We start from the raw sequence: 139,480 nt of genomic DNA, 5'->3' as shown, positions 1-139,480 counted from the left end.
TTGTTGTTGATCATCTCGTCGTCGATGATGCCAGCCGCTTTTTCTACGAGGCAATCCCGCAGGTGGTAGAGTTTCAGGGCGGGCTCTTCTTGTCGGTAGCGGTTCATCAGAGTGGTGAACAGCGCCTTGAACGCGTACCACTTCTCGTACGACCCATCGAATTTGGGCAAGGGCACTTGCAGTGGTGGGAGGTAGGGCTGGGCTGGCTGCTGGACCGGCGCTACGGCCGCTGGTTCCGCCTTCGGCACGACATCGATCAGCGTGCTCAACTTCAGCGACACGTCGTTGAAGACACCCTCGAACTCCACGTACTTCTCGATTTGCACTGTGTCTTGGTCTTCAGAGAGCGGCAGTGCGTAGATTTTGTTCTGCACATCATTGCACTCGCCGTAAATGTTCTCCAAAGCCCGCTTCTGCAGCTGGAGGAAGTGAACGTTTCGAACGTTCGGATTCGGTTCCTCCTCGCTGTCTCTCAAGGCCGCACGCACACGAAGCAGCTTTCCACGCACTGCCTCTCTCTGTTTCACTAGCGCTTTGAGTTGCGCTTCCATCTTCCTCTTTTCTTCTTTCTTCTTCTTTTCCGACTTTTGTTCGGCCACAGACTTCACTCGCGGCGTCGACGGAGTCTTTGGTAGTGTTGGTGTCGGCGACGGCGACGGGGACAGTGGTGGTGTTCTTGGCGTTCTCTTACTCTTCCGGAACGGCGTGGACATCGTCCATCTCGCTCACACACTTCTTTCTTGCTGCCCGTCCGCCATTTGCAAAACCAACCCACGCCAACCAAAGCCGACCGAATCTTCCGGAAAATTTCACTTTTTCACCTTTTCTTCGCAAATTTGGAACGCCTTCGGGCAATTCCGTCGGGATCGCACTTCCCGGGTCACTTCCGCCGTTCCCCGGAGGAGGCTACTCTTTTTTCAGCAGCAACGCGCACTTCCGCGTCACCAACATCCGATCGCGGATGTTTCGATCGCACTTTTCTCGCGAAAAACAGAACCAGACGATTCCACCGGTTTTCCGCGTATCCGGTTCCGTAAGGACCAATGTTCCTTCGGATGAGTGGACTGTATTAATCGGTTCGCGGTCAAGTAGAAAATTTCGGGAGCAAAGGCAAAAACGCGTCCGTTTGCTAGGTTAACTACTTGAGACTGTTACTTTATTCATGTTTGTCGTGTGTATCGTTACAGAAATCGTGTGTTAGTGTGTGTGTGGTTTAGCGCGCGCTTCGCACAGGGTGTGCCAAAAACGCCGCTGCTGTGTCGTGCGCTAGGGGTGCGCAAGTAGCGCAACAGCCTACTTTTCTGTACCAAAAATAACACAACACTTTTCAAAATAAATGCTGAAATGTTCTACTTTTAGGGTAGCGTAGTCATCAATGCGACAATTTTGGTTTTTGACTTTCAATGATTTATATATTTTTCCATCGTCATTTGCTGTTTGTTGCATTTTTATTCAATAAAAGTGTTTCAATATTTACCAAAATATGAGATTGATCCGACCTCTACAGCCAAAGTTATTTAACTGGCTAAATGTAGACGCACTTGGCAGGAACAATGAGACAGATGGGGAACAATGGGACACTAGGGTGCCCAGAATATGGGACTTTTTTTCAAAAGATGATTATTGTTCCTTGAGCTATTTTAGGACTCTGGGCCAAATATAAACAAAATCAGTCAACGTTTACTAATTGATACTCGGAGGTGAAGTTTGTATGGAAAAAATCGAAAAAATGTATGGAAAATCCAAGCTTCTTACGGTTTGGTCTGCACAGTGCGTTACTTCCATCCAAATAATCCCAAAAGAGAGATTCTTATTGAAAATTTAATGCTCTACAACTTTGTTGAATATTTTAATGCTGTAAAACTCGATCCTGAAAAGTTTTTAGCGATTTAAAAAAGTCATTTTTGTATGAAAAACATATTTTACACCAACTTTAGGCTCGAGTATCATGTTTTTGTGTTGAGCAATTCTCTACGAAATCGGTCTTTTTTCTTCAATTTTATTTTTTGTATTTTTTAATCCGACTGAAACTTTTTTGGTGCCTTCGGTATGCCCAAAGAAGCCATTTTGCATCATTAGTTTGTCCATATAATTTTCCATACAAATTTGCCAGCTGTCCATACAAAAATGATGTATGAAAATTCAAAAATCTGTATCTTTTGAAGGAATTTTTTGATCGATTTGGTGTCTTGGGCAAAGTTTTAGGTATGGGTACGGACTACACTGTAAAAAAATAATACACGGTAAAAAAAAATGGTGATTTTTTTTATTCAACTTTTAATCACTAAAACTTGATTTACAAAAAAAAACACTATTTTTAATTTTTTTTATTTTTTGATATGTTTTAGAGGACATTAAATGCCAACTTTTCAGAAATTTCCAGGTTGTGCAAAAAATCATTAACCGAGTTATGATATTTTTATTCAATACTGATATTTTCAAAAAATCAAAATTTTGGTCGCAAAATTTTTTCAACTTCATTTTTCGATGTAAAATTGAATTTGCAATCAAAAAGTACTAAGTCAAAAAGGACGGGTTCTATTCCTTAAGAAAAAATAAGTATCTATGCCAAAATGAGCAAATTATGAAGGCGATGAAAATATAAAACATCACGATCATCAAAACTAGAGCCGTTGCAAATAGGAAACAGTCGTTGGCCACCAACGGCGCCCGCCATGTCAGTTTGTAGATCTCGAGAGGATGGGACGGGAATGTTAGTTCCCGAGTAACAAGGGAAATGCGTAATAATACCTTTCTCTGGTATCAATACCAAATTTTGGTATTCCTGGACCCTTTAAAATTTGTCTTAAGGATTATGCAAGAGCAAAATGTGGTATCATACCAATTTAAGGTATTGTTTTGATTGTTTTGTATTCTTTTGGTATTACAGTATTTTATCAAATTCCTCTGAAACTATGGGAAAATGTTGACCAATTTTGACAAAATAATTAATTTTGCGCTAAAATGATGGTTTAAAGCATATGCTTACATTGAAAACCGGAAATTTCAAACTTGATTTTAAACATTTTTGATATACCCCTCTAAAAAAATGACTTGAAATTGTGGAAAAATTTCTAAGTTAGGATGGCTCATTTTGGTATTACATATTTTGGTATTGAAAGGTTTCATCAAATTCCTCTGAAACTATAACGTTGAAATTTCTCGAAGTTGGGATAAGCAAATACTTTGTTTCATTTTAGTAACACCTATTTTTCAATCTTGTTATTTTTCAGAATCTTCTAGAACTTCAAGCACAGGCGTTCATCAATGATAAATGCATTCGATGTGGTGAAGAATATCACTAAGAACAACATGGAATCATCAGGTGAGTAGATTTGGCTGTTGCATATGGATCATTTCCGTTTTATCAGTAACTGCAACTGCTGTACTAAAAAATGGTATTGAAATACCAAATTTTGGTATTACTTTTGCAAAAACCAGCGACTAAAATGTGTTCTTGGTTGCACAGTAATAGATAGTACAATACCATGAAATCATACCAAAATTATGTATGTGGAAGACCACAAGACTTTGGTATGATTTTATGGTAGTCAAGTCGTCGGTCACCCTGCTAAAGCCACCTTACTTCACCCTACTAACAACTCTGTTATCTATACCGATGAGTGCAAATTAAATCGCGCGCGCGTAAAGTATCAAAACATCGCCATCATTAACCCACCTGGAGCCTCCTCTTCACGACCGTTCAAGTAGGGCGAAAGGTAGAAGAAACCGAATGCTCCCACTCGGTACTGCATCGAGGCCACGATTACGTTTCCAACGGCCGCCAGTATTTCTGCGTTGTAAACGTCCAACGTTGATGTTCCGCTCATAAACCCACCCCCGTAGATCCAGACCAGCATCGCGAGGCCGCCCTTGGACTGGTGCTGCCGCTGGAAGTCATCATCGTCCTGGAAGTACTGCAATAAAGAGGTGGCCACGGCCATGCCAGAGGGGAAAAAACAAAAAGAAAAGAAAAAAAAACCTTGTGAATTATCTCCTTTGTGGATGCATGCCTACGCAACTACTAAAAAATACACTCTGGACCTGTCTCTCTCAGAGCCGCGAACAACTAAATCATCACAAGCACAGCTCGACAGAAACATGTCAAAAGCTCAGTTAGTTCTCATATTCATGCGTCATGCGTCTCCACCATTTCAATATTTTTTTTTTCCGAATGATCGAAAAACCAACAAGTGATTGTCGAAAAACTCCTAACAGAGCCATCATAGACATTTTTCTGTCGTACTGTGTACTAACAAGAAGAAAAAGTACTTACGTCGTTGTTTCCAAAGTTTAGTCCTCGTCCGTGGCGCAAACGGGTTTTCGTTGGTACCCAAATGTTCAAATACAGACAGTCCTCCGATACGTTTGTGTTGGGATTCCACATTTCCTCGCCGGCAAAACCCGGGAAATATTCATATCTGAAGAAAGAAAAAACCACAAACATAAAAATTGATATAGAGCCTATAAAATCCGACATTCACCGGGCAATAGTCGTTGGGTAATAACATCTTGATGGAACTTGCAACCACAGCCATCGATCACGTTATGTTACCAAATTAATCAACTTTTTCTACATTGCCACAGGCAACTGCATTCACCAAAGGTCACGCATCAATCTGGAGGACACTTTCTTGCGTGAAATCCTGATTGCTTACCCTTTGAGTTTGATTTCTCACGAGAATCTCTCAGCTGCAGCTCATAGTTAATCTACGGATCCTCAAGTTCAAGAATTACAGGAATTGTTTGCTTTTAACCCACGTTTAAAATTTGTTTTAGATCAACCAAAACATAAAAAATTTAGCTTGTATATACGAGAATCATTGCGAGAGTTCTACGTTTAAAATGTATAATTTCCAAGGTTCTATCGTTATCATTATTTCGATAACGTCATCACCGATAATGGACGATAACTCATTCATAAAATCATTCTAAAGTCGACTGGTTGAAACCATATCATGTTCAATTTTCAAAGCTTTCACTAAGAATATACTTTTTGAAAATCAAAGTACTCAATAGTTTTCACAAATACCGAAATCAAAATTTGTATGTTTTTTCCATTATCGTTATCGTTAGACGATAATATTATTGACGATAATATTATAGTACATCTTTTATATCAGAAAAAATGTTCAATTTTACCTCTAAAGATGTGTAAAAAACCTATGTGATTTTCGATTATGCCTTTTTTGTGGTATTTGGATGATGTACACAAATTCGACCTCTGTGTTGTATAAATTACAGTGTTGTATAAATTACACAGTTAAAAAAATCATGGTACTTTTACATCCGGGAAGGGGTAGATCTTTTTTGTAAAAAAATGTAACTTTACCGCCGAAAATGTGTAAATTTTACCACTTATCTGGTGAAATCTCAATTTTTCAGTCTAAATTAAGAAAAGTTACATCATAAAAGAAGTAATATTCAACCTTTCAAATTTACACATTTTTATTGTGTACCAGCAAGGATTACCCTAGAACTTTTTTAAAGAGATGTGGGTTAAAGTTAACAGTAAAAAAAATGAGAAAATACCTCAGTTAAGGCTGAAAAAGTTACAAAACATTGAAAAAAAACTGTTAATTTACACATTTTTAGAGGAAAAAATTACACATTTTTTCTGACACAAAACATATTTCTATTCCCAGATGTAATATTACCATGTTTTTTTTACTGTGTTGAATGATCCAACTTGTTGGATGTGCGCAATTTGATCTTAAAAAGAAATACACAATGGGAAAACGGTTCCAAACATGATCGAATGACCGGACATACTCATCAGATGTCTTCATAATTAACTTTTTTATTTAATGACTCGACTTGCGAATACATCCTGAAACATTGGGAAAAGTCGTACCATCCATGAGACCGGTTCCATTGATTTCCGGTGGCAGCATCCGACACCGAATTTGGCAAACACCATAAACAAGTCGTGATACCCGAGTAGGGTAAATAACAAGGGAAATGCGTAATAATACCTTTCTCTGGTATCAATACCAAATTTGGGTATTCCTGGACCCTTTAAAGTTTGTCTTGAGGATTATGCAAGAGCAAAATCTGGTATCATACCAATTTAAGGTATTGTTTTGATATTGCAAAATTGCAGAATTTGTCAATGGTCGAACACCACATTTTGGTATTCTTTTGGTATTACTGTATTTTATCAAATTCCTCTGAAACTATGGGAAAATTTTGACCAATTTTGACAAAATAATTAATTTTGCGCTAAAATGATGTCTCAAAGCGAATGCTTTAATTGAAAACCGGAAATTTCAAACTTGATTTTAAACATTTTTGATATACCCCCTACAGAAATGACTTGAAATTGTGGAAAATTTTCTAAGTCAGGATGGCATGTTTTGGTATTATTTTGGTATTAAAGTGTTTTATCAAATTCCTCTGAAACTATGGGAAAATTTTGACCAATTTTGACAAATTAATTAATTTTGCACTAAAATGATGTCTCAAAGCGAATGCTTTCATTGAAAACCGGAAATTTCAAACTTGATTTTAAACATTTTTGATATACCCCCTACAGAAATGACTTGAAATTGTGGAAAATTCAGGATGGCACATTTTGGTATTATTTTGGTATTGAAAGGTTTCATCAATTTTCTCTGAAACTATGGGATTTTTGTTACCAATTTGGACAAGATAATAAATTTTGCGCTAAAATGACTTGAAAAAAAAATGTTAAAGCTGGTTTTAACATTTTTTGATATACCCATTAAGATTTTTTTTTAAATTGTTGAAATTTCTCTAAGTAGGGATAACCAAATACTTTGAAAAACGAGTCAATCGAAAGATTATTGAATTTTGGTGAATTTCAATCCAGTTTCATTTTATAACACTTATTTTTCAATCTTGTTATTTTTCAGAAGCTTCAAGAACTTCAAGCACAGGCCGTTCATCAATGACAAATGCATTCGGTGTGGTGAAGAATATCACTAAGAACAACATGGAATCATCAGGTGAGTAGATTTGGCTGTTGCATATGGATCATTACCGTTTTTTCACTAACTGCAACTGCTGCACTAAAAATGGTATGAAAATACCAAATTTTGGTATTACTTGTGCAAATATCAGCACATTTTGGGCTCTTGGTTGCCCAGTAATAGATGGTAAAATACCATGAAATCATACCAAAATCATGTATGTGGAAGACCACAGGAAAACCAAAAAATGATTTTCCAAGGGCGCGGGAATACCTAAAATTAAACCATGGCAATACCAAGTTTTGGTATTCAAGCAATGTTCAAAAATCCAGAAGACCTCAACTTGGTATTGAAATGGTTTTATTTTGAGATATTATTTTACCCTTGGAATAACATGGTTTGGTATTGTTGTGCCCTTCCACATACAAGACTTTGGTATGATTTCATGGTATTTTACCATCTATTACTGGGCAACCAAGGGCACATTTTGGTCCCTGTTATTTGCCCAAGTAATACCAAAATTTGGTATTCCCGTGTTATTTACCCCTGCTCGGGTACATATAAAACTTCGTGGTTTTGAATAAATAGAGTGCTTGACATGTTCACTTGTCCCTCGGATTGGTCTCACATTATATATTATGAATCTGGTAATCAACAGGCCTTCCTAACAAGTATCAAAGTTGAAAGGTTTTTGTTGGATTGCTTGATTCATGGCAAGATAGTACTTTCAGATAATACTAAATCAAGAGTAAATTTTCATTTCAATCTATCTGCTATGGGTTTGTTGTGCAGATAGGTTGAAATGTTTTTTTAGAAACCATTACATGGACACTTATACAAAAATAATTTGATAATTCGCTTAAATTAGGCCTCTCTGAAATAACTCTTTTGTATATGGATTTATCCTCTTTATCCAAGATTGAGAACGCAACCGACAATCAAATATCCATTTAGATTATTATCATTTTGTTGCATAACAAGCAAGAACATACTTTCAATCACAATCGAAACAAGTTGTAACGACATATCTTACCGCTCCTGAATACATGACGGAGGTAACCTTGTGGCGTCCAGCACTCCATGCCATGGTTCAGCCGGGACAGGCTTCTGGAAGCGTAGTCCATCGACGGGTGGTTTCGCAAACGGCACCCCGTTGAACACGTGCACCTCCCGACCTTGCACCATCGTTGACCGTCCCCGGATTGGTCCGCTGCTCGTTTGGACCACCAACCGGTCGAAAATTCCATACACTGGACTTATCACAGCACTACACAGCAGCAAGACTGCTCCCACGACCATGCTAATCGACGACATTATCTCTTCTCTGTTGTGCTTTGCGTAACACTCTTTGTATCACCACTTTATCTCAGGAAGGCTAAGCCCACTTTTCTTCGCCACAGAAACCTTTTATGCTTGCCTCCTTTTTGCAATTGATCTATTCATTTGCGTTGTTTACATATTACTCCACTTTTTAAAAACATGCAATTATGATGGAAATAAGGTTTTTACTCCAAATCAGTTGACTTACTCACTTCCCACACAACTTAAACTATTATGTATTCAATCTTCATATGCCTGTATCACATAATTTACTCGAAACAATTGAACTAAATTAACATTGGATTCTTTGCCACACTTTTTAAGCACCACCAATGTGCACAGCCAAAGCGCCTTTACGGTTGCAGACAGTCTTACAGTTTGCCACTTGAATTCCTCTCGACTTCCACGTTCCGATCAACTGTTGGAAATAAAGTAAGATTTTTATGTAAATCAAGCCCAGTTATTAGAACCAAGTTCACATGCACTCAATATCAGGCTCAAACAGCACTCTCATCTTCTGACTTGCATAACTGTCCTCTGTTGCATTCGCACTCTTATCATATGATCGACTGATTCTTGCAATATAAAATCCTCGTTTGATGCTAAAACACAGATCGCGCGACCCATGTGCGATCTCTCTGCATCATTCCCGATAGCATCTACAGCACAGCAATCACAACAATGAGTAGTTCGCTGATGCGCTATAGGGATGTCGCCTTTGATTAAACTGATTAGGCCATGTTGCTACAGTGAAACCCCTTGTCCATTTGCCATTAATGTTTGTCTAAGCACCCAGGTTACACCGTAAATGTGAAAAGCATTTCTTGCTGTACGAGCACCCCTAGGGGACCAACAAGTGGAGATAAAGAGAGATGCAGTAAAATTAAATTAACGCAAATTGAATTCAATTCAAACATCCACAACAATCCGTCAGATACAAACATACACACACTCACACTCACTCGAGCTTGCTGCCTGGGACTTGATGCTAAACGCAATATTATGGCTAAATTACTTCGGCTTCAGGTCTGTGTGGATTTGGAAACAGCATGTGAACATAGTTGAAATAAAAGGCCACCTAATTGTGCGACATGTTTTGTGAATTCCTGACAACGCACTAATATACTTTGAAAAGTCTTAGATTGAAACATTTCAAAAGGAAATGACATGACCTTTCACAAACGCCCATATGACCCATTTTGTTTCATTTGCCTATAGGCATTTGGCATGCTAGATAAGATTAATGAATAAAACCGTACATGAGGCAAATACAATATGCAGCCTGATCATTATTTAAACGTTCCAGATTAATAACAAACGCTCATTAGCTTAAAAACCACAACACTAAATTCGAAAAATTACATGCTCATTAAATATTATTCTAAAAAATAAGTTTCTTCCTGGTTTCATATGCCATGAACTTTTTGCACGTTTACGCAACTCATTGCTTTGCCTTTAGCTCTCAGAGGGTGCCTTATCACTTTCCTCCAATGAATATTATTGACAAAGTATTCTTGATGGTTTTCTGCACATTATAGAATATTCAAGAAAATTAACATCATTTATGAAATTTCCAAAATTTAGGCTGTTGCTGGAGCCGTACCTTGGGCGCACGGCGCCCTTGGCGAAGCATTTTCCATGCATTTAGCATTTAAATGTTGGATTATTTTTCTTGTCATTTATTTTTATATATATTTTTTTTTAATTTCTTTTTATATGAATAAACAATTCTTGACTTTTTTTTGATAAGGTCCTATAAACAAATGTAAACATTGAGTATATCCCTTTCACACCTTATGTCAAAGTCCATCGGAGTAAGCGGGATACACTCAATGTTTACATTTGTTTATCGGACCTTATCAAAAAAAAGTCAAGAATTCAGCCATAACTTATAACTTCAGAACGAGCTCCGAAACCTTACAACATCAACGAAAAAACGCCTCACGATGTCAATGACCACAGCACTCCCTAATTAGACACGAAACGATCGTTGCAGTGCAGCTTGTAGAGCGAGAGAGCACAAGAGAAGACAAGACTCAAGACGTGGTTTGATTTGCATGCTGGAAGACATGATGTGCCAAAAATGATGTTAAACGGTTATCGACCTAGCTGTTATTTTGTGGAGTTTTTTCTTATCTCGTGTGTTTTACACCGAAATATATAATTGAAGCGCGTGATATGATGTTCGAAAAGAGAACATGTGAATTTATTTGTTGCTCATGCAAGGGTAGTGAACTGGATACAAATTTCCGGCCAGTAACTCACGGGTTAGGCCACGCCCAGGAGGGGCGTTCAGCTGTCCCAAGCAACCGTACGACTTCCGCTTGATGATTGGAGCCGTGTTCACGCCCAATGGTGACGGAGGGGCGTATCGAGTCGCTGCGGTGAACTTGCGGTGCACGTAGAGTCGATGGAGGAACGGAATTACGGGTGGTTCCTGCTGGCGGGGTTCTGGAACCCTAGATTTGAACCCACGGTAAACGGTGGGTAGCTGTTTACCGGGACAAAGGATTTTAGCACGTGGTCACAATCTTACAATAGCCGCCATCTTACCTAACTCTACAAGAACTACTTGTTCAACGCCTTATTCGACCGGCAGTATAATTGGAATCGCCCGGTGGGCCAAATCTGTACAATAAAATTGATTTAGCTCCTGATTCGCCGCACTGGTTATTTTATTTTACCTTGTTGTACAATGGCTCGCTTTCCGTAGGCGTTTTGTTCTGGGCACCACTTATTCACTCGCGACTTACTTTTTTGACGGTCCGGACAGAAATGGCTCGAGGGAATGGGAATGATCGTGGGGAACCCGAAGCAACTATTTCGCATCACGTACACCAGTGAACATTCTACGCATGTAGTATCTCCATTGCGAAGACAGCCAATCAGAGCGTGCCAAGTGGTCCTCAGAATTGGCTCATTCGTAGTATTGAAAAATACTACAGATCAACTTCAATACATCCAAGTCATTTTAGCCCAACATTTGAGAGTGCCACTGTAAGCTGTTCGTGGAGCTATCGGATCTCGTGAGAGGGAGGGGTTGTGAGAGCACTCATTACAGTAGTCTGGCCTACCACCACCAACGGCGCTGTCGCTGTTAAAGGGGAGGAACGCTCACGCAAATTAGGCTGTTTCAATGATTGTTACATTGTTTTATCGTGCTAAAAATGCTTGAAGCTTTCTACTCTGTTATCAGTTTTAAATATTTAGTTCCAGGAATGAAAAACTGAAGCAAAAAGCCTCTGCTAATATTTAGTTGGAATATCTGTTATGAAGAGTATTCAAATTACTTCATCCAAAATGAATCTCGACTAACATGTGCACAAATTTGCTCGAATGAAATTTAATTTTGTTAGCACATTATATCCGTTTTATAACTAAATGGCAGCCAATTTTGGTGGATTATACTATTTCATGAATATATATTCCTCGGAAATTTTACTCCATAAGAGTAACTCAAAAGGGAAGCGTAACTTCGATTCCATTTGGGATCGTCCTTTAAAGTTGGTGCAGGCACTGTCAAACTATTTTTCCCCTGCAAATGTCATTATTTTACTCCCAAAAGAACGCCTTTTTGGTGCAGAAACCCGCAGTTCCGAACAACTGTCCTGCCGTTATAAGTCATCACATGCACTGCAGACAGAAACGTGGTAGTGCGTTCGTACCAGCGAAATCTATATTTTTGTCAAAAGTCACGTTCGTACTTTTTCCCCATTTCTACATTAGTCAGAGGAATAAAATAAAAAAAAAAACAAGGTGAAGAAGGTAAAAAAAACCCGCCACCATACCTGTCACGGAATAAGCTATGTGGATGAAAACAAATTCGCCTTCCTTGCATTGGCGCTGGCTACACCTACAAGGTGTAGGGAAAATAAACATCTTAAGCAGGTCTCAAGGGACACCAGCCAGCCAGCCTGCCAGTAACCATCGAAAATGGAAATGTCCGTGCGAAAAAAAACTGGTTGGGATCAAAATTTATATTTTGGAGACTGCTAGGAACCAGAGGTATAATTTTTTGAGTGATTTGTTGTTGTTTTGGCGAATTCTTACTGTATATTGAATTAAATGGCTTTGTTTTTTCAGAAATAAATTAATATTATAGATGTTCAACTTTAATTCAAGTATTGTTCAATTACAATTATGAATTTCCAAAGTCATAAATTAAAAACAAATGTTCAACATCTTTGAACAAACAGTTCTACAAAATCTGGAACAACATGTTATTTGGAGCCAAACCCCCATGAATTGCTTGTCATTTCATGGTAGTTCATTTCTAGAAAGTGTTTTCTCTCGTAAATGCCTAAATGGGTAATTCTCTACCAACTCACACGAAATCGGGAAAAGTTGGCCCGACCCCTCTTCGATTTGCGTGAAACTTTGTTCAAAGAGGTAACTTTTGTCTCTGATCCCGAATCCGAGGTCCGTTTTTTGATATCTCGTGACAGAGAGGCGGTATGACCCCTTTCATTTTTGAACATGCGAAAAAAGAGTTGTTTTTCAATAATTTGCAGTCTGAAACGGTGATGAGATAGAAATTTGGTGTCAAAGGGACTTTTATGTAAAATGAGACTCCCGATTTGATGGCGTACTCAGAATTCCGAGAAAAACGTATTTTTCATCGAAAAAAACCCTTAAAAATTTTCAAAAACTCTCCCACTTTCCGTTACTTAACTGTAATTTTTTTTTGGAACATGTAATTTTAAGGGAAATTTAATGTTCTTTTCGAATCTACATTGACCCAGAAGGGTATTTTTTTCATTTAGAACTTTTTTTCATTTTAAAATTTCGTGTTTTTTTCTAACTTTGGAGGGTTATTTTTAGAGTGTAACAATGTTCTACAATGTTGTAGAGCACCAAATTTCTATCTCATCACCGTTTAAGGCTGCAAATTATTGAACCTCTTATTTCGCATGTTCAAAAATGAGAGAGGTCGTACCGCCCCTCCGTCACGAGATATAAAAAACGGACCTCGGATTCGTGATCAGGGACAAATGTTACCCCTTTGGACAAAGCTTCACGCAAATCAAAGAGGGGTCGGGGCAACTGCTGTGTGAGTTGGCCAAATCTAATTCATGTAGCACAACAAATCATGCATTCATTTTCGTATTTATGTAACATGACATTCACAGACCCTTTCTTATAACTAACTACACTTGATAACACCATCCACACTCACCTCACGTCGGCTAATGTGCGCTAGATGCAACCCAATTTTTCCTTAACTGATCCCTTTTCTGAGACCGGGCCCGAGCCCACGGTAGGATTTTGCCGCTCACATGCTTCATTAAATTACAATTTATGAAAACTCGTCATCCGAAGGTTATTGGCTTAAATCCGTCTCCGTCTACACGCGACGGCGACGGCGACGACGACGACAGAATGATGGAATGACTAAATAAGCGATGCTAGATGATGATTAAGTGTGTCGTTGTTACCTTTGGACGGATCAAGAATGTGCCACCGCGGCCAGAGAAGAATTGTGCTTTTTTTCCTTGCTTCTCCCAATTTCAACCTTACCTGGCCTGGTCGTAATGTGGTCTCTCCACCCGCGTGGAGGAGCTTAACGTGGCGAGGGCCACTATAAAGTTTGTGCTGTTCGTTGCGCGTGTGTGTGTGAGCACGTGTTTGGGTGTGTTTGAAATAGTACTCTCTGTGTACATCTCGCCTTATGTTTTGGTTGGCTGATCCCGAGTTAGCAAGGATGTCAGAACGATATCACTTGTGTATACTAGCTTTGAGGTTATGTCCCTTTTGCAATGGGACATATTAGTGATAATTTTTCTACGATTAAGTAGCCTGGTAACAGCATTATTTGTCAATATGCAAGCCAGCATAAAACATTTTCAACAAAAGTTTCAAATAACCTTCTAATATACATAAGATATTGCCATACAACTAGTAACCCTGTACTGAACTCCCAAGTGGTTTTTTTCTTATGATTTAAATTATGTAGTAAATTATGATGAAAATTACTTTCGGAACCACCACCTTATATCTTCGGATATGTATTTCAAAACCCTCTCCGAAAGCCATCAAGTTTGATAATTTGGCAGCACTATCATAATATATCGTTACTCAAGAGGAATCTCAAAAAATGTAGCTTTCAAAAAGTTCAATACTTTCACCTACTCGTGGTGCATTTGGCTCCGGCAGTCACATCCTCGGCATCCACTTGATTTCCAGGACTTACGAGGAGAGGATATGCCTTTTTGTAGTGGTGGTGTCGTTGGTACCGGTGTCGTGCCATTGTGTGGGTGTACGAGAGTCGTGTTGCCCGAAACCAGAAGAGAATCCCGCCGGAGAGCACCGGAGATGCCCTGAAATATGTAGGTAATGTGCTGGCAGAGCGCGCGGGCTTCCACCAGAGTCAGGGTCGTCCTTTTATTTCTATTTATCCTTTCGTCCTTTACGTTCTTACGTGATCCGGTCACAAATACACGCTCAAACCAAGGTACACAAACAAACGCACATACACGTATAGTATACAATGTGCACAGTGTGGATCTTTTCGAGTGGGACAAAATCCAAGAAGCTGTCGTACACATTTCAACGCGACGAAAGTACTTTTCACGATTCCGGAAACACGATATTGAGTGTTTAATTCCTAGGAAAGCGTACGGTTTTGCTCTGACTTCTGCAGCTTCGAAGAATTGAAAGCACATACACCATTGCAATTGTGTTCGCTAAGTGGCTTTTGAACTTAAGAACCTGACAATGCACAACCGAAAAATGTGAAACACACGCTGAAAGATCGTGGGTGAAATCATATTCCTATCAATTTTCATCGAAACTACTACCATTTAACCCTTTCGAGCCTGATGGGTCATATATGACCCAAATATCAAAATTTCCAAAACTAGCCTATAATTTTCGTATGGTCATAAGAATCATTTTCCCATCATCGACTAAATTTTTTTTTTTTTTGAAAATTCAGGCCTGAAAGTTTAAAAAATCATTATATAGAGAAATCTGAATTCCTGTATGGAATAAAAATGCAACGCAAAAAGTGTAGATTCGAGAAATCACTGATTGACATAATCAGTCAAACCAAGCCATCGCAATGAAAATATAAAATCATCATATTTCCCTGAAAATCTTTATTCATTTATCAACCGACATTAAGTTATCAATACATAATTTAAACGATATGGAAATTATTGGAATTGTTGGAAATTAGTAATCAACAGGATAAATAAAAAATACCAAATTGATGGCAACTGTTCATCCCAATGAAAACTGACCAGTACTGGGTATGTTTAAACTATTTTGAAAATAAATGATACCGTAATCTGGGGTGAATCGGGACTACAGTCTGAATAGGGACAGCAGTTTTAAGAGCACTTAAAGCTTTTAAATTTGGAAATGGATGTACACATTTTGTTGGCCTGAGTCTGTTCTAACCGAAACCAACCAGAAAAATCAAAATATTGTGCTCCAACATGGTTAAAACTGCTGTCCCAATTCGCCCCATGTGTCCCGATTGACCCCAGTTTACGGTAGTTCAATTTTGGATGTAATGTAATTTATTACAGTTTGCGTTACATTAGTAATTAGTTCAAATGTAATTAATCTAAGTCTTAAGTCGAATGTCTTTCATCTGCACTGGAGTGCAACAATAATGATCATTTTGTGGACATGTTTCGGTGGGCGAACTGAGCCCAAATTTCAATTATTAGCTTGATGGACGTAACAGGAGTTGGCGTTCCGCATTTGTTTTTTTAGCTGATAAGTTTGAGGCACTTTGGCCACTAATGCGATTATTTCCAACATCAGATGCGTGTAGGCCAGATCCTTCATTGCCGTCAACTGGTGCCAATCGGGACTGCAGTCTGAATAATAAATCTTTCTATTCTATTCTATCCGAATCAAATTAAAAATATTCAAATATAATACAGTAACAAGGCTAAAACAGCTGTCACCCCAGATGACGATACATAACATTGAAATCTTCAAAGTTTGGATTTTTTTTAAATCACCCCAGCCCATAACTAATGAAGAGTGTCGGGGATTCAGTTACTAATTTTTCACTTAATTGTAACATTTAATGGTTATGTTATCATTCCACAGAGTTTTAATGAAAAATGTTCACACCAGTCAGGCAAGTACGTGTATCAAAACGTCTTCTGATTGAATTTCCTTTGGCCATACTTGTCATACTTGTAGCAATTTTCAGGGTGTGTCAACCCTCCGAGAAATGTAACGCCCCGATCAGTGTGATCAGTATCTCAGGATTGAAACCGAATTTTGAGTAACTTGGAAAATTAACAGGTGAGGCATTAAGAGTTGAGAAAAATGCGTTCTTAACTCATGTGTGCCCAAAATGTAGTTCGAAACCATAAAGAGATTTTGGCGTTGAAGAGACTTTTATGTAAAATTGGATCACAACACAAATTATGATTAGACACTAGGGTGCCCAGAAAAAATCAGTGTAAATTTTGAGCGTAATTGGTTAAGCTTAGCCCATTAATACTCGAGCCTAAAATTCTACCATGTTGTAGAAAATTTAAATTTCCAATAAGACTCAAATTTGGCCCAGAGTCCTAAAATAGATCAAGGAACAATAATAAGCTTGTTGAAAAAAGCCCCATTTTCTGGTCACCCTATTGGACACTCAATAATATATTGTCAGAATTAATGTATGAGGAAAATATAATCTGCATGGAAAACAAAGTTAAAAAATGTTTATTAGCTCAAAAATGGACCAATCTATAGTAGTGACTTTTCGGAAATTATACTTGACTTGGGCTGCACGAGTTTGCGTCCAATCGAGCTCTTAAATGGGATTCAGCACAGGCTGAGTACACCCTTACAATTCAGCGTCGTGAAGGGCTGCAAAAAGTCGAATTTTAACCTCCTTGTCCATACATAAAGGCAGGGTTTAATTTTGATATATTTCCTAAAGTTGAACTTTTCTAAAGTTGAACTTTTCAGCACTTGTTTCGAAAAGTAACACTTTTCAACATTTTTTCCGATTTAAACGATTTATTGACAAAATACATGAAAATTCGACTTAAAGTTTCACTTAATGGGTGTTTTTCGGAATTGCAAAAAATGTTGTACCGTAATCTGGGGTGAATCGGGACTACAGTCTGAATAGGGACAGCGGTTTTTAGAGCACTTAAAGCTTTTAAATTTGGAAATGGATGTACACATCTTTTTGGCCAGAGTCTGTTCTACCCAAAACCAACAAGAAAAATCAAAATATTGTGCTCTAACATGGTTAAAACTGCTGTCCCAATTCGCCCCATGTGTCCCGATTGACCCCAGTTTACGGTATGGAACTCGTAGCAAAACTTGATTTTTTTCAGCACTCTTCGTATTTATCCAACTCGGTGAACCTCGTTGGTTAAATGTACGACTCGTGCTGAGAAAATCCTCTTTTTGCAACTTGTTGCATAATAGTAGTTTATGCAACAAGTTGCAAAAAGAAGATTTTTTCAGCACGAGTTGTACAATTATCCAACGAGGTTTACCGAGTTGGATAAATACTACGAGTGCTGAAAAAATCAAGTTTTGCAACGAGTTGCTTACAACATTTTTTGCAATTCCGAAAAACGCTTCTTGAATGGAATTTGATGTTAAACATTCATGTGTTTACTAAAATCATCGTTCAAAACAAAAAAATATTGAAAAATGTTACTTTTCGATACTAGTGTTGAAAAGCTCAACTTTTCAGCACCCATTTCAGTGCTGAAAAGTAGAAATTTTCAGCACTGTTATTGAAAGGTATTAATTTTCCATTCTATTATTTTTGGTAGGGAAAAGTAGGCCGTTTCGTTTCTCCAGAAGGACAGGAAAAGTTGACAGTTTCACAGTGGAATTGCAAAAACTACTATTTTTATAAATTTTGTTTTTTTAATGCGCACCACACTCTTCCACACCAAAAAAGCTCATAAAAACTTCCTGGTAGTGAACGCAAACTATCATTAGCTCGTACAAACATAAACAAGAAAATTTAAAATAAAAATTGAGCCAAGGACTAATTAGATGTGCGGTGAGTTAAACTACAAGGATGGTATACCAGTGGAAGAGTCTTCCTTTTAAGGGATCCACGAAATTTAAATTTATTTTTAAAAGCTACCATTGACGAGTGATTACTTAATACTAAATTGTTTAATTCAATAGTTCGTTGAGTTTTTGTTTAAAATATTGTTTGACCTTGCACTACCATTGAATTTTGCTTTGTTGGAATGAGTCAATGGAGGCACTTGGTTTCTTAGTATGATACCACTACATTTATGGTCAAATTGGCAAAAGTTGACTACAAAAACTACTAAACTTCCAAAATGTACATCGAATTCCAAAACAAATATGATGAAAGCGATTTGTATTATAATGTTATAATTGTTCCCTACGTTTTCCCTGGCCTGAAATCATTCCCCTGACCATACCACCGTGTGTGTTGGCGCCGGCGTTGAATCTGAACCGGAGATACTCTACATATATATCTTCCGGGAGGTGAAAAAACGTGCCAACACCACCAAGCACATAACTACCATCCAGTACCATAGAATTTAATCCCATAAAATGATTACCGCCTGGTCTGATTCGTATAGCAGCAGCCAGCCAGCCAGCCCAACCTAGTTCCGCTTCCGCTTACTCTGACCACCCCCCCCACTCTCGTCCATACCACTTACAAACATAGTAAGACGCAATCCGTCCCGTCAAAGTCATCCGGAGCAGCTCCAAGGTCCCTCTCGAGGGAGGAAGGAAAAAAAGGTCACTCACACACTCTCAGCACACAGCTTCGATCGTGGCTTTTCCATATGCATTTTTTGCTGGTCGATTTTCCAACATCCGTTTTTCCTACAACTAGTGTGGCGGTTCTCTACACACATTCCAAAGTATCATTTATCAATATTTAAATCACAATCAGCGCCTCAGGTCAATCATCCACCCCCTCTCTCTATCTCTTTCTCTCTCTCTCTTTATTTCTATCCCTTAGGTCCACTACCCCACCCCCCCCCCCTCCTCCATCCCATTCTCATTTTCCCCTCTCGATGGTATGAAAAATTCAGCCACAAGGCCATGCGAGTAACGGTCAAATTACCAGACCTCCAATCATCCCATCACCACGCGAGCCTCACAACACACAACACTCTTTTCACACTTCCAGGATTTACAGCACTTACTTTTCCAACTTTTAACCCTCAACTCCTTTCCCTTACGATTCACCCTCACTCTCTCGACCACGACGACGACGACGACGCAATTCCAGTTCCGGATTATGTGATTTTGATAGCAAAATTTGTTCACGTTGTTTTTTTTTCTTGTTATAAATTCTTCTCAGAAGGACCACGTTCCAACAACCAAAAAAATGCTGCTCGAAAAAACACACCTTAAGACTTCAGATTCCTCTTTTTTCCACCACTCTTATATTCCTTAGCTTATAACTGCACAATTTTATTGGTTACACGCACACGCAAAAATGATATTGTGGAGTTTTGATATGTTAATCATGCAACGGTTCAAACGAAACTGAGGTGAAAAAGTTCTCCTGGCAGAGTACTATCCAACAACCATCGACCAGCCAAAAGCCCTCGCAACATCATGCACACCTCTGAAGGGGGCCTGCGAGCTCCTTCAAACCGGTGATGCTCTCTGGCAAGTCTTTCTCTCTCACACACACACAGATAAGAGTAGTGGATCGACCTCGTAGCGTGATATCAAAACAGATCCGCGAGCTTTTTTATGCTCTGCGAGCGAGCTTCTTTATCAGTGTTGAAATTTCGGTGGAGCTTACAGGGAAATGCATGCATGCAACACCGTTGGTTGTGTGCGGGAATGGTAAATAGCGATGCACTTCAGGGAGTTCGATCGAAACACTGGAGTATTCCCTTTTTTGGAGAACAGTAAGGATTAGCATGAAGGGCATGTGCCGAATTAGTGTAAAGCTTCGTGGGGCACCAAGCGTTTCCATAACGTCATGATTCGAAATCCGGACACTTAGTAGCATATCATTTTTGTTATAGCTGGCAAAAAATCATGCAATAAGTTGGAAATGTAGAAATATCATAAGGATGTAGTATAAACAGTCAGTTTCAAGAAAATGCATGCAAAATTTGTCTTTTCTAACAATTTTTGATCAGAATTTTAAAATTAAAATGACATGTGCTTCGAATCCCGGACACTGATAAAAGTTGATTCGAAATCCGGACACTTTTGCTTCGAATTCCGGACACTCGATTTTACTTATGAATCGCACAAATTTGGACTGAAATGTTAGTGCATGGCATTCTTTAGGTCTCAAATAAGCTGTTAACATCAAAAAAATCTATAGTTTATATAAAAATTTGCTAGAATTTAAGGAAATCGAAACCATAAATTTCTGCTTTGCCTTCCCGATGCTTCGAACGCCTATGAAATATTTCAAGTGAAATGTTTCGCATTTTTTGTAAACTTCTAATTTTATTGTATTTAATTGTTTTGGCATTAATTACAGCGTTCATACAAACTTTACATGAAAGTTGACGTTGGAATTCATCAAATAACACAGTTTTGACATTCATAAGGCGAACTTATGTACAAATAATTGATAAAATAAGATAAAGTGTCCGGGTTTCGAAGCGTCCGGGAATTCGAATCATGACGTTATATTCTGAATGCTGGAAACAAGTGGAAACGCATGGTGCCTTAAATTCGATATCAAACTGAAGCATTGGTAGAATTCTGCTTCACAACAAACAAAAAGTAGTTGTTTAGCTGCTTGTAATAGGCCTTGTTGTAACATAAATGTTGCATTATTTTATGAAATTTCATGTAAAAAAATATAAAGCACATCACCAAAAGAAACCTAAATATTGAGCTCATACTGGCGTTGATCCTACGCACTCTTCAACGATCAACGTTGGTGATTTTTCACCTTCATACAAAACAAATGTATGAATAATTTCCATGAGGGGGAGGCGGGGGGGGGGGGGTTGAGTGATTTCCAAAAAAGTGTCCACGTGGTTTATGGATGGTCCCGTTGTAATGTGAAAATAGGACCAATTTCAACATTCCGATTCAACGATATGTTAAAAAAAAAAGTAAATTGCGACTTGAAGAATTCAAATCGGTAATTTTAAAGCGAATTTAGGTTTACGATTTGCACTGGCAAATCTCGAGCCAGCAAGTTCACTTTTTCGCGTGCTCTTCAAAATTCTCGCAGTGATCAAATTGATTACTCGCGAATGGGTCCCCCCGCGGGGAAAAACATCGTTCGGGTTTCGCGTAATCCATTTCTTCGGCCAGGTCAATCGCGAGGTGCTTCTCCGGGCCGAATCACGAAAACTGCGGGTACTCCCAAGCGGACCTGGTCACCATCAGTTTTTCTTAATTGCAAGCCGACCCCTCCGGATCCAGCAAAACTCCACGTGGATTACGTACCTAGTCGCAGCCCGATACAAACACGTGCGAAGACGTCCCAAGCTACCCAGCAGAAGGCAGGTTCGTCCGGAGAATCCTCCGGTAGTAATCCAGCATCATCACATTCTGCGATCCTAACCTCAAACATGTACAGTGAATCAAATATTTGTCCGTAACCCCCCCCCCCCCCCCCCCTACGGAAAATGTTTGTAATATAAAAGTTCATAAAATACGACCAAAGTACCATGTTTTATACATCAATCGGTGCGGCAGAATATCCTCTTTAAGACACTGTCATTGGATTTGCAAAAAACTTTTTCTAAAAAATTACAAGAATAGTTTACTGAAAATAGTCAAAAAAAGAGGTCAAATAATTGTCCGTACCCCTAATAAAAGTACAAAATCTGATCGATTTAAGTGAATTCATTTATGAAATGTTGTTTCTGTGTCAAATACTAGTACCTCTAGCCAGTTTGTGACAACTTTGAACTTCTGATAACTTTGTTAAGTTAGTTTATATTAAAAATTGGTTTAAATTTAGTTTTTTTATGTAAAACTTATCAAAACATTAGTTTATAAACAGCTATTTTTATAAAATTGCTATTTTATGTTGTAAGAGTCTCTATTGAACAAGTTTTAACAATATTTGTTCGAAATATACATTGTTTTCATCTTTTTTATTGACATTTTTCGACCAAAAATACTGTTTCGGAACAATACCGTTAAACAATCCGGATTGTCCCGGAACCGGTTTAACCCCTCGGAGGGAAATTTTGTGGTGGTAAGATAGAGGACAAAAAACCCACCTCTTGCAATTTGAAGCATCCAATTTCGTCCACTACAGCCCGATTACGAGTCCCTAGTCTGAAATTTGAAATTTTCAAATTCCCCAAGCAAAACATTCTGACCCAGGCCGGTACAGAAATTCTCAGCACGGAAAGTGAAAATTTCAATTTCAATTTCAATCGGATTCGTGGCCCCCAGTGTGTCAAATGCGGGGAGGCTCATCTCACGGAGCAGTGTTCGTTGCCCCGGAAATCGAGCCTAGGAGAAGGTAGCAACGCTGAGAGGACCAAGGCTCTAATCAAGTGTGCAAACTGTGGACAGAATCACACAGCAAGTTTCCGTGGATGCTCCGTGCGAAAAACCTACTTGGAGGTGCTGGAGAAGCAGCGGAAGAAACCAGCCAACCGTCAACTTCCTAAACCGAAGACTTCGACGGCTCAAGGTACGACGCACGGGGTGAACTTACGCTAGCGTAACTGCTTCGACAAGCAACGAAACGTCTGCTACTGCTGCCGCTCCTGAAGGGGCAGATCTCTTCACGTTAACGGAGTTCCTTTCTCTGGCTCGGGAAATGTTTACCCGTTTCCGTGCTTGCCAGAACAAGGAACAGCAATTCATGGCCCTCGGCGAGCTGATGATGAAGTACGTGGGAGCGGGGTAGACTGCTACGCGTGCTAAAGATCTACGGAATTGCTCTGGCTTGCTTTGCATTTTAGAATTAAGTTTTCCTTTCCCTGTCGCCTTCCCTTAGCAATTTCAGTAGGTTTTTTGATAGTTTTTGCTGCACCTGTCACCCCCTTTTCAAAGTTTAAAACATCGATCGATTATCATGTATCTAGTAATATTTGAAAGGAATCCCATATCTCTATTTAATGTATTTAAATACCACAACTTGTAGACCGATTAGTACCACTAATAAAATAAAAATTCTAATTGAAAATTTACGTTTACGTTTAAGTTTGCGTTGTAACGAAAATTCTGAAGAGATTTTTTGTAATGTAGTGAAGTTTATTTTTTCAATATTCTTAATAAGTAACGATAGCTCGATTTTTTTTTGCGCTGCCGTCATGCGGGGAGAATTAGGACACATGGGGCAAATTGGGATAGCTATTTAGTAATACTGTTGACGGTAGATTGCTCGTAAAATATTTTTAAAGTTTTCGAGTGACAGCCAATTAATTAATAAATAATGGTCAAATCAACGTTAAGTCATGGCGGAACGTGTCTCAAGCATATGAACTTTTAGTTGATATGTTTGTAACCAGTGGGTGTGTAGTGAGTGCCCAAGTAACATTTTTTCCAGGAGTTCTACAAGAGCTCTTCAAGATAGCTACAGCATAGCAGTTTGGACCGCGGTAGGATAAAACTGTCTTCAAGTACTCTTTCAAACTCCTGAAGAAGTTTTGAAGAGAATTTTATCCTACCGCGGTCCAAACTGCTATGCTGTAGCTATCTTGAAGAGCTCTTGTAGAACTCCTGGGAAAAAATGTTACTTGGGTGAATTCCAGTGACACAGGGGCAGGTTAGCGAGTGTGTTCGTTGAGAGTGAGACGATTCGGTTTGTGTCACCCACGGAGAGCGAGCGCGACCACCCCGTATGAGATCGCCAATGAGAAGGAGTATCGCCGCTAGCCACCACCGTAAGGATTGGTAGCCGTGGCGAAAAGGATGATGATGATGATGGGGCGAAATATGGGACTTCGCCGGATCAGAGGTTCGCGGTTCCATGTCCTGCCGTAGATCGGCCATTTGCCCGGTGTATCGGAAAGAGTACGTATCGTACAAATCGCGAGTGAAGCCGTCCGAGCTACGATTAAAGCTCCACGGCGTAATAAAGTGAAGTGCCGCAACTCACCAAGGAGAAGGACTTCACGGAGGACACGGAAGGACCGTGCAAGACACCCCAGGACATCCAGGTAAACCCGCGAACCCATCAACAACCCTGATCCGTGCTCTGAAACCAACGCCCAGTGTAAACCGCCATCTTGTTCCCCCATCTCATCATAGGACCCCGTAGTTTTACTACAAAAGCCGGAATCCGCGACTCGGATATCCCGGAACTACCCGTGGCTCGCCAGTGGTTTCCCCAACCCGTCCACCGTAACCACTACCGGTGTAGACGATCAGCGACCAGCCGCTTATGCTGAGTCGTGTGAGTCCTCCATCCAGGAACCACGAGCCACACCCGAAGACCTGCCCTACATCAACAAACCCTGCGCCGGAAACCGGGCAAGACCAGCGGTACCTTCGGGGACAGCTGAAGCTCGAGTCCGTCAACAAACTCGAGGACGCGCAGAGGGCAGGCAAACGAGGGTCCAGCGAAGGCTGCAGCAGCACCAACCCGTGCGTCGGAACGCCGACGGTCACGACAGGCCACCATAGGCCAGCGAGCAGCGCGAGCAGGCCAAGGTCGGAGATAGCGATCGCGTCAGCAGATCCAGCAGCAGCGGCAGCAGTAGCCCACGGACAAGAAAGGGAGAGTTAAGGTAGGAGATACCGATAAGGAAGTGGGTTAGGACAGGAGAGGGAGAAGGTCAGGTTTAGGAGGAAGCCGTGACGAATAAACGTGACAATTTTGACGAGTAAACCGAGGAGTTTAGCTCAAGACGAACACCAGTGTTTTCCTGCCTCGTGAGCATAATTTATGCCGACCCTGAGGTTCAAAAAGGGAGTTATTTGGTCCACCCACTCACCCCATTGAGTTTTATGTCTCGATCCCCTTGCCTTGTAGCATTTATTAACTAAGTGGGTCACCCTAGTAGACCTAACAGTTATATGTTTCTAATATACTATAGTCAGACGATGGATCAACGTAAGTAACCGAGAGCAAAATTTTCAAAAATGCCGTTTTAAAAAACAACTCAAATTTTAAACAATGCTTAAACGGCTACCGGTTTGTCAACCACGTGTGACGATACAGCATTTTATTTCTCCTAACCTAAAAACTACCAGGCTGATAGTGAAAGCTCGTCCATATTTTATGTAAACCAGACGTACCAACACTACCGGAAAGCTTACTTCCAACACATATGTTCGGATAGATAAGCTGTTGGAAAAAGAGCACAATAAATCACACACCAAAGCAAGGAAGTGAGCATTTCTCTCCAGCTGAGCCGAACACACTTCCCTTCGACAGAACTCGAGAGAGAGAGATTGAGAGTCTGTTTGGTTTGTTGTTTTCCACCCACCAACCCAGCAGGCCAGCCAGCCAGCAACAGCAAAGGAACTTTTACTACACCAGGCCAGGCCTGCAAGACAGAGCACTCTTGGATGGGGGGCTTTTCGTAGCGTACACACAACACACCTGCCTGGGCGTAAGAATACACAAACAGCTGGCAAAGCGCCTTACCCTAAATGGAGGCGGATGGTTGTCCATGTCCGGGTGGTCCACCTACGAACCAGACCAGTCAATAGTATCGTGTTACGTGATTGTTACGTAAGGTCGAGCCTCGTAGACCGACCGGGTGGATTTGTACCAAGCTGAGCAGAGGTGTTGTGATTGCAATTAGCTGTTTTTTTTGTTTGTTTTTGTTACATACCTGCTGGTTTTAAGGTCATGTGAGAATGTCAATTTTTCCGATTGGGCAGGTTTTTCGCAACAAGGCGGGATTGGGGAAGAGTGTTTGATTATGTAGCCACTAGTTGGTACAAACGATGTGGTGCGCACACTTTTTTCGCCCGATTGTGGTGGAAAATGAGGATAAAAGTATGCTCTGCTGCACAGTCTCATGAGGGTACAGAACCAAAAAATAAACCTTTGCATTTCAACCACCATACCGTGCGTCTCCATAAAAAAAAACTGGCTTAGGCCAAACATGTGTGTGGCTAAATACATCATGTTTTGTCACATTGAAGATGAAAAAAGTTAACAGTTATTTATAGTTTATCATTATCACATATCACAGTCCTACCTCACATTATTTTTTTTCGTTTCTAATTTCTGTAACATTAAGTTTTGGACATCTGAGCCTAAAAACGCTTTGGGTACAGTAGTTTCACATAAAATTAAGTCACTTTTTCCTGGAGTGTACTATGCTTTGTGCACATTATAGCTCGGAATTCCTCTTAGTCGATAGCGGTAGCAGGGTCACGTCACAGAATAACCCACATGGAACAGTCCGAAGAAAAGTCATTTCATTGTTTGGCTCCATAATGTTTGCAGGTAGCAGGCGTGCGATGTACAGCGAAATGGAACCAAAATCAAATGCCAGTGTTCACTCTGGTTTATTCTGTGGTGACGCGGTTGTTCTGCAGCATTGATCGTGCTTTTTTACATCTTTTTCTTGTTAGCAGTGATAAAATTGATTCTTTCTTTTTATCTTCGTTGATCGGACGGCGCATCGCCGGTAGAACTCCGGCCGACTGATTCGTTTTAAGGTTTATGGTATTGCACTTTTTTTTTAATAAATAAAGTCCTTCCTACCTCATAGCTGGTCGGAAGCTATGTGGTGTTAGTTCTGTCGCTGTTTTCACCTCTGCTCAAACTGTCACAATTGCACCAGCATTCCATGACATTTATGGTTTGCCAGATTTTGTGTAGAGTAGCGCAGTCACCAATGTCTCAATGATAAAATGACTCTGACATTCATGGTTTCATTCATACATCAATTTTCCAGCACAGCATTTGTTCAGTTCCTTTTGGGGTCCTAAACATCATCAAAAAATTTGGGAACGATTGGTTTTGTTCTAAATTCGCGCAAAGTTATTCAATTTTCGATAAAACCGAACTCGTATTCGGTTGCTCAAGAAGGTACTCTAAAACTTCCCGAAGAGACTATGGTTCTAACTTGCTCCTGAAATAAGATACAGCGTCCTCAACAACTTTCAGAGTAATCGAATATATATCCGGATTTAGCGTTGAACGTGGATTTTTTAAATAAACAAAAGGGTTTTCCCATACAAATCCCCATACAAAATTGAATCGCTCTGCGCAAAATGGGGAGTTAACCAATCAATCCCAAACTTTGGAGAGTTGTTCAGGAAAATGGCTGTGCTAACTAAATTTTGACAACTTTATATTTTCGACATAACCCTTCGGGGAAAATGTGCGTCCTCTTATTTCGTGAAAATTTCATCCAGGTGTTTCTCATCATATCATACGGCATTGTGTTGGATTACAATGTCCTTTCATTGCATTTGACCACATTTAAGGATTTCATTAAAAATTCCAAGCAGTCTCATTGTTTCCCTCTCGTTTGAGCCCATAGATAAAAGCGATGCATGTAGAAAACAACGAGATGCGCGCGGCCAGCAAAAAAATAATAAAGATTGTCAAAACAGTTTTGTGGTTAATTTGTGTGGAATAAGTCGTGTTGTTTTTAATTGCAAAGTATCTATGTTTTTATTATAAAAGAATGTCCCCGATCACGACAGAGCACTTTGATTTTTGTTCAAAAGGCTGTTGCAAATAATTTTCAAAATTTTTGTTTGCGACAACTTGCCAAAGTGATTTTTTATCAGAGACCATTTTGTTACTCTTGCATTCACGTCTATTACATTTTTGGTTATAACTCGGGACTCCGGCAACCAAAAAAATCAAATTATTCGCTCTACAGCATTGCCTTGGCGTTCTGGATTGCGAGATTCCTACTCGAAACTAGGTGTCCGAAGGCTTGATTGTTGAGGCAATTGCAAACCTCCTTTTACACCTAAGCTTCCCATCCACCTCGGGAATCGAACTGACGACCTTTGGATTATGAGTCTAACTGCCTACCAGCGACTCCACCGAGACAGCACCCAGGGAGACGACTCCTACACCTGGACTGAGCTAACGACCTAACCTTTTATGTTATTCCGGGGTCAAAATTTACTTGCCGTCCGACGGTAGGCGTGATTAGACAAATCTCGTCTCGAAAAATGCCACCTCTATGCTGCTGAACCCAGGCCAACTGGGTGAGAGGCAACCACGCTTACCCCTACACCATGAGTCCTGGCAACCATATTCAACCGAATTTCGAGACAATGCACAGAACGTTTAGCCACAAAACGTTCTAGTATTTGTCCAACCTTAAAATTCGTTTTTCTTGTTGTTTAGCAAATTGAAAAAGCTGTTTTTTACGTTTATATCTTACGTTCAACGTGTTTAGTGAACCAGCGTTGCTTTTTTTACAAGTTATGTCACAGTAAAGGTAGTGGCAGTGCGTGGCCGAATGGTTACGCTGTCCGCTTTGTAAGCGGATGATTCTGGGTTCGATTCCCATCTGCTGCAACCTTCCATCGGATGAGGAAGTAAAATGTCGGTCCCGGCCTTGGTTGTTAGGCCGTTAAATCATTCCAGGTGTAGGAGTCGTCTCCATGCCATAAGTACAAACAACACACCAAACCAAGCCTACTCCGGTGGAATCGCTGGCGGCGGTTGGACTCGCAATCCAAAGGTCGTCAGTTCAAACACTGGGGTGGAAGGTTCCTTGGAGTAGAAAGAGGTTTGGGTGCTCTCCCCATTCAAGCCTTTGGACTCCTAGGTTCGAGCAGAAACTTGCAATAGAGACCACAAAAAAGACCCGGGGGTCGCTAATGTGGACGGTTTGATTTTTTTTTTTTTTCGTTTGATTTTGTCACAGTAAAGGGCGAAGGGCATCGTGGCGCGGTGGTTAGCGGCTTCGGCTGCCGATCCCTAAGTTGCTATGGGCGTGGGTTCGATTCCCGCCTTATCCTCCTGGACTTCTATCGGATGGGATAGTAAAACGTCGGTCCATTTGCGTAAAAGAGGTTTTGGGAGACTCACCACACATAACCTTCGGACGCCTAGAAATGAGCAGAAACTTGCAACAGAGACCACAAAAGACCTGGGGGTCGTTAAAGTGGATTACTTTGCTTTGCTTTATCACAGTAATTATTCATATCCCACAATAATGGCTCATAAATTCTGCAAAGATCTCAATTTGGACTGATTTATTGCCTTAACTCTAAAGTATATTCCAGGCAAATGATGACTCAGCCTGCCGTCCATCCCTTCGAACAACGCACTCATGCATTTTTATTATATCTTTAGTTTCTCTATGCTGCTGCTGCTGCTGTTGCTAAACAGTAGACATCGTGGCGCGTACGCATGCAGCATAATAAAAATCAATATGTGGTCGCCGTTGGCCCAGCCAGCCAGCCAGCGTGCAGCATCATCATCCAGCCCAAAAATTTGAACAAACAGCCAAGCCTTCAGTGTACATTTGACTATCGAGGAAGACACATTTCACCCAAATTTCTGGAAAGGAAGCTTATAAAGCAAACAGAAGAGAGCGTTCCAAGTAAGTTAATTTATTGGACGAACAAAACGGCTGCGAAAATTGACAATTTCTAGAAAATTTCCACCTCCGGATGGGAGTAGCTTTCGAAGCCCTCACAATCCGGAACACCCATGTTCATATGGTCTACATTGGTGATCTCGAGCTGCATCCCGTTCGAGCACTGCACCTTGAAGCCGTTCAAGACGTTGAGCAGATTGGCGTTACGGTACGCATACGACTCGAACACGCTGCCGTTGACCGCAAACTTAAACTCACTCTCGGTCAAAGCTATTGCCAGCTTAAATTGCTGGTCCAACACAAATGGAAATCCACCAGAGCGTTCCTCATCGCGGCGGAACCTGAAAAAAGTGCAAATCATGTGATTGAAGTGAATTTTCCGAAATTCTTGTGAATCTAACTACTTACTCCAGAGTGTCGGTGTGCGAATTCCGGACTACGACGTAGTGCGGGTCGAAACGGGGATTCAAGTGAAGGGCTTGCTTCTTGGTGCCATTTTCGTTGAAACGAATTATAAAACCGCCACGTGGATTTCCAAACGGGATGGCAGTCATGATGATAACGTGCCCTGGAGAGGAAACAAGAATTGAAGAGATATTTAAAAGGGGTTGCTGATTTAAAGTGTTTACTCATCAATGTAATGGAAAACGGCTTTCACAAAAACCTTTGGGTATCAAGTGACCTGATTGGTAAAACTCTAGTTTCAGAAGATGCATTTTTAAGTTCTTGTGTATTGTTATTTTGTAACTTTTTTCCTTCAATTGTTTTACTCGATCCATAAGACGCCTGCAAATTTTGCACAAGCTCTTAAAACTCGTACATACTTTTTTTTTTGTAAAATAAGGCTGTTGCAAAGATTTATCAAAGTTTTGGTTACGTTCCCCCTCCCTTCAAAAACGGTCCTCAAAAACAGGGAGCAAACATTTTTTGTCAAAAAGCTTCAAATTTTCAAATTCTCAAGCTGTATTCCCTCTGGTTTTGTAGAACAAAGTACTTAATTTGGTTTTATTGGTGAATATCAAGATACAATAAGACAATCTTTTGTAGTTCATAACAGAGTTTTGGAGTTTCTTTCAGCTGTGTGTTGCAGTATAATCCATTTTGGAATAATAATTTCTTTAACCAAGGCATTTACAAGAGTAAGACAAATTAAAAAAATACTTTCCAAAACTTAGATATTTTGAACTTTTCTGAAAGCACATGATTTTGAACCAACCTGCACAATTAACTCAAAAGCGATGAAAATGCATATGGGACATTTATGCGAACAGGGGCAGTTTAGGACCCAATTTAACCATTGAAATGATTTGATTGCAGTTTAGTGATTGTTTTTGGAGTAGGATTTGACAAAAAAAAATATTCGTGTGCCGAGTAATGAAACCCATGTCCATATCTAAATTTAACTTTCAATTTTAATAATTCAAAATACAACTGACTTTTTTTTATATTGATGTTAGTAAATGCTTCAGTTTCGTTCTAGTATGTTAGATTTGAGCAATCAATAGAATTAAATTTTAGTGAACTTCCTGTCATTAAATGAAATTGTAAATTTCGAGTATAACTGTTATCGAAACATCTAAAGCAACCTTGCGCATCCCCAATTATTACCAAACAATTAAATTGAAATTTTGTTTGTACCGTCATCTGAGGCAGTCATTCGGACAGCTGTTTTAACCTTGTTACTACACAATATTTGGATTTATATTATTGGTTTCTGATAGAACGGAAACAGATTAACAAAAATAGTGCAACGATTTTCAAATTACAAGCTTTTAAGTGCTCTAAAACCTGGTGTCCGTATTCAGACTGTAGTCCCGATTCGCACCAGATGACGAAAAACTATTTGAATACACCGTACAATGTTTCAATATGGGCCATTGATTAGCCGAGATTGGAAAAAGTTGCCCCTCTTCGATTTGTGTAAAACTTGCCCTGAGGGGTAATTTTGGTCACAATTCAAAAATCGACCTCAGGGAAACACCCAGGATCGATTCTTAAACATAAGTAACTGTGAATTTTTTTTAGCTAAATCGGTTAAGGTTTAAGGGTCGCTATACTGCCTCTGATCGTATTAATGTCCCATATGCATTTTTTGAGTTATTGATGCAGTTTGGTTCAAAATCATGTGCTCTTTCAGAAAAGCCTACAACATCCAGTTCTTTGTACTAGAAATCGGGAGGAAATCCAGTTTTTCGCGAAACCTTATCACGTAGCCTTATGTGTGAGACAAACTTCAAAAGCGTTTTTTCTTAGCTTGCTGTTTTTGCATATGAGACCTTTATGCGAACATGGTCATCGACAGTGCTTCGTTAAAGTTGGTGAAAAAAATCTTTTCTTACAAAAACGTTTTCTCTAAATCGCTAATAACTCTTCAGGGTTAACACGGATCGTTTTGCGGTCTTGGACAAAGTTGTTTATCATACAAGTTTACTTACGAATCTCACACATGACAATGATCCGACACATTTTACGCCACTTTTTGGTGGAATTTTGAAATGTTTGCTATACCCCCCCTTTACCCCTAACTTCAACGACCAATAGCAACCCTTAAACCTTAATCGATTTCGCAAAAAAAAAATCGGCACCGTTTTACATTTTTACCTAAAGAATCAAGCTAGGGAGTATCTCTCAAGATTTTCCAAAATTTTATTTTTTTTCTTGTCACCCGAACTTTACCAATAATCCTCCAAAAAAAACTTCAAACGCGTTTTTCTCAGTTTTGTGAAGATCATGATTTGGATGATTGTACTTATCAGGGCAATTTAATAATTTGGTGTAATATGGTCATATAATAGCAACTTAAAACTACTAACCTGGCAAGAACTGCTTCGGCACATCGTTGCTGAACGTGTTGAACGTTTCCTCGAGCTGAATTGCCGGAAACGGCACCGGATAGGCCTGTCGATGGTCCACCTGCACGATCTGCTGAATGTCCTTATCGATCCGGATGGTCCGGATGTCGGCCAACGGTCCCCGGAAACCGTACGTACAGTACGGATGCCCATTGATGGCCACGTGAAACCGATCGTCACCAACCAGAATGTACAGCCTGAAGATTTCCCCTTGCGAGTTTGGAGAGTAATGTTTTATAATAAATTTCAACATATTATGTGACTTTACTCACCTGGGCTTACAGGGTTCGGTGCAGTCAGTTCATTTAGGTTATCTTCTCTCTCCTCCGGTCCCCACGAACCTCCAACTTTGGAATTACGAATAATGATATCATCGTGGAATCGAATCGAAAAGTGGAAGATATTTTCAGCATCGTCCGATTTACCCGATAAGAAATTAATGTTCACGCTGTGGATTTACCGAGAGATAATGTAATTTTATATGTTGTCGTAATCAAAAGTTCATCTTACCGTTCAGCGTCGTCAATGGGTCTGGCACCAATGACGAACACTTGCCCAACCTCAACCGGGCACGAAAGGTTTCCGAGAAACTGAGTTAACATCTCACAAGTGTTTACGCAATGCGTTCTAAAATTTACTCAACTGTTACCTCTTACGGCTTCGAAGCCTCGAATCAAACTGTGACCATTTCTCACATCAAACCGTACTGTTATCGTGAAAAGTTTTATACTATCTACATTTTTATCAATACCTTGGAGGTGATCTAATCAATGGCTCAGTGATAAATCCAATGCAAAAATAACAATTATATTTGTCAAAGACAGGTTAAATTCGACACAAATGCCGCTGGCTGAGGTGCACTTTTTCCTAACGGTGTGTAAGTTGTGATATCAAGCTGGGGCTGAATCATGCGAAACGTTATCAGTTAGCGCACCACCACCATGAACGTGTGATAAGATGTGCAGGTTTATAGAGGGTGGCCCAAAAAAGTTATCAAAAATTTTACAACCTAGTTTCATTAGGATTTTTTACATTTTGATATCATTTTTCTTATCTATTTTCCAGATCATACCTCAGACGAAGGATCCGAAGGACCCGGCGGATATCAGCTGTGGAAAATAATAAATACCAGGATATCAAGCAAACCATATTAAGCTTTACTATATTTAAACATATATGAATCTATATAATCCTAAATGAACCATTTACATAATCTTCATTGCTACAAAACCAAACACGACTTTAAGCCACCATATAAAAAAAAACCGAATGAAGCCATCCCAAAGAGATATGACCATCTATTAACACAAGAGATATATTTCGCTATAGCTTTTTTTAAAAACATTTTTGCCTTGTATAGAGCCCCTCCACTAACCCCGTTTCATTCTAGGAGCCCCTGGCCACCAGTTTTTCGTTTTTCCCTCGCTCAACTCGCTGCCCTCGACGATGCACGGCATTCGTATCTACAACGCGACCCTGTGGATTCGGCTGGAGCTAAAGGCGACAGCGAATGTGAGTTTGGAGCAGCATTCTTTCCCTAAAATTTTAATTAATATTTATGATATTTTTCTAAATAATCATTTCTTTGTTTAAAAAATTAACACAGTTTATGCCAGCTACCAACAAGAGCCTAATACTGTGGGTGTTTCGACTTATCAGCGGATCCAAGAACGTATTCAACGATGAAGAGGTACTATTAAAATTGTTTAATTTGCCAATCATAATTATTGTGACCACTAGGATTAGTGAATTTCTCGTTGAATTTTCATGATTTCGCGGACAGGTGAACAGTGTAAAGGGAGGTTTCGATTCTTTAGGCAGAAATAAGTAAGGTTTAGGGGTAAAACTTCGTTGTAAATAATTTTGTAAACAATTATTTAGGGGACGAATCAAAAATTATATCAAGAAGTTTTGAAGATACTGTAAACCGGGGTGACATTGATAGGATTTCAATTTATTTTTGGAATATTTTCCAACTGGTATGGTTTTTCTCAAGATTATTATTTTTAAAACATGTTGTACATGTAATACATGTTTCAAAACTTATTTTACCTTCTCCTAGTGGAAAATTGCCCAAAGAATCCGTTCAGTTTTTCGATTCAAAATTTGTTAATGTTAATTTGTTTTGTTCAAAACTTCATTGTGAAAATCATGTTACTTTGAAAAGATTAAAATAATGCTATTCATCAACATTTTCTTAATTAAAGTAAACTAACTTTTCAAAATTTTATGAAAAGTTCTTATTGAGGTACTTTGAACACTTCTCAACCACGGTCAGTCAAAAACTTGCGAAATTAAAACATAACATAACAAATTTGACTACATCTTTATTTTGGAGGTAGAATTACAAAAGAAGTAAACAAAAAAATATTGTTTTCAATTTTATAAATCAAATATGTTGAAAAAACAATGCAAAAACCATACCCTTCATTTATTCATAGATATTTATTTGGGTTACTTTTGTAGTGTCATTGCACAAGATCGAACTTGTTTGAGAGTAACTTTTAAAAGAAAGTTTTACATATTTCACTCGTACTATTTAGTTTAGTTGAATTTTTTTATTTAAAAAATATTGTTGTTTTTAAAACGTTTGTCTGTTCAGTTTGGTCGTATTTCTGCGTTTCTTGGGACCCCAAAATGCATGCTTTCCCTCGAGTTGAGGCCGCGCGGTAGCGTGTCCCAAAAATGGCGATGTGGCGGAAACCTTCGGACTCACCCGGATTTCGATAGGTTTTTGCCTCAGGATCAATGTTTTCATACAACGAAAAATTCGCAAAAATCGTTTAAAACTCGCGATTTGCGATTTACCGCAAAGTGGTCTGTTTTCATAAAAAAATATATGATATTTTGTTCTAAAAGCTTGAAAAAATGTTGTCCACGAAGGGGGGGAAACAGTACTGTAAGTGATAGAATTGAGTTTTCATAGATAATTTTGAAAATTCGCCGTTTTTATTTCACTATGGCTGTATCTTGGAACAGTGTTGTGGTTGCTTGGCAACACTGCCTGGGGATGAGTAAGGAGATCAGACGATAGAAGTGGTCACTCAATAAAGTTACGTCAAAAGCTACAGACGTGCGCGTTTTACTCACGACATTTTGGCGACGCGAACGGGACTTTTCTAGATTAAATTCGTCAAGTTCTTAAAAAAAAGGCGTTCGTAGATTAAATTCGAGTTAAAGTAGCGCGGCGTGAAATCAAATTGCGAAAAATAAACCGAAGAACGAACGTTACGAACACACGCGAAACCTAACCTTGAAGGTGCTACGCCCCAACCCTGTGCAGCAGTTAAAAAAAAACAAAATGGAGGCCAAACCGGTCCTGCCGCCGTTCGACGTGACTGACCCAACCTCAATCGCGAGTCGGTGGGCAAGGTGGAAGCGATCGCTGGAGTTGTTCTTGGAAGTGAACTGCATCGCCTTAGGGGCCCGCAAGAAGTCGTATTTGCTGCATTACGCCGGGCCGGACGTCCAAGATATATTTTACAACATAGAAGGCCATGATGCTGCAGCTCCGGTCGGCAGCGACGTCTACAAGGAGGCGATACGGCTACTCGACGCTCACTTTGCCCCATTGTCGAGCGTGCCCTACGAGAGAGTGATGTTCCGGAGGATGAAACAGCAGGAAAACGAAACTCTGGAGAAATTCATTCACCGTCTCCGCGACCAAGGGCGGCTTTGCGAGTACGGCGAGGCATTGGAGATGCGGATAACGGAGCAGGTCTTCGACAACGGCAACTCGGATGCGTTGAGGGAAGCAATTCTCAAGAAGAAGCTGATGACAGTTCCGGAGATCTCCGAGGAAGGGCGCGTCTTGGAAACAGTGAAAAGAAACCGCGATGAAATGAAGAAACCGGAAGGGGAAAATTCAGTGAATTTTGTGCGTAAACCGAAACCCGGGGACGTTTGTTATCGTTGCGGCAACAGTGGCCACTACGCAAGCGACAAGAAGTGCCCAGCTAAAGCTCAAAAGTGCGACAAGTGCAAGCTAGTGGGACACTTCAAGTCGATGTGCAAAACGAAGAAAGGAAGAAAAGCTGACCAAAAGAGTGAAGTACGACAGGTGAAAGTACCTGAATCAGAGCGAGAATCAGACAGCTCGTCGGAGGATGATGTACAACACGTGTACGCTGCCGGGTCAGTGCCTGAAAAAGTGACCTGCTTTGTGGGCGGAATCAAGCTGGATTGGGTCGTCGACTCGGGCGCTCACGTGAATGTTGTGAGCAACGACACCTGGAAGCAGCTGAAGAAACAAGGTTGTGCGGTCAGCCAAGAAGAACCATCGAACAAGACGCTGAGAGCGTACGGTGATGGAAAACTAAAAGTGCAAACAGTGATCAAAGCCGGCATTGCTACCAGGAAGAAAACAGTGCATCGCGAGATCTATGTAGTTGACAACCCGAAAGGAGCGAATTTGCTGAGCAGAACAACTTCCATCGACCTGGGATTGCTGGAAATACACGGCGAGGTGTTCAGCGAAAAACGAGGTTGTCGGTGCTGCAAGCTGACAATGCTAAAAACTTCTCCAGCCAAGAACTCAAGGACTACTGCGTCGATTACGGCATAAAGCTCATGCACACAACTCCCTACTGGCAGAGCGCAAATGGTGAGGTGGAACGACAGAACCGATCGTTTCTCAAGGTCATGAAGATCAGCCAGCTCGAAGGATCCGACCTGGAAGAAGCCATGCAGCAATACCTGTACATGTACTCGCTCACACCACACAGTGTTACAGGTGTTGCCCCAGCGACACTAATGCATGGCCGTAGATTCCGTGACTTGGTTCCACATCTGCAGGAGGAAGCGATCTTTGACGAAGAAATGCGGGATCGAGACTTGACGATCAAACACAACACCAAGGAGAACCGAGACAAGCGAGTCGGCGCAAAGGAATCGTCCATCGGCGTGGGCGACACGGTGCTGATGAAAAACATGCAGCCACAGAACAAGCTGTCACCAGGATTTCTGCCTACTCCGGGGAAAGTGGTCCACCGTTACGGGAGTACTGCTACCGTTGAAACAGCGACCGGACAGCAGTACAAAAGGAACGTGGCGCATCTGAAGGAGTTGCAGCAACCCCCAGCAGCGGAAGTGGATCAGCGGGGACCGGAGTCCATCGGCTCTCCACCGGTCATCTCTGGACAACAGGATCAGCAAGCAGTTGCGGGCTACTCTCGGCAACGTCGGGAAATAGTTCTGCCAAAACGTTTCGAAGATTATCTACTTCAGTGACTTTCACAACTTTATTTGAAATAAGAGAGATATGTTGTGGTTGCTTGGCAACACTGCCTGGGGATGAGTAAGGAGATCAGACGATAGAAGTGGTCACTCAATAAAGTTACGTCAAAAGCTACAGACGTGCGCGTTTTACTCACGACAAACAGAATTGAGAAGAACAAAAAAAGCAAAATTGGTCAAAAAATTGTTACCTACAGGATGATGGTATTGGTTTTGGTGCCAACATTTTTTAGATGGACTTTTGAGAGAAATTCGTAAAAAATCGGGCAAAAAAACCGTTTTCCAACTTTAACATGCTGCCAATGAAAAATGACGACTTCTTGGATCAATATGAACACAGAACATTATTGGTAGGACTCCTAACTATGATTGAAAATGAAATACGAAGCAATTTGAACGCATTTTCAAGGTATTAGAACATAATATATTTTTTATGAAAACAGGCAATTTTTCAGTAAATTGAAAATCGCGAGTTCTAAACGATTTTTGTGAATTTTTCGTTGTATGAAACCATTGTTCCTGATGCAAAAACCTATCGAAATCCGGGTGAACCCGTTTCCGCCACATTTACATTGTAATACTTGGATCGCCGATCTGATTAAATATAATGATGGCTTGCAATAATGAGTGGTGATTCGCGTTAAATCAGGGTGTTCAATTTGCCCCAAATTAACCGTAGGAAAGAAAGAAGTCCATTAAACCAGAAATTTTGAACCATTCCAGGAATTCTCCAAGCACACCGCCATGGTGGCCAAGCACTCAATCTCTGTCGAAAAGCTGGGCTGGCAGGAGATTGACGTTACGAACGCCGTCCGTGCTTGGCACTCGGAGAAAACCAACGACAGTTTGCGCCTGTTTGTGGACTGCTCGGGCTGCGGGAACAAAATTACGATCCACCTGTTTAACGAGAACCAGAACAAGGCGAAGGAATCGCTGCTGAAGGCACAAAAGCTGAACCCGAAAAAGATGCGCAACCCGGACGAGGCCGTGGTGGACTACAATCGGCCGTATCTGTTTGTGAGTTTGGCCACGAATCACGTGAAGCGGCTGCGGAGACGGGCATTGGATTGTACCGGAGCGCCGAACGAGCAGTGCTGCAAACAAAAGTTTTACGTCGATTTCAAGGCACTCAAGTGGGACGATTGGATTATACGACCGCACGGATATTACGCGAACTACTGCAAAGGAAGCTGCCTGCTGCCGGACAAGTTTTCCGCTGAATATCAGTACGTGGTGGACGAGTACCGGAGGCAGGGCCAGGTCACAGGGATCCATCAGTGTTGTGCACCGACAAAGTACTCGCCAATGTCGTTGATATTTTACGGGCCGGGATCGCGGGTGATTAAGCAAGATTTGGCCAAAATGATTGTGGAAGAGTGTGGCTGTCCGTAACTTTGTTCAATTAGCTAGTGATTTTTAATTAAATTCTTCTTAATCTTACATTACCAATAATGTACAATAAATCTTCCTTGAAAATAAATTTCAACTTTTTCGACTCTCCTAAGGGCATGCACTTTTTGTTTATTTCCTTTTAACCGATTATGGCTCCATTCGCAATCAGCTTTTCCCGACTTTCGACGCCCAGATGAAGAAGACAGGTTAGGGCGGCGGATTGTTCGGCGTACTTTTTACTCTTCTCCCAGAAAGAACTGCTGTAACGACGTTCACCGACCAGCACGATCGCCCGGAACAATTTGTCCTTGTGGATGGACTCGTACTTGGGCAGCTTGAGACCGTTTTTCACCGTGTAAATATACAATTTGCTCTTGGGGAGTTCCTTATCTGCAAGAAAAATAGTTGAAGCAGGGCGAGAGAAAAATGATTTTAGAAATACTTGCCATCGCTATAATTTACTCGGATAAAGCTAACATTATGTGATACGACATCTTGCTCGCTGTCTCCATTGCCAAGCCTTTGCCGCTTCGTCGGACAATTCTCGTCCTGCTCATCAGGTTGCGGAGCGGCCTGTCTTCGGCCCTGAAGTCCAGCGTTGTGATATTCCAGCTGCTTCTGTCGACAATATGGTGCCAGATCCCAAACGTCGCTGAAACAGAATTAAGATAAGTAAAACTAGACTGCTTGACAAAGTTCATTTGACCTACCAAATCTGCTCCAAAGTTTGGCTGTCCAAAAACTTCCGCCCCATTGTTGTCTCCTGCAGATCTCTCAGAATCATTTGCACGCAGTATTTAGTGTTGCACGGAGAATTATCATAATCGATCGCCAAACGCAAGTATTGCAAGATAATTTCCTCAATCGGCAGCGGTCCCTCCTCCCGAAAGATTGAACAGTTCCACTGAGCCGCCCTGGCCACCATAACGCTACTCGCACCGCAGGCTTCCCGGAATTTCAATATATCGGACCGTTTGTGCATTTCCTGCGAGCCACCATTAGCAATTACGGGAATCTTAAGCACCTGCACCACTTCCCGTATCACATCCGTGTGCACCGGATGCCGTGGCCGTTCCACCTTCGTCCTTCCATGCACACCAATCGCCGAAATCCCAGTGCTTTCCAATTCCTTCACCGTCCGCAAAGTGTCATCCAGTTCCGGCATTATCCGAACCTTACACGTCACCGGAATATCCAGATTGTCTACCAGCGTCGTCAGAATCTTCTTCGCCCGCTCCAAATCATAAAGCAGCGCTACTCCCATTCCTCCCTTAATCGAAAAGTCCTTCGGGCAACCCATGTTGATGTCCACGGCGGCCACATCCCCCTGAACCTTCTTCCCGACCGCCAGAGCTCGTTCCGCACTAGCCGTCCCCAACTGAAGAACCACCTTTCCCTTCTCCTTGTCACACGTCCTAAAAATTATCGTTCCGTCCGATTTGTCCACGTAATCGATCGTGTTCAGGACATCTGCGAAACCGTTAAACCCAAATTACAATCGTAGCTCAGTTCAACGAATCAAAAAAAAAACTACCCACCGTTAACGCGCCGCTCCGATTTGAGCAGCTTCCAGTCGATAATCTCCTCCGTGTAGACAATGTCCGCGCCGAACGAGAGGGCCAGCAATCGCATCGGCAGTGTGCCAACCCGCACCATCGGTGCGAGGATAATTTTGTTTCGGTAGTCCAAGGTGGCCTTCATTCCGGATGCGTCGTCGTTGTGGAACTGTGTGGAACTTTAACAATGTAACTATTAAATTCGAATTCTGTTACCCATTTAAATCTTACAAATTGTTGTGTTAAAAAATGTGTTCACACCAGAGAAATTCGCGAAATCTGCGACAAACTCGTAAACATCGGCTCGGCACGCTCGGCACGTTGGCTTGTTTTGATTCGGCGGAGCAGGTGATCTGTCAGTTTTGTCGGAGTGCACTGAGAGAATAGTTTGAACTATCACTCAAAATAATATTCACGTTGAAGTTACGTGAAAAGCTATGTGGTATTTTTCCACTAGGGTTTTCACGTAACTTCTACCAGGTGAACCTAGTAGAAACGAAATTTGTTTGGCCAGATCCCTTCACGTTGATTCTACGTGTTTCACACGTAAAAGCTAAATGAATCAATCGATGATTTCTATATTTTTGTTGTAGTAAACGTTATATGAACTTTATAGTAGTAGTTTCTGACTTTAGTTTCTATTTTTCGGATGGAAATAAGAAGAATTAAGTTTAATTAGCAGAAACTTGTTTATTTACACTTTTTAAACTTTTTTGAAACGATTTCACTGTCCCCACTTTGTAATGCCGTGCCTCTTGCTGGAAATAAACTGATGACTGCGCTGTTTTGGCGATATGCATGAAAATGGTCTCTTCGTCGGAGATCTGTGGTCATAGTTTGCCGATTCTGCTGTCCGGGGAGAAACCCTTTTTCGGCGTACTCGGCGTAGATGATCGGACCAGACACCAACTCCATGACCTGGAACGAGTTGTGTAATCCGTACTCGTACTTCTCCGGAGCACAATCGGCATAGGTCCACGACCTTGTCCATGACCCGTTGGCCAAGTCCGAAACATTTCCGGTGGCACCACAGTAACATCGGCCACAATTGCCGTTCCGACGGACGAAAGCGACGTAAGGATGATGACCGAGATTGCGCCTGGGATCGCCTTCGAGGGGTCCTTTAGGCCACCGCTTGTGATATCACCGGTCAGAATGTGCTTCTTCTAGACATCTGAAACAAGAAGCAAAAATCATTAATTATTAAAAAAACTGTTTAAACTAAAACTTACCATCTGTTACATTTTCAATAAAATTTTGCGACCACAAGTCCGGCAGCAATTCTTCACCGAACGCCAGCAATTTTCATACTAAAACAATCACGTAGAAATTTCGCCGAATGGCGCACTCGAGTTACGTTGAAGTTACATTTCAAAACACATAAGAACTACATGAAAAACCCTAGTGGAAAAATATCGTAAGGCTTTTCACGTAACATCAACGTGAACAGATTTTTTTGCCAGTACACTTTCACATTATTTTTACGTGTGTCACGTAAAACGAGCCTAGCGAGGGGAAAATCGGGGTTACGTGATTTTTCAGGTAGCATCAACGTGTGGATTATTTAGAGTGAACTCTAATCACAGACAACAGACGTTTGGGCTCGATTCTTACCTTGCACGCTAACCAGGCGATCTCAATTTTGAGATGGATGTCGCAAACCGGCTAAAAGTGAAACCACTCAACGTTGAGATGAGCAACTTGATCTCAATTTTGAGATCCAGAAGGCGATCTCAAAATTGAGATGGTTTGGGTAGGGTGAAAATCACCGGGAATGCGGAAATCGGTTCCGGGGGGGCTATTTCTAATCGAATAAAGTGAAATAAATGAAAATTGATTAGATTGAAAAGTTTACTTTTTATTTTAAGCGTTTTTGTTCCATTTTACATGAAAAAATAAGCAAGTTTACTGCCGAGAGGATGGCCTTCCGGAACACGGTCGAGTTGCGGAAACGCGGGATGCTGCTGGGACGCGCACAAACCATTGCCGGGATGACGACTCTTCGGAACGCGGGCCGCTGCTGGACTTGGAGAAGAGGTTTGTCCTGGAGCCGGTGTGTAGGTCGGCGTTCCGGTGGTTTGAGTTGAGAGAGCGCTTGCTGGCGATGTCGAGGCACTCGTCGGGAACGACGTGGTCGGAGGTCCGTGGGGTTGGCTTAGCGTGGAATATCCCGAACCTGGATTTTGTTGCTTCGGCGGTGGCCAGGCGTGCAGCATCGGAGGGCCGCTGGCAGACTGCGAAGGATATTGGCTAGGTGGACTGTAAAGGAGCTGTGATGTGGGAGCGTCCGTTGGCCCTTGCTGACAGCTGCCCTGCTGGGGACCACCTTGTGGGCCTTGTGGAGGACCGTCGTTGGGGTATAGAGAGGGACGGGTTTGGTGGACCATACGGCGGATATCCTTGTTGACCTGAAAGAGCACAATGCTAAGAGAAGAACTGTATAAAGTTGTTAAATTATAACTTTCTTATCTTGATACGACTGATCCGGCGGCGGATAACTTGGATAGTGTCCATGCTTATGGTACGACCCGCGTTGCGACGGATAGCCCAGGTTCTGGAGTTCGACGCATGCTGAGGCGGAACGTTAGGACGACTTAGCTGCCCTGGATTGTGAGCCGTTTGACCAGCTGACGAAACCGCAGTGGTGGACCTGCCAGCGGTACAGTTCCACAAGCGGCTAAGCCGGGGTTTGTCTCGGAGCACCTTGCTGCTACTGCAGCGATGGTGTCTTGTTGGTCTCAATCTCCTGCGAATTTCGGTCGTAATTGACCCCCTCCTCGTGCTCACAAATAGCTCCTCCTGGTCCGTTATCTACTCCTTCAACTTCTCCACGTTCTGCGACTGATCCTGAAGACGCCGTTAAAATACTATCTCTTTAACCTCCCGCTGGATGTGGGCCAGATCTTCCGTTTGGTTGTTTACGTTGTCTGCAAAATATAAAATTTCGTTTATTTGATTTTTTTAGCAACTTCAACGTTCTCATCCCTGGTTACGGGATTGCATCATACCAAGTGGACACAAGGGCTAGTTCGAGCAGATGCTTGCTGAATCCTTCCTCTCCCAGGGCACCGTTCTGTTTCGCTCCTCCTCGCTTTCCCGCTCCGGTATCGTTCATCCAAGCGGGACCCACAAGCCACCACTTGCCGCGCTCTTCCACGTTCAGCAGATCGTCCAGCCAATGTTGAGTTGTATTTGCCGCTGGTGATCACGCCCTTGAGGATCTTGCGGAAGTGTAGCGGAACAGTTGTGCGATCACGTCGTAGATCAGCTTGTTCGTGAAGATCGCGAACGTGTAAAGTTGGCACACGATCACCACGCAATTGTCCAGCGTTCACGTTGAACGGTGGGATTTGACTGATCAACGCGTGGAACCGCTCGACGACCGTTTCCAGGAGGTGAGATTCCACTTCGGAATCGACGTTGGCACGTTGGCATGCAGAACCATGCGCTCCAGATCGAGCATGTTAGACACGACCGCGTCCAGTATCGGTATCGGCAGCAAGTTGTTCATGTCGAAGCGAGCTTTCTGTCCGTCGGTTGGTCCCTCCAATGTTGTTGACCAGCGTTGGAGGCCCAAAAGTTCTGCAGAACTCGTTCAAATCGATCGACGTGGACTTGTCCAGCACTCGGGACTTTTGCGTTTCCTGGTAGGCGTGCACTTACAAGTGGTACCGGTTCTGAACGGCTTTCAGCTCGCACTCGATGGAGGCGTTTTCTTTCTGCAGGTCGTAGATCCGATCCGACAGGAAGCGGTTGTCCTCAAGAGCTTGCTGTTCCCGCGTTACGGGCAGTTCCAGTTCGCCACCGAGCGAGTGTATCTTTTTTTTTAGTTCCTTTTGCAGTTCCGTCATTAGAATGCACGTATTGCGTTCCTGGGCCAGACGGGTCAGCGTATCGGCCACAACTCTCCGGAACACGGGCTGCTGTTGAGACGTGCACTAACCACTGCCGGGAGGTTGACCTTCCGGAACGCGGACGAGTTGCCGAAACATAGGCTCCCTAGGATACGCACAAACGGCACAAACCACTGACTGTCGGGAGAACGAGCTGGAAACGGTAGAGGAAAAAGTGGACATAAAATCTAAACCTAACCTGACTTTAAAAAATAATATTTAAATCAATCTTTGCTGCCCAAGAAACTATTTTTTGAACTTATTTCTTAGAAGGAAAACTGATATAAACTTGCCCATCGCTTACCTGTACAATATTCAAACTACAAATTCACGCAATTTCACAAATTTTATAATATTAACAAGGACGAAACGCTTGTGAAGGTGCACCGGGGGCGTTTGGACCTGCGGCATATCTTTCCTTCCTTTCATGTAGGTGCCTCACGACCCGCTTCAGCTCGTTCCACTCGTCCTGCGTTGGCCTGCTGGTCTTGCGGCTTAATATGGACACCGCCGCCGAGATGTCCGGCCTCGTGTTGATTGCAATGTACAGCAGCTTCCCAACCAACGTCTGATACTGCTTGTTGTCCGAAGAGGCTCCTCCTCCGACTCGCGCTTGATGTACCCCGGATCCAGAAGAACAGTGGACCCCTTCGCGTCCGCAGGTCTGCTCGACTCTACGAGCGTTCTGGGAGACATCCAGAACTATCTCGGCATGAAGATCGAGAAGAACGCTCAAGGTGACTACTTCCTGAGCCAACGGAAATACGTCGGAGAGGTCGTCGAGTCCAGCGGACTTGCGGACGCGCAGTCTACCGTTCCCCTGGATCCGGGAAACAGTTCGTTCGGAAACTGCTGTACATTGCCGTCAACACGAGGCCGGACATCTCGGCGTCGATGTCTATCTTGAGTCGCAAGTCCAGCAGGCCGACTGGAACGAGCTGAAGCGACCCGCGGTATCTGAAAGGAACCGAAGATTATCGATTGCGACTGAGTTAGGACGGAACCGACAGCGGGATCGTTGGATTCTGCTACGCCGACTGGGCGGAGAACCATGAGGACAGAAAATCCAACAGCGGGTTCGTGTTCAGGGTCAACGGCGGAACGGTGAGCTGGGCGTGCAGGAAGCAGAGCTGTGTGTCGCTATCAACCGCTGAGGCCGAGTTTGTATCGCTTTCCGAAGCGGTGCAGGAGGCGCTACGGCTGAAGGTGCTTCTGTGAGAGCAAGTCGTTATCCAGGAACAACCGGCAGATTTGTTGGCAGGCTATTCGGACTGGACCGCTCCCATTGTGGTGGTCCACAAGCCCGATCGTTCCAATCGCATCTGTGCAGACTACTCAACCGGTTTGAACAACGCGCTCGAGTCCAAAAACTACTCGCCTCCTCTTTCGGAGGACATCTGGGACTCTACCGCTACGACCGACTTTTCCCGGTGTCAAAAGCGCCCCCGGTGCGTGCTGGCAGATCATGGGCACCATGCTGGGTGAGGTTCCGTTCACAGCTCTGTATCTCGAAAATATCCTGGTCGGCGGTCTCACTGCCGAGGAGCACAAGGAAAATCTGTAACGTGTCTTAGAGCGGCTTCATGGGCCAGGTCAACTACCAGGGCCAGCTACTGGATACGGACAAAGTGAAGGACATCGTCAACATGCCCCCGCCTCACGACGTCCCGACTCTGCTGCGTACACTTCGCCAGCCGCTGGACGAGCTGCTCAAGGAAAGAGCCAGCTTGATTATTTTCGTAGGTCCGACTTCCCTGCTGTCACCATGCGTACGGCCACCGGAGGCTCTATTCTACGATGCCGGGACATAAGGGGACTTTTGGAACGTGGCCATCTACGGTACACGATTGTCGCACCAAGGACCAGGATAACTTTTCCTTGATCAGCTGATGACTAAAGAATCTTCCGTCTTGATGATTCCGGATCCGTCCTAGAACCTGAAAATAGTAAAATCGGTTAAGTATTACCGTATTACATAAATTAGGGTTATGTCAACAAATCCGTTTTTTCCGGCAGTCACTTCGCTTGATGTTGTCAAGCTGGACAGGAATCAAAAACAATTCCCCCTTGGTTTCACCAACGGACCAGCTAAGAAGAAGTGTTTTTGAACGCCGGAACCGATTTTTCTTTTGTCCGCTTCCAAGTCGTAACGCGGGGAAAACAACAGAAAATTGGGCTTGGGGGCGGTTCCACCGACCGAATTAGCGGAAAAGATTGTTCCTCTACTCTTCAGAACCACGAACCTGTTCCGTTAATTTGGCTTACGGAACCGCTTCCAGGTTACTATTTCTGTTTACCTTCACACCTTTTTTTGGAATTCTTCCCTGAGGACGTTTAATTTGCCCTGCGATCAACTCCGCAGCTGAGCAATTCTCTACAAAACCGGCCGATTTCGACCATTTTTATTTTTTGTATTTTTTTATTTGGCTCAAACTTTGTGGGGGCCTTCCCTATGACCAAAGAAGCCATTTTGCATCATTAGTTTGTCCATATAAATTTCCATACAAATTTGGCAGCTGTTCATACAAAAATGGTACGTAAATATTCGAAAATCTGTAACTTTTGAAGGAATTTTTTGATCAATTTGGTGTCTTCGGCAAAGTTGTAGGTATTGTTAAGGACTATTTAGAAAAAAATAGGTACACGGAAAAAAAAAATTTCCCGATTTTTTTATTAACTTTTTTTTCACAAAAACTCAAATTCCCAAAATACGTATTTTTTGATTTTCGTGATTTTTTTATATGTTTTAGGGGACAAAAATCCGCAACTTTTGAGCTATAGAGAAACATGGTCAAAAAATCTGCCGCCGAGTTATGATTTTTTGAAAAACTGGTGATTTTTGGAAAAAATCGAAATTTCATACATAAAATTTTTTTGACCTCATTTTTTTATGCAAAATTGAATTTGCAATCGAAAAGTACTTTACAGATTTTTTGATAAAGGGCCCCGTTTTCAAGATATAGCCACCGAAAGTTTGATTTCAGCGAAATATTTGCAGTTTTTCGATTTTTAAAAATAGTGACCATGAGTGACCATCTCTAAAAATATTTTTTTTGAAAAGTTCAGAAAATTTGCTATAAAATTGTCTAAGAGACATCGAAGATTGGACCTCTGGTTGTTGAGATACAGCGGCTTAAAGAAAAAGAAACACGAAAATTGAAGTTTTCCAAGTCTCACCCAAACAGCCCACGATTTTCTAATGACGATATCTCAGCAACTAATGGTTCAATTTTCAATGTTAATACATGAAACATTCGTGAAATTTTCCGATCTTTTCGAAAAAAATATTTTGAAAATTTTTAAATCAAGACTAACATTTCAAATGGGCATAATATTCAATGTTTGGCCCTTTAGGGGACACCCTAAAACATATAAAAAAATCACGAAAATCAAAAAATACGTATTTTGGGAATTTGAGTTTTTGTGAAAAAAAAGTTAATAAAAAAATCGGGAAATTTTTTTTTTCCGTGTACCTATTTTTTTCTAAATAGTCCTTAACAATACCTACAACTTTGCCGAAGACACCAAATTGATCAAAAAATTCCTTCAAAAAATACAGATTTTCGAATATTTACGTACCATTTTTGTATGAACAGCTGCCAAATTTGTATGGAAATTTATATGGACAAACTAATGATGCAAAATGGCTTCTTTGGTCATAGGGAAGGCCCCCACAAAGTTTGAGCCAAATCAAAAAATACAAATAAAATCCATTTCCGGTTTTGGTAGAGAATTGCTCAGCTGTCAACAAAAAAAATGAAATGAAAAATGCGGCTAAGTCCCAAGTTGAACAAAAACAAAATTCGGCTAAATCCCTTCTCAAAATTGAGTTCGAATACGCCAACTCAAAATTGAGAATGTAAACAAAACAAATTTCATCTCAACAGTGAGATCGATTAAACGAACTCGATTTTGCGACATTTTTCTCAAAAATTGAGACCGCCTGGTTTGCGTGTGTGTAAATCATTGCAACGGTTTTTTAGTTGTGGCAATCCGTTTGTGGCGCTGCAGTCGCTTTGCCCTGACACATTGCCCGCTGTCAAAATATCGCTTTCCGCCTACTCTCATTTTCGTTTCGCCATAAGATTTGTCGGTTTTCAACGTTTGTTTGTTGTTCGTTTGTTCTGGATGAAAAGTTGATTTCGGCCGATTTCAGCAAAATCTCTCGCGCTTGCAGCTGCTTGACAAATGTGAGGCAACCAAAGTGGCCAATCTGGTTCCTGAACCGATTTTAGCACCGACGGATAGCCGATTGGTGTACGGCGTCGTTATGGAGAAGGTGTGCAAACGACCGACGTTCCAATCAAGATTCCCTCGGAAAATACGGTCGCCCGGTAACATTTGAAGAACCACAAGTCGCACAAGGCCATCGGTTTAATCTCTACTGATCCTTACTTGACCAAATACGACACCGCTTTGGCACTGGCGGAAAAGGATGGGAAGGGGAAGGGGAACGCTTGAACTGGATATCCGGTGGGGGAAACTGACGTGCCGGGGGGAACATTCGAGATGGCGACGAGGGTTCGCCGGAAGTGTCGGCACTAGAAGATGGTGTGGTTTTCGAGGGCGTCGAAGAGGTTGGTGTCTTGGAGGTGAGGGGTGAGGTGTTCGTGGAAGCTAGTTTGTCGGTTCCGGAGATAATCTTCGGAATGCGGTCGTTCGGGGTCAAAACGTTTACGAGGTTGGCCGCGATAGTAGCTCTTGCTGACGGCGCCGATGACTTTCACACTTTGTCGTGTCATAACGTGCTGTTTCTCCATCTTCGACAGTTCCGGATTGTTTCATTTCTGGTCTGGAACCATCTTTTTTCCTCTAAGAAACGTTTGCCCATCCTCCCGATTTCCACCAGGTCTCCTTCTCCTTTTCGCTCTCCTCTTTTGGTTTTGTTGATAAACATAACCAGCAAGAATTTGACAGCCTCAAGCGCGGCCTTGGTTGCTGTGTTTAAAAAAGCATCAGGGTAGACTCTTATTTTAATATCGATAATAAAATGGAAAAAAATACATCCATATGCTCGTAAATCGCGTTGATTAATTATTTAAGTAGATTTACTACAGCATAAAAACGTAATCTTTACCTATTTACATGTTTTTTCGAAAAATTGAAATAATATATTTCTAGGTGATGCATTTTCAAACACACCTTCTCAGAAAACCATCATGGCTGCTTTAGAGAGTGGCAATAGGCTAACAGATGGCGCTAGTAGATTAGCAGGATGCAGCAGCCATGTTTTTACACAAGATTTTCAAATTATTTTGTTCTAGCCGCTACGTCTGTTGTCTGTGCTCTAATGATTTAACTTTTAAGCTTCCAAGCATTTATGTACTCACAAACCAGCCCGGGAGCATGTTGACAGCTCCCATACAAACTGAGCGTACCTCTTTTTGTGGGCCTAAGATGGTGGCCTTTGATATTATCTAGCCAATTTTTTGAAAATGGCGAATAGTTTAAATAAATATAGTTTTTGCCTTGTTTCGGTTTAAAACGACAAAATAAGCAGTTTGGTATCATTTTTGTAAAAAACTTGTTTACAGATACGCCACGTCCAAATATAAGTCTAGAACAGTTGAAAAGAGCGTGTCGCGAAAGCCGTCACGAAAAAAAAGTTTCCCATGCAAATTTTGAGTTGCGTAATTAATGGGCGGATCCGACGAGGCCCACTGGCCATCTGTCGGTGAATACGCGCAACTCACGAAAACTGTCAGCTTAGGGTCCGGCTGTCACAAACTCAAAACAAATCTATTTGGATACTAAAGCCCTATGTAAATTTATATGTACAACGGTAAAAAAACACGATTAAAACCATTTCTGATTACTATTTGTTGAGTTGAAGACTGCACGCAATCAAGAAGGCACTGTGTGCCGGCAGCTTGGTTACACGCTTACCAGGCGATCGCAATTTTTGAGATGAACGTCGCAAAAAGTAGTTCGCTTCAGTGAACTCAATTTTTGCGATCAGTTTGTTTTGTTTACATTCGCAATTTTGAGTTGGAGAATGTGAACTCAATTTTGCGATGACACTTAGCTGTTTTTTTGGCATTCTTGTAGTGACGAAATGTTTGGACTTAGCAAAATTTTCATTTCGGTTTTGACAGCTGAGTAGTGCAAACCTGTACAAACAACAAGGAAGTTCCCGGGGAAGGTCAAATCGGGAAGAGAACCGTGGATGTAAGGAAAAGGGTGGTTCGAGTGGACAATGAACTTAACCTTCTTGTTTTTTTTTTTCAGTGACGGAGTGCAGCTCCCGGTAACGCTGATCGAACATCGACCAGCTGGAGGAATACGGCATCTGCCGAGCGGTGGCGACGACTTCCATCGGCGAGTCCACCCGTCTTCTAGGGCCAGCTCATCCGGCAGCGGGGCGTGGTTTTCTAGGCACTGTTGTTCATTTGGTGACTGGTCAAAGTACCACAACAATGTAAGTACTCGTCGGGCGGAATTGGCCGCTACTCGCAGATGCGGGAAAAATCTCGAGCGCAATCGGAAAAATCAAGTTCTAATCATGTTATATTTTCGCAGGTTCCGGTGAAAACGACGGATCCGGCCGTATTAAAGGAGAAGGCTGCTGAAGAACTCAAGTCTGCAGCATCGCTCAAAGGCGGAGGTGGCGAGGAGACCACCAACACTCCGGAAGCTGTCCCAATTGAGAAGGACGACCTGCTGGAGAAGATCGCCACCTCGTCACCCTCAAAAACGACAGCCAGCGCCACCACCACCAAGAAAACCGGCGACGGCAGTTTGGCGGCCACAAACGACGTTGACATGGAAAACGACGATCTGCTCCAGCGGCTGGAGGCCATCGAAAAGGGGGAAGCGGAAGAATCAGCGACAACGACTTCTTCTTCCAAGAAAGATGAGGACAAGAAGGAGGATGATCTTTCTCCGGCGGAGGCAAACCACCAGAACGGGTTGGACAAACCTGACGAGGACGAACTGCTGGAGGAAAAGATGGAAGTTGACGGTGCAGTAGTAGCGGAGGACAAGAAGGAAAAATCTCCAGCCAGTCGAAGGCACTACTATCCAAGGTTAAGCACTCCGTCCGAGGGGCCAAGGCGCTGGCATCGTTGATGATCGAGGAATTCACCAAGATCAAGCGGGCGCTCAGCAAGGATGATGAGCTATCGAACACGGAACTGGACCAAAACAGTTCTAACGCGAAGACGCCCAAAACAACCACCAAAAAGAGTGGTCGAGGACAGAAGCGACCTGTATCTGAATGAGGAGCAGGCCAAGTACATCAACTGGGCATGCAAGGCCGCCGAAGGGGGCGCGGACGATCCGATGCAGTCGCCGTCGGCCAACGGCAAGCGAAGCAGCGCGACAAACACGCCGATCCTGCAGACGCCGGAAGAAGCGTCCGTCGCGGGTGGTGGCGAAAAGAGTTCGCGTTCGACGCGGAGCAAACGCAGCAACAAAATCCAGGTTCGAGATATCCCATGCTAAGCCAACCGCACGGACCTCCGACCACGTCGATCTCGACCAGTGCCTCTACATCGTCCAATTAAAACCACCGGAGCGCCGACCTACACACCGGCTCCAGGACAAACCTCCAGCAGCGAATGCTCCGATCTCCAACGCGGACCACATTCTTCCGACCACGTCGACCGGATATGCCGTAGGTCCAAGCACCCCGGTACTTCTCCACCACACACGATTTTATTTTTTATCTTTTTTTTTTCTCTACCGTTTCCAGCTCGTTCTCCCGGCAGTGGTTTGTGTGCTTTCCAGCCAGCCCGTGTTTCGGCAACTCGTCCGCGTTCCGGAAAGTCACCCTCCCGGCACTGGTGTGCGCGTCCCAGTAGTGGCCCGCGTTCCGAAGAGTCGTCCTCCCGGTAGTGGTTTGTGCGCGTCCCAGCAGCAGCCCGCGTTTCCGCAACTCGACCGTGTTCCGGAGGGCCGTCCTCACGGCAGTAGACTTACTTATTTTTCAATGTAAAATGGTAAAAAACGCTTAAAATAAAGAGTAAACTTTTCAATCAAATCAATTTTCATTTATTTTATTATATTCCTTCAAAAATAGTCCTCCCGGAACCGATTTCCGCATTCCCGGCGATTTTCACCCTACCCAACCCATCTCAATTTTGAGATCGCCTTCTGGATCTCAAAATTGAGATCAAGTTGCTCATCTCAACGTTGAGTGGTTTCACTTTTAGCCGGTTTGCGACATCCATCTCAAAATTGAGATCCCCTGGTTAGCGTGTGGTTGTTTGCGTGCGCGTGATGTGTTTACATTCACCAATGTGCAAGTGTGTGGGTGTGTGCGATTAATCATAAAATTCCACGAAGTGTCATTAAAAAATTAATTTTGTGTTGTTGTTTAGAGGATTCTGATATTAGTCAAGAATTATTCGCCGTTTTTTACCCATTTAGGTGCGAAATTAGTGTAATTCGCTGTAGTAGATCATGGACCTTACAAGCGCTTCGTTATCCGGTAGTTTAGAGTGCCGAGAGCTGCTGCTAGCGCTGATAACAACAATCAACGAGCTGCGGAGTCACATCCGGTTCAAAGACCAGGATCCGGATCCGGGCCAGAGCCTGGCAACCCTGGGATTGCCATCGGAACGGCTGGTACAGCTGCACCGTTGCATCGGGAAGCTCTTTACGCACCGGATTAAGATATTCAACGAAAAGGTTGGATGGGAAATTTTGCTTTGTGGGCGTTTCTGGGAGGAATTATTTGATGATTGACTTTATTTTTCCAGAATAATCCGGATGTGTGGAAGGTGGTCGAGGGGCTTCGGTTTTCCAACCCGTCCATTTCGCTACGGATTACTGGCGGTTCCAGTGTGGCAGCCACGGCGGACAAAGGGCTCCAGTGGATGTTTCAGTGTTTACAGCAACGTTGTCTGTCGGAGAATTTAAACTGGCTCATCACTGATAAGGAACACATGGGTCAGTGTTACGAGTCGACGGCGTTCCTGCGCGAAGAAAGGTACGCTGACGCAATGATGGTTTGCTTTAACGCGCTCGAACGAGGACAACCGACGCTACTATCGCAGATCGATCAGAGTTTGTATGCCGTGGATCAAGGCCTAACCGCCCTGATTGGCACGATCAAACGGTCCGAATCTCACCCGAATTTGCTGCTGATAAAGGATGTTCCTACGTCAGGGCAGGGTTGTGTCCTTAAACGACGCCAGACGATTCATCTGGCCAAATCTCGAAGCAGTCGCGCCGACAGGAAAAGCAGCAAAAAGATGTCTCGAAGTTTGCCGAATATTGTGCTAAACGATTATTATCAGGCAACGAAGAAAAAACCTCCGGATGGGATTGATGGGAAATTACCAGACCCGGCTGCAACCAGTAGCAGGGCAGCTGGACCAAATGTGCCAAGTTTTAACTATAGTGATAACAGGTGGGTGAATTGTCACTTCATTTTGATTATTTTAAACATATTTCCTGTTTTTAGTGTGCCAAAACCAATGATCAACATCCTCAACTGCGAGGACATCAAAATCTACACCGAAACGTCCAGCAGCGCAGGCAGCGCGCAGTCTCAACAGGTCGGCTGCTTCAAACGGGACAAATCTCAACCCCCGAAACGGCGCGAAGGTTCCCGCTCGGACCTGTTCAGTTTGGCGGCTCTCACGGGAAGTCCGCGTACGCTGCTCAACGAGTTCATTCCACAGTGCGGCGAAAAGATCACCAAAAATATGGACCCTTTGCGCAACAAATCCGTCGACAGCATGCTCAACGTACTGCCCTCACGCCCTGTTCCGGGCCAAAGTCTGACGTCGTTTTTGAAAACGGTCTACTTTTCGCGCACAAACACCGAACTGGACCGGGAGAATGCTCACTTTAGTTTGTCCGAAGCGCTGATTGCGACCTTCGAGCAGCTCAAGTGGAACGAGGGTGAATCGATTAGCGATCCGCGGGGAACGTTCCGAAAGCGACCATCGGCGTCCAGCTTTTGGTCTTCCTACCCAAACTCCAAGGAGAGCACGACCTCAACCTCGACCGCCGTGTCTTCACTCTCGGACAGCAGCTCCGGAGGTTCCGGCACGGGTGACCACTTCCCCCGGAACCTAAACCTGCCGCATATCCCATCCGCCGAAGACGAAGCCGTCGAGGCGAGCGAAAGCGGCCTGGACCAGGGCCAACAGGTCAAGTCCTACTCAGCGGAAGGTGTCGCCCTGAGTTTGCTCTCCAAGTTTAACGAAAAACAGCTTCCCACGGCCTGCGACCTGCTGTGGCTGGTATCGGAACAGGACGCGCCGCAGCAGATTCTGCCGATTCCGCCGAACGGTCAAATTGCTAATCCGGACGATCTGAACGGAAGCGCGCTGAATACGATAATCCGGGGCACGCGGGAGTGGGCGCCGCCGCGGCCGCAGATTATCTTCACCTACAAGAGTCCGCCGCCAAAGTGAGTATGACGGTGTGCATGATGATGTGTTTGAGTTTCCGTTTTAATATTTTCTTGTTGTCTCCAAGATTGTGTTTTCTTATGCTCAGAATTCAAAAGATTGTTGGGTAAGCGGATTTGATGTTGAATATTTTATGCTTGATTTTTGAGGCCATCATCGACAAACAGGGACTTTTTGACCGGAACCAACCAGATTTACAAAATATCAGGCAAAATTGAAAATTTCCAGAATTTTAAAATTCTAAAATTCTAAGGTTCTAAAATTCTTAAATTCTAAAATTCTAAGATTATAAAATTCTAAAATTTGAAAATGAATTTTTTTTAAGATTCTAAGATTCTACGATTTTAAAATTCTTTAATTAAAAATAATGATTCGATTATCCGTATCAATAACACCTAAACTCCCAAGCTCAAGAAAAGGGGGAATTTCCATACAAATTCCCCCTTTTTTTCGAGCTTGGGAGTTTAGGTGATAAAGAGCAATCAGTTTTTATTTCACACGAAACAGTTATCACTTCTTCCCATTATAAGAGATGTTCTAATTGTTTTTTGTTTTTACATCAAATAAACTAACTTACTACTCGTCTTTCCCGCAGCCGACGGGAAAACCTGACGAAGCAAAACTTCCGCTGCGCCGGCTGTGGCATGAAGGTGGCGCCCGCCCACTCGCACAAGTTCCGGTACTGTCACTACCTTGGCAAGTACAACTGCTCCGGGTGCCACAAGGACCAGATGTCAGTGATTCCGGCCAAAATTATCGAACGATGGGACTTTACCTTCCATCCGGTGAGCAGCTTCGCGTACCATTTGCTCAACGATATCGCGACCTGTCCACTGTACAGTCTGGACCATCTCAACCCGGAACTGTACGTGAAGGTGCGGGTGCTGCAAGCGGCCCGGAACATCCGGGTCAATTTGAAGTACATCCGGGATTTCATCGTTAATTGTCGGTTCGCCGAAGGGTGAGATATGATTTTTTTAGTATTTTTTAACAATACTTATGAGATGATACTTATTTCAGGGTGAAACTACAGTTCCGCAACATCCCGGATCATCTCACGAACGACCTGGACAGTTGGTCTATGGTTGACTTTATTGCGGTTCGTAATGGGTCGTTCCAGAAGGAGAAAACCGAGTTCATAAAGCAATGCGAGAAGCACATTTTTGAGTGCGAGGTAACACAAATCTTTATTTTAACGAAATGTCTCAATTCAACTTGTTCTTTTCCCTCTTCAAAACAATTTTAGCTCTGCATCGCGCACGGCTTCTTTTGTGAAAACTGTGATCGCAAGGAGATAATCTTCCCCTGGCAAAAGCGGATAGTCAAGTGTGGCAAATGTGGCGCGTGCTTTCACGAGTCGTGCTGGGTGTCTGCGGCCGACTGCGTCAAGTGTAACCGATTACGTCGGCGCAGTCGAACGATGCCCGTTGCGGTCAAATAGTTTCAGGAGGAGCAACGTCGATCGACGGCCGTGTATGCATGCTGTAATATTGCGCTTGTTTTCTATTATTATCTCGAGCATATACTTTGTACATGACACAAAAATAGAAAGACTTTATAGTTTGAAAACAGTTTTTTTTTTATTTCTCTGGTGATATCCCAACCCTCAAGCGTTCCTCTTTATTTCGATGAATTTTTCACTCCCTTCAATGTGCATACTTCAATGCTCCGGTTTCCTCAAGATCCTGCGTGCACAGCTGTGTAGGTAGATTCTGTGAAATATGAATCGTCCACAGAATCCTCTCTGCGGTAAACACAACGCAGTAGAGCTGGCCGCTTTATTTTTTGTACAGTACAAATTAGTTTCTTGTCTTATTTTGCACATTTTGTTGTGTAATAACACATAAAACACATCATTTGAAAAGTTTCCTGAACTATTATTAAAAATATTGCGATAAATGATAAAGGAATTTAAAACAAATAAAAAATAGATATCTCAGAAATTTCTCCATGAAATATTTCGCTCTTAGAAGCATTAGAAGCAAGCTGAGAAAATTTCGTTGCGATGACTATTTTTTACTGAAAAGGTTGACATGCCTTGGCTGGCAAAAGGTAACGAATGGAGGTTGGAGAGTTAAAAAGAAAAGCTAAACAAAATAAATGCACTAAAAAATGAATGCAAGAACAAAAACGTAAAAAAAAACTGACGATCAAACAATAAATAATAATTAATATCATAAAAACTCAGTGGAATGAAAAACATTAACCGTTCGGATAATTTCTTTCCCAGCAAATAAAATGCACATTTGGATAAATGTAAACGCTAGTTTTATTATGCTGTCTTTATGTCATGATTTCCTCGCCGGTATTGCTGATTCATACTGACGGTAGTGTGGGTTACATGCTGTTTTTTTTTCAGTAACACATGAGAGAATATTCTTACATAAAACATACATCCATTATGTTACACGCTGTTGTTAGTTTGGAATATCTTGTTCATTTTTCGTATATTTTCCACCTCTGCTAATAGGTAATATGATTTTGTTGCAACATAAAACTTAAGTAAATTATGTTCGCTGCCGATAAGTTTACCAATTAATATTAATTTGGATGGTTAGCTCTTCACGCATTTCGTTCCTTACTTTCTTTACTATGCCATTTATTGGCGTTTTATGTTTGTTTTATGAGTATTTATAAAAATCATGATATCGAAAACAACTTATGCTATAACAAACAGTAGAACTTTTACACATTGTGTGATTATATATACAAAATCAGTGAGCTGCTGTTTTCCTTAAATTCTGTTGTGTCTTCTCTGGTGTGTGGGAAGTGTGTTTAGTAACTATTGCTATTGCCGCTATCACGTTTACCCCAGGACGATGACAGTTTGTTCCACTTTTCGGACCGTTTGCCCCACAGTCCCTTCAGGTTGTTCCAGCCCGGTTCGCGTTTGCCCCATGCTCCTAATAGAAGGAAAGAGTGAATAAATCGCACTAAGCTTAATTGTTCAATTTGTCATACCTCTAAACTTATTCCATTGAGCAGGTCCTGAGTTGACCCGTTTACCCCAACCGCCCTGCATTTTATTCCAGGCTCGCTTTTCCGCTCCGGGATATTCCTCGTCCGGTCCGTCGTACTGAGTGTCCATTTGAGCCATCCGTTGCTGGTTCATCAGTCCCTTAATCAAATATGTTTGCAGTTTTTCCAAGTCGTTGCCGGGAATGTCATCTCCGATGGGATTCTCTTCCCCTCCGTGACCACCAACCGGGTAAGACCCGTAATAGTCCGGATCCGATTCCGACGACGGATCGTTCGGTGCCGGATTCCGTTTTCCCCAGCCACCCTGCAGGTTTTTCCACGTGCGCTTCTGGAGACTGTGCTGTGGCGTCGATTCGTGCTGCTGCTGGTGCTGTTCCGCTGCCAACGAGGGTTCTTCTGCTGCCGCCCAGATGTGGTTGATTACGCTGCTAAAAACCAGCAGCACAATCAGGTTGACCAGGTTCGTCCATTGATGCCTGTGCTGGCTGAACATGTTTGCTGTGGAGAGGAAACCCAATAAAATAGGAAAAATAGCTTTATCGTTTTGGCCATTCCATTTTGCAAAATGATTAGATTTAAAGATGATATCAACTTTCTCTAATGAAACTAAAATTTGGTGTTGATAAGACTTTTCTCGTTTCTGTATCGTGCAGTTCTTTTTTTAAATATCACTGATCTTTTTCAGTTTACTTAAAAAAAATAATGATTTAAAGGCTTAAACATTTAAATTGTAACAGGAGTTAATTGTAATTGTTTTATATACGTTCAGAAAAAAATTATAAATCTTTACACAAAAAATAGTTTTCTCGTTCAAAATTAAAACGCTTTGCAATGATCCAGATCAGATCTGACCTAAACTATCATTCAACCACGATTTACGTTTGTTATTTTATACAGAAGGACGTTTATTACAGAAGAAACAAAAAACCTGTTTTGCATAAGGGCTAATATATTCAATAGAAACAAACAAAACAAGAAGGCGAGGCAAACACAAAAATCCTTCACAGTAACAACCGTATGTTTCATTTTGATACTTTTGCACAAACTGGATTCAGTACCAATCTTCAGCAGATTTTTGTAATAAATGGCTTATTTGTTTTCCATGGAGTTAATTTTTTATTTTTTAACACAATTTGTATCCAGGGTACTACTGTTTGAAATTTCAAAAATGGCAAAAATGAAGCATTTAGAAAATACCATTAGGCTTCTCAATCAATATTAATTACTGGACTCGAGTGATGCATTCTTTTGACGCACAAAGTAGAAACCTGTCTCGTGTATTTTTTTTTTGCTAATCCCATATCACCACGTGGCAAGATAGATTGCCGCCCGATATGAGACACACTGGGTGACATTGATTTGTTACCAAAGCCTCCTGCGATAGGTATTCGATAGGCGTCAACTTGAGCGATCTTCTCGCATCAGTAATAACAATGCCACGTGTAAAGTGCAAGTTACGATGACGCCCACCCCTCACATGCCATGTTAAAAGCAACAAATCATTTGCCTATGCGAATCCGTCCCCTTCAAAGACGGAGAGCAACAGTTTCAACATTCTTTGTCAAAGAGGCACAACGAGCAAAAAAGTTTTAACATCATATCGTCATAAAAGAAACAAGTCGTCACTTTTCACTCAGCTGTTTTGTCCATTAATAATTTTTCTCAAGCTTTTCTAGCTATTATTGAATATCGGTGTAAGATCAAAAGTTTATCAAACGGCTCCTATTTCTTCATGTTTTGGTTCGTAACGAAGCAAGTACAAAGACGCAAAAGTTTTGCTATACTTTTATGCAGGGAATCAGCAATGCCACTTAAATTTGAGTTTCTGGCAAAATGCTTCCTACAAGAGAAAGCCATCGTCCTTCGCAGTCTAGTTTACTATAATTGTAAAATTCCAGGAATAATCACACCAATAAATAACCGTTAAGCTTCAATGCCGTGGGATAGACCTTATTTTGGTCGATGTTAGCCGAAATCAAAATTAATGTCGGTGGAGAAATAATTCGCGCCAAATCCGGTCAATTAAAAAAAAGATGAGTAAGAGCAAACGGGAAGAAACACCAGTTGGAATCATCCCTACCTCCACGTCGCCCCCCAACGGGTCAACAATCAGAAGAAATAATCTCATTTTGAAAACCCTAATTTGCATAACGCCTCCCCGGAGTACCTCCTCCTCCGACGTGGATTATGTATGAGCTAAACGCTTCACATTCCTCTTGGCAGTCCGGAATAAACAACTCGAGGGAAGAGCTGGTCCTGGTCCCAAGGGTAGCCACCTGACCTGTGGTGCTCCAGATAAATCGACTATGAGATTTGCTCCTCCGCACTCAGGATGGCACTTGTTCGGAGTTTAGCACGTGGTGCACTTCTCCAGTCAGTATGGCATGCCGTGGAACAGTGTCCCCTTCTAAGCTGAGCTCTATCAAAAGTAGCCGACTTATACACCTACTTGGGTAAGTCCGGCGAAAGAAAACACTTTCACGTGTGTACGCAAACATGGATTTCAATATGCTCGCGTATGTTGAAGTGAATGCAAAACAAAGCTCTTGAAATGCGATTTTCAACAACAACAGCAATCAATCGAAACTATTCTAGGGGAAACACTTCGGAGGAATTCAACAGTAACATGACTGTTGATAAAAAATTAAAATTTTGAAATTCTAATATCTATTTTTTTAGCATAAGAGCCAACATTAAAAAACGCATTATACGAACATGCCAAATTGTTCAATTAGTTTGCAGCTGCTCCAATCACGTTCTTCAACTTTCGATATTGCAATTTACAAGCTCAATCTTGCTGTCGTCATGTTTCCCTTCCCACATCGTCCACAAATTGGCGGCTAGGAGTATCCGGAATGAAGAAGTCTGCTGAGAAAATGCAAATTTGCAAAATTTCATCCGGCGTCGTCGTTGACATTGAACGAAATAAAAAATCAAAAAGCCAAACAAATTAAATCCCTACTTCTCTAGTGGTGGTGGTGGTGGTTTGCGCTACTTGTGGTGCGTAATTATGGGTGGGTGGAATCTGCAAACAGTCCTTGGCGGAAAAAGTATTTATTTTGCTACTTGAGGGCCCGCCGGAAGCAAATGATTTTAGTGAGCTTGGTTTTTTGTGTGATTTTGTAAGAAACAAAACAGGTTGAATTTTCGTCATCCACCCGAACCCAGCCAGAGTTAGTCTAATTGGTGCTTGCGTTTAATGAAAAACCGGGAGTGAAAATTTAAAATTTATTACCATCCAGCGTGAGCTTAATCACTTTGACCGGATTAAGGGAGAGATTAGTGCGGGGAAAATTGGGAAAATTCGTCGCAGCTTTTTACTCCCGAGTTGAATTAGCTGTGATTGTTTCGTCCTTAGTTTGTTACATGAAGAGAGTGCACTACACATTTTCTATTCTATATTTCTCATTGAGATTTGAAAGGTTTGTGAGATTCAAGCCAAAAATTACGTATTTTTTAGAGATGGAGAAGATAAGGATTAAATCAAGATCAAGAAGTTTTCATTCAACAATACACCAACAGGAACAAAATTATGTTCCTTAAAAAAATAATTTTGAATAGCAAAAAACTATGTGCCTAACATATAACAATACAGTGTATCGATCATCTAAAGTTCGACTTCGGATAATTGAGTCTGGACTGTACTTGTTGTACATCATCGCAACAGTACAAGAACATGAATTACACCAACCCATTACACAAATGCAGGGAAATCAAATCTCAACTCTTCAAACCAGTTTTATTAGCATTTCCACACGCCACAGGTTAACATAGAGCCACCAGGTTCCCTTCGCCGTAGGTCCTTTAACCGAAACCGAGTATCACATATAGCTTTTACTTCCCAGTTGTAACAACTCCTTTTGGTCCTCCGAGTTCTCATGTGGCCACCTGCTGTGGAAGCGGGAATGGAATTGTGGCATTCGAATGGCCACTCCAAACAAGAACATGCTTTTTGCCATTCGAATTCAATGCCGTTATGACTTTTTGATTTCTCTGCAGAAGATGCCGAGTAATGAGACTTCCCACCGTGTGGCGGCTATTTTGATCGAATCAAATGCACACATCTAAGATGTTGTTAATGACCTGCCCTACCGAGTTGAACTCTGCTGAACTTTCACGAGTCCAAATAATCAAATATAAAAACGGATTTTCGATTTTAACTAGGGGAAATATACCCATTTTAATCACTCTAAGCCGTTCGACCAATTCTCATCACTTTTGCCGTTTTCCGCTATTAAATCAACATTTTCAGATGTTTCAACAATGGAGAGTTGCTTGCTCACTTTTATTTGAGCTAATTATTGCTTTGGAATAGTCAAAAACACTTTATGAAAGCTGTAATTCATGATCAAAGTGCTCATAGGCCGATAATAGAAATAGGCTGAAAAAGGGTATAGTTCCCCTATCTGCCCAACATATTGATTTCACAAAAAGCATTACAATGAGAAGCCCTTTGTTCTTATAGTAGTGCATCGAGTTCATTGAGAGTGGATTTGGCGAACGCTTACGCCGATATTATGTTAGCACAAAGTATTAGCACACAGAAGATGCCATAATGAACTGCAGTTTTTATTCAAGGAAGCATCATATTGAAATGAAGCAGCAGAGTTGAGTCAAATAGACACGCAATGTGATAAAAAATTTGTTTAAAAATAAGCCTGTTGCAAATTTGTAGTTGGCAGTTTTTTTTCAGAAATATTATTATATTTGAAAATGATATTGTCAACATAACTCTAATGATTTTCGTTACTTCATTTTTTCACAAATCAGTGAATATCGAGTCCCTTTGCCAACATACCTTTAAATAAGGTATTGAAGCCATATGTCACTTTTTATGTACAACGGTAAAAAACACGATTAAAATCCATTTCTGATATTTTTTTTTTAATTTTAATGTAAAAAAATAAATTGACAAGTCAATTTTTTTTCGATGGATCAACTATGGTCCCCTTGCAACGAGCTGTCATGTCAAGAAGGGCCGCGAAGTTAATTTTTCAAAATTCATTTAAAAATCTATTTCAAATCCTTCGCAGTCGTACAACGGGTCATTGTACTCAGAAAAATAAGCTTTATCGTTGTGAACAATAATATAACAAATTTAAACTTCATTTTAGGACTCAAATTGGGATGCAATACCCTTTCCTAAATCAAATTCCGCCATTCTTTAAAGGATTTCACAGTCGTTGAAATGCGACACTCTGAAACGTATTTTGATTGTCACCTGTTTGCAGGTCTTTTGCATATTCTACCGGTTACGTTGTGGCCAGGAATAATGGTGTGGCAAATGATGCCTGAGATTTGGATATGTATGCAATGCATGCATGGCTTCGGCCCCTTCCAGGTGGTGGTGGTCCACATGCCGGCAAAGAACACGTGGTGTGTGGAAGGGTCAAAGAGCACACGCTTTAAAGTGTTTTGGATCTCGACGTATACGTTCTCGTACACCACACAGACAACCCACCAAACGGGAAGAAGGAATGGTTCTGTAAGCAACAAGATGATGGTTGCAATTATCTATACACGACGTGTAGGACATCTCTTCCACCTCTGCCCACTTTGAATGTTTGTTTGTGAAGTGCAGTTCATGACGACGTCGGATGCTGTACGTGTGCGGTGGCACATCTTCCTTATCCTTTCCCCTTTGCATATCCTCAACAGCACGACGCGACAATATCAATATGTGAAAATGGCTCAGCCTTGCAATCAATACGTTAAATTATATCTTGTTTTAAAATTGTCAATTTCCTTAAAGTTGTTATATTCTAAAAGTTAAGCCCTGGCAAAATATTGTCCTTGTCCTTTGCAATTGCCAAAGCCTTGTATTACTTTAGTTGTTGAAATTTTCCCGGCACATTTTACACTTCTTCACGTCATCACATACACAAGGGTCATCCAGCATCCAGTTCATTTGTCATCCCACAGGGTGGTGGTGTTTGATAAATATACTCACTCACAGCACAGATCGCAGCGTTTGTGTATGGTTTCACAGCTTTGCTTTTTTTATTGTATTTTTGCATTCAATTTCAACCACCAACTTTTGTGGCGCGCAAAAGGGTGGGACACGATAGTGACACTTTTTTCTCTCTGCCCTTTCTCACTTGTTATTGTAACACATTTGCCAGGCTGCTGTACTTGTGCTAGTGCTTTTTTTATTCTTTTCGAGTGAATTCACACAAAACTGCCCTGCAGTGACACAAAGAGAGAGAGAAGGATTTTGAAATCTATCACGCGGCTACACATCAAACTGATGTTGAGTCCTTTAGCATGGACGGAATTGTGGTATATGGGGAAGCTCCCATTCCACCTCTTTTTAAGGGCATCCACTCTTAGCAAATCAAATAGACAGAACGGTGTCAAGACCAGCAAATTACTTTGATCAGCCGAAATTTTTGAAATTGTTAAATTTAATTTATGATGTAAATAGTGAGGATATTCAGTTTCACGATTCGTTTTTGACAAAGAACTTTGTCCTAAGGGCTCTATTCTGGTGAGGTGTCAATCCAGAAAAACGAAAAATGTCGCGCGTTACGAAAATGTTGCATGCTTGGTACTGGGGAAGGGGTCCGCAACGCAACAAGGCACTGTTGCGTGGAATTTTCCACACAGTTGCAACAAGAAGCGAATTATGAGGTTTGGGATAACCGGCACAAAGAGGCGGAGCATCCGTCACCATTTTGAGCCAATATAAACCCCGCTCGATCAGCCCAGGGAAATCATTCTATCGCTGAACGCCGAGGAGTGAATAACAACCTGGACCTGGAAGCAGATGGCCTGGAGGCCCAGAAGCAGTTGGCCGAAAAGCAGCTGGCCTGGAGCAAGGAGCAGCCCAAGCGGAGGCAGGCCAGCAGTAATATTCTGGCCACAAGACCCGGAGTGGCCAGAACCCTCTGGGATGTTCCGATGGAAGGCCATACGAGACTGGACAATATGGGTATCAAACTTCTTGGATTTTGATACTGGTGATGAAAATGGCCATTATGACAGTATTGGCCAAAACCTGGAGTGGCCGGTGCCCTCAGGGAGGTTCTCCCGGGAGGACATTTACCGAACCATGCGATTTTGGGCAAAATGGGTATCAAACTTCTTGGTTTTTAGTACTGATAATTAAAATGGCCATTTTGACAGTATTGGCCACAACCTGGAGTGGCCGGTGCCCTCAGGGAGGTTCTCCCGGGAGGACATTTACCGAACCATATGATTTTGAGCAATTGTTCAAGGCTCAACTGCGATCGTTGACGATGACGATGGAATGAAAATCGTTGGCAAAAATGCTGCCTTCACGACTCCACGGCAAAACAAAACAGCCAATTAGAGAGCGGAAAGATTTTTTGCGTGGGTCAAAGCACGCGTTTGCTTGTTCAAGGCTAACTGCGATCGTTTGACGTTTGACACTTGCAAGCGAAAATTGTTAATATTCGTAATTTTTTTTTTAAATGAAAATTTTGGGGGAAGTATTAAAATTAAATTAAACGCCAAGCGTCAAAAGCTTTAAAAATGCACCAAAAGCAGTGCATGAATCATTTGAAACAATAACTCTTTCGTGAATTTTTCGTTGGCGCTGAAAAGCGCCATTTTGTTAAATTGCAGCAGAAGTTGATTCTTGTGGCCATCTCCCCTCGAGCGTCCATCCAAGTAGGCCTTGCTTTCTCCGTCGACGTCGTTTTGGCAGCAATTTCACGCACACGCTGGCGTGTTTCTTCTTCTCGGAGCTTGCTCTTGATTTCCTCCAGTCGTTGTTTTTTTTCCGCTGCTGCTGCTGCTGCTACGATGTTGTCGGTTCGAACGATGACGATGGAATGAAAATCGTTGGCTAAAATGCTGCCTTCACGACTCCACGGCAAAACAAAACAGGCAATCAGAGAGCGGAAAGATTTTTTGCGTGGGTCAAAGCACGCGCTTGCTTGTTCAAGGCCAACTGCGATCGTTTGACGTTTGACACTTGCAAGCGAAAATTGTGAATATTCGTTAATTTTTGTTTTAGATGAAAATTTTGGGGGAAGTATTAAAATTAAATTAAACGCCAAGCGTCAAAAGCTTTAAAAATGCACCAAAAGCAGTGCATGAATCATTTGAAACAATAACTCTTTCGTGAATTTTTCGTTGGCGCTGAAAAGCGCCATTTTGTTAAATTGCAGCAGAATTTAATTAGAAAGAATTTGGCCATCTCCTCGAGCGTCCATCCAAGTAGGCCTTGCTTTACTCCGTCGACGTCGTTTTGGCAGCAATTTCACGCACACGATGGCGTGTTTCTTCTTCTCGGAGCTTGCTCTTGATTTCCTCCAGTCGTTGTTTTTTTTCCGCTGCTGCTGCTGCTGCTGCTGCTGCTACGATGTTGTCGGTTCGAACGATGACGATGGAATGAAAATCGTTGGCAAAAATGCTGCCTTCACGACTCCACGGCAAAACAAAACAGCCAATCAGAGAGCGGAAAGATTTTTTGCGTGGGTCAAAGCACGCGCTTGCTTGTTCAAGGCCAACTGCGATCGTTTGACGTTTGACACTTGCAAGCGAAAATTGTTAATATTCGTATTTTTTTTTTTTAATGAAAATTTTGGGCAAGTAATTAAATTAAATTAAACGCCAAGCGTCAAAAGCTTTAAAAATGCACCAAAAGCAGTGCATGAATCATTTGAAACAATAACTCTTTCGTGAATTTTTCGTTGGCGCTGGAAAGCGCCATTTTGTTGAATTGCAGCAGAAGTTGATTCTTGTGGCCATCTCCTCGAGCGTCCATCCAAGTAGGCCTTGCTTTTTTCCGTCGACGTCGTTTTGGCAGCAATTTCACGCACACGCTGGCGTGTTTCTTCTTCTCGAAGCTTGCTCTTGATTTCCTCCAGTCGTTGTTTTTTTTCCACTGCTGCTGCTGCTGCTGCTACTGCTACGATGTTGTCGGTTCGAACGATGACGATGGAATGAAAATCGTTGGCAAAAATGCTGCCTTTACGACTTCCCATCCCCACCAGTGCATCAAAAAGCGAATGACGTAGGAATGGGATAACCGGCGCAAAGGGCCGGGACATCCGTCTCCATTCTAAGCCAATCCAGGTTTTTAAGCGAAGATGGCGTTCTAATGGTGAACGTTCGATATGTCAAAATCACGCAGTGGAACCAATATTCCGAAAAAAGTGTGCCATGGTATGACAGCCACATTTGTTTTCTAATGTTGGTGCTACTGCGCGATTTTGACATTCCGGATGTTCACCATTCGAACGCCATCTTCGCTTAAAAACCTGGATATAACCCCGCTCCGTCAACCCTGGGAAATCATTCTATCGTTGGACGCCGAGGAGTAAACAACAACCTGGACCTGGAAGCAGATGGCCTGGAGGCCCAGAAGCAGTTGGCCGAAAAGCAGCTGGCCCGGAGCTAGGAGCAGACCAAGCGGAGGTAGGCCAGCCAGAATAATTGAGAGCCACCGGAATATTCTGGCCACAAGATCCGGAGTGGCCAGATCCCTCAGGGGTGTTCCGATGGAAGGCCATACGATACTGGACAACATGGGTATCAAACTTCTTGGATTTTGATACTGGTGAAGAAAATGGCCATTTTGACAGTATTGGCTACAACCTGGAGTGGCCGGTGTCCTCAGGGAGGTTCTCCCGGGAGGACATTTACCGAACCATACGATTTTGGGCAATATTGGTATCAAATTTCATGGTTTTTGATATTGGTAATGAAAATGGCAATTTAGAAAAAGGTGGCCAAAAGCTGCAGTGGCCGGTGCCCTTAAGGAAAGTTTTCCCGGGAAGACATCTATTGAACCAACGAGTTTTGGCAATATGGGTATCTCAACTCATGGTTTACAATACTGGCCATTTCGAAAAAGGTGGCAACAATCTGGGGAGGCCGCTACCTCACGATTGTTCCGATTGGGGGACAAACATCGAAATAAAGAGATATCATGGTTTTTTATACGGAGCTTAAAGAGAAATTGAGCGAAAATATAAATCCAATAATGTATTGATTTTATCTGACGCATAATTCAACAAAATGGCTTAATTTTAAAAGCTTTTCTGCTAAGTTCTTTGTCATACTGGTCATGTGTAATATAACCACCTGCACCTTTTTTTTATTGATTCTATCTCAGTTAACGGGATAGGTACATTTAAGTAAATCTAAAAAAGTGAAGCTTTGATTTGGGCAATAGAGTCTAACAAAAATGACTTTATGGAGGGCATTCAGGGGCTTGTTCCGGACACCTTGAACTTGATTGGTCGTAATTGCGTGTGAGTTTTAGATGAAATTCAACCCGAAAAAAAATGTTTTTTCAAACCGTCAACGTTTGAGGCACTTTGGCCACTAATGCGTTTTTTTAAGTTTTGGCAAATTTTGGGCAAGTTTTGGTATGAATAACAATGAAGTTATGAGACTCCTGGAGCTCGGCTTCAAACTTGGTATTGTTTTGAAAAATTGGCTGACTCCGACTCTGTCAAAACACTCCCATACAAAGTTTCTGAAAATGAGCCGATCACCGCCAACTCTGACTCCGGCCTCGCAGAATTTGCTGACTCCAACTTCATAAAGTCTTCATAAAGTAGATGAGAGTTGGGAGACTTGAAACCCTTTTTAGTATCACGCATACTGCACATGTTCGCATAAATGTCCCATATGCAAAAACAACAAGCTCAGATAAACGCATTTCAAGCAAAACATTGTAATAGGGCCGAAGCCGAAGTGTAAACAAAGAGTCTATCCTGCTCGTCCCTAATGTAAACATCAACTGACGTGAGCAAGATAGACTCTTTGTTTACACTTCGGCTTCGGCCCTATTACAATGTTTTGCGTGATTTGAAGTTTGTCCCACATATACTGCCCCTGATCGCATAAATGTCCCATATGCATTTTCATCGATTTCGAGTTATTGATGCAGTTTGGTTCAAAATTGTGTGTTCTTTCAAAAAAGCCTATAACATCTAGTACTTTGTACTAGAAATCAGGAGGAAATCCGGCTTTTTCGTGAAAACTTAACACGTAGCCTTATGTATGGGACAAACTACAAACGCGTTTTTCTCAGCTTGCTGTTTTTGCATATGGGACATTTATGCGAACATGGGCAGTATACGGGTGTTAAGTTTTCGCGAATAAATTGGATTTTCCTCTGATTCCTAGAACAAAGTACTGGATATTCTGAAAGAAGCACACGATTTTGAACCAAACTGCTGACTGCTAACTCAAAAGCGATGAAAATGCATATGAGACATTTATGCAATCAGGGGCAGTAATAGCTCTCTAAATTTATTACAAAACTTTCAACATTTTGCATGAGTTACTTTCACGGCGTTTTTTCTAGAACAACCTTATCAGGAAAAAATAGTCATCGCTACTTTCAAATGTGTCTTATAGCAAATTTTCTCAGCTTTCCAATGCTTCTAAGAGCGAATTGTTTCATCGGGAAATTTCTGAGATATCTCTATTTTAAGTTTTTTGGTTTTAAATTCCTTTATTATTTATTAGAAACTTTATACTAACAATTCAGAAAACATATCAAATCTCGATTAAATTTTCAAAAGGCCCTATCTGCATAGGAAACCCATGAGGGATAGGTTGTTTTGAAAATTTAATCTAGAAATGATGTGTTTTATGTGTCATTTACTCATCAAGATGTTTGCACAGACAAAAAACAACTTTGTAGAAGGTTGCAAATCGCTAAAAAAAATTAAAATTATGTTTTGTCTAAGTTTTTGAATATATGGGATTTATTCAGAAACTAAAATCATAAAACAGTGTAAAAATATATTTTTTACAAGAATTATTTGATAAATACATATTTTTTGTGTACAAATATCACGTGTCTACTCTGATTTAGCTTGTTCAACCGAAACATTGGAAGGTTTGTGATTGTTAATGGTATTATTGAATTTCAATGAATAAATTTTATATTTTCTTGAGCAAACATTAATCAGCAACATAAATACAAATATGATTAGAAATGTACTTCATATTACTGTAGCAAGCTTCAAAAGTCATATTTTCATGAGTATAAAGTAAAGATAAAATTTTATAAAATGTTTTCTGTTGAAAATGCACTTAAAAGTAGCAATAAAACTCAAGTCTTCCAATTCAGAATGCTGAAAACATCGTCACAAACATTTTTTTGGTTTGAACAAAAATTAAATAATATTTAAACAAAAAAAATCAAACAGAAACTTTCTTTCCAAACTATTTGAACAAAAATCAAGAAATATATATATTTTTTTAAGATGATATTGAAGATGAGAGTCTTATAAACTTTTAAAATAATGCTAATTCCTTGATCGTTTCATACAAAAAAAAACTAAAACAATCATTTCATACTAATGAAAAGTATTTCTCCTAAAGCTAGCAACAGTAATTTGCAGTTTAATTTCGAGTATTAAACATGTTTTGTATTAGATTAAGGAAATATGATATCTATTCATAAAAATCTAGTAATACCCTATCAATCTCAAATCTGTAGAAATTTCGGTTGTATCAGCTAATTCCAAGCTGAATCAGAGCAGACCGGTGTTATTTGTACACAACAATTATGTAATAATCTATTTGTTCTTGTAAAAATGGTTTTATGATTTTAATATTTGAATAAATCCCACATATTAAAAAAAACGGTTAAAACTTCATTTTCAAAATGTTTAGCGGTTTGCAACCTTCTACAAAGTTGTTTCTTGCCTTATTTTGCACATTTTGATGAGTAAAAGACACATGAAACCAACATGACACACATCATTTGACAAGTTTCCTGGACTGTTATTTAAAAGTTTTCAACAAATGATTAAGGATTTTAAAAGAAAAAACTTAAAATAGAGATATCTCAGAAATTTCCCGATGAAACATTTCGCTCTTAGAAGCATTGGAAAGCTGAGAAAATTTCCTATAAGACACTTTTGAAAGTAGTTGTCCAGAAAACACGCCGTGTCTTTGTTATGCTGCTATAGATTTGTGAATTAAATAGTTCTTGAAATGATTCCAAATGTTTCGAAATCGCTCTTAAAATTAATCGAACGAAATCCAAACCTTACCTCAAAATCCATTGATGCTGTCAAACAACCTAAGATAATCAAAATAAAAGCTAATATGTTTTGTTCAAATAACATTTAAAAAATCATTCAAACTGCAACATTAATGAAATCCATTAACAAAAAACTAAACCTATCAATAAAAATTAAGTCTGGTTTGATTGACTGTACAAATGCGGAAAACGGAATCGATGTAACACCTTATAAAATGTAACCCTCTTAAATCTTGCGGTTTCGTCAACGGATCCACAGGAGTGTATCGTTCTTTTTGCGACAAAACTCCGCCTTCCGGGTCTCCTAAGTGTAAAGGTATGGCACGGGGAGAGGGCATCGAATACCTATATTTACACATAGATTTTATTTGCGTCCTCTTCGGGATTCGAACCGGCGACCTCTGGATTGTGAGTCCAGTGCGCGGTCCGATTGATCCACACAGGCAGACTGTACAAATGCATGACTCTCTAAAGAAGGTTTCAACAATTGAACGTTGAAATAGAAGGAAGTTCAATTTAATATTAAATGCGTAAGGGTTTGGAGATGATAAATTAAAAAGTATATATATCATCCATGAAAAAATATATTTAAAAAAAAAAACAAACAAAAATAGCTCTTAGGTGTTATCAGAGCACTTTTAACAGTTTATTCTCTTAGATCCTTTTACCTAGTAACAGTAGGTAATTTTTTAAACAGTACTGGGGTAGACCACACTAAGTTCCACACACATGTTCCTGTCCATAGTTTTTGAAACAAAAATTTCAATACAGTTTAAAAAAAATTACGTTAAAAATTCTTAGCTTGAATTCCGGAATGACTTTGATAGTCATAAATTTTTATGTCAAAACTTTATTTTTACGTCAAATGTACCATCACTATGGTTGTATCGAAGTAGCCATGCGCGAGATCGGACGTGAAATTTGTTCAGTGCCGAAAATTTGACGTTTTTCTTCGGTTTAGAGTTATTTTTCATTGGCAAATTCCAAGAAAGTTTCTGATGTTTTTTTCATGGATTTGTTTTGTGCTGTAAGTGGACCTACATGGTGAAGACAAAAGTGAAGCTCTGCGTGATTTTTTTTGGTGTGGCGTAACGGAAAGGATTTCCGTTTAGTTCCAGCCGTTCCGGCAAGGCCAGAAGTCGTCACAACCCGTGGATGCCTGGATTCGATGGTGTTCTAGTGATCTACGATGCAGCATCTCTAGTGGAGCAATAGCATCATATTCGATGTATATTCGGTTTGTCGAATGCTTTGCAGACCCTTGGTGAGATCTTTCCATACGTTTTTTTTTGCTAGATAATTCATATTATATTCTATTTATCACGCCTACACTGAGGAAAAAGAATGTAAGATTTTCATAAGTCTACATCTTATGTGCTGCCTGATTTGAGTATCCACTAGCCTCTCGCGATTTTCATAGACAATCTTATGACCGTCACGATACATTCATATGGTTATAACTAAACTTTACTTATGCATTTGGTCCACTGTTGATCGACTATGGACTTCATAAGAAATTCTTATGGAATTCATCTGTAATTTTTAATGGTTTTCGCTCAAGATGATAGTGTGAAATTTTTTGACATTTCAAGATGGCGAAAGGACGGATCGAGCAGACAATTTTGAACGCTCGCGACTCCAAATCGCCCGTAATTAGTTCCGGTAACTTCTTTACAAAGCTGCCGCCGCCGCTATGAGCTTCTGATCGAACAAATAAATTTTCGTGTTTAACGCGACCTCCAAGACTCAGGTAAGTTCTATGGCGGGTGTTTCGTGGGTTTTGGTTCGAAGTTGAATATTTTGTTTAGGTATTTTTAGGCAACATCAACGGCCGTTGGTTCCGCCGGCGGCCCCTCCTCAGCATCCTCCAAAAAGATCCGGAGAATAACATCGGTGAGGACAGTTCCGGCTGGTCCAATGTTTTAGTTTGATTGACGCGGTCATGACAAAGGTGTATTACAATACGACGAACCCGAACCAGCTGGTCGGGACGAAGCTGCCCAGCATCAAGAACGTACCGCTATTGGCCTTCGGATCGATAGGACTCACGAACCTGGCGCACCTAACCCTGCTGGCGAGCACCCTTGGCCAGCACAAGCGACCGATATATGCGATCAAGTGGAACAAACGGACAACTACGCGGGTGTGGACAAACGACCATCATCTGAAACACGTCCACCGGCCAATGCACGCAGATGTTTATCTTCCACTCGGTGAACCAGTCGTTTGCAGCACGGATCGAACCAAATTCAACCTCCGGTCCATCCATTCGGTTGGAAGATACGGATAAAACATCTCCTCGAAGCAAAAAGGGAAATGAAGTTTTGGTAATATTACGATAATTTAAAAAAATATATTCGTTTACAATTTAAATTAATTTTTGTTTTTATTCAAATGAAAATAAGAAAAAATGGGTATAAAAAACAATGTTTGTTAATATGATCTCCATAAGCATTGCCATATATTCTGTACATAATTCCATCTATGAATGTCATAAGATAACTCAATGGAAATCTTAATTGACGGCTTTGTCAAATTTCCCCTCCCAGCCAAAAGAAAATCTTATGACATCCGAATAAAATCCTGATGTCAAAAGGTCATAAGACGTTCTTATGGATTTTGCTAGTACTTTTTTCTGAGTGTAGAAATGAGCAGAAACTTGCAACAGAGCCCACAAAAGACCCGGGGGTCGTTAAAGTGGATTGCTTTGCTTTTTTTCTATTTATCAAATGAAATATCCTTCCTACCCCACCCCATCCTCCAAGTTCTTAATCCAAATTCCACCTCCCCTCCCCCCTCCTTCCTCTTCCCCCTCCTAAAATAATAATAATTACTTGCCAAACTTACACTTACACACCCAACCACAACTCATTCGGAGCGTTTGGTACGGTATGTCCACGCATCCTTCCTCCCCTGTTGATTCTGTGAAATGTGATCCGTTCTCAGAATCTGTCTCTGCGGTTAATGCAACGCAGTAGGCCTGGCCGCTTTAGTTTTGCAATACATGTTCGGGTTACTCGGATGTAATGCAATCATTAATATTGACAAGAAAGGACTTGGGGCGTAATCTAACCAAAAGTTCTTCCAGGATGCTTTCTTCGGACTGGCTGCGCTTGTGTTCGATTAGATTAGATTAGAAATGTACCATCACTATGGTTGCTGATATTGTTTCTAAGAAAAAAAAAAAAACAATGTTTATATTTAGTTAACTTAGTGTATAAGCTTTTTAAATAAATTAAAAAAATTAGATAAAATTGTCAAAAAACAGAATTTTGCCTTAAATTCGTATAAACTAGTTTTGTTCATAAAATTAACGATTTCTATTGCATTATTAACTGAATTCGAAGGATGAATCAAAAGTTTTCACATTTTATATAAAATTTGTTCTACTGAAAATGCCTTTAAATTTTGAATTTTTTAATTATGTCCAAAAAATACATTATATTTATTATTTGCAAACTTATTTTACGTTCTCTTTGTGGAAAATTGTCCGAAGATAGAAATATGCTGAAAAAGGGTATAGTTCCACTACAATCAATCGATTTGGCGCAGCTCACAATCGATACAAATACTAATCATAAACATTTGACGAAGTTTTTCGGCCTATGCTCCAAGAAAAAAATCCTTTTGATAGCTTACAGCTCTGTCTCCGAATCTCAGTTCAAGTCGCTACAGAGTGAAGAAGAAAGAATGTCCAATTTTACGGCAAATGAAAAATAACTCCGGCTGGGATTGCCAAAAGTAAGCTGGGTTCTGCCGGTGGGTGTGTGGAATGTGAATACACAAGACTTTACGCAGGATTTCAATCACATTTCCAACTCAATGTGCATTTCGGTTACGATAAAAATAGGGTTAGTGTCATGGGAGGACATTTTTTTGCAAGGGCATTTTAACAGTTCGTAAATTGAGGTGACAACTCTATTAACAGAAAAAAAACGGATTCACCTCTCGATGCAAGTGTCCGAGATGTTGGTAATGTGGGTTTTCATTTATGACCGAGCATAAATTCACCTAATTATACTCGATTTTTTATGTTCCATCATCCAGCGTTCAAGCGCAGCACGTAGGGTAACAGAACCATTTTTGCCATTGAACCTTCTTGGGTCCAGCAATTTATTATCATGACAAAACATTGGATGCCAAAATTCGGGCCAATTACCCTACACATAATAGAGTGATAGGTGCTCTTTGCTTGCACACCGCAAACATTGTCTTCGATTAAGTGGACTGCATTCAACGACGGGCCCAGCCTGGATGATCATCATCATCATGCATATTTGCAATATAACCTTCCCCCGTGGTGACAGTGATTGAGAGAGAGGGAGATGGCTCCTCATTGGGACCGATAGTTTCATAGGTGGAGGGTAAATTAGTGTGGTTTTGAATAATTAGCCATTGATAAACAGTGCTTAAGCGATGACTAGCATTAGCTGAGTTTAGCTGAGATTAGAGAGTAATCTTGTGGGATAGTCCAACACTTGGAATTTGATTTTAGAAAATTTTATTTTGTTTGGCTGGTGTTTTCGTGTTATAGCAGAAATATCAAAAGAAGTCATCCAGTTTCTAAAAATTGACCATAACTGGAAAAGTGGCTTTCCTAATATATAGCCACTGAGGTTTTCGTCATCCCGATTTCATTCAACTATCATGTTTCGGAGGGTAGGAACATGGCGTTACATGCTGCTGCCATCTGGAATTTTTCTAGCAGAAAAGGATAATGGGAGCGTTCTTTTATTACGTAACGCAAAGAAATGAATTTTGGACCCCCTCCCCCCTCGTAAAAAAATTTCCATACAAATGAAAAAAAAATCATGTTTTTACTTTTCAACTTAATTTGGGCTTTTAGAAAAAAAAAGGCTAGTAACAAAGTATACCATTATTGTTTCAGTTGAAGTAGAAAATACAAAATTTATTCGACAAAATCTTGAGTTTTTTTTAAAAGGTCCTATGAACTATTGTCTTTCATATGTTTATAGGACCTATTCAAAAAAAACTCTAGAAATGTTTTCTTATTTTTCGGAAAATTACTCAAATGATAATTTTAGATTTCAACGCTTTTTTCCTTAAGTTTTTTTTTACGATGAAAGTTTCATCCAAATCGGAAGAGAACAAACTGAGCAAATTTAAAAAAAAAACTGTTATCGCTTCTCAGCCTAAAGGCTAAGATCAAAGTGTAGTATCTGTTCTTATGAGCTTATCATCTGATAGCTCTCCCATATGGAGACAACAAATAATAAATTAAATGAAATGAAAAAAAACTGCATCTTTACTGTTAGCTAGAGAACCTGAGAAATTACATGGCACTCAAACAAATATCACTCAAAATGTCGTCCTGTCTCTGTCCCGCTTATTTGATTTTAATCCCACAGTAATTTGGAACCCTGCGTTGAACTTGAAGTTCTGTACGACCGGGGTTCCAAATGAATTTAGTCTTAAAGGGAGGGACTCAATTTTGACAAGTAATTTAAGCCGATCGCTGAGTGATGTCAATTCTCTTTAAAGTTGGTCTCTGCAAACCGCCCCACTTGATAAAAGAAATATTAGTTTAAAAAATTCATCTCTTAAGGGTCAATTTAAAAAAAAAAATCTCATGTGATTAAAATTATAGGGTAAAACTTAAAGCTTAGGTGCATAAATAAACAATTAAAAAATGCAACTATCCAAGTTTTGAAAAAACACAGATGAGCAGTTCTCTAGGATTTCGGTCATTCGATTTTTTTTGTATTTTTTAATCCGACTGAAACTTTTTTGGTGCCTTCGATATGCCCAAAGAAGCCATTTTGCATCATTAGTTTGTCCATACAAAAATGATGTAAGAAAATTCAAAAATCTGTATCTTTTGAAGGATTTTTTTGATCGATTTGGTGTCTTCGGCAAAGTTGTAGGTATGGATACGGACTACACTGGAAAAAATCATACACGGTAAAAAAAATTTGGTGATTTTTTTATTTAACTTTTTATCACTAAAACTTGATTTGCAAAAAAACACTATTTTTATTTTTTTTTATTTTTTGATATGTTTTAGAGGACATTAAATGCCAATTTTTCAGAAATTTCCAGGTTTTGCAAAAAATCATTGACCGAGTTATGAATTTTTTAATCAATACTGATTTTTTCATAAAATCGAAATTTTGGTCGCAAAAATTTTTTAACTTTATTTTTCGATGTAAAATTGAATTTGCAATCAAAAAGTACTTTAGTGAAATTTTGATAAAGTGCACCGTTTTCAAGTTATAGCCATGTTTATGTAACTTTTTTCAAAATAGTCGTAGTTTTTCATTTTTTTTAAAATTAGTGCAAATGTTTGCCCACTTATGAAAAAAATATTTTTGAAAAGCTGAGAAAATTCTCTATATTTTGCTTCTTCGGACTTTGTTGATACGACCTTTAGTTGCTGAGATATTGCATTGCAAAGGTTTAAAAACAGGAAAATTGATGTTTTCTAAGTCTCACCCAAACAGCCCAACATTTTTCAATGTCGATATCTCAGCAACTAATGGTCCGATTTTCAATATCAAATTATGAAACATTTGTGAAATATTCCGATCTTTTCGAAAACAATATTTTCAAAATTTTCAAATCAAGACTAACATTTCAAAAGGGCCAAACATTCAATAATGGCTATATCTTGAAAACGGTGCACTTTATCAAAATTTCACTAAAGTACTTTTTGTTTGCAAATTCAATTTTACATCAAAAAATAAAGTTGAAAAAATTTGTGCGACCAAAATTTCGATTTTTTAAAAAAATCAGTATTGATTAAAAAATTCATAACTCGGTCAATGATTTTTTGCACAACCTGAAAATTTCTGAAAAGTTGGCATTTTATGTCCTCTAAAACATATCAAAAAATAAAAAAAAATTAAAAATAGTGTTTTTTTGCAAATCAAGTTTTAGTGATAAAAAGTTAATTTAAAAAATCACAAAATTTCCATACCTACAACTTTGCCGAAGACACCAAATCGATCAAAAAATTCCTTCAAAAGATACAGATTTTTGAATTTTCATACATCATTTTTGTATGGACAGCTGCCAAATTTGTATGGAAAATTATATGGACAAACTAATGATGCAAAATGGCTTCTATGGGCATACCGAAGGCATCAAAAAAAGTTTCAGTCGGATTAAAAAATACAAAAATTAAAATTGAAGAAAAAAGACCGATTTCGTAGAGAATTGCTCAGATGTGACTGAGTTCACACTTCTAATGCTCTGCAGAATAGCTCAGTTCTTAATAAGGTTCTTCAAATCGACAAAAATATGACGTCAGCTCCCCAAACAAGATTTCTGGAGAAAAAACTTTATTTGACTATGACGTAGAGCACAAATTTTCACGGGGACCTCGGTCGAAAGCAACATTCACCCTGAGGCCATGTCGTATATCAATCAGGTGTATCCTTAAATTGCTTCGCCGGCTACCACAGCCAACGAGAGAGAGTGAGAGAGAAGGGGGGGTGAGCAAAATATATCATTATGTAATTTAAAAACATCCGTCCGTTTGTTGTGTACAGCGTGGCGTGTTGGTTTGGAAAACCGCGTGGTCTGGTCGGAAAATCTCCCGGGAAAAAGGTGATTCAAACTCGAGCCACCCCCAACAGAGTTTTTCGCGCGCTCCAAACCGCCGGGTGAGTCGTCTTCGCATCGCGGATAATAAATTGCGCCTAATTTAATCACGACCAGATACATATTTAAGTCGTGTACGTGGATATTCCTCATCTTAGGTGTGATTGATGTACTTCATCGCCCACCTCTCGCATGCCACAAACTGGATTTGGAGGTTTTCAACAAAATTCTGAATTATGTACACAGCAAAAAATCCGATGGTAAAATCGCATGCAAAAGCATGCACATCACCTTCGTCAAAATAAACACTTAATATTACACGCTGCATGTACAATTTTTGCAAACACAAAAAAAAAGTTGCAACCGACGGGATTCAAACCCAGCACCATCAGTGAGGACTGGCGCCTTAGCCCGCTCGGCCATCAGACCGATGTATAATGGAGAGGATAAACGTATATATGAGCTTGACATTTCGGTCAAGTAGGTTTCCCATACTGATGGGCTACATATTTCAGGGTGTAATATTACACAGAATTTCATAAAATAATGCAAAAAATATTTTACACCCAGGCATTTTACACGCAACTGGATTACTACTTTTTTAGCTGTGATGTGCCACGTCGTAATCCAATTAATGAATGATGTTTTATTTTTTTTTTTTGAATAAAAAGATGTCAGTGATAGTGCATGATATGCGTGCAACAGATTCGTGCCGAAGGATAATGAGCTATAATCAAACGAACCAAAATTAGAGCAACTATCGCTGCCGGGTGCCGTCGCACTATCGTATTTTGATCCAACAATTGTTTGTGTTACTGCACACTGTTTTCTTACACTTTGCTGTAACAAAAAGCAGTTATTTGCAATGCCTGATTATGAATTTGACAAGCTCATTATGGGTGTTACCTTGAAAACACTATCACTGATCATAATTGTAATTGGGTGGTGAAAACGATGGTTTAAATCTCATGGCACACCATATTTGGGACAAGTGAGCTGCCGCTTGAAACAAGTCCGTCCCATATGCGATTTCTACAATTTTGAGTTGATGATGCAGTCATGTTAACTATCAGAAAAAAATAAATAAAAAAAGTACTTTATTCCAGAAAATTGTAGCAGATCTAACTTTTTCGTAAAATCCCAACATGTAGCCTTATGGGCGGGACAAATTTGTCTTGTTTTTTTATCGGCTTGCTTTTTTTACATATGGGTCGGGCTAGCTTCAAGCGGCAGTGGAATGCTGCTGTGAAAAGAAAGAAAAATAAAATACAAATCATTTTTGTTTTTGGCCAAAACTGGAATTTAACTAAATGTGATGTCATTTAAACTCCAACGCACTTTGGTAAATTGGGTAGAAGAGTTGTATTTTTATTGTGTTTGTTAATCGAGTACTTTTTTTTGCTAACTTATGCTTAACATAAACCTAAAATCACTTGAAAGATTAGATCATTATCAAACATTGCTTAAATTTTCAGCCTGCGGGTTTGTGCGTTTTCAGAGATATGCCATTTTGAACATATACGTTTTATCGAAATTTGCTGCAATCTACCGTCATGAGGGGTGACATTGGGTCATACAAAAATGCAGAAATTTGAAAGACTCAAACTCACCCCATAGACCCAGTGTCAACCCTAATGACGGTACATAGAGTAGAATGGGGCAAAAGTACGCACAGGTTTTCGATTTGCTCTAAGGTTAATTTTAAAATAATTTAAAAAAAATAAAGTTTGTGTAAGTAACGGACAAAAGTCAGTTTTTGGCCAATTTGATGTAGCACTTTGAAGTTTACAAAATAAGGTTTATAAATCATCAGGTTTGCTAAATCATTGAAACCCTTTATATCTTCTTCTTCTTATTTTTTACCATCTGTTTTCACAAAAAATAATTTGAGGGGCAAAGGTACGCACTAAAATGTATACACATTTTTGCACGAAAAAAAAATCCGGGTATCGATTCCTTTTGGGACCATCCATAAACCACGTGGACACTTTTTTGGGAATCTCAACCCCCCCCCCCCCCCCTTCGTGGACAATTCTCCATACAAAAAAAATCTTTTTTGTATGGAGCGTGGACAATCGCTTAGCCCCCCCCCCCCCTAAAGTGTCCACGTGGTTTATGGATGGTCCCTTTGTGGATTTATCAAAACCAGGAGCCGTTGCTGATTTGCTGCATGTCCGAGGAGAGGTCGCTTAGCTGAGTAAGAGCCCCAATCGCGCAGATGCCGACGAAATCTTGGCTGATTTAATGCGGCCGTTGAAAAGGATAAGGATTTAGAAGCTTGCGACTCTCCTGTTCCTCAATCCCAAATTGTCCAATTCCACTTCCACCCCTTAAAATATAATATTTGCCAAATTTACACTAACACATCACACCTAACTCCACGCATCCTTCCTCCCCTGTAGATTCTGTGAAATGTGATCCGTTCACAGAATCCTCTCTGCGGTAAACACAACGTAGTAGGGCTGGCCACTTTGATTTTTGTATTACATTTTCGCGTATTCTCGGATGTACTGCAATTATTGATATTGACAAGAAAAGTACTTGAGGCGTAATCTAATCACAAGACTTTCCAGCATACCTTCATCGGACTGGCTGCGTTTGTGTTAGATTAGATCAGATTAGACAAAGATACGCACCATGCGGGGCAAAGGAATTTTTCGCTTATTTTTGTGTAATGGTGAATTTTTCATCGAAAAACTCTTTACCTGTTTCCCGCTGATAAAGACAGCACTTATTTTTCACAAATTCATCGCCATCATATATTTGGTTTAATTTATAGCATAGTATCCAATGATACAGAGTCCAGCATTTAATCAGCTTAGGGAAAGAAAATAAGTTTTAATTCAGTGGGTAATCGCCAACAATATATCTGATAATTATGGTGAAAATGTTGATTTACACTTCTGTTTGATGGTATACATCCTTAAATTTGGTATATCTATCCTTAAATTTCTGGTGAATAAGCATTTCCTTTGATTATGACATTCCTTAAGATGCATAAACAAATCAATATATTTGCAAAACGAATTATTCTATCCATTTTTTTTTAATTTCAGACTTCGGCAATAATTTTAATAAGGCCACCTTCAATATTAAAAATTTTATTCAGTTTGATGTGATCCTTTTATGTAGGCATCTAAAAAAAAATCACAGTTTAATTCTATTATTTTTTCTCTGAATATACAAATGAGTAAATGTGTGTTTCCTAAACTTAAGGAATGTTTATCATATTGTGAATATTTAACTTTTAATAACAAGTTTCCAGTGTTTATTTTTGTTGCCATCCCTATTAGTTCCGCATTTTACATAAAAATAAATGGTTCGTGAACAAAAAAATATAACTTATAACGAAAGTATGCAATAAGTTGTATCATATGCAAAACGCAGAGTTTCGAGATCTTTTGGATCATTAAAAACTCTTTACCTTCTCTATGTGGTATCGATGTGTGTAAATAATTGTCCACATAATTTCCTTTAAGTTGTGCAAAACTTGAAATAACTGTTTTTCTTCGAAACTACAGAATTTGGAATATTTTAGTGTTCGACAAACTTGTTCCTTTCTGCAAATTGCGCAATTTTGTTGAACATTGCATAGCTTTAACAGTGTAAGGCTTCTTTAAAAAATCTCTGAAAATATTACATGATAAATCGACTGCAAGCTTTAAAATTTGAACATTTTTTTAAACAAAAAACAAAAAGATGGTCAGCAAAAAAAAATCTCAAATTCTCAATTTTTTCTCCACAGATCCGCGAACACTACATGAGGGTTCGAGTAAGATTTTAATATTTGATTTTTAAATAAAGCCGATGCTGATTTTTTTAAGTTTGCGTGAAAAAAACTTTTTGCGGTGTCTTGCAATAAAATTCATTAAAAAATCTAAATTAGTTTAAATTTTAACTGGTTATATGATACATAAAATAGCAAAGCAGGAAAATGCAATAGGTATAAATAGATTTCAGTGGATTGTAAATTCGAAGTTTGTGAAACAACTTTGCCCATTTATTTTCGAGGCAAAAAAAATTAGCCGAATTTTATGAATAATGGTAAAAATCAGAATAAAAATTGAAACTTATCTTTTTATTTCAAACCCAATCATTACACCACCCTTTCTTTTTCACGGTCTTTCAATCAAAAAAACCAAAGCAAATTATCGAAAGCATAACGAAGAAAATCCAGAGTCCACGATGAAAGAAAAGATAATCCTTATCACAAAACCCAATTTCACAAATCTGCACTGCAATCACTGAACAGAACAGACAATCAGTAACAACTATCAGAGGAATGTCGTTAAAAACAATTGAGGTCCAACTGGAAGCCTCATTAGGAGCAAATTTTCTTTTCTTCCAGTACAATAAGCTTGAACAATAACGTCTTTGCTGAGGGTTAAAACGTGTCAATTTGCTTGTTTTTTTAATATCCTCCCCCTAACACGAGGCATTCAGGTTCGTGTCCTGACGTTGGAGCCATGCAATCAAATCACGATACGCGTAAATACCGACAATTAGATACATCCGTCGTGCGTGATGAAATTCGAGTAGCTGGGGTAGGTTACAAATAAACGTTTGTGAGAAGCGGTCAGCAACAGGTCAAACATTTCCGGTAGAACCAAGAACTTGCTTTCTACATGTGGATATTGAATTATGAAGGCTTTATCGACGTTATTTCCGGTCTAGCCTTTGTAATCTAATAAATTGATAGTGCACATGTTGAACACATATAACACAACACTATTCAATCACTCACCGCAGATTGGTTTCGATAGTTTGGAGCGAGAAGTTGGAAGAATCACACACACAGACAAAAACACACAGGCTCGTGGGTTTTACTGGCCGATGGTCACTTGTCACTTGGTCTTGGCCTCACAACGAAAATCGACGCCGTTTGGCACTCTCTGTCTGTCTCCCTTCTAGTTCTTCGGGAGGGACAACTTCTTCTGCAACCGGAAACTTCACTACTGCTAGCCGGAGACACCGTTTTGACGACTTTATATAGAAAAGCAAAGCACCGACGATGGCTCGGCCAGGAAAACCGCGCAAGTCTGCCGGATGCTGGTGACAGTGGTGGGTGGTGGGAAATCATGGACAGGGCGAAAAATGCGAGCAGCGCCGAAACTCCAACGACGACGACGAACACTTTCAGTTGATGACGCGAATGATGGTTGGATCAGTTCCATTCAAAAAAATAAATGTTGATGGTATCGATATCGACAAACAGGTAACAGCTAATTTCACACGTCTGCGATGCAACAATTTTTCACTGTTGCTTTTGTATTCCGTGTTTTATTAATTGTGAGCGATATTTAAAAGACGCCTCATCCATTTTTACGAACAGCCGCCGTGGTCCACAATGTTTTTTAATGTATTGCAACATTATTCACACTTATCACGGTTTTAAGGAAATTTTTTTTTTGGAAAAGTTGGTCGTTGATCATGGTAGTTCAAGGCCACCAGCCACAAACGCGAACCACAAAATAGAGAGAAACAACAAAAAGTAACTTTTTCAAAACCATTTTTTTTTAAATCGCGATAACTCGTGATGGTTACAAACAAATCTATTGTGTATTTGTATCAATTTTTTAGTGATTGTTTGCTCTAAAACTTTGTAAAACATTGTTACACTCTGAAAAATTAATCTGCAAAGTAGAAAAATCACGAAATTTTAAAATAAAAAATTATGTTCTACATTGAAAAAATGAGCCTTCTGGGTTATTGCTGATTCAAAAAGCACATCAAGAGCGAGTCCACGAGCAAAGCATACCCATATCGCATCGACCTCACCAATCTGCCTGAAATTTTCAGGGGTTATTTATACATGTAAAACTAGCATCTGGCCAAAATATGAGCACTCTAAGTCAACGGTAAATGGGGTCAATCGAGACACAAAGTTTTATGGTTCAAAAACAGGGCCGTAGCCAGGATTTTTGTTGGGGGGGGGGGGGGGGGGGGGGCTTGGGTGCAAAAATTCAAAGAGTATAGAAACCAGCAAATTATGTTTACCATCACTTGGTTTATGGTATAATTATTAAGATGAATTGTAAAATTGTAAAATAATGTATGCAAAAATGTTTAAAAAGATTTTCTTCTTAACGGTGCACATCAACCAGAGCTTTTGCACCCAGATTTTTGTTACAGACATTTTAGTATCTTCAAAACTTCAGGTACTATCGAAATATTTTTTTATTCATCCCCTAAAGTACTGTCCACAAAGTAATTTACAACAAAGTTTGATTAATTTTACAATCCCGATATTGCAGGATTGGGTCCGTAAGTTTGACAATTTTGGAATAAGAAGACAACAACATCCTTCGTTGCTGTGCACCCTTAAGTTTTCAATGTCTTTATCGAAGAAACTCCTTCGTCAAAAGTTTCTCTTTATTCATACAGCTAGTTTGTATTAAAGGAGTAGAGAAGAAAGTGTTTTTTTTTTACATTTTCTTGAATTGTTTAATTGTAATTGAATTTCGTGATGAACTGTCGCTAAATTTAAAATATACATAACTTGAATAAAAATATTGAAACAAAAAAAATCCTGAAAAAATATCGATTTATCTAACCATAAGTATTATATTTTTGTACTTTATACTGCGAGAAAAACCCACGAACAAACTGGTAAATTTGAACTATCAAATTTCAAACCGTCTGGATTTACATTTTCAGCTGTGTGATCACTGTGATGGTTTATCTGACAAAGGAGAATGGGCAAATTTGTATGGGAGCTGGTCCAAGGATGTACACGAACGGGACCAACTTTTTTCGAAAGATCTCGCCGAGACATGAAAAAAGTCTTCTGGACCAACTCTCTAAACCCCGGGGTTCAAAAGTTACATGCTGTTGAAGTTTGAGCATTTTGGGTTAAAATGTACAAACAATCGTATTTTTGCTATTTCTAAAATCATTTATAAAATCTCTGTTTCATTATGGATTTCGATTTTCTTGACTTCATTCGACGCGTATCAGCAAAAACTATGAGTTCTGATATGTCTTAGCATGATTGAAACATGATTTCTCTTGTTTTTATCCGTTTGAACCGTTTGTGTAAGAGGCATCCCATAGAAACAAGTCGAAACTTCAAGGTTTTGAATCCGGATCCGACCCAGACTGCTTCAGTGAGTATGGAAGGCTTCAGTGCAATGTTGTAACAACTTATTGGGATGGTCTGAGTCATCCGAGAACTCCTTGGAGTTAAGACCGGTGAGTCTACCGCCGTAACAAGCAAGATGTCGGCGGTTTTCGACCACGGATCATACCCGCATGGCTTCAGTGAGTATGGTAGACTACTATGCTGATGTGTTGGAGTGTCCTGGGTTCTCCTAGGACTCCCTGGAGTTAAGATCTGTGGGTCTACTACCGTAACAATCCAAATGTCGACCGGTTTTGACAACGGAACATACCCGCATAGCTTCAGTGGGTGTGGTAGACTACTTTGCTAATGTGTTAGGATGTCTTGGGTCATCCAAGGACTCCCTGGAGTTATGATCTGTGGAGCTACAGCCGTAACAAGCAAGAGGTCGACGATTTTTGACCCCGGAACATACACGCATAGCTTCAGACAGTATGGTAAACTGCTTTGTGAATGTGTTGGGATGTCTTTGGTCATCCTAGGATTCCCTGGAGTTTAGATATTTGGGTCACTGTAACAAGAAAAAGGTCGATGATTTTTAACCGCGCATCATAACCGCAAAGATTCAGTGAGTATGGCAGACTGTATTGCTGTTATGTTGGGATGTTCTGGACCATTCTAGGGAGTCCTTGTAACAGCCGTAGACCTACAGATCATAACTCCAGGGAGTCCTTTGATGACCCAGGACATCCTAACACATTAGCAAAGTAGTCTACCACACCCACTGAAGCTATGCGGGTATGTTCCGTTGTCAAAACCGGTCGACATTTGGATTGTTACGGTAGTAGACCCACAGATCTTAACTCCAGGGAGTCCTAGGAGAACCCAGGACACTCCAACACATCAGCATAGTAGTCTACCATACTCACTGAAGCCATGCGGGTATGATCCGTGGTCGAAAACCGCCGACATCTTGCTTGTTACGGCGGTAGACTCACCGGTCTTAACTCCAAGGAGTTCTCGGATGTCTCAGACCATCCCAATAAGTTGTTACAACATTGCACTGAAGCCTTCCATACTCATTGAAGCAGTCTGGGTTGGACCCGGTTTCAAAACCTTGAAGTTTCGACTTGTTTCTATGGGATGCCTCTTGCACAAACGATTCAAACGGATAAAAACAAGAGAAATCATGTTTCAATCATGCTAAGACATATCAGAACTCATAGTTTTTGCTGATACGCGTCGAATGAAGTCAAGAAAATCGAAATCCATAATGAAACAGAGATTTTATAAATGATTTTAGAAATAGCAAAAATACGATTGTTTGTACATTTTAACCCAAAATGCTCAAACTTCAACAGCATGTAACTTTTGAACCCCGGGGTTTAGAGAGTTGGTCCAGAAGACTTTTTTTCATTTCTCGGCGAGATCTTTCGAAAAAAGTTGGTCTCGTTCGTGTACATCCTTGGACCAAATTTGCCCATTCTCCTTTGTTTCAGAATTTGAGGATTTAAAAAAATGACAAAAAAAATATATCAGATCTTAATTAAAGGTAATTTTTAAATAAAATTTCAATGTATCGTTTCAGTGTTGCTTATCTTTGAAATTAAAAAAAAAAATTAAAAATAAATTTTCCGATCGAATAAACGGTTAAATTTCAACCAACGAAGTTGACTTTATAGCTGTCGGCCACCATTGCTAGTACCAACCACTAGTGTCTTTCTTTTTATCTACAAGGACTTCGCCGCCCTGGGCTCCTAAGTGTATGAAAGTATGGCACGGAGCGACGGCGCCGAATACCCATATTTACACAAAGAATTTTAGAGCGCCCGCCGCGGGATTCGAACCAGCGACCTCTGGATTGTGAGTCCAGTGCGCGGTCCAATTGATCCACACGGGCGGGAATTTCAACCAACGAGTATCAAAAAATGCTTATTGACATTTGTATTCTTATCCAGTGATATCCAGAGTCAACATATTTTAAAGTCCATGAATTCATAGAAATAATTGATTTTTTTATCGGCAAAAAATTTAAATGCACAGTGCTTCGAAGTGCTTATTTCATTAAATCATTATTTCAACTTCAAGCAAAGTTTGTATTGTTCTTATCGTATAAGGACTAAGAACCATTGGAAATTGGTCCATTAGTTCCTGAGACACATCTTCTTTAAATAAAAAATAAACTTGTGCGATAAAAAATATAAATGCGAACACGATTAACAAATTAAAATCTTCAATTTACTTATTTTTTTATTTTGAAATGACTGTCAAAACTGAATTAATTTTTAAAATAAGTGTTGATATTAAAAGATAAAGGAGGAAAATAACGTAAAAGTGAATTGGTTGTGCTGGTTATAGAAAGCCTTTCTGTATCTTTCTAAACAAAAACACAAATGAATAATAATTGAATAATATAGAATTGTAACCATTTATTAGAATCGATGTTTATTCAAGAAATATCTTGACTCTGGGAACAAAATCCTGCACATTTTATGGTTTAGAAATTTTATATTTGAGAAACCTTGCTAAATTAAAAGTAAAGAAAACTTTATGTAAGAATTCATAAATCAATTAGATTTTTCCTGTAAATCTAATCTTAGTCTGCACTAGAATTCAAACATAAAAATATTTGAAGCATCAAAAAATTAAGATTAAAAAAACATAATTTATTGAAATGTTTGAATATTTTTTATTGAATATCTTTATTTTGAAATGATCAAAATTTATTTTTATTAAAATTCAGGATTTTTAGCATTAATTATTTTATTATTTTTAACGAAACGACGAAGTTGACTTTATAGCTGTCGGCCACCATTGCTAGTACCAACCACTAGTGTCTTCCTTTTAATCTACAAGGACTTCGCCGCCCTGGGCTCCTAAGTGTATGAAAGTATGGCACGGAGCGACGGCGCCGAATACCCATATTTACACAAAGAATTTTAGAGCGCCTGCCGCGGGATTCGAACCAGCAACCTCCGGATTGTGAGTCCAGTGCACGGTCCGATTGATCCACACGGGCGGGACATTTATTATTTTTAAAGTTTTTGTTATTTTGCAATTTCTGATTTTTTAAAATTATCATGTGTTTATTGTAATCTTAAATTTATGATGTTTTAAAAGTAAAGAAAACTTTATGTAAGAATTCCTCAACCAAGTAGATTATTCCTGTAAATCTAATCTTAGTATGAATTTTGCTACAAGAATCATATTTTACATTCAAATGAAAATTAAAAAAAATGTCCTGTATACGGAGACTCTTAAAACTCCATTCAAAAAATGCTCAAGAAACAGTCAAGAAAAGATTTACGGAAAGATTTTGCTTTAGCGGTACGCAGCTGAAAAGGAACAGAACAAAAACGGCTTTGGATATTTATTCGGGTGCAATATGTGTTGATGAGATTTTGATTTGTTTATTTGAATGCGACTGAGAATAACGTGTGAAAAAATGTATTCGCTAAAATAATATTGAAGAATTGCCACAAGAAGCCGGATGTCAAAATGCTGAATCTTAAAATGCCGAATATGTTAAGAATGGATTTTGTTTTTTGCTCAGAATTAAGTTTGAAATAAGAGAAAAGTCATTACAATAATCAATGGGAAAATAATGGTATTTTTAAAATTTTGATATTTTTTAATATTAATTATTTTATTTATGTTTTGGTTTTTTGTTCTATTGATTTTTTTAAAATTATTATGTTTAATTGTTATTATAAATTTTGTGATTTTTTTATTATTGTTATTTTTGATTTCTGGCTTTTCTTTGTCTTATACCAAAATATTTGAAATCTAAAATTTAGAAATTTAAAAGCAGTAAAATTTTTAAATTCTCAATTAGACCGTTGCAAATATTATTTATGTTACTAAACTCTGACCAAAGTCGACAGGGTAGAGCAAACAATGAAAAATATAAAAATTTAAATTACAAGCCATTGGTTTATCATTTTAAAAGTGTTTCAAAACCTCACTTTAAATCAGTACAGTTGTTTTGCATCATTAGTTTTCAAAATATCTAGTTACTGGCGAAAAGCTTTTTTCGTGAAAAAAAACTTGCCGCGGTTCAACGAAATGTTACAAAAATTTTAAATATTTTTAAACGAGCCGAAACATGTCGTACATGATTATCAACGCAGAAAAAAACAATTCAAATTTGTTGTCACTGCTCCTAAAAGGACTTAATCGAAATAAGTTATGAATACAGAAATAACTGTTTTCAGTTGATTAGACTTCCATTTCCATTGAAGCTGTGAAGCTATTAAAAAAAATATTGCATTTGCCCTCTGCCACTTTTGAAAGGGTGGCAACATAAACTTTGGAAAATATTTACAATGAAATACAATTTAAAAAAAATAATAAAGAAATTTTAAAATCTTCAAAATGGAAATTCTAATCCATAAAATCAAAAATTTGAAATGAAAAAGTTTAAAAATGAATTATTTATCAGAAATTTAACAATTTGAAAATGATGTTTAATTAATTTAATTGCAGAGTTTTTGAATCCAAGCTTTAATTTTCTTTTTTTTACACTTTGAATATTTTTATCATTTTATTTCTTGCTTCAAAAATCGCAAGCTCATGCACAAAGCGAAAATAAGTTGATAATAAGGATTCACTTAGTTGATCTTTCGATTTATGATATATTAAATAAAAATTGGAGAGTGGCCACGGTGGAAACAAATAAATGTGACCAAAAGTAAGCATTTTGGACGAGTGGTTTCGGGAAAAAGGATTACGAAAAAGTAATAAAAATTACACACAGATATTTCTTAAGCATTTTTCTTTAAGGTCTCAGATATGTAACTAACCATATTCTAAAACCCAAAAAGATAATATTAGAAGTGTATTTCTGATAATAGTCGAAATTAATTTTGAAAACAAAATCTGAATTTTGTAGAAATTATGGCATATTTTGAAAAATGTAGAAAAAATCATTTGTTAATAGTATGAAGGTCCTCAAAAAGATAAGGGGTTTTAATGCAAATAAAGAAGGGTTATTAATTTTGCAGTCCAAATTCGACAAACCGATTATCCAAAAGTTCGAAAGACTTCGGATAATCGAATCATGAACAAATTGAAATCGTTTTTTTATATGCTTGTTTTTAACATCAAATTCGGCATCTGCAACCACATTTGAGTTAGATTTGAACAATATTTCTTGGCCACCATTTTGGCCGCCACTTTGAATCTAAAAATTCTAAATTATTTTATGTTTCTTCAGGGGTCATACTTAAGTTCGAGCCTTCTATCGGATGGGGAAGTTAAACGTCGGTCCATTTGCGTAAAAGAGATTTTGGGTGGCTCACCACACATAACCTTCGGACGCCTAGAAATGAGCAGAAACTTGCAACAGAGACCACAAAAGACCCGGGGATCGTTAAAGTGGATTACTTTTTTTTTACTTATGTTCGACTACCATAATTAAGACAACGAAATTTAAGGATTTTTGCTAAAAAATTATTAGCTTCCGAAAATGGCCATTTTTGCGCAACATAACAGGTGCATTGCCAGGCAAGCTAGCACAGACATGAGTTTAAAAATTAATTATTTCTATGTAGCCCCGGATATTGCTATTTTCGAAGGCTAATAACTTTTTAGCAAAAAAACCCAAAAAATAAGGTATCTTTGAGAAAGTTTTTCCAAATTTAAAGAAGATATTAGTTAAGAAAATTGGTAAGAACTGGGTAGTTATTGCGCCTTCCACAGGTCAAAAACTGAAACAGTTGCTTTTCTCCATACATTTTGACGATTTTTCCCAAACTTGGTGGTCAGTGGTCATAAAAAGCTCAAATTTGGAACATAGGCTAGTGATCAATCTTTGATTTCAGGGGGTAGCCTCAGAAAGCCCAGATTTGGCCCACCCTAACCAATGTAATGCTAAAACTATTAGATAAATGAAATGTTACTGAATGGAACGATGTTCAAATCTGCAGCTCAACTTTTAAATATTGGATCCATAATCTAAGAAAACTGAGCTCGGCAATGGACAGGCAAATTACTTCGTTTTATCAATCTATTCTTGATTCTCTATCTTACAAATTATTTCTGTGGAGAGAACACACAATCATTGTTTTGAGATTACTTTTAAGGTAGTACATACAATCATTATTTTGAGATTTTTTAAAGGTAGTACAATTTAAAAAAATGGGAAAAATTTCGGGGGGGCTGCAGCCCGGTAGCCCCCCCCCCCTGGCTACGGGCCTGTTCAAAAATGTCAAAAATCTTTAAAATTATGTAACTAAGACTAAATTCAATAAAATTTTAAAACTTAAAATGCATCTAAAAGGGCTTAAAAAAATGCAACAAAATGCGGGGTGAAGCATTCAAATTGATTAAATTCAAAGGGAGTTTATTGGCATTTCAGTGAAAAATAGCACAATTTTCAAACTCAAATAAAAAAAGTGTTCCATCCAGATATCAACTCTAAGATAGTAAATTGAAATGAAAAAATAATCACTATATGTAAGATGCTTCTACAAACAACGAAAAGAAAACTTTTTTTTATTGAAACATTCTGAATCAAGATTTGAACGTTTTTCTAAAACAAACATGGCCGCCAAATGGTCGATCGAGAATGATACCTTTCAGAGCCTGTTAAACTGACTTACCCAAAGATGTCCCCTACAAGCTGCAGGTCGAATCGAATTGATATCTGGATGGTACACTTTTTTATTTGAGTATGAAAATTGTGTTATTTTTTCACTAAATTGCCAATAACTCCCTGAAGATCTAAACAGCCCTTTCAAATGCATTTTGAATTTTGAAATTTGATTTAAATTGGCCTAAGTTATAGGCTTTTAAGATTTTTGACGGTTTTAAACCATACAACTTTGTGTTCTGATTTGCCCCACTTCTCGTTGGCCTAGAGTGCTCATATTTTTTTTCGTTGGCCTAGAGTGCTAATATTTTGGTCAGATGCAAGTTTTATATGTATAAACAACCCCTGAAAATTTCAGGCAGATTTGTGAGGTCCAAACGACGTTCCATACAAAGGGGTATGCCCTGTTCCTGGACTGGTTCCTAAATTTCCGTTGAAATGACACGCCCCAAAAAAATTAATGTCGAGGTTAGCGACGAATTATCAATAACTATCAATGGTACTTGCCAAATAATATTGGATAATCTTATTCCGATATTATCACTGCACATCAAAGATACAGTATGTAAAAAAAGTATTTACACCCCTTGGGCACTATGCACATTTTGTGATGAAACATGTAAAAAATTTAAAGTTTGACAGGAACCTAGTACTACGTTTTGTTCAAAAACTCATGCCAAACATTTTGCTACAAAAATCTCATGAAAAGATGATTTCTATAAAAAGTTATATAACAAATACTATTACGAAAATAAAAAAGGTGCAAACCTACGTTTTCGCAATTCCGTCGTGAAACTACTTACTTTTCCTGTCATTCTTGAACGACGAAATAGCCTACTTTTCTGTACCAAAAATAACAGAATCGAATAGCAACACTTTTCAAAATATATGCTGAAAAGTTCTACTTTTCAGCACTGAAATGGATGCTGAAAAGTTGAACTTTTCAGCACTTGTTATATCCTATAGGAAAAGTTATACTTTTCAAAAAAAAAATTTGATTCAAACGATTCTTTGAATCAATGCATGGACATTTGTCTTATAATTCTGTTCAAAGGGTGTTTTTCGGAATTGCAAAAAACGTTGTATGGAACTCGTTGCAAAACTTGATTTTTTCATCACTTGTCGTATTTATCCAACTCGGTGAACCTCGTTGGATAAATGTACGACTCGTGCTGAAAAAATCCTCTTTTTGCACCTTGTTGCATAAACTACTATTTTAAATACCTAAGCAAAAACGTTGTTATGGTTTCGTTTGAGCAACCTGCCAAAAATGTATGGAATTTCGTAATTTTTGCTCTCGTGGATCAAACTTACTTTTTGCCCAGGTATTTAAAAACGTAGGTTTTAAAGAAAACCTAGATGTTTGGGTATCAAAAGATCTCGGAACTTCCATTTGGTTGCTCTTCTGCTTCACGAAATTTGAACTTTTGACACAATTTTTCATCACGTGGAAAACAAAAAAGGCCTATTTTGGCCGCCCATCGTTTAGTATACGATGAAAAAAGTGGGATGCACTTAATTTTTCATCGAAAACATCAACATCAACAGATCCAAAATGTTTGAAAACAATTCACTTCAGCAGCAAAAAATATGTCACGCTTGAGCTTGAACATAGCCTTCTACTTTGTTTATGTTTACAGCTGCAGTGCTGTTGTATTAGTGGGGAGCAGTGGGGAGCTTTCGAAAATCACGTTACGCATTCTGTCTTTTCAGCACCCAGGGTTGTACCACCCTGCCGTCACGAGATATCAAAAATGGACCTTGTATTCATGATCAGGGATCAAAATCACCCCTTGGGACAAAATTTCACGCAAATCGAAGAGGGAAATTGATTTTTAAATATGAGTGTTATTGATTTAAACCCACTTCTAAATATTTTTGTCTGTGTTCATTTTTATTTTTAGAATTATTTTTAAACACGTTGGAATTTTACTTTAAATTATTCTCAAATAAATTAAATCAAGCCACATTTTTGCAAAGAAAAAACACGAAGATTCGATTTATGATTTTTGATGGCAAACAAAATTTAAAAAAAAGGGTTGAACCCACATTTTTTTTTTTTTTTGATTTGGCTTGACTGGTTTTTATGACCCGTTTTAAGGTCCTATTTATCTTTTTCGAAAATGATTGTGTATAATGAAGAACCTACCACAATATTTACCCCAAAACAAATATTTGAAAACTGCCTACGAGAACACATAAAACGTCAGTGGGGGTGACTATGGGTCAAAAAACGTTACACCTCTCGTAATTTGTTAATAACAAAAACAATTTAAATAACATCGAAAATCTTTCAACGTAGATTTGTGGATCCAAAATATGGTGGATTTTAATGAACACTACCTTAAATGCCAATAGTTTGAAAATTGACCCAATCTCACCCCTTAGAGGGGGTGACATTGGGTCAAATAAAACAAAAATGATGTTCAAATTCAACGATATCATAAAAACAAGTCATCCAACAGTGTTTCTTGTTCGAGGGAATCGTATTGACATGCTACAATGTTTGAAGTGGAGTTTTTCAAACATTTTTAGAAAACTAGCAATTCCAACAAAAATATTAGAAAAATGATTTTTCGAGTGGTCATTTTTGGTCAAAAATGTACCTCAACTTTAGACAGCTGCCAAAATAATAGGATTTGTTCGAGGAACGAGATTTTTTCAGCGAAGTCATCATAAGATGTCCCCTACACAACCCTTTTAACAGAATTCAGTTTCATTCAGAAGAATCTGAGAAATGGTAAAATCCGTTAAAAAATGACTTTGACCCAATCTCACCCCCCAGACCCAATGTCACCCCCACTGACGGAACTTAATTTTTGGTCAAATATTGATAGATCATCTCAATCCTTAGACAAAGTGCGAGAATAGTAGTTTATGCAACAAGTTGCAAAAAGAGGATTTTTTCAGCACGAGCCGTACATTTATCCAACGAGGTTCACCGAGTTGGATAAATACGACGAGTGCTGAAAAAATCATGTTTTGCAACGAGTTCCATACAACATTTTTTGCAATTCCGAAAAACACCCTTGAAATTTTAAGTCAAATTATCTTGTATTTTGTCAATAAATCGTTTAAATCAAAAAAAATGTTGAAAAGTGTTACTTTTCGAAACAAGTGCTGAAAAGTTCAACTTTTCAGCACCCATTTCAGTGCTGAAAAGTAGAACTTTTCAGCATTTATTTTGAAAAGTGTTGCTATTCGATTCTTTTATTTTTGGTACAGAAAAGTAGGCTATTTTGTCGTTCAAGAATGACAGGAAAAGTAAGTAGTTTCACGACGGAATTCTAATCTAATAACACATTGTTCCTGCCATCATACACCATTATTTAACAAGTGATACCGAAGATTTTTGACATTACCTCAAAATGGGATAAGATTATACACATAACTCCATTTATATGTAAAAATTTAGTAATCTAAAAAACAATTAACATCAAAATAACATTTGCTAGCATACTTTATTTTTACCAGGATGATGAATTTTCACGTTTCACTCGGGCGATTCGAAATGCAAAAAAAACACCGTTGAAGTAATCAGCTGATATTATGGCTAGTAGCATTTTTTCAACCGCAAAAAAGGACGTGAAGCATACATGTTTGTGGCCCAGAAAGAAAATCCCCCAAAGTTTACCATAATAAATGGGCGTTACTAACAAGTGGCCCGTCAAGATAACAATTTTCCCGGGAATGAACTCGGAAGAGAGTACTAACTAGGATAGTGCTATATAGGGATATGATGTACGTGGCCGTGTAAGTTAGAGTTCTTAACCGATAAACAACTGTTAACTCATGGTTGAAGTTTTGATGGAATAAAATAAGCAAGCTTGATATTTTATTACATATAAGTGAAATAAAAAAAAATCAGGTGTATGTGCTATGAAAAGAAATTTGACGGCTTGAAATACTACTTCATGTTGCACCCATGAATAAGTTCAAGATGCATATTATCAATTTTTCTTCATTTGCATATCAAGTTTGCATATCCTTATAATGGAATGAGAACAGCTTCTTTCAAACCCGCCCTGTGAAACGCTACTGAATTAGATAACGAGATGCATTCAGATAACTCAGCCGTTGACCGAACCGGTATGGTTGTACTGCAAATTTCATTCCTCATTATCGCTGTGTGTTGACAACCGCCAACTCCACTGTCGACACTCTCAGTGCTGGAGTAATCTTTATCGCGATAATACATCGAAAATTCGTACCGAAATCAATGGAAGGCTGCAATGACGGATTGAGTCATTAATTACAGGTTGTAAACCCAACACCGAACAGAACATCTGGTCTTGGCTCGTCAATTGGGTGCAAATGCTACTGATTACACACGGTTCGGATTTGTTTAGGTGGAGTGTTGAACTACACTCATAAATGACTTACATTTTATGAGACTTAAGGAATATTGAAAACGATGTTAAGAAAGAAGATTTGAAGTAGTTGAGAAGAATTTCAAAAAATCAGATAATTCATAAAACATCGCTTCTTCATTCAATTTTTTTAAACAGCGACGGGTACCATTTTATGAAAATACATTTGAAAAACTTGTTTTCTGTTGAATCACACATTGCATGATTGCAATATTTTTTTTCTAAGAATGTTCGTTTTATCAATTTCACTTCATTTATTCCAATCTCTTTCACTCAAAATATCACCTTGTAGCTAAACGGTTAATGATGAATGGTTATCAATTGTTGGTCAAGCAAAATGCATTAAAAAGTGTACCTGGCGATAAGAAATTTGATCAACCTCGGAAACAGCTGGTTTCAAGAATAGCTGTTCATGTTCACACAATCAGAGCACTGATTACATATTTGCGTTAACTCAATGTCACATTGAATTTAGGTAATCAACTGTACAATCTACATTAAGATGTTTATTTTATTCAATTATTTTCAATATGTCCGATTCAATACCATTTTTTGCTAGATATAAAAAATCAACAATTATGTCTTCAATAATAAAAACTAAAACATAATTCAATTCGAGAAATCTATCGCTTTTTGCGTGATTCTACTTAAATCATCTATCACACCGAGTATCAAGCTGATAAAATTGGTATAAATGGACGTTTGCCGCGATTGCGAATTGTCCATATGTGAACCTCACGCGAAACCACTACCAAAATAATATCAGCAGAACAATTTTTTGCTGCACTCCAGTTCGCGAATTTTATTTTAAAATTTGTTCAGTCGGGCGGCGGCTGTTGACGCGATCAGGTCGTTGGCATCGCGATTTTTTTGCTCTCTCTTCTCCAATTCAGCATTGTCTCTTTAGCAAACCAAATTTGGCAAGTTTAGAGTCAGAAAATGGCGAGTAAAACGCTTACCGAAATCTTGCTCGTTGACTTCCGATGGATCGTGGTTGTTCTGTTCCTGCTACCGGCGTCCTTCCTGTACAACTTGTTCTACAGTGTGCGCAGTAAGATCATTTTTAAGCTGCATTCGGCACCCAGAAGCCACGACGCCAAAGTTGCCGGCATCCAGAAACAGGTAATCTTCTGAGTTAAGTGTGGGAAGAAAGTCGGTGATAATTTATTTGATTGATCCTGGAAAGTGGCCTGTTGGAAGATGTTGATTACGAGTTCAAACCTAGTTATGCAATTGAAGTGGTTTTTATGGAACTGACTTTAGGGAAATGTGGAGTGATTTGTGTAATTAATAAATTATGAATGACTTTTTTGTGTTTTTAATTGGTTTCACCTAATTTGCCAAACTTGAATAACTTATCTCGATCAAAATTTCGGCGATGAAAACGAAATGCATGCACATAAGGGTGTTGTATGGAAGCAGCATGTTTACTGATCTAAGAATTAAAAATTGCACTTGTTTTGAATTTTTTAAGCAAAACGGGTAATGTTTGAGAAAAAACAGATATTGTTCTTATCCAGATTTTATTTTGTAAGGCTATAAATTTTAAAATTTGAGGTATTAGAAAGCAAAAATTTTAATCGATCGTTCAAAACTCTTTCCCTCTTTCTTCGTTTATTTTTTACTCAGGTCCGAAAATGGAAAGAATCCGGTGGCAAGACCAAGATGTGCACGGCCCGTCCCGGATGGCAAACGATGAGCTTCCGCAAGCCGATGTACAAGAAAACCTCCTATCAAATCAACTGTAATCTCGTCGACGTGCTCGATGTGGACACCAAGCGGAAGGTGGTCCGGGTGGAACCTCTCGTCAGCATGGGTTGGTGTTTTTATGGGCTTTTCGAATGATGTTAAAAATTGACGAAAGGTTTGATTTTGCAGGACAACTATCGGAAACTCTGGCTGCACTGGGATGGACTATCCCGATTGTTCCGGAACTTGACGATCTGACCGTTGGAGGCCTGGTAATGGGTACCGGCGTGGAGTCTAGCTCTCACATCTACGGACTGTTTCAGCACATTTGCCTGTCTTACGAATTGGTTCTGGCCGACGGAAGTGTTGTGAAATGCTCCGAAAACGAAAACAGTGATCTCTTCTACGCTGTTCCGTGGTCGTACGGTACCCTTGGACTGTTGACGGCCGTTGAAATCATGATCATTCCGGCAACAAAGTAAATTTCGAACTCTCAGTTGTAGTTTCGAGGCTTTTAATTGAACATTTGTTATCCACAGGTACATCCGCCTGCATTACGAACCGGTGGTTGGACTGCAGAACGTCGTGGACAAGTTCGAGAGTGCCTGCCGAGACACCAAGAAGAACAAGTACGTTGAAGGACTGCTGTACACGCTGGACGAGGCCGTCATAATGACCGGCGAAATGGTTGAGGACAGTGAGGTTGAACCGGACAAGGTCAATGATATTAGCAAGTGGTACAAGCCGTGGTTCTTCGTGCACGTGCGTGATATTCTGAAGAAGCGCGAAAAGACTTACGAGTACGTGCCACTGCGAGAATACTACCACAGGCACTCGCGGGCGCTGTTTTGGGAAATTCAGGTTGGTATTTGCAAAGTAACGTCATTAGGGGCGGCATTGAGTTCTGGGGGTGAGATTGGGTAGTATAAAAATGCTGAATGTCCTGCTGATTTCTTTATTCTTACATTTAAATTTTACCAATTTACAGGACATAGTCCCCTTCGGCAACAACATAATCTTCCGCTACCTGTTCGGCTGGCTGCTGCCGGTCAAGGTGTCCCTGCTGAAGCTCACCCAAACGGAAACCGTGAAGAAGCTGTACGAAAACAACCACATCATCCAGGACTTGCTCGTTCCGACTAGCACCATGAAGAAGTGCTGCGAAGAATTCGACCGCCTCGTGAACGTGTACCCAGTTTGGCTGTGTCCGTTCCTGCTGCCCAACAACCCTGGCATGCTGCAACCGGCCAAGGGAATGACCAGCGATCTGTACGTGGACATTGGTGTGTACGGAGTGCCGAAGGGTCGTCGCTTCCAACCGGTGGAGACAACCCGCGCTGTTGAGGATCTGGTCGAGCAGAGCAAGGGATTCCAGATGCTGTACGCCGACACTTATCGTACGCGTGAGGAGTTCCGACGCATGTTTGACCATGGACTGTACGATAAGATGCGCAAAAAGTACAACTGCGAGGGAGCCTTCCCGGAGGTTTATGACAAGGTTAACAAGAATGTTCGAGATTAAAAAGTGTTTGGAAGATATTGTTTATGGGAAATATATTTTTCATCTTGACCTTTTTACATACTAAGGGCTTGCTTGCGTATTTAGCATTTATAAAAATTCTACTGTGAATTCCACTGTCATGTGTTGTAGGTTGTAGAGTTGTAATTTTCCTTTCAATATTGTCCTCAAGACAGTGATTTATTCGTCTTACAAAACTAAAAGCTATTACCTTGTTAGAACCCATGTTTTGAACATTCCAGCGAAATTTTGAATATCCAGCTTTGTTTTGAAGGGAATGGAAATTTAAATACACGACTGCATCTTCAAACATGATGGTTAAGTAGACTTCACATTCTCTTCTAGCGCGCCAATAAAACTACTTCATTTTAACCTCAAGTCTTTTGTTTTCTTCCTCTCACAGTGCATCACGTTATCACTTTACTCTCAAATCAAATGTTTCGTAAAAAAAAAGTTGGAAATTGTTGTTTATTTAATTTATCTCTGAGTTGTTTCAAATTGCATCGTGCAGCAAATTTATTTGCTTTTCGAATGAAAGGGATATTTTTGCAGAAAGCCAGCTGAACTTGAAAAAAATGATTAGCTAAAAAAAAAGTTAACATAGAAATCAAGCTATCACGTTCGAAAATATCAGCATCTTATACTGCATTTTGGGTTTTGAAAGTTCAGCTGAATTTATAAAACGAAAATAATCCATTTCATTCAAGTTGCGAAACTTCACAGCACGATGCTGTTGGCAGTTTTTTCTTCGGATGGTCCTGTTAAGTTAATTGTTAAGTTTTTTTATTGTGTATTTTATCGTTAAACTGTGGTCATTACATTTCTGAGTCTCTGTGTAAGTATGTTTTTCCTAAATTGTACTTCCGATTGTACTTTAAACGTGGATTAAAATGCGTGCAAGAGTTTTCAGAAACGACAAAAAATCACTACAACTCAATGATTCAAAAAATTCAAACTAGAATATTAAGAAGACATGAACTATAAAATACACGGTCTGTGTAATAAGGATCTATAAAATCGTTTGAGATAATCATAATAATAACCTACATAAAATAACTCTAAAACTTGAGAGACAAATAATGAAATTACACGTTCAAGCATAAAGGTTTGCGACATTTGTGCTGTTTTGTGCACTACCCTTTACACTACAGCAAAGTGTAACGAGTTAATTTGAAAAATGTTAGGACATTGAAAGAGTGGTCCATCGGTCATCTACTTGTCAGTAAAGCGCAGCAGTCGCGTCAACATGGTTGTCACGCACGGGATCTGCTTTTGCTGGTGCATCATCGGAATGTCCGGCGTGTTGGACTCAAAGTCGTACGCCACCCGCTGGGCCACGAACGTCAGCAGCGTCAGAATGTCGTACTTCTTTCCGTGCTGGTTCAACTCCTGGCACAGGGACTGCATAAACCAAGAGCCCTTTTGGGTGTTGCGCCACGAGTAGAAGCCCGGGATGGTCGAGTACGCGATCAAGAAGTCAGCGTGGGCCGGAATTTTGTAGCTCATCGAGCCGGCGCTGTCCGTTTCGGTGCGATCGGACAGGGTGACGCCCGCGTCCAACTGGTCACCCTGGCAGGCCTGGATGAAAAACAGCTTCGGCTTGCCAGCCAGGGTCGGGCAGTGGTTGGCAGTGAAGTACGACCAAATGATGTCCAGCTTGTACTGGCAGTCCTTCGCGTACAGGTAGCCGAGTTCGCCATGCGACAGGATCGTGATCAGGATGCAGTCGTTGTCCGAGTGGTCCATCTTGGCGACTGTGGAAATGTGGTTTGTTAAAAAATGTTCAGTTAAAAAAAATGTCTGCAAGTCTTTGTTACTATTCGGAATCAGCTGGTGACACAAAATGATTGTTTTAATAGATCAGATTATTGTAAAATTAACCCTAAGTTCCTATTTTCTATTCTTTTAACATCGATTGACAAACATAAAGTTTCATTCCTTTTAAAATTTGATTGCCATAAAGGCACTAGGTCACCGCTGTTTGATAAAAACAAATTGTTTGACTATGTAAATCATAGAACCCTGTGAAAACAATACCTCTTTACTCTGCTAAACAAAGCATCTAAAAAAATCCCATGCGTCACTCTAATTCCCATGCTTTCATGTTTTCGTTAGCCATAATTAGCTTCAAAACTTTTACCTTTCTCCACCTCCTTCTGCATATCCCTCAGCTTCATGTCCTTGTACACGCGCACGTCAAAGTCCAGATGCTTCAACGTGGATGCCAAATTTTCGCAGTCAACATTAGTGCCGGCCCTGGACTTTAGCTGTGGAATCTCAAAATGCTCGTGGTTGAAGATTAGGGCCAGACCCCGCTTCGGGTGGTTCATGTTGTAGTCGGAAGCATAGCGATCGACGGGCATCCGCGCTTTCAGTCGGTTCCCGTAGTGGTCCCTGAGAAGGTCATTTGATCGTTAAATGAGTTCATTGATTTATTTTTCGTTAGACTAGTAATATAATCAAACAAACAGCAATCGATAGACACACAGCTGATGCGAATAAAGGGAAGAAGGGAGAAACATGCCATGAACATCGCAGCTAGCCAAGCGATTCCTCGACTCTACTGCGTTATGCTTCCCAAAGTGCAAAAGCATTCGAATCAATGTGTACTGCGATGCACTTTGGTTTTGCAGCCCTCTTTGTTACTGATTTTCGCTATGCCCAGAGTAGTGTCTTCCAAGGACTAACCGTGCAATAAAATCGAGATCCAAGTGTGCGTGTGTGGCAAAGGGCCACAGCAAGCCAGGTAATTTTTCCCTTCTGTTCTGTTCATGGTCGAAAAAAAAATCCTTCAACCTAACAAGGACAGCCTACTGAATAATACTCACAAGCCATTTCCGTGTCCCAAGGCGTCGGCAACGTCCGTGAATTTGGTGGTGCTGGTTTTGTTGGAATCCTGCATATCGGCCTGGATCGACTGCTGGTCCTCGATCAAGCCAGTGTCACTCATTTTGCCCTAAATCACGCTGCGTAACGAATTTCACGGATGGCAATTTTTAGGAATGACGCGATTTATTGGGTTTTTTGTGTTAAACGGAGCACTGCAGTGTACGTGTTATGGCCAATACAAAACATACGAGAATGATGCGCTAGCTGCTGAATTTCTTTTGTGGCAAACGCGTTAGAACGGTTGAGGGGACGAACATAATCTACGTATATGTATTCACTATGGGGGTGTGGGGTGAAGCTACACTTTTTATATATTTAACATCATTGAATTAATATTGTTTAAATTTTAACACTAAAACATATTTATAATTCGTTTCAATCCAACCTGTTTGATCATCACCTTGCGTAAAACATATGAAATAATGCTAAAATCGTTATTTAAACGAAACCATGAATCTTTTTCCCTACCAACTTGCGGGTAGCATAATATACGTAGCTTATGCACGTACCATTTGCGCGCTAATACCACTATGACAGTAAAGCACAAGATTCTCATAAAAGGTGACAGAAAAAACGAGCTTTCTGTGTGTTGGTGAAATGTGGCCTGTCCTTTTCTAGAGTTTGAAACATTTTTAAGCGATGTCTTTACTATGTCCGAATTCAAATTGGAGCAAATATATGTTCACATACAGTTTAGACTGAGTTATCTAAAGCCTTTATTTTTCAAAATTTTGAATATCCAAATGCATTCAACTTTAGAAAAGTCATAAAATCCAACGATGGAAAAATACACCATATTATCACTTACTTTACCAAATAAGTATTCTTAATATTCAATTATTGCCATATTGGCCTACCTTGGAATACACAATCGTAGATCACTGTAGAGCATATTTGGTGTTATATTTTTGCTGGATTCGACAAATACAACAAAATAATGTAATCAAAAGAACTCAACACGACAGAAAAGCCCGGCTTTGAAAAGATATGGAGACGCACCGTAGTTCAAAACGATGACACCAGCATAAATTGTGTCAACACAAAATGGCTGCGCCACCCACCAGTGGTTCGCGAGAAAGAGAGAATATGAAGTTCCTGGCGTAAGCGCACACTGCCAGCGAAGCAACATGGCGTCGAATTATGCTGCCTCTCTCAATGTTTGCTAGTGTGTGTGTGTGTGAGAGCTCTCTCTGCTTCTTGTGCGTACGCTTTTGTAGATTTGTATGCTCAGGAACGCCATTTTGGTGTGATCGAATTATCTTTCCGATCTTTTCAAATTATCTTTGATAAAAACGCGTTTTAATGTTTGACCTTACTTAAACAGGAACAAAATCGTTTTGTTTTGTTCACTTTTTGTCCCGAAAATTGTTTGAATTTGCTTGACAGAATCTCAAGTTTTCAAAGAAAAATGTTAACTGTAGACGTACATACCAAGAGTGACAAAACGACCTCAGAATAAAATTTCGATTGGAAACTTGTCGCAGTTGCAAGTGTATGTAAATATAGCACGATTTGATCAGAACTACGATTCATATGAAAAGTGTCAAAGTGTGTTTTTCTGGTTTTGCTGGATTGAATGTAATAGTAACTTCATTTTTATCAAGCAAACTTTCTTAAACAGCGGCTGACTTCTGACTGAACATGGCGGGGGGGGGGGGGGCTTTGGGGGGTCTCATAAGGAGGCAGCTTATCTCGCTCAGGCAAAAGGTTAAAATTTTGAGAGGGGGGCGGCGGCGCTCCTGCTCTTGAATTTAAATTTGTAATAAAACAAACTTTCACATTCGAAGAATTTATTTCAATTAATTGGTTTCATAAAAAAAAAATCAAAATTCCTGGTCAGATAGAGCAGATAACCAAATGCGTTTTATATATTCCAACATGGTTCGGGTAACCAATACCAAGTTGTGCTTCAATGTTTGCTCACCTCTTAGTCACTTAAAACACATTAAAAAGCACCGTATTATTTTTATTGGGGTTTAAGGGGTTAGCTAAACAGCATATCTCCAAAGAAAAAGCAATGTTTTAATTTTCAAGCATTGCGAAAATTGATACATGTTTATATGAGAAAGGAAAGAAATCTAATGCTTTAATGAATTTTGTTTTTTAATAATAAAAATGGGTCAAAAGCGTGATATCCACATTATTTAGCACATAAAGGCAATGGAATATTTCTGCAAGATTATGCATATTTCTGTAGAAAGATTTGAGATTAATTAAGTCTCTTAATATTTTGTTAAAAATCATTTAATTGAAGTAAGATAAAAAAAAGTGCTTCTAAATGCGAATGCGATTTCCAATCAACTATCCCCTTAATTTATATCAGTTTGTCTCGTATTTTGTTTTGGTCTGTTCGTCGTTTCCTTCTCAACAATACTATGACAGCTCGAACTTAATCAATTGATTTTTAATTTGTGATGTGATGTTTTGCTATGGTTTCACAGCATTTATTAACAATATTTCGTCAATATAATCAAATCTAATTCATGGTTAACAAATATACTAGAATTGAACTACAAGATGCAACGCAATCAGAAAAATTTGAGTAAGCGCCGTTCTAAAAATTAAGGTTTTTTTTACAGGATGACTCATTCTGTATTGTTGTTTTAATTTTGTAATCGCAACATTCCGAGAAAAAAAAGTTTTATTTATATAGAATTAAATTAACAGATATTTCATTTAAAAAAATTGGTTTAATAAATTCAATCAAATAGCAGGAAAGGGCACAGAGGCATGGAATTCCTGTAGATTTTTTTAGTGCTATTTAATGTAGCCTGTGAAAACCCAATCTTATTGCGGGATTTTGTTGTCAGAAAGAATCCAATAAACAGGGTCAAAATGTTTATGTTCTAGATTACTACGGTGCCACCCAGATCAAAGAGTTTGGAGTCTTTTTGGACAGTTATGATGTGCAGCTGCAGCGTCTCGCATCGAACATAAGTCTTGAAGAACCTAAGACACCCACGGTATCGATTCGGTTGGATACCTCAAAGGAGGATCTCAGCTGCATCCAGCTAGTGGACACCGACAATAAAATCCTGAACAAAATTCTGTACACATTTAGTGCGCTGTGCCACGAGGTTGACTCGCTGCGGGATGAGTTCGAAGAGATGGTCCGGGAGTTCCAGTGTTTCGACGAATCGCTGGACGATAACACGGAACAGCTACGTGAGGAGAGCCTGGTCACCTTGGACCGATCGTCACTGTTGGCCATCAGTGGTAGAATTGAGTTGCTTACCCGGATCAAGTGCTACTTTGAGCGCATCGTGGAGGTGTCCGTGACGATTGTGCTGCAGCTGGGAGCCCTGTTTGATCCGTCCAACAAGTTTGGCCACTTTAATCATTCCAGCTGGGAGTTGGACGTAGGTTTTTTTTTTTAAATTGAAAAGTATTTGAACATTATCATAATTGAATTCATTATTTCAGTTAATGTTCAACTATATAGCAGATTTAATGTTCATGCCTTTGCTGTTCGATGTAGTTTTGACCAACTCGAAGTTTAAAACGTACTGGAAATTTTACGTCAAGCAGATTCGCGCCCTCAAGTTGAATCCTAAGAAGCTCTCAAAGCCGGTCAAAACCGATCAGATCTACGATCTGAACAAGGCAATAGATGAAATTGCTATTTGGTTGGACGAGAATGCCTACAAGGTAGAAAATTAAGCAAAATTAATTTGAGTCTTTTAATCATTTTTTGATTATTTTGCAGCACGTACTAGAGGCCATGTTTAACGCCAAGCAGAAACTAGTGATGGAATCGGCCACAGTGTTTGCCGATAGGTTTCTTAAGTATCTCAAACAGCGCACGACTGAAGCAGCTGGGCTCAGTGCCAGTTTGTCTAGCAACGATGAGACTACGACAGTCGTGAAGCTCAACGCAATGATCAACTTGTACCATTATATGTTTGTCAGCATCGATAAGTCGGTGCTCAAAGGTTTGATGGATGTCAATGAAAAGGTTTGTATGACGATTAAATGTATAATAATGGTCTTACCCCTAATCTTTAACTCTCAGTTTTGTGGCGTCCCTCTGATGGGAAAAGTACTCTGGATTCCGGATGATTTCTTCCGCAAATATGGTCACAAGACGATTCGAGACTGTGATCGTAACGATTACCGCAAGGCACGAGATGCCCATCTGACGTATCGCCGGAAGAGTTTGGCCAAGGATATTCTCGTGTACTGCATTCAGATCAGCAGTTGGTTGGTGCGAATTGGAGCTGCTTTCAAAAGTACCAAACACGACACCACGCTGGACGTGTTGCGCCAAAAGTGTGGACTGATTTTCGAGGGAATTCATTACGCGCAGGAAATTAGCTTTCTCGTACAGTCGGTCACTTCGCTGCACTGGTACATGCAGGAATCCATCAATAGGCACATGTTTCAGGCAGTTGGAAAGCTGCTCGAATATCTGCAGTGCGTGAACAATTTTTTCGATAGCAACCAGCAAGCGATAGCAGAAACGAACCAGTTTATTATCCAGCATTTGCAGCACAAGATTTTTATAATTGTGGTAAATTCTAAGGTAAGTGATAATTTGATTTTTGCCTTTCGTACAAAAAAAAAGATTTCGGAGGTCTTGATTTGCGATGCTTGAGATATGAATATTCGTGTACTTTTTGCGTAACGTAAATTTTCCTAGTTTTCAATTCAGAGTGGCATAAACAGAAGTCATTTGACTGTGGGCATTGATAGTTTACGCTTGTTACCGTTTTTTATTCAAATCAGGTTCAATATAAAGAAATACTAACAATTTTAAGTGATTGTTAGAAAATTGAAAAGTGATAATACAATGATGCTCAATTATTTAGGTAATAAAATAAAATAAATGCAATTCATTAAATTCTAGAAAAAGCTCATAACGGAAGCCAAACAAGCAAAGGCTAAGAAAAGCGAAGTTTTCATCGATAAACTCTCGGCCTTCCACGTAATTGAACGATGCATGAGCGGACCAGCGAATCGAACTCGTTTGACCATCGCCCGTCTGGCAGTCTCAATCAGCGATCCCAAGCAGAGTTTGACACCGGAAAGTTACGAGAAAATTCGTCTCCTATTGGATCAAATCGATACCCTGTCCAATTTACAGAGCAAACTTCGGCGATTGTGTGACATACAGTTTCTGTTTTGGCATCAATCTTTTTTCGCACTCCACGTGGCCGAGTATTATGACCAGGCGTACGCGCAAAACAATTTGAAATATTTGGTTCAGACTGCATCAAATTGTACCGATTCTTTGGGAAAAGTTTCTGCAACAGATGATAATATGCAGAAAACAGTCGCCAAATTGGCGAAATATCATCGCAAGACTTTCAGCGAATCATTAATGAATCAAATTAGCAACCATATTGAGACGTACATTAGGTTGGACTATTATGGAAAGACTGCTCAAATCGAACCGTTTAATCCGTTTAACGATACTTCAATGGCACTGAACAACATCCATTCGTTGGTTCGAATGGAACCACTTTTGGTGGGTGGTCAATACCTGTGTATCAAAGAGCACGTGAAACGATACCTCAGTAATACGTACTACACGCTGGCGTCAATTTCACAGCACGACTGGAAGATCTACAAAGAGATGCGCTGTCAGGCTGCCAGTTATCAGATCGAAAGCATCGAGGATCAGCTGCCCAAGCAAACGCTAGAACAGGGACTGGATGTGCTGGAGATTATGCATAACATTGAACAGTTTGTCAGCCACTACGTGTACAATCTGAACTTCCAGATCTTCATCGAACAGTCTAGCAACAATAACTTCCTGAACACAGTCAGCATCGGCCACATTGCCAATTCGCTGCGCCGGCACGGAAATGGAATTATCAATACGACAGTGAATTACACGTTCCAGTTTTTGAGACAGAAATTTTTCACATTTTCACACTTTCTGTTCGATGAGCAAATCAAGGCTCGGCTGACGAGTGACGCCAAGTATTTCTTGGAGAATGCCGAGGCGCTGAACCAGACGTACGATTACGAACGGGCACACGCGTTCAATCGAAGAATCAAGAATTTGGGTCTTTCCGATGCTGGCGAAACGTACATGGATCTGTTCCGCAAACTGATTTGTCACATCGGTAAGATTGAAAACACCGAACAAGCTTGTTCATTCTAACATCAATTTGCTTTCAGGAAACGCCATGGGCTACGTGCGGATGATTCGATCCGGAGCGCTTCACGAGTGTACCGAGGCAACGGTCTATCTACCGATGATCGATCAACCACTGAACTTTACCGCTTACACCAAAGAGGAAGTTCTGCACGATACGACCGTCAGTGCTGCTGAAATCCTAGAGCACGACATCAACAGTTTGTGCAACAACTATCGCATCGATACCAACTACTTCCGGTTGTTGGTGAACGCGTTTCTTACGCTGCGCCATGCGGAAAATATTCACCTGCAGAACTTCTACATGATCATTCCGCCGTTGACTATCAATTTTGTGGAGTATATTGTAAAGGCGAAGGAGAAAATCACCAAGAAGGATAAGATTGGTGCATTATTTACGGATGATGGATTTGCAATTGGTAAGTGATCCTAAACTTTCCTTCTTTAATCTCTTCATGAACATTAGAGTGGTTCCACATTCCAAACCTTTCTAAATGACCTTAAACACCTTAACATATGGTTATTCGCAGGTCTTGCCTACATCCTTAAGCTTCTGGACCAAACGACCAAGTTCAACTCGCTGCACTGGTTCCGCTCGGTCAAGAACAAGTACAACCGCGAGCTCGAAAAGCTGGACGCCCAACAGGCTCAGTGCGTCAAGACGAGCAACCACGGCGATAGCGAAAAGTTGCTCCAAACGGTAGCGCTGAGTCGGCGTCGACTCAAGATGGTCCAGCAGGAGTTTGATCTGCTGTTTTGCAACCTGAGCAGTGCGAAGATATTCTTCAACGATGCCGTCGACTAGTGGAGAGACAAAGAATGATTTCAATATCACACATTTATTGAAAAGTATACTGTTTTTTATTCAAATTAAGTGTTTTTTGTTTCAGTATATCGAGAAACGCCTCATAAGTCTAAGTCATGGATCTGCAGTCCAATGTGGCCAAGTTTTGACCTCTTCAAATAGCTTCCGCCCTGGACTTTCGGTTGGACTGCATTGACAGTGTGCCACGAGTTTGTAGTCTTCCTGGATGTAACCGTCCTTAACGCCTCTGTAATACGAAGTAAATTTTTAATACTTACGATTACGATTTTCTCACTAAATACAAACCTCTCAATGAGTAATTTGCACGCCTCGATCGCCACCTTGGCCGGAAGTTCATTCATGAAGCAGCCCACAAAACTAATCCCGATTCCTCGGCTGTTGTACCCATGGGTGTGAGCTCCAATTCGCTGCCAGCCGCGACCCTCGTAGACATTCCCATCATTGCCCACCAGAAAGTTGTAAGCAATGTCGTGCCAGCGCCGGGACTCAATGTGGAAGCACTGAATGTTCCGGACCATGTAAACCATCCCTGCCTGTGTGTCCGCAGTTTCCGTTGCCGTGTGAGCTGGAATAGAATAATTTTGAGGTGTAATTATCGATCTCATACAAAACATCAAACTTACAGATGACTACGTAGGGTACCGGAGACTCCATTGGTTGAAACTCTAGTGCAGGTTGGGCAAGCCATGTCCTTCTGTCAATTATCCGTAACACTTTAGTATCAATATGTTTTGCTGAAAAAGAGCTTATAAAAATTAAAATCTATATAAATCAATCCACTTCAACTTGCTGTCTTACAAACGTTCGACACAAACAAATCATCCCGATTTCGTTCGACCTGTTCCGCGGTAGTCCGTCTGCTTTCGCCTTCACTTGCTCCATGAGGAGACCGGACGAACTCCTTAGAGGCTTGTTCCGACGATTGATCGGAATGGGGATGTGCCGCCGCAGGTGTAGTTGTTGTGATCAGTTGCTGGACCGATCCGAGGTTATTCCCGTTCGTGTGGATGATGTGAATCGGGCCAGTCACGTACGTTACGTTGCCGATGTGGATTTTGTTCGAGTTCTCGATCTGAAGGAAATTATGTTCGTTAACTGAAGTACACTTTGCATAATTATATGGTTAATTTTGACTTTATATATTGATAAATTACAGTGAAAATTCCGATTTCAAATCATTTAGCAAACAGCTAAATTTATGTTTTTAAATCTTTATTTTTTCACTGATTCACAAACTTTGAAATTTTCTGGTTAGGGAATGCATGGAAAAGTATAATATATTTTTGATATTTTTTAAAATATTTAACAAATGAGCCATTTAATGTTACTGCAAGTTAGCATTTCAAAAATCCCTTTGCAAAGGTATCTAATCGAACTTGAACACTGCACTCGCGTTCGTCCACATGTGATTAGGCGCACATCATGTCCCGCATTCAATCACACTCGTCCATTCATATCTGTACCAACATACCTGTATGTTTCCGAACGTTTGTGTGCTATTGCCTTTGAAGACCGTCTGGAGAATCTCCGTGTGGTTGATATCAGTGACGTTGGCGGTGTTTGATACTATTTTCAGCTCATTTCCTGCCGATATGTTTAGGATTCGAGCCGGTTACGATTAGTGTCTATTTATATTGCAACGGTTAACTAACCCTTGTCTATCTTGGTGATGTTGATATTGGCGACATCATCCGCTATCGAGCTAATATCACTATCGGCAACGGTCGAAATAAACTCCGTGCTGTGACCACTGAGAGAGGAAACGTCATCGTTGCTTATCGTTGAAAACTCGCTGCTCTCGACCCATTGTTGGCATTTTTCTTTAAATAATATTTGAAATCATTTATTAGAGCAACTAGGTACTAACTTCTACACAATACCTACCCTGAGCTGCACCTCCTACTGCATAGTCCTGCGACAACTTTCTATTTCCAGAGTCCATTTTTGAAAGTGGCACCTTTCCGTTTTATTAGCTATTAGGCCAATGTCATCGAGCTCTCAATACTTACTGACCAGCTAGATCGACACCGCAGTTTTGAGCGGTATAGGCGGCGTCAGGAGGGACACTTATCTTATCAGCTAATCGTGATATCGAATTCTGAGCATGACATGTGTGTACGTTTGTAGTACGTGTGAACTTTACTCTAGTTTGATTGTTTACAACGCGGAACGAAGGCAAACACCTTCAGCCGGTCCAGAGTAATGATGTCAACTGAAGTTTCCACAAGTTCATTCAAGCTTGCAAGCTTTCCTTTTTGGTTTCTGGTGTGCAGATATACGAATATACAATGTATTCTTGAATGAATCACGTTTGGCGATACGAAACTGAGCTTGTATGATTTTATATGTAGCTGGTCTGATTGTGTATGTTTTACAACAAGGAAGGATTTTTTTGAATTGAAGAGCTTTTCCGTGATCAACATTCAGGCGTTTTACAGTACCTTTATCCAACCTTTCCAATCCAATGCAGGAAGTTTCTGTAGCAATGCGATTAAATGCAAAAGTGTTAGAACTTACTTCAGTCTTTTTTTTACAATTATATTTATTCATGTATTGGATTTTATTATAATGCTATTAAGCAACTGTTATGTTCAGGGCTGTGGAGTCGGAGTCGGAGTCGGAGCCGGAGTCGGTGGAGTCGGGTCTTTTTGGGGACCTGGAGTCGGAGTCGGAGTCGGAGTCGTCAAAACTCGACTAGCTGGAGTCGGAGTCGGAGTCGGAGCTGGCTAAATTTTATGAGCTGGAGTCGGAGTCGGAGCCGGAGTCGTAAATTTCTGATAGACCTGGAGTCGGAGCTGGAGTCGGAGTTATCAATATATTTTATATAATTTATGAACTTATTTATTGTTCATTATTTGTTATAATTTTTTGGTTAATTACCAATTTTTTAAATTTATTTATTGAATCACGTGCACTGCGTTGACATTTTTTTTAATCAATTTATTTTTTGGACCAAGATAATTATTAGATGTCATGTTGTTTTCGAAGCATTTTTATTGTGATTGGAAAGCTCTTATTGTGTAATTTCACTAAGATCACAGCATGATAATCTGTTAATCCTCTCTTGTCAATGTTTGTATACACTAAACTATAGTTTCATAACTCATACAATAGTAAACAATTGTGGCTGTGTAGTCAAAAAATTAAAACATATTTAAATAATTATTAACATATTTAATTGATTCTTTGCTGCCTCTTTTTGCTTGCATGTACAATATTTAAAAAAAGTATTTACACACCTTGGGCCCTATGCGCATTTTGTGATGAAACATGTTAAGAATTCAAAGTTTGACAAAAACCTAGTGTCGTGGCTGGAGCGGGATTTTTCTCAGATTTTCCGAATATTTGGGATTATTTTCGGAGACACAGAAACACGCGTTGTTCAGGCCCAAAACATAACACAAGACTGTTTATTCTTTTCTCTCTCTCGCGTCAGCCAAGCACACGCACACACTCAACATCAATGTATATTCGAAGCAAGGTGTGGCATTTCCAATTACTAGCTTGTATGAGTATCTTATTTATTCTTCGCCTACCAATCTCATCCACTACATCCTCCTCCTCTTCTACTCTTTGATTAATGAAATTACAACAAATACATCAATGATAACCTAATCTATACAATATTTAAATTTCGTTCAATGGCCTTTATTTTTTTTTCTTTTTTTTTCTTTTTTTTTTGCCAGGAAAAGCCTTATAACATCCGGCGTAAAAACCTGAATCTTTTCAAAACTATTTACAATATATATCTAATCTCGTATACAATAGTTTCTTTGAAGATAAATAACAGCGAACGATGTCGTCTAATCGATGCCCGAGCTAGATAACAGTGAATGATGTCCTCTATCCGAAACCCTTCAACGTTCGTGGCAGTTTGCTGCTACCGGTTGTTCCGTCTCTAAGGCCCAATGTGGTCCACAAATTTATCCTGTAAATAAACCTAAAAAAAAAAAAAACAAAAAAAACAAAAACCTAACCGAAAGAGGCTAGATGCAACGATAATTGGAACTTAATGATTAAATAAGCATGATATTGCGTATTTCAGCCAATCTTCCAAAAACATGGTCTTAGCCTAATTCGTGTTGATCAAAAGTCTATAGCTCTTCTTAAGTCCATCCTGGAAAACATAAATCTTAAGTCCCGTTATTTTAAATCAACAATTTACTTATCTCTTACAATTTCATTAATCATATCCAGTTTCAGAAGTTCAATCATTACCTCAATTTTAAGTCATCGAAGTAATAAGCTTATCGATCCTTAAATCCATCACTTTTAATTTCTTGCATTTCACCCATTTTCAGACGATCAATCAGAAGCTCAAATTTAAGTCGTCAAGGTTATGAGCCTTTCGATTTTTAAACCATCACTTCAAAAAGACTGAAATTCGTTTAAAATATCTATTTTTGTTACAATCACTTTTACATTCTTACATTTTATCCATTTTCAGAAGTTCAATCAGAAGCTCAAATTTAAGTCTTCAAGGTTACAAGCCTATCGATCCTCAAACCATCACTTCAAAAAGACTGAAATTCTTTTAAAAATATCTATTTTATTTTACCAATCACTTTTAATTTCTTACATTTTATTCATTTTCAGAAGTTCAATCAGGAGCTCAAATTTAAGTCTTCAAGGTTACAAGTTTATCGATCCTCAAACCCTCACTTCAAAAAGACTGAAATTCTTTTAAAATTTATCTATTTTATTTTACCAATCTCTTTAACATTCTTACATTTATCCATTTTCATAAGTTCAATCAGGAGCTCAAATTTAAGTCGTGAAAGTTACAAGCCTATCGATCCTCAAACCATCACTTCAAAAAGATTGAAATTCTTTTAAAAATATCTATTTTATTTTACCAATCACTTTTAATTTCTTACACTTTATCCATTTTCAGAAGTTCAATCAGGAGCTCAAATTTAAGTCGTCAAGGTTACAATCCTATCGATCCTCAAACCATCACTTCAAAAAGACTGAAATTCTTTTAAAAATATCTATTTTATTTTACCAATCACTTTTAATTTCTTACACTTTATCCATTTTCAGAAGTTTAATCAGGAGCTCAAATTTAAGTCGTCAAGGTTACAAGCCTTTCGATCCTTAAACCATCACTTCAAAAAGACTGAAATTCTTTTAAAAAATATCTATTTTATTTTACCAATCTCTTTAACATTCTTACATTTTATCCATTTTCATAAGTTCAATCAGGAGCTCAAATTTAAGTCGTCAAGGTTACAAGCCTTTCGATCCTTAAACCATCGCTTCAAAAAGAATGAAATTCTTTTAAAAATTATCTATTTTATTTTACCAATCACTTTTAATTTCTTACATTTCATCCATTTTCAGAAGTTCAATCAGGAGCTCAAATTTAAGTCGTCAAGGTTACAAGCCTTTCGATCCTTAAACCATCACTACAAAAAGACTGAAATTCTTTTAAAAATATCTAATTTATTTTACCAATCTCTTTAACATTCTAACATTTTATCCATTTTCAGAAGTTTAATAAGGAGCTCAAATTTAAGTCTTCAAGGTTACAAGCCTATCGATCCTTAAACCATCACTTCAAAAAGACTGAAATTCTTTTTAAAAAATATCTATTTTATTTTACCAATCTCTTTAACATTCTTACATTTTATCCATTTTCATAAGTTCAATCAGGAGCTCAAATTTAAGTCGTCAAGGTTACAAGCCTTTCGATCCTTAAACCATCGCTTCAAAAAGAATGAAATTCTTTTAAAAATTATCTATTTTATTTTACCAATCACTTTTAATTTCTTACATTTCATCCATTTTCAGAAGTTCAATCAGGAGCTCAAATTTAAGTCGTCAAGGTTACAAGCCTTTCGATCCTTAAACCATCACTACAAAAAGACTGAAATTCTTTTAAAAATATCTAATTTATTTTACCAATCTCTTTAACATTCTAACATTTTATCCATTTTCAGAAGTTTAATAAGGAGCTCAAATTTAAGTCTTCAAGGTTACAAGCCTATCGATCCTTAAACCATCACTTCAAAAAGACTGAAATTCTTTTAAAAAATATCTATTTTATTTTACCAATCTCTTTAACATTCTTACATTTTATCCATTTTCATAAGTTCAATCAGGAGCTCAAATTTAAGTCGTCAAGGTTACAAACCTTTCGATCCTTAAACCATCACTTCAAAAAGACTGAAATTCTTTTAAAAAATATCTATTTTATTTTACCAATCTCTTTAACATTCTTACATTTTATCCATTTTCATAAGTTCAATCAGGAGCTCAAATTTAAGTCGTCAAGGTTACAAGCCTTTCGATCCTTAAACCATCGCTTCAAAAAGACTTAAATTCTTTTAAAAATATCTATTTTATTTTACCAATCACTTTTAATTTCTTACACTTCATCCATTTTCAGAAGTTCAATCAGGAGCTCAAATTTAAGTCGTCAAGGTTACAAGCCTTTCGATCCTTAAACCATCACTTCAAAAAGACTGAAATTCTTTTAAAAAATATCTATTTTGTTTTACCAATCTCTTTAACTTTCTTACACTTTATCCATTTTCAGAAGTTCAATCAGGAGCTCAAATTTAAGTCGTCAAGGTTACAAGCCTTTCGATCCTTAAACCATCGCTTCAAAAAGACTGAAATTCTTTTAAAAATACCTATTTTATTTTACCAATCACTTTTAATCTTCTTACATCACTTCAAAAAGACTGAAATTCTTTCAAAAATTATCTATTTTGTTTTACCAATCACTTTTAAATTATTACATTTTACCCATTTTCAGAAGCTCAATCGGAGCTCATATTTAAGTCGTCAAGGTTATCAGTTTTTTTGATACTTTAAACATAACATCGAAAGGACTGAAATTCTTTGTTTTTAATATCAATCTTTCTAGAATTTCAATCATTAGTGTAAATTAATATCGTCAAGGTTGTGAGCCTAATGATCTTTAATCAAGTCTTGTAGTTGCTCAATAATCAATAAGATTTTTAAGTTCATATAAAATTAATTATAAGTTCGCTTTATTTAAAGATGTTTTCAAGCGTATAGTTGTTACAGTCTTCTCTTCTTCTCGACTAGTACAAAAAGTATTGAAGATTCTTTGAGTGTTAGTCTAGAGCATTTTTCTCCAACATTTGCGTTCTACCCTCACGGGGGACTCAAACTCCAATTCATTCCCGTTCATGCTCTACCCTCCCAGGAGACTCAAGCTCAAATTTTCAACTATCACGCTCTACCCTCTCAGGGGACTCAAGCTAAAAAAATCCAACATTTGCGTTCTACCCTCACGGGGGACTCAAACTCTAATTCATTCACGTTCATGCTCTACCCTCCCAGGGGACTCAAGCTCAAATTTTCAACAATCACGCTCTACCCTCTCAGGGGACTCAAGCTCAAAAAATCCAACATTTGCGTTCTACCCTCACGGGGGACTCAAACTCCAATTTATCCATGTCCATGCTCTACCCTCCCAGGGGACTCAAGCTCAAATTTTCAACAATCACGCTCTACCCTCTCAGGGGACTCAAGCTCAAAACTCCAACATTTGCGTTCTACCCTCACGGGGGACTCAAACTTCAATTTATCCATGTCCATGATCTACCCTCCCAGGGGACTCAAGCTCAAATTTTCAACAATCACGCTCTACCCTCTCAGGGGACTCAAGCTCAAAAACTCCAACATTTGCGTTCTACCCTCACGGGGGACTCAAACTCTAATTCATTCACGTCCATGCTCTACCCTCCCAGGGGACTCAAGCTCAAATTTTCAACAATCACGCTCTACCCTCTCAGGGGACTCAAGCTCAAAAAATCCAACATTTGCGTTCTACCCTCACGGGGGACTCAAACTCCAATTTATCCATGTCCATGCTCTTCCCTCCCAGGGGACTCAAACTCAAATTTTCAACAATCACGCTCTACCCTCTCAGGGGACTCAAGCTCAAAAAATCCAACATTTGCGTTCTACCCTCACGGGGGACTCAAACTTCAATTTATCCATGTCCATGCTCTACCCTCCCAGGGGACTCAAGCTCAAATTTTCAACAATCACGCTCTACCCTCTCAGGGGACTCAAGCTCAAAAACTCCAACATTTGCGTTCTACCCTCACGGGGGACTCAAACTCTAATTCATTCACGTTCATGCTCTACCCTCCCAGGGGACTCAAGCTCAAATTTTCAACAATCACGCTCTACCCTCTCAGGGGACTCAAGCTCAAAAACTCCTACATTTGCGTTCTACCCTCACGGGGGACTCAAACTCTAATTCATTCACGTTCATGCTCTACCCTCCCAGGGGACTCAAGCTCAAATTTTCAACAATCACGCTCTACCCTCTCAGGGGACTCAAGCTCAAAAAATCCAACATTTGCGTTCTACCCTCACGGGGGACTCAAACTCAAATTCATTCACGTTCATGCTCTACCCTCCCAGGGGACTCAAGCTCAAATTTTTAACAATCACGCTCTACCCTCTCAGGGGACTCAAGCTCAAAAAATCCAACATTTGCGTTCTACCCTCACGGGGGACTCAAACTCTAATTCATTCACGTTCATGCTCTACCCTCCCAGGGGACTCAAGCTCAAATTTTCAACAATCACGCTCTACCCTCTCAGGGGACTCAAGCTCAAAAACTCCTACATTTGCGTTCTACCCTCACGGGGGACTCAAACTCAAATTCATTCACGTTCATGCTCTACCCTCCTAGGGGACTCAAGCTCAAATTTTTAACAATCACGCTCTACCCTCTCAGGGAACTCAAGCTCAAAAAATCCAACATTTGCATTCTACCCTCACGGGGGACTCAAACTTCAATTTATCCATGTCCATGCTCTACCCTCCCAGGGGACTCAAGCTCAAATTTTCAACAATCACGCTCTACCCTCTCAGGGGACTCAAGCTCAAAAACTCCAACATTTGAGTTCTACCCTCACGGGGGACTCAAACTCTAATTCATTCACGTTCATGCTCTACCCTCCCAGGGGACTCAAGCTCAAATTTTCAACAATCACGCTCTACTTCCGCTCTACCCTCTCAGGAGACTCAAGCAATGCTACCATGCTCTACCCTCCCAGGGGACTCAAGCTCAATTTTTAGCAATCACGCTCTACCCTCTCAGGGGACATAAGCATATATTTCACAAACGTTCTTCAATCGAGAAATTAGAAGTGCAACATGGAGTTAAACTTTCTGTCAAGCTGCTGTGAGGTTTTCTATGAGAGCTGCGAAAGTTTCACTCCATGTTACCGGCTCATATCTCTCTTTTTCTCGATACCAAACGTTCTTCAATACCATCAAGAATTCATTATGATTGCTATATTATAAAACATCTGCATTTATTTTCGTTCCATGGTAATTTAGTGTTCAGCGCCAAGAAAATCATATTTTTTTTAACTGTTCACTGTATCGTTGTATCAATATGCAGTGTTTCTTCTATATTAGTGAAATATTCAATTAACTCGTTTAGACAACCAATGGTTTAACACAGTTTTTCAACGTTGTCCCACAAAAACTAGAATTTTGATCAAACATCAACCATTCATCAGACCGACAGTAGATCATCTACCATATGCTAATTTTTAAAGATTCGGTCCTAAATCGTGGTAATGTTTAGACGCTTTCTCTTACAGGGTAAACACTTGTCAAGTATTTCGTCTCTGTTCATGCATTTTTTTTTTGCCGCAAAAGCTTACCGAACCTGGTTTTTTTTTTAATCGCAATCTTCATGTAATTTCGTTTCCATCGCTTAGACCTCCTCCTGCAATAACTTGGTCACGATTTACTTGGCAAAATTAACGGCGCAGTTCACAAAATAATTAAGAAAGTAAAAACCGTGCTATATTAAGGACATTCACCGAATTTTGTTTATGTTGCAATTGCAGTTTACTAAAACCACTATTTGAATATAACAACACTGTTACTCACGTTTTTATTAGTGATAAACAACTGTTCCGTCGTTCGGAACAAAACATTTCAGCTCAATCATGCAGTCGTTAAACGCCCGACGTTTGTCGAGCCATGTCAGTCACTTGGCCTAATATCCAACCTTGTATGTTTTTTACCGGGCAGCTTCATCATGGCTTCCCAAGCGTCACAGAACAGCACCCGAACCAGGCGGAAAAATGCACTAAACTTTTCACATTTTCACTGTAAAAACAAGTTTCTTCACTATTAAACAATCGCGGGAGCGCTGTTTGCGCCATTGTCGTGGCTGGAGCGGGATTTTTCTCAGATTTTCCGAATATTTGGGATTATTTTCGGAGACACAGAAACACGCGTTGTTCAGGCCCAAAACATAACACAAGACTGTTTATTCTTTTCTCTCTCTCGCGTCAGCCAAGCACACGCACACACTCAACATCAATGTATATTCGAAGCAAGGTGTGGCATTTCCAATTACTAGCTTGTATGAGTATCTTATTTATTCTTCGCCTACCAATCTCATCCACTACACCTAGTACTACGTTTTATTCAAAAACTCATGCCGAACATTTTGCTACAAAAAGCTCATGAAAAGATGATTTCTATAAAAACTTCTATAACAAATACTATTACAAAAATAAAAAAAGGTGCTAAAAAAGTTTGTACACCTTTCGAAAATTAACATAAAGTTATTTGTTGACAAATCACCATAAATCCAGCCCCCCAACTCCAAATTGGCATCTTTGACCGATATAAAATAATTTAGATTGAATATAAAGTTTACTAACTACTTAGTATAAAAGTTTACATAACTCTGGAAATTCTATATAAAACTTATCTAAACTTAATTTTGCAAACTTTTAATTCAACTAAATGTCAATATATCACCATAGAATTGCTAAGATTTTAAGTAGATCTTTTTTTATAGGAAAATTAAGGTTCACTATCGGTACTAACGAAAAAAAAATATATTTAAAAAACATTTGTAAAATTGACATTATAACTCTACTAATAAATTATCAACTATTATACTGCCCCTGATCGCATAAAAAAAGTCGAAGCAAAAAATATATGCAAGTGGTGGATCCCTAAATAATATCTTTGAACAAGTCTATTTTTTTAAACACCTTAAATCGGGGTGATAAAATTGCTATAATTTTAATTTATTTTTCAAATTTTAGAATTTTCTCATTATTTATATGTTTAAAGTGTGTACTGGGCTGGATCACATAATTTCCATGTACGTCCTCTGAAATAAATTCAAAAGAGCTTTAAAAAATAGTGGCTTTGAAAATTGTCTATTTCAAAACCAGGATATCTTTGATAGTTACTGTGTTTCTTCAAAATTTCAGTCTAAAGTTATGCAAATTGATTTTATATGTCAATTCGATCATGAAGGCTAACTTTCTTTTAATATTTCATTAAAAAAAAAAGTACAATTAAAAATTAGTTAGCTAGCATATAAAAAAAAATGAAAGTAAATTTAAAGTAATTAAATAAAAAGTTCCAATTTTTCAAACAACAAAATTTAAATTTATTTACAAAATTGATGTGCTTAAAATGCGTTTAAATCTGAATATATTTATGATTTTTGTTTATATAACGCTGAAAACATGTAACATAGAACAACGAACACTTATCTACCAAGCTTAGTATGGTTCCATACCATTCTGCTTGCATAAATAATTCGTATTTAGAATTTTGCGAAACACCCCGAACATAAATGTCACCCCGGTTTACAGTATTCGCGCAAGTGTGAACTGAAATGTGAGTGATGTGATTAATTCAAATTTATAAATATTTTAAATAAAGATTTGGTGTCGGAGTCGGAGCTGGAGTCAACAATTTGTGGAAAGCTGGAGTCGGAGTCGGAGTCGGAGTCAGCTAGAGTTGGAAGGCCGGAGTCGGAGTCGGAGCCGGAGTCATCAATTTGTGAAAAGCCGGAGCCGGAGTCGGAGTCGGAGTCAGCTTAACTCAGAAAGCCGGAGTCGGAGTCGGAGTCGGAGTCGCTTGAAATATGACCCGACTCCGCAGCCCTGGTTATGTTAATCCTTTTGTTATCAAAACGTGTTATCATGGAAGATTTTTTTTTCAATTTTTGGTACGAGAATCGAACTCACGATTTCTGGATTGGAAATCCATGCCCCTACCGGTCAGTTTTCCCAGTGATTAGAATTACTCTTTTAAGGAATCCGACTTTGCCGAGCCAGACAGGAATCGAACCCATCACCTTCCGCTTACAAGTCGAAACTCGTAACCTCAGGGCCACGGTAGCTCGGCATCCTTCAAAACACAAATTTTAATGCATATTTTGCATTGACCTCATAACATTTTTAAAAATAGCTTCGATTCGCTTCTTTCCTATTTCGACTTATATACTTGCTAAACTGAAATTTGAACCTTTGAGTCCCGCCCGTGTGGATCAATCGGACCGCGCACTGGACTCACAATCCAGAGGTCGCCGGTTCGAATCCCGCGGCGGGCGCTCTAAAATTCTTTGTGTAAATATGGGTATTCGGCGTCGTCGCTCCGTGCCATACTTTCATACATTTAGGAGCCCGAGCGGCGAAGTCCTTGCAGATAAAAAGGAAGACACTAGTGGCTAGCAATGGTGGCCGACAGCTATAAAGTCAACTTCGTTTCGAGTACAAAAGTGCATTTTAAGGAAAACTCATTTGTGACACGCGTTGAACTCGAAGTCTTGTACGCCCGGCGTTCCAAATGACTCTGCCAGACCACACTACTTTTGATCGATTGGATGGGATGGCTTGAATAATTTACGTCAATTGAGAGGTAGTTTTGGTCCTAGGGCAGTTTTATTTTTTTTGACAAAGAACTTTGTCCTAAGGGCTCTATTCTGGTGAGGTGTCAATCCAGAAAACCGAAAAATGTCGCGCGTTACGAAAATGTTGCATGCTTGGTACTGGGGAAGGGGTCCGCAACGCAACAAGGCACTGTTGCGTGGAATTTTCCACACAGTTGCAACAAGAAGCGAATTATGAGGTTTGGGATAACCGGCACAAAGAGGCGGAGCATCCGTCACCATTTTGAGCCAATATAAACCCCGCTCGATCAGCCCAGGGAAATCATTCTATCGCTGGACGCCGAGAAGTGAACAACAACCTGGACCTGGAAGCAGATGGCCTGGAGGCCCAGAAGCAGTTGGCCGAAAAGCAGCTGGCCTGGAGCAAGGAGCAGCCCAAGCGGAGGCAGGCCAGCCGGAATATTCTGGCCACAAGACACGGAGTGGCCAGAACCCTCAGGGGTGTTCCGATGGAAGGCCATACGAGACGGGACAAAATGGGTATCAAACTTCTTGGATTTTGATACTGGTGATGAAAATGACCATTTTGACAGTGTTGGCCACAACCTGGAGTGGCCGGTGCCCTCAGGGAACAAAATTGTTAATGTCCCGGGAGGACATTAACAGAACCATACGATTTTGGGCAATATGGGTATCAAACTTCTTGGTTTTCAATACTGGTAATGAAAATGGCCGTTTTGACAGTATTGGCCACAACCTGGAGTGGCCGGTGCCCTCAGGGAAGTTCTCCCGGGAGGACATTTACCGAACCATACGATTTTGGGCAATATGGGTATCAAACTCCTTGGTTTTCAATACTGGTAATGAAAATGGCCATTTTGACAGTATTGGATACAACCTGGAGTGGCCGGTGCCCTCAGGGAGGTTCTCCCGGGAGGACATTTACCGAACCATACGATTTTGGGCACTATTGGTATCAAAATTCATGTTTTTCAATACTGGTAATGAATATGGCCATTTTGACAGTATTGGCCACAACCTGGAGTGGCCGGTGCCCTCAGGGAGGTTCTCCCGGGAGGACATTTACCGAACCATACAATTTTTGGCAATATGGGTATCAAAATTCATGTTTTTAAATACTGGTAATGAAAAATACCATTTTGACAGTATTGGCCACAACCTGGAGTGGCCGGTTTCTCAGGGAGGTTCTCCCGGGAGGACATTTACCGAACAATATGATTTTGAGCAATTGTTCAAGGCTCAACTGCGATCGTTGACGATGACGATGGAATGAAAATCGTTGGCAAAAATGCTGCCTTAACGACTCCACGGCAAAACAAAACAGCCAATCAGAGAGCGGAAAGATTTTTTGCGTGGGTCAAAGCACGCGCTTGCTTGTTCAAGGCCAACTGCGATCGATTGACCGTGGACACTTGCAAGCGAAGATTGTTAATATCCGTTAATTTTTTTTTAATTGAAAATTTTGGGGGAAATATTTACATTCATTTAAATGCCAAGCGTCAAAAGCTTTAAAAATGCACAAAAAGCAGTGCATGAATCATTTGAAACCATAACTCTTTCGTGAATTTTTCGTTGGCGCTGAAAAGCGCCATTTTGTTAAATTGCAGCAGAAGTTGATTTGTGTGGCCATCTTCTCGAGCGTCCATCCAAGTAGGCCTTGTTTTTCTCCTTCGACGTCGTTTTGGCAGCAATTTCACGCACACGCTGGCGTGTTTCTTCTTCTCGGAGCTCGCTCTTGATTTCCTCCAGTCGTTGATTTTTTTCCGCTGCTGCTGCTGCTGCTACGATGTTGTCGGTTCGAACGATGACGATGGAATGAAAATCGTTGGCAAAAATGCTGCCTTCACGACTCCACGGCAAAACAAAACAGCCAATCAGAGAGCGGAAAGATTTTTTGCGTGGGTCAAAGCACGCGCTTGCTTGTTCAAGGCCAACTGCGATCGATTGACCGTGGACACTTGCAAGCGAAAATTGTTGATATTCGTTAATTTTTTTTTAATTGAAAATTTTGGGGGAAATATTTAAATTAATTTAAATGCCAAGCGTCAAAAGCTTTAAAAATGCACAAAAAGCAGTGCATGAATCATTTGAAACCATAACTCTTTCGTGAATTTTTCGTTGGCGCTGAAAAGCGCCATTTTGTTAAATTGCAGCAGAAGTTGATTTTTGTGGCCATCTTCTCGAGCGTCCATCCAAGTAGGCCTTGTTTTTCTCCTTCGACGTCGTTTTGGCAGCAATTTCACGCACACGCTGGCGTGTTTCTTCTTCTCGGAGCTCGCTCTTGATTTCCTCCAGTCGTTGATTTTTTTCCGCTGCTGCTGCTGCTGCTACGATGTTGTCGGTTCGAACGATGACGATGGAATGAAAATCGTTGGCAAAAATGCTGCCTTCACGACTCCACGGCAAAACAAAACAGCCAATCAGAGAGCGGAAAGATTTTTTGCGTGGGTCAAAGCACGCGCTTGCTTGTTCAAGGCCAACTGCGATCGATTGACCGTGGACACTTGCAAGCGAAAATTGTTAATATTCGTTAATTTTTTTTTAATTGAAAATTTTGGGGGAAATATTTAAATTAATTTAAATGCCAAGCGTCAAAAGCTTTAAAAATGCACAAAAAGCAGTGCATGAATCATTTGAAACCATAACTCTTTCGTGAATTTTTCGTTGGCGCTGAAAAGCGCCATTTTGTTAAATTGCAGCAGAAGTTGATTTTTGTGGCCATCTTCTCGAGCGTCCATCCAAGTAGGCCTTGTTTTTCTCCTTCGACGTCGTTTTGGCAGCAATTTCACGCACACGCTGGCGTGTTTCTTCTTCTCGGAGCTCGCTCTTGATTTCCTCCAGTCGTTGATTTTTTTCCGCTGCTGCTGCTGCTGCTACGATGTTGTCGGTTCGAACGATGACGATGGAATGAAAATCGTTGGCAAAAATGCTGCCTTCACGACTCCACGGCAAAACAAAACAGCCAATCAGAGAGCGGAAAGATTTTTTGCGTGGGTCAAAGCACGCGCTTGCTTGTTCAAGGCCAACTGCGATCGATTGACCGTGGACACTTGCAAGCGAAAATTGTTAATATTCGTTAATTTTTTTTTAATTGAAAATTTTGGGGGAAATATTTAAATTAATTTAAATGCCAAGCGTCAAAAGCTTTAAAAATGCACAAAAAGCAGTGCATGAATGATTTGAAACCATAACTCTTTCGTGAATTTTTCGTTGGCGCTGAAAAGCGCCATTTTGTTAAATTGCAGCAGAAGTTGATTTTTGTGGCCATCTTCTCGAGCGTCCATCTGCGATCTGCGGCCAACTGCAATCGATTGACCGTGGACACTTGCAAGCGAAAATTGTTAATATTCGTTAATTTTTTTTAATTGAAAATTTTGGGGGAAATATTTAAATTAATTTAAATGCCAAGCGTCAAAAGCTTTAAAAATGCACAAAAAGCAGTGCATGAATCATTTGAAACCATAACTCTTTCGTGAATTTTTCGTTGGCGCTGAAAAGCGCCATTTTGTTAAATTGCAGCAGAAGTTGATTTTTGTGGCCATCTTCTCGAGCGTCCATCCAAGTAGGCCTTGTTTTTCTCCTTCGACGTCGTTTTGGCAGCAATTTCACGCACACGCTGGCGTGTTTCTTCTTCTCGGAGCTCGCTCTTGATTTCCTCCAGTCGTTGATTTTTTTTCCGCTGCTGCTGCTGCTGCTACGATGTTGTCGGTTCGAACGATGACGATGGAATGAAAATCGTTGGCAAAAATGCTGCCTTTACGACTTCCCATTCCCACCAGTGCATCAAAAAGCGAATGACGTAGGAATGGGATAACCGGCGCAAAGGGGCGGGACATCCGTCTCCATTCTAAGCCAATATAAGCCCGCTTGGTCAACCCTGGAAAATCATTCTATCGTTGGACGCCGAGGAGTAAACAACAACCTGGACCTGGAAGCAGATGGCCTGGAGGCCCAGAAGCAGTTGGCCGAAAAGCAGCTAGCCCAGAGCTAGGAGCAGACCAAGCGGAGGCAGGCCAGCCAGAATAATTGAGAGCCACCGGAATATTCTGGCCACAAGACCCGGAGTGGCCAGATTCCTCAGGGGTGTTCCGATGGAAGGCCATACGAGACTGGACAACATGGGTATCAAACTTCTTGGATTTTGATACTGGTGATGAAAATGGCCATTTTGACAGTATTGGCCACAACCTGGAGTGGCCGGTGCCCTCAGGGAGGTTCTCCCGGTAGGACATTTACCGAACCATACGATTTTGGGCAATATTGGTATCAAATTTCATGGTTTTTGATATTGGTAATGAAAATGGCAATTTAGAAAAAGTTGGCCAAAAGCTGCAGTGGCCGGTGCCCTAAAGGAAAGTTTTCCCGGGAAGACATCTTTTGAACCAACGAGTTTTGGCAATATGGGTATTACAACTCATGGTTTACAATACTGGCCATTTCGTAAAAGGTGGCAACAATCTTGAGAGCCCGCTACCTCACGATTGTTCCGATTGGGGGACAAACATCGAATTATAGAGATATCATAGTTTTTTAATACGGAGCTTAAAGAGAAATTAAACGAAAATATAAATCCAATAATGTTTTGATTTTATCTGACGCATAATTCAACAAAATTGCTTAATTTTAAAAGCTTTTCTGCTAAGTTCTTTGTCATACTGGTCATGTGTAACATAACCACCTGCACCTTTTTTATCTATTTATTTTTTTAAAGCCTCGATATCTTTTTGCAACAGCCTCCAACACCCATACTCCCATAAGTCAAAAGTTAGGGAATTTCATGGACTATAAAGCTACGATATTAACTTTTTGGCCAATCGCAGTTTTTTTGCAGTTTCGCAGTTTTTTCAAAAATCAAATCTAATCACGTAAAAACATCAATTTCTCCCATGGAAGATTAAAAAAAAATTGAATGAAGAATTTATTTTCATATAATTCTTCTTTCCAATCGAATATGATATGACATAATTCTAACCATCTGGGAATTCCCGACCGGTGAGAAACCCTGATTTATAACCTCTTATTTCCGGGAAATCAGCAGTTTATCAATCAACATACACTCTATCGTTATCGTTATCTATTTCCCCACCACCTTTTTTGTTTTTACTCAACTTTACAGATTAGTTTAATTCTTTGCAAAATCTTCAAGTTAAACCTAGAATGGCCAATATTCACATGATCTCACCATGATTAGCATTTCGAAACTTGTTTGGTCTCAAGGTTACAGAATGACGATAATCTGTTGTTTTTTCGTGGTTTTTATTGCGTTCTCATGAGTAATTAATTTCTTTGCCGGTGCATCATCAAAATATTTGATTTGTGTAATGCTTTTCAATCACTTTTCAAACAATAGACAGCTCAACAATCGGTGAAAGATTCCATTCGCCAATATAAACTCTCTCTTAGGAGAACAGTATTGTTCGCTGGTTGTTAACCAGGTCCGTAAGCACCACCATAAAGTGTTTATTTGATGTATAGTTGCTTTATAGTACAGCACATGAAGTTCTCGCCAAAACGTGGCAATAAAGCAAGATAAAACAATTGCCAACGGTCGGTGATGGAGCTGAACGTTTGCGCGCCAGAATCAGTTAGTAAGCGTTAGGCGCCCCGGCCAGTCAGACCTAAACGATACCCTTTTATTCTCTCTCGTGAATACAATTTTGTTCACCTATTCACCTGGAGGAACAACAAAACAGTTGCTGAATGAGAGGTCTCTCCAGTCAGGTGTAAACAGTTCTAAGGTGCGCACGCGTTCGATCGGAAGTTCGCTCAGCTCAGCTCAGCTCCTAAAGTGGATTAAGCAGTGAATCGGTGAAATAAGGTAGATCGTACCCGGTTTAGAATGCGCGATAGCTTCCGACTATGCGATCGTTCGACGCTGATGGTTCTCTTCGATTCTGTTTGAGTTAAATTGGGCTCGGCGTGCACTGGAACTAATCGCGTGGAAACCAGAACAAGAAAGTGAAAGTTGTGGGCTGCAGCATTCTAGTTTACTGGCGCAAAAGAAAAAACGGGATTGGATTAAGATTGCTCGAAGAGTGATTGTAAAATGGAATTCACAATCAATTACGGTGGAGTTGTTTCTATCTAAGATGAAGATGATTTCATCAGTTGAAATGCGGAAAAAGTATTTTAAGCTATTGTACCAAAAGTACATATGAAACGAAAACAACTGTGTAAATAATGTGGATGATGGATTTCAGTTGCAAATGAAAACTGAGTAAATATTCATTCTTTAAAGTTTTCAAAATATTGTTTTCTTAATATAGTTATAAATTTATATCATTGTAGGAGATCAAGCGTGCATATAAGTAATTGTTTAATTGATAATTCATATTTACCATGAGAGGGTTTGATTTTTTAAAGTTTTTCTAATGACTCAAAATCTTATCAACAGAATTCAATTTTGTATGGAGTAACATCATGTAACATATCGATACATCTGTGCTTTCTTATGCTAACTAGATAGGAATCCCAGCAAGCTTAGAACAAGAGAGCACAGAGGCATCGATATGTGTAATAATTTTCAAAAGTCCTACAAACTGCATGTATTATGTATCCCTCAAAGGGTTCGGGAACTTCAAGCTTTATAAGATGCTCCATCAAAGAATTCACCCTACACGGAAATACATTGAACTTGATTTGGTAATCTTGCCTGCTTATTCTTAAATTGTCCATTTCTAACCTTCACAGTTAAACTTCCGATTTTTAGTCGTGAACGCTGTAATACAGCATTGTAATTGTGCAAAATTCATCTCTTCAATCCCTTTTACGATGCCAAATGTCTCCCGCATAGCTTTTGTGCATAGCAGTAGAAAAAAAAATAAGCAAACGGCTTCGATCATCAGGAAAAGATCAATCGACAAAGTGTTTAGTGATCTAATAGCCATGCTTGCTGCTGTTGCAAACTTATGACTCGAAGCACGATCTCGATCGAAACGGACGGCGATGTGCTTCCATGTGATTTTCCATCTATTTGCGATGCCACCGCTGGTGGGTAGCGCACTCTTTTATTTTGTACTTACTAATTAATGCACAATTCAAGTCTCTTTTAGCAGCATGAGTCGCGCGTGCCGTTTAACCCGCTCAGCACAGTAAGAACCTGTATTTATGATTTGGTAAAATATAAATTTAAGGTGTAATTCTAACGTTTAGTGCTTTCAATGTTTTGAAAATCATAATAGTTTTGTTGCTATTTTTTTACTGTGTAATAAATAGCTAATTTGAAACTTGTTACTGCTTTAATGTCTTATTCTATGTGTGTGGGCGACTTTATCAATTTTGTTAACATTTTTGAGCAAATTGTTCAATAAACCACAAACTATGAGCTTATGAGGTTCTTGCAAAGTCTGAAAATCGTCAAGGCTTCCAAAAACGCAAAAGCCAAATGGCTTCGATTCAAATAAAAAAACTGATTTGACTTTGATGCCGATTTGATTTAGCTTTAGATGCCAAATTTGAAATCAATCGGACTCATATTTATACACGGAATTTTTCCCTGCAATGGACAGAACAACTAACATGGTTTGAACCAGTCTATTATAAAGCCTTTTTGATCATGCATAATTGTTTATATTAAGGGAAAAGTTCTTTGTGAATGATCGAAGCCCCCCACCCGCATTCGCAACATTTTGTCGCGAATGGGAACTCCCGCCTAAGAACGTGCGTGCGTACTCTATGGATGACGCTTTTCTCTATTTTCAGATATTCATGAGAAGTTTGAGAACTCCCCAAGCTTGATTGTAGAAAAGCATGAGTCACTTTGCTTAAACTTGATTAATGTTTTCTTGTAGGAGAACAAATATTGCCAAACTTCATTTTCATGGGCACCCTAAAATTGTTTTTTTTTTTAGAAAATTCAGTATGTCGAATAAATTCCAAGACTTTGCGTCTTAATTTTTTTAATCCGAAATTACATTTAAAAACAGTCAGAAATATTAAATCCAGCACCAAATAATGTTAAAAGCGTCTAATCCCATTTTCATCGTAATAACGCCAACAATAACAGTTGCAGAACAGGTTTTGGCGCACGTTCTATATCTACTCAAATGCTGATTTCATCTGGCTTTTTTCAAACAAACTAACGCTGGAATGGAGATAAATGTGACTATTTATCTCGCACGTGGCCTGTGCCACTCAGCTCTTGACTTTATGAGACATCTAATTAAATAGTAATGAAAACTCGTGGTTGCCTGTGGACAGGAGTTGCTACACAAAATTGTTACAAAACTGGTTTCAATTACACACATTTTATTCAAACTTTATTAAAAATTAATTGATCTAAAAAATCATAATTCACACATAAAAATGATTGCTAAGCCTCTTTGATCTCAAATCAAGGACAATAAATCCATAATTTCCCGCAATATACTTTCATTACCATCGATTATTGGATCAATTCATCAGCTGGGCCCACGCGTTGTTGGATGATCTTGAGTCCAATCAGTGCCTCAAGATACTCAATTGAAATCTTGTAGCGGAAGTGTTCAGTCTACGACAAGTACTCCACTTAAGTCGTCCACCGCCAAGCCATCAATACGTCTGAGATAAGCGCACCTAATCGCGGTTCAGTTCTTGTAAATGCTCTCATAAAAAGCGTTATCACAAAACCATTATCGCCCTTGTTGATCGCGTGTCATTCAAGTGTTTTGACGCATATTATTTTTCTGATTCGTTTCTTTTTTCCTTTTAGGCCAACCGACCAGGATGCGGCGGGAAAAGTTGATGTTGTTCGTGAAGACCAACTTGCTGACACTTCTCACGATCACTGGAGTGGTTGTGGGAATTGTCCTCGGAATCGGACTGCGTGAAGTTCCCAACGAGGGTGAAAAATGGGCCTCCCGGGATGTTATGTACATCAACTTCATCGGAGATCTATTTCTCCGCATGCTGAAGGCACTGATCCTGCCGTTGATCGTCACCTCGTTGATCGCAGCCGTTGGATCGCTCGATTTGTCACTGTCCGGAAAGATAGGAGGTCGTGCAGTTCTGTACTACATTGTGACCACCGTGATGGCTGTAATCCTGGGCATCATCCTGGTTGTAACTATTCAACCTGGAAAGGGAGCTGAAGAATCATCCAGTAATCAAAGCAAAGGAGAAATGAGAAATGTTACGACGACAGACACCATGCTCGATTTGGTCCGCAACATGTTCCCGCCAAATCTAGTTCAAGCGTGTCTTCAGCAGTACCAAACCGTGCTGACTCCTCCGAAGGATAACCCAGCGTCAACGGATCTGGACGCGTGGTCCGTTGGGGGAAAGTTTACGGACGGAATGAACATCATCGGGCTGGTGGTGGCGTCGATCGTATTCGGAATCGCGCTCAGTGCACTCAAGGAAGAGTCCCAGTTGGTGCTCAAGTTTTTCCAGCAGCTCTCGCACACCGTAATGAAGGTCACCGGATGGGTTATTTGGTAAGAACATTTTCTTTGATCATACAACACTCAATGTTTCAAGAAGGGGCTTCAATAAAATTTCCGCCATTTTTTCAAGATTTGTGTTGAGAATTAGTCTTGTTCGCTACTCTTACATTTTTGATTTATTTTTTTATTATATCCAGCAGCGACGAACTACCCTAACTCTTCAGGCCTTCAAATACCAAATATCGAAGGCCTGTACCAAGTTACAGTTAATTGAACTACGTCAATCGATTGTTGTTTTTTTTTTACTTTTATCATCAAATCTATGTTCTGCGACCCCTTTTTAGTTAAATTTGAATATTTGATTGCATTTTAAATAAAAAAAATGCATTATTTCAAAATGTTATCACCGCCATATTGACCACCTTTATGGACTTAAAAAGTTTAAATCACTTTAGAGTAGTTTATGGGTTATACTTAAGCTTTACCATCAAAAATAAGACAACGAAAAAAATTTTTTTTCGTGATTCCATTGCCCGAAGATTTGATTATCCGAAGTGAAATTTTCCCGAGGCCTTTGCAACACTATTAAAAAATGTGTGAACTGATTTCATTTTTTTGTTTGCTCTACAGTAAGTTTAAGTCAATTTAACACAGCTTTCTAAAACTTTTTTTTACTCACACGCTGACGAGATACAGGCTAGGGATTAAATCTTCCTTCTATCCCCTACGAACGTGTGTTCTAATATTCTTCAAATGGTCACAATTTTAACATTTCAATAAAAAAATGTTCGCTTTTTTTTTTGTTTTAGCAGAATTCTCAAAAAAATATCTAAATTATTCGAATTAGATGTCATGATTTTTTTTTTTTTTTTTTTGAAATTAAATATATCTTTATTGAGCATTCTTATAATAATAACATTTCTTTTACATGCTAAGTGGTATGGCCTAATGCTCTTCATCTTTGTTGTATTTTTCGTTTTATTATTAACTGATCACATTTATTTTATTTACTTCAAATTGTTTTACATTATTGCATTGAATCGAATACATTTGGGTAAAAAAGAAAAAAAAAACACTTCAACAACTAATCCTAACTTAAAACTAAAAAAATAAATTCTTTAAAATATTCAAAATCACTAGAACGAGTAAACTACGAACTGTATTTTAAGAGGAATGCTCCAAGCGTTCTTACTTGTTCCGCACGAGTTTTGCAACCACGCAGTGTTGTTGTCATCTCGATGAAAATGTTCAAAAGTTCTTGTGGTGAAAACAGGTCACTGCTGCCTTCACCCGTTGATGTTGGTTGGTTTTCCCTCGGTTGCTGACTGAAGCCAGGAGGTGTTGTATTCTCTGCAACTTTTTGCCGCTGATTCAACGGCAATGGCTGCAGATTTGGAACCACTCGAGTAGATCCTGCTCCTGGTGACGCCAAAGCAGGAAAATCCACGTCCGTGTATGCTGGTGGTGTTTTGCGACGATTTGGTTGGTGCCTCGTCGTCGCTTGCTGCCGAATTTTTACAAACTCAGCACGTTTTGGGCAGCTTCGATTCTTGGTCGAATGGTCGCCGCCGCAATTGAAGCATTTCGCTTCGATGTTCTCGTTGATTGTTTCGCAAGCTTGAGTTTTGTGCTCACCTCCGCAGGTTGCACAACGACTCTTGATGAAACAGTTCCTTCCACCATGTCCAAACTGCAAGCAATTCGAACATTGTGTCACGTCACGGTGCACTGGACGATAACGTTCCCAAGTCACGATGATGTTGAAGATTGCCCAAACTGCCTTCAGCTCAGACAGCGTTGTCGATCCTTTCTCGAGATGAACCAGGTACAGTTGATCACGATACTTGATGTCCTTGTTGTGTCTCGTCATCTTGAAGACTTCGATCACGTTCAACTTCAGAGTTTTGAGCTCTTCTTTCAGCACACTCACATCCATGTCGTACAGGCCTCGGAGGACCTGTTTCATGGGGCGTTTACCTGGATCGTCATGGCTGTAGTATTCAATATTGGTGTTGTTCAGGAAATCCCGAACGTAGTTGTAATCCTTTCTGGTAGGTAGCAGAATTTTGAGTCCGTCAGCACACAAGCGAATGGAAGCTCGTAAAGCACCAGATTTGATAAACCCGGTCAGCCACTTTCGCACCGAATCCGATGACGATGTTTTCACAAAAATTGGGGGCAACTTTTCCCGTCGTTCAACTTCTTCTTTCTCGCTCACGTCCACAGGGAGGGTAGCGAACTGGTTTCCAGACAATTTTTGAGCGTCCTTGCTCAAACTGCCTGGCTTTGCAGGTAGCGCTTCTGCATTCTTTAGCTTCTTCAAATCTACCGATCCTGCTGGTGAGGACCGCCTCTTTTTCTTGCCGTGAGGCATTTTTGCACTTTTTAAGCACTTTTCAGGAGCTAAAATCCAGGAGTACCTCACTGAATGTTGGTCCACAAAGGAATTGATTAGATGTCATGACAAAACAATCAAATCCTCAAATTGACACGTTTTAACTTTAAAACCATTATTGTACCCTACAGGCTCTCCCCAATTGGAGTTCTCTTCCTCATCACAGCCAAACTGCTTGAGATGGACGACCTCGTGGAGGTCTTTAGTAAGCTTGGACTCTACTTTGCTGTAGTTGCCGGAGGCATAGTTTTCCACGGGTTCGTGATTCTGCCTCTGCTGTTCTTCCTGTTCACCCGCAGGAATCCGGTACGATTCGTAGGTAATATGGGCCAAGCGATTGCGACAGCATTCGGAACATCATCCAGCTCGGCCACGCTACCGGTAACGATGCAATGTTTGGAGGAGAAGAATCACGTGGATCCTCGGGTGTCACGTTTCGTGCTACCGATTGGAGCCACAATCAATATGGACGGAACGGCATTATACGAGGCTGTGGCCGCAATTTTCATCGCACAATTAAGAGGTCTGTTCATTTTAACAAATTATTTTTAAAGCTTACTTTATAATATTCGTACCTTTCAGATCTTCCCCTCACATTTGGAAACATTGTTGCCATCAGCATAACGGCCACGGCGGCCAGTATTGGTGCCGCAGGAATTCCTCAAGCTGGATTGGTTACCCTGGTAATGGTCCTTGATACCGTTGGCTTACCAGCAGAGGATGTTTCCCTGATCATCGCTGTTGATTGGTTGCTGTAAGTTTAAAATCATTTAACCAAATGCTGTCGATACTAACATTCCCCCCTTACTTTCAGTGACCGGTTCCGCACGGTGGTCAATGTGCTGGGAGACAGTTTCGGTGCTGCCATCGTGGAGCATTTCAGCAAGAAAGAGCTGGCGGCTTTACCACCTCCAAGTGAAACCAATGGAAAGATTCACAGGAACTCCACGGGGTACAGCGCCGAGACGGTCGTGATTGAAGAGAGGCTATAACTTACTCAAAGTACAATTAAACAATAAGCTCGTATCAGATAAAAAGTATTCACAGGCTACTTAAGTTGCAGATATTTTGCACCGAGATTAATTTTACAACATTTTAAGTAAACTTAACCGTATTCACAACATATCGTCGCTGTGAGCGAAGGTATTCTAAGAATACATATTAAAAGAATTTAGAATTTGTGTATTAAACCGTGGCTTACAGTGAAACAAATGCGAAAATTAAAGCATTTTATAATTTATATCACTTCACTTACTATTAATACATGGGGAAAATCACGAAAATGTATGGAGAAAAACATCGTTTAATATTTTTCTGCCAGGTGGCGTGGGTCTCGCCCAAATTTGTCCAAGTGTGAGATTCTTGTAGTAAGTTCAATTTCCTACAACTTTGTCCAAGAGTGCAAGAAAACCCAAGTTGATCCAAGTTAACTTTAACCGATTTGGCTCAAAATTGGCACAGTTACTTATTATTACCTAATGTCGGTATTTTGTATTGTCACTCAACAGTCATTTTACACATCAGCCTGTGAGCATCGTTTTAACTGTGGGCGATACTTTGGCCACCCCTGAAAGACTATGATTTGTCTTCATCTTTAAAAAAATATTGACCAGCAAACTCTGAAATACACATTGGGACCGTCCATAAACCACGTGGACACTTTGGGGGGTGGGGGGGGGTATGGCGATTGTCCACTATCCATACAAAAAGTTTTTTTTTGTATGGACAATTGTCCACGAAGGGGGGGGGGGTGACAGCTTCCCAAAAAAGTGTCCACGTGGTTTATGGATGGTCCCATTGCAATAAAACGTTTTAACGTCATGCGTCAGCAAGTTAGTATTGACGTCAACAATCAAACCTGTTCTCCGAATTGACCTTGATGTTTAGTTAAATGATTATGTTCAAAATTCCATTATTCAAAAATAGTCACAAAAAGAAGTTAAAATAATGTTCGTAGTTATTTATTTGAGATTATAATATTTATAAATAAAAGTGTCCAAAAGCAGAGAATAAAATAATGCTTAATGGTATTTATCTAAACGTACACAAAACATATTGATAGGTAGTTGACAATCTACCAAAAAGATAAAGGATTACGTGAGAAAAAATGCGCTGCAGAATTTAATTTACTTCAACCTTTGCGTACCCTTTTTACGATATTACCCTCGATTTAAGCTTTATTGCTTTTATATTTATTTAATTTTAAATGCAATAAGGGTTGCATAGTTTTAATGTGTTGAGAATCTCGTTTATGTTTGGCACAGAAAAAAAAAACAGATCACATAGATGTTTCCATACAATTCCTCACTTATTTCCTATTCGAAAATTTAAATTTCGGTCAGTTTGTCATTCGTGCGCAAAACCCACCATTATCATTCGCGCACAAACAAGAGAATGTGACTTTTATGATTCAGATATTTAAAAAAAATGGCGCGCCAGATAAGTTTGATGGTGGTGTCTTTTACTCAACTATACAAGCTTAACTATATAGGCGGTTGGTGGTGATAATACCCCACCCTGGATTGAGCAAACAGATATAGAGACATCGCAGTTCTTCAAATACTTTAGAAGACTTCGGTTATTGTGACGGTAACTGTTCTGGAGAGCAGCTCGCGCGAAAATACGATCTGTCTGGTCTGTGGGGGTGGAACAGAGGAAAACGCGGTTCAAATTTTGTGAATGGTTTTAGTTTGTTGTTCTTGTGTCACGTGTTTTTGCTGCTTTAGTTAAATATTTGAAAAGTCGTTTTTACAACTCTTCAGCATGGTGAAGTTTAACAAGGAGGGTTTCCTCCGATTCGTCAAGCAGAATTTGCTAATTTTAATGACAATTGGTGGAGTGGTCATTGGAGTTGCTTTGGGTCTGGGGTTGCGTGATGTTGGCAAGGACGAAAACCTGTGGACTCAACGAAACATTATGTACGTGAACCTGCTTGGAGATTTATTTCTTCGAGTTATTAAAGCAATCATCTTGCCGTTGATTGTAACCTCCTTGATCTCAGCGGTTGGCTCACTGGATACTAACATGTCGAAAAAGATCGGTGGTCTTGCTATTCTTTACTATATGACCACGACTATCCTGGCAGTGCTAGAAGGAGTTGCCCTAGTGATCACAGTTCAACCTGGGAAGCGCTCAGACGATAAAAATGATCTTGCTGAAGCCCAGCGAACCAACGTGACCACGGCCGACACCTTGCTCGACCTGATTCGCAACATTTTCCCGCCAAATCTAGTTCAAGCGTGTCTTCAGCAGTACCAAACCGTTTTGAGCCCACCGAAGGCAAACCCCTCGGAACAGGACCTCGACCTGTGGGACATTTCCAGCCGGTTCGTCGACGGAACAAACCTGATTGGAATCGTGGCAGCGTCAATCACCTTCGGAGTGGCGCTAAGTGCCGTCAAGAACGATGCTCCAGTTTTGCTACACTTTATTCAGCAACTCTCGGTGGCAGTGATGAAGGTTACTGGTTGGATTATTTGGTAAGTAGGGAAACTGCATGCTTTTTTATATAGAATTTATGTCGAGTTATCAGCACATTAGCGTCATGTAAGAGGTTTAAAAGTTTAAAGCGTTTTCATACTAAATCAGTTCATCAAAAGTTTCGCAAAATGAATGCTTATGTAATGAAAATCAATAAATTCTATTACATCTGCAAAAAATCATTACCTGCCAAACATACGTGATTACTGATATTCCCCAATATTTTTGGAAATTTTCTAGATAACAGAACTAATTCTCTTCTTTGAATTTCACTAATTTAAATATTTGCCAACCCAGGAGCGTTTTTGCCTTCCTCACTGAGGTAAGGCTATAATCCGGCTCTAAAATTGAACTTTTTATTTAAAGCTCCAAACCCCACCTTGATGTATACATATTAGGGTGCCCAGAATATGGAACTTTTTTTCAAAACCTCGCTCCGCAAGCTGAATATTGTTCCTTGACCCATTTTAGGACTCTGGGCCAAATATGAGCAAAATCGGTCATCATTTACCCATTGATACTCGGAGGTGAAGTTTGTATGGAAAAAATCGAAAAAATGTATGGAAAACCCAAGTTTCTTACGGTTTGGTCTGCACGGTGCGCTACTTCCATCCAAATATTCCCAAAAGTGAGATTCTTATTGAAAATTTAATGCTCTACAACTTTGTAGAACATACCAAACTATGAAACTCGATCCTGAAAAGTTATTAGCGATTTAAAAACGTTTCTTAATCCACCTTTAGGTGGTTGGTGCCTTCCTCTCATATATATAGTATTTTCTAAACAAATAACAGCTGGACAACGAGTTTAGGCAGAAGGCATTCCATCTTGTCACTTAACATAATATTCCCACCCCTACCAACTCCGAGCAAGCCGCGTGTAATCGGCTCCTCATGAGCTTTATCGTTTTGAGCAATAATATCAGCCATCTAAACTTATTTTAGGACCCTATTAAAGTTTAATTTTGAACCCAATCAACGGATTTTCATAAACTTTGATCCCTTTGATTCCTTCAGAAAATCTCACCCGCGTTGGAAACGAATCCTTCTCACCAATCCGGTTTGACAGCTCTACTGTCACGCAAAAAGTCGGCTTGATTTCAAAATTTTTGTGGCTGCTCGAAGTTCCATTCAAATTAAAATAAAATCCTCCCAAAATGGTCAACAAAACCGACTCCAACGACCACGAGCCCACGGACAATAAGCGCAGGCATTCGACCTCAGTGACGGAACCGTACCGACGAAGCTCCACGGAGGAAATCTATACACGGTGAGTTTCAAATACATTTTGAAGAAGTTTATTTACATTCAGTCTTCCGGCAGAACACGGTCGCTTTCGAGCAGCAGGAAGCGGCCAAACGCAGTCCGGAGGCCGACTCGAAGCTGTTTCACGCGACCTGCGATGAGCTGCACAAGTTATTTGACGTGATTGTGACGCTGAAGGAGGAGGGAGCGGCGTCGGAGGAGGTTCAGTGAAGGTTGCGGAGAAGCGGATCGAGGGTTGGCGAGGAACCAACGGCGGCTGTGTTGAAAATGGCCCAGTGTGCGCACTTTTTGTACGAGAATTATAGGAGAAACCGGAAAAGGATATTTGTAACTGTATGAAGTGAAAATTATGAATGAAAAATAAGATGGTGAGAAAAAAAATCTATTTAAGTCGTAATATAAAGTTGAAAAACGTGAAATCGGAAAAACTGTTTTACTGTATGGCTTATCGGCATATAACTATTGATAGGGTTATCCGATCATCAATATAACAGCCTCATTTGAAAGGTCTTTAAATTATCAGACTAACGCTTGTTCGGACGATGGATTCGGACATCATTTCATCAAAATATCAGAGATCCGGCCTCCAAAAAGTGTATACACAACACTTAAGTGCTCATAACTTTTGATAGGGTTATCAGATCTTCAATGTTTTGGGCTCATTAAAAAGGTCTTTCAATTATCCAACTAACGACGGGTCGCATTATGAACCCGCCCAACATTTTCATCGAAATATTTGAGATCCGGCCTCTAAAATGTGTACGAATGACACTTAACTGCTCACAACTTTTGATAGGGTT

General features: G+C 39.8%; 14 protein-coding genes, 2 long non-coding RNA genes and 1 pseudogene across 26 annotated transcripts in view; 10 read left to right on the top strand and 7 right to left on the bottom strand.

Annotated features, from left to right (window-relative positions):
• The window catches only part of LOC120424145 (acetylcholinesterase), a 44,407-nt gene extending 24,680 nt beyond the window's left edge, over window positions 1-19,727 (bottom strand). The window contains exons 1-4 of one of the 3 annotated variants that reach the window (XM_039588187.2): window positions 19,385-19,727; window positions 7,966-8,670; window positions 4,277-4,421; window positions 3,680-3,908 (exon numbers count right to left, since the gene is read on the bottom strand). In XM_039588187.2, coding sequence (XP_039444121.1) covers window positions 3,680-3,908; window positions 4,277-4,421; window positions 7,966-8,246 — 655 coding nt within the window. In that variant the 5' untranslated portion in view covers window positions 8,247-8,670; window positions 19,385-19,727. Of the gene's footprint in view, window positions 1-3,679; window positions 3,918-4,276; window positions 4,422-7,965; window positions 8,671-8,774; window positions 8,863-19,384 lie in introns of those variants that run through there. The other 2 variants (XM_039588186.2, XM_052706618.1) reach the window with 2 other exon arrangements.
• A 6,034-nt stretch (window positions 19,728-25,761) lies between these two features.
• Window positions 25,762-39,219, top strand: LOC120424148 (inhibin beta chain-like). 5 transcript variants are annotated; one of them, XM_039588195.2, is made up of 5 exons: window positions 33,093-33,233; window positions 33,296-33,348; window positions 33,541-33,987; window positions 34,082-34,165; window positions 38,434-39,219. In XM_039588195.2, exons 3-5 carry the CDS (start codon window positions 33,922-33,924, stop codon window positions 39,100-39,102), a joined length of 819 nt encoding a protein of 272 aa, XP_039444129.1. In that variant the 5' UTR covers window positions 33,093-33,233; window positions 33,296-33,348; window positions 33,541-33,921; the 3' UTR covers window positions 39,103-39,219. The 5 variants fall into 5 exon arrangements, with proteins under 5 accessions (XP_039444130.1, XP_039444127.1, XP_039444129.1 ...); XM_039588194.2 differs by having other exon boundaries at window positions 33,095-33,233; window positions 33,300-33,348; XM_039588196.2 differs by lacking the exons at window positions 33,093-33,233; window positions 33,296-33,348 and adding an exon at window positions 25,762-25,875.
• LOC120424147 (32 kDa beta-galactoside-binding lectin) lies at window positions 29,621-33,127 on the bottom strand. Its single transcript, XM_039588191.2, has 5 exons — window positions 32,986-33,127; window positions 32,748-32,923; window positions 32,437-32,685; window positions 30,032-30,191; window positions 29,621-29,964 (listed from the first exon to the last, which is right to left on the bottom strand). The coding sequence occupies exons 1-5, from the start codon at window positions 33,075-33,077 to the stop codon at window positions 29,676-29,678; spliced, it is 966 nt and encodes a 321-aa protein (XP_039444125.1). The 5' UTR covers window positions 33,078-33,127; the 3' UTR covers window positions 29,621-29,675.
• Window positions 39,096-41,022, bottom strand: LOC120424146 (tRNA-dihydrouridine(20) synthase [NAD(P)+]-like). Of its 2 annotated transcripts, none has more exons than XM_039588188.2 (5): window positions 40,920-41,022; window positions 40,641-40,837; window positions 39,813-40,572; window positions 39,549-39,754; window positions 39,096-39,492 (listed from the first exon to the last, which is right to left on the bottom strand). In XM_039588188.2, the coding sequence occupies exons 2-5, from the start codon at window positions 40,801-40,803 to the stop codon at window positions 39,242-39,244; spliced, it is 1,380 nt and encodes a 459-aa protein (XP_039444122.1). In that variant the 5' UTR covers window positions 40,804-40,837; window positions 40,920-41,022; the 3' UTR covers window positions 39,096-39,241. The 2 variants fall into 2 exon arrangements, with proteins under 2 accessions (XP_039444122.1, XP_039444123.1); XM_039588189.2 differs by having other exon boundaries at window positions 40,890-40,943.
• A 358-nt stretch (window positions 41,023-41,380) lies between these two features.
• On the bottom strand, window positions 41,381-42,225 carry LOC120424149 (uncharacterized). Its single transcript, XR_005606336.2, has 2 exons — window positions 41,891-42,225; window positions 41,381-41,832 (listed from the first exon to the last, which is right to left on the bottom strand). It is a non-coding gene; the product is annotated as an uncharacterized LOC120424149 (long non-coding RNA).
• Window positions 42,226-50,614: 8,389 nt separating this feature from the next.
• Window positions 50,615-52,747, top strand: LOC120424155 (uncharacterized). Of its 2 annotated transcripts, none has more exons than XM_039588203.2 (3): window positions 50,615-50,969; window positions 51,071-52,166; window positions 52,245-52,747. In XM_039588203.2, exons 1-2 carry the CDS (start codon window positions 50,748-50,750, stop codon window positions 51,617-51,619), a joined length of 771 nt encoding a protein of 256 aa, XP_039444137.1. In that variant the 5' UTR covers window positions 50,615-50,747; the 3' UTR covers window positions 51,620-52,166; window positions 52,245-52,747. The 2 variants fall into 2 exon arrangements, with proteins under 2 accessions (XP_039444137.1, XP_039444138.1); XM_039588204.2 differs by having other exon boundaries at window positions 51,071-52,170.
• Window positions 52,748-52,801: 54 nt separating this feature from the next.
• On the top strand, window positions 52,802-56,481 carry LOC120424154 (run domain Beclin-1-interacting and cysteine-rich domain-containing protein-like). The gene is made up of 6 exons (XM_039588202.2): window positions 52,802-53,182; window positions 53,254-53,906; window positions 53,961-54,917; window positions 55,514-55,879; window positions 55,939-56,092; window positions 56,165-56,481. The coding sequence occupies exons 1-6, from the start codon at window positions 52,955-52,957 to the stop codon at window positions 56,357-56,359; spliced, it is 2,553 nt and encodes an 850-aa protein (XP_039444136.1). The 5' UTR covers window positions 52,802-52,954; the 3' UTR covers window positions 56,360-56,481.
• A 688-nt stretch (window positions 56,482-57,169) lies between these two features.
• LOC120424157 (allatostatins MIP) lies at window positions 57,170-83,415 on the bottom strand. Its single transcript, XM_039588205.2, has 3 exons — window positions 83,190-83,415; window positions 57,880-58,395; window positions 57,170-57,821 (listed from the first exon to the last, which is right to left on the bottom strand). Exons 2-3 carry the CDS (start codon window positions 58,388-58,390, stop codon window positions 57,694-57,696), a joined length of 639 nt encoding a protein of 212 aa, XP_039444139.1. The 5' UTR covers window positions 58,391-58,395; window positions 83,190-83,415; the 3' UTR covers window positions 57,170-57,693.
• On the top strand, window positions 66,228-124,045 carry LOC128092558 (uncharacterized). The gene is made up of 2 exons (XR_008211874.1): window positions 66,228-66,423; window positions 122,208-124,045. It is a non-coding gene; the product is annotated as an uncharacterized LOC128092558 (long non-coding RNA).
• On the top strand, window positions 72,214-73,519 carry LOC120424158 (uncharacterized). Its single transcript, XM_039588206.2, has 2 exons — window positions 72,214-72,632; window positions 72,691-73,519. Exon 2 carries the CDS (start codon window positions 72,825-72,827, stop codon window positions 73,170-73,172), a length of 348 nt encoding a protein of 115 aa, XP_039444140.1. The 5' UTR covers window positions 72,214-72,632; window positions 72,691-72,824; the 3' UTR covers window positions 73,173-73,519.
• Window positions 76,023-76,151, top strand: LOC120424161 (U2 spliceosomal RNA; annotated as a pseudogene).
• Window positions 97,277-100,053, top strand: LOC120424150 (delta(24)-sterol reductase-like). Its single transcript, XM_039588197.2, has 5 exons — window positions 97,277-97,589; window positions 98,097-98,283; window positions 98,346-98,634; window positions 98,696-99,017; window positions 99,145-100,053. The coding sequence occupies exons 1-5, from the start codon at window positions 97,407-97,409 to the stop codon at window positions 99,676-99,678; spliced, it is 1,515 nt and encodes a 504-aa protein (XP_039444131.1). The 5' UTR covers window positions 97,277-97,406; the 3' UTR covers window positions 99,679-100,053.
• LOC120424151 (caspase-like) lies at window positions 100,199-102,750 on the bottom strand. The gene is made up of 3 exons (XM_039588198.2): window positions 102,504-102,750; window positions 101,816-102,069; window positions 100,199-101,429 (listed from the first exon to the last, which is right to left on the bottom strand). The coding sequence occupies exons 1-3, from the start codon at window positions 102,623-102,625 to the stop codon at window positions 100,888-100,890; spliced, it is 918 nt and encodes a 305-aa protein (XP_039444132.1). The 5' UTR covers window positions 102,626-102,750; the 3' UTR covers window positions 100,199-100,887.
• LOC120424141 (WASH complex subunit 4) lies at window positions 104,918-109,537 on the top strand. The gene is made up of 8 exons (XM_039588184.2): window positions 104,918-105,106; window positions 105,415-105,923; window positions 105,988-106,212; window positions 106,271-106,519; window positions 106,577-107,086; window positions 107,411-108,635; window positions 108,691-109,086; window positions 109,198-109,537. The coding sequence occupies exons 1-8, from the start codon at window positions 105,082-105,084 to the stop codon at window positions 109,470-109,472; spliced, it is 3,414 nt and encodes a 1,137-aa protein (XP_039444118.1). The 5' UTR covers window positions 104,918-105,081; the 3' UTR covers window positions 109,473-109,537.
• Window positions 109,488-111,725, bottom strand: LOC120424142 (peptidoglycan-recognition protein LE). The gene is made up of 7 exons (XM_039588185.2): window positions 111,378-111,725; window positions 111,146-111,313; window positions 110,965-111,077; window positions 110,292-110,565; window positions 110,117-110,227; window positions 109,779-110,058; window positions 109,488-109,719 (listed from the first exon to the last, which is right to left on the bottom strand). The coding sequence occupies exons 1-7, from the start codon at window positions 111,433-111,435 to the stop codon at window positions 109,587-109,589; spliced, it is 1,137 nt and encodes a 378-aa protein (XP_039444119.1). The 5' UTR covers window positions 111,436-111,725; the 3' UTR covers window positions 109,488-109,586.
• A 3,708-nt stretch (window positions 124,046-127,753) lies between the features above and the next one.
• On the top strand, window positions 127,754-135,160 carry LOC120424139 (excitatory amino acid transporter 3-like). 3 transcript variants are annotated; one of them, XM_039588180.2, is made up of 5 exons: window positions 127,754-127,996; window positions 130,868-131,591; window positions 134,067-134,458; window positions 134,518-134,689; window positions 134,750-135,160. In XM_039588180.2, the coding sequence occupies exons 2-5, from the start codon at window positions 130,882-130,884 to the stop codon at window positions 134,925-134,927; spliced, it is 1,452 nt and encodes a 483-aa protein (XP_039444114.1). In that variant the 5' UTR covers window positions 127,754-127,996; window positions 130,868-130,881; the 3' UTR covers window positions 134,928-135,160. The 3 variants fall into 3 exon arrangements, with proteins under 3 accessions (XP_039444114.1, XP_039444116.1, XP_039444115.1); XM_039588182.2 differs by having other exon boundaries at window positions 127,760-127,916; XM_039588181.2 differs by lacking the exon at window positions 127,754-127,996 and adding an exon at window positions 128,003-128,395.
• Window positions 135,161-136,311: 1,151 nt separating this feature from the next.
• Window positions 136,312-137,538, top strand: LOC120424140 (excitatory amino acid transporter-like). Its single transcript, XM_039588183.2, has one exon. The coding sequence runs from the start codon at window positions 136,699-136,701 to the stop codon at window positions 137,416-137,418; it is 720 nt and encodes a 239-aa protein (XP_039444117.1). The 5' UTR covers window positions 136,312-136,698; the 3' UTR covers window positions 137,419-137,538.
• Window positions 137,539-139,480: the final 1,942 nt, after the last annotated feature.

The sequence above is a fragment of the Culex pipiens genome, chromosome 1 (assembly GCF_016801865.2).
Source record: "Culex pipiens pallens isolate TS chromosome 1, TS_CPP_V2, whole genome shotgun sequence".
NCBI classification, from domain to species: Eukaryota; Metazoa; Arthropoda; class Insecta; order Diptera; family Culicidae; genus Culex; species Culex pipiens.
Note: the sequence above shows the minus strand (reverse complement) of the source record. Positions and strands in the feature narration are given on the sequence as shown.

What these genes read in the sequence shown, in the direction of transcription:
- LOC120424147 (XM_039588191.2), bottom strand. Translation starts at nt 33,077, where the DNA reads ATGTTAACTCAGTTTCTCGGAAACCTTTCGTGCCCGGTTGAGGTTGGG. An exon ending in CCCATTGACGACGCTGAACG is followed by an intron (nt 32,924 to 32,985) that starts GTAAGATGAACT and finishes GTAAATCCACAG; the next exon opens with CGTGAACATTAATTTCTTAT. An exon ending in ACCGAACCCTGTAAGCCCAG is followed by an intron (nt 32,686 to 32,747) that starts GTGAGTAAAGTC and finishes CAAACTCGCAAG; the next exon opens with GGGAAATCTTCAGGCTGTAC.
- LOC120424148 (XM_039588196.2), top strand. Translation starts at nt 33,922, where the DNA reads ATGCACGGCATTCGTATCTACAACGCGACCCTGTGGATTCGGCTGGAG. An exon ending in AGCTAAAGGCGACAGCGAAT is followed by an intron (nt 33,988 to 34,081) that starts GTGAGTTTGGAG and finishes AAATTAACACAG; the next exon opens with TTTATGCCAGCTACCAACAA. An exon ending in ACGTATTCAACGATGAAGAG is followed by an intron (nt 34,166 to 38,433) that starts GTACTATTAAAA and finishes GAACCATTCCAG; the next exon opens with GAATTCTCCAAGCACACCGC.
- LOC120424146 (XM_039588188.2), bottom strand. Translation starts at nt 40,803, where the DNA reads ATGAAGGCCACCTTGGACTACCGAAACAAAATTATCCTCGCACCGATG. An exon ending in ATCGGAGCGGCGCGTTAACG is followed by an intron (nt 40,573 to 40,640) that starts GTGGGTAGTTTT and finishes ACGGTTTCGCAG; the next exon opens with ATGTCCTGAACACGATCGAT. An exon ending in CAAACTTTGGAGCAGATTTG is followed by an intron (nt 39,755 to 39,812) that starts GTAGGTCAAATG and finishes ATTCTGTTTCAG; the next exon opens with CGACGTTTGGGATCTGGCAC.
- LOC120424155 (XM_039588203.2), top strand. Translation starts at nt 50,748, where the DNA reads ATGAACTTAACCTTCTTGTTTTTTTTTTTCAGTGACGGAGTGCAGCTC. An exon ending in GGTCAAAGTACCACAACAAT is followed by an intron (nt 50,970 to 51,070) that starts GTAAGTACTCGT and finishes ATATTTTCGCAG; the next exon opens with GTTCCGGTGAAAACGACGGA.
- LOC120424154 (XM_039588202.2), top strand. Translation starts at nt 52,955, where the DNA reads ATGGACCTTACAAGCGCTTCGTTATCCGGTAGTTTAGAGTGCCGAGAG. An exon ending in TTTAACTATAGTGATAACAG is followed by an intron (nt 53,907 to 53,960) that starts GTGGGTGAATTG and finishes TCCTGTTTTTAG; the next exon opens with TGTGCCAAAACCAATGATCA. An exon ending in AATTGTCGGTTCGCCGAAGG is followed by an intron (nt 55,880 to 55,938) that starts GTGAGATATGAT and finishes TACTTATTTCAG; the next exon opens with GGTGAAACTACAGTTCCGCA.
- LOC120424157 (XM_039588205.2), bottom strand. Translation starts at nt 58,390, where the DNA reads ATGTTCAGCCAGCACAGGCATCAATGGACGAACCTGGTCAACCTGATT. An exon ending in TCAATGGAATAAGTTTAGAG is followed by an intron (nt 57,822 to 57,879) that starts GTATGACAAATT and finishes TCCTTCTATTAG; the next exon opens with GAGCATGGGGCAAACGCGAA.
- LOC120424158 (XM_039588206.2), top strand. Translation starts at nt 72,825, where the DNA reads ATGACAAAGGTGTATTACAATACGACGAACCCGAACCAGCTGGTCGGG.
- LOC120424150 (XM_039588197.2), top strand. Translation starts at nt 97,407, where the DNA reads ATGGCGAGTAAAACGCTTACCGAAATCTTGCTCGTTGACTTCCGATGG. An exon ending in GGAACCTCTCGTCAGCATGG is followed by an intron (nt 98,284 to 98,345) that starts GTTGGTGTTTTT and finishes TTGATTTTGCAG; the next exon opens with GACAACTATCGGAAACTCTG. An exon ending in CGCTGTTTTGGGAAATTCAG is followed by an intron (nt 99,018 to 99,144) that starts GTTGGTATTTGC and finishes ACCAATTTACAG; the next exon opens with GACATAGTCCCCTTCGGCAA.
- LOC120424151 (XM_039588198.2), bottom strand. Translation starts at nt 102,625, where the DNA reads ATGAGTGACACTGGCTTGATCGAGGACCAGCAGTCGATCCAGGCCGAT. An exon ending in TTGGGACACGGAAATGGCTT is followed by an intron (nt 102,070 to 102,503) that starts GTGAGTATTATT and finishes TGACCTTCTCAG; the next exon opens with GGACCACTACGGGAACCGAC. An exon ending in GCAGAAGGAGGTGGAGAAAG is followed by an intron (nt 101,430 to 101,815) that starts GTAAAAGTTTTG and finishes ACATTTCCACAG; the next exon opens with TCGCCAAGATGGACCACTCG.
- LOC120424141 (XM_039588184.2), top strand. Translation starts at nt 105,082, where the DNA reads ATGCAACGCAATCAGAAAAATTTGA. An exon ending in TGGACGAGAATGCCTACAAG is followed by an intron (nt 106,213 to 106,270) that starts GTAGAAAATTAA and finishes ATTATTTTGCAG; the next exon opens with CACGTACTAGAGGCCATGTT. An exon ending in TGATGGATGTCAATGAAAAG is followed by an intron (nt 106,520 to 106,576) that starts GTTTGTATGACG and finishes TTTAACTCTCAG; the next exon opens with TTTTGTGGCGTCCCTCTGAT.
- LOC120424142 (XM_039588185.2), bottom strand. Translation starts at nt 111,435, where the DNA reads ATGGACTCTGGAAATAGAAAGTTGTCGCAGGACTATGCAGTAGGAGGT. An exon ending in AGTAGGAGGTGCAGCTCAGG is followed by an intron (nt 111,314 to 111,377) that starts GTAGGTATTGTG and finishes TATTATTTAAAG; the next exon opens with AAAAATGCCAACAATGGGTC. An exon ending in GGTACCCTACGTAGTCATCT is followed by an intron (nt 110,059 to 110,116) that starts GTAAGTTTGATG and finishes ATTCTATTCCAG; the next exon opens with CTCACACGGCAACGGAAACT.
- LOC120424139 (XM_039588180.2), top strand. Translation starts at nt 130,882, where the DNA reads ATGCGGCGGGAAAAGTTGATGTTGTTCGTGAAGACCAACTTGCTGACA. An exon ending in GTCACCGGATGGGTTATTTG is followed by an intron (nt 131,592 to 134,066) that starts GTAAGAACATTT and finishes TGTACCCTACAG; the next exon opens with GCTCTCCCCAATTGGAGTTC. An exon ending in TTTCATCGCACAATTAAGAG is followed by an intron (nt 134,459 to 134,517) that starts GTCTGTTCATTT and finishes CGTACCTTTCAG; the next exon opens with ATCTTCCCCTCACATTTGGA.
- LOC120424140 (XM_039588183.2), top strand. Translation starts at nt 136,699, where the DNA reads ATGGTGAAGTTTAACAAGGAGGGTTTCCTCCGATTCGTCAAGCAGAAT.